The 144,179-nt window shown below is 38.3% G+C and overlaps 2 protein-coding genes across 2 annotated transcripts; both read right to left on the minus strand.

Annotated features, from left to right (window-relative positions):
* Positions 1 to 16,150: 16,150 nt before the first annotated feature.
* On the minus strand, positions 16,151 to 44,457 carry DSG2 (desmoglein 2). The gene is made up of 15 exons (XM_082754766.1): positions 44,049 to 44,457; positions 37,175 to 37,210; positions 36,087 to 36,221; positions 34,674 to 34,832; positions 31,988 to 32,132; positions 30,096 to 30,256; positions 29,174 to 29,308; positions 28,847 to 29,032; positions 27,687 to 27,946; positions 26,679 to 26,821; positions 25,742 to 25,969; positions 24,231 to 24,461; positions 23,104 to 23,228; positions 21,658 to 22,026; positions 16,151 to 19,496 (listed from the first exon to the last, which is right to left on the minus strand). Exons 1-15 carry the CDS (start codon positions 44,091 to 44,093, stop codon positions 18,474 to 18,476), a joined length of 3,381 nt encoding a protein of 1,126 aa, XP_082610892.1. The 5' UTR covers positions 44,094 to 44,457; the 3' UTR covers positions 16,151 to 18,473.
* Positions 44,458 to 58,460: 14,003 nt separating this feature from the next.
* LOC309875715 (desmoglein-4-like) lies at positions 58,461 to 79,260 on the minus strand (the record flags this gene model as incomplete). Its single annotated transcript, XM_082755388.1, has 16 exons — positions 58,461 to 59,426; positions 60,474 to 60,682; positions 62,298 to 62,358; positions 62,910 to 63,058; positions 64,842 to 65,240; positions 66,401 to 66,619; positions 66,758 to 66,900; positions 67,929 to 68,188; positions 68,368 to 68,553; positions 68,840 to 68,974; positions 69,227 to 69,390; positions 70,228 to 70,375; positions 70,528 to 70,683; positions 71,894 to 72,022; positions 72,368 to 72,403; positions 79,213 to 79,260. 16 exons carry the CDS (start codon positions 79,258 to 79,260, stop codon positions 58,461 to 58,463), a joined length of 3,408 nt encoding a protein of 1,135 aa, XP_082611514.1.
* Between the last annotated feature and the right edge of the window lie 64,919 nt (positions 79,261 to 144,179).

Here is a 144,179-nt window from a genome sequence, read left to right on the forward strand (position 1 = left end):
TAGAGTTACATTCTATTAGGACTTACAGGAAAAGACCTGAGATTTACCTCTTGACAAAGTTTGCCTGAACTTTCTGAGCTATAGTCAAGAACTCTGAATTTTAGTCCAGGCATCTGCCACTGAATTGCTGTGGCAGAGCTCTGGCACATCAGGGCACTGCTGCAGTCAGTGAGAGGTTTTCTGCTGATTTAGCAATTTGCAGGTTATTTACCATTATCCTCTCGGCAAAGCTGGAGGTAATACTTTTCTAATAAAAATGTGCTTAAGGAAGTTCATGATTGAGCTTGAATTTCAGTTTGCAAAGAATTGCCTTAAAAATAGTGGCATTTCAGAGGTTTGTGCTAAGTGCATGTTTGTCAGTCAGCTATGCACTTTGATTTTGTATAGGGAGTATGTCTGCATTTAGAGTTTTAATGACCATTCTCAAATTGCCTTGTTCAGAGGACTAACACTGGATATTTTAATGAGAAATAAGGAAACACTACTGCTCAGAAATAGAAAAATAAGAAAATCATCCTTATCTTGTACGCTATATCAAGAATGGTTAATCTGATAAAGAGGAAGTGTAAACTGTTAACAAGCAATTTAGAAAACAAGTGGGTTGGACTGGGCTTCAGGTACAAAATTGCATTTTTTGATTATTTCAAGGCTATGTTCAAAGCATCCTAGGACATAACCTAAACTCCAAAAGAATGAAACATCTAAATAGATGATTGTTACTTTGGAGTGTTTGTAATCTATGAATTCACCTGGCACCTTCTCACCTGTGCAGACTTTCACGTTGAAGTGTTTCAATGCTACTTCATTAGCTATCTCTGTAGTCCCTGTCATCCCTCTAAAACAAACTTGTGATATGTCTTCTTGTCTACATACTAATCCATCAGTCTAGACAATTGAATGCACAAATAAATAAATGTATATGCAAAGCTAACTGAATAACCCTTGTGGCAGCCCTGGTGCCTTAACTTTTCATATTGCTGAAAAATACTTTGAACTTGCCAGGGGATCGATGTTTTTTAAAGGTCAATTTCCTTGATAGCAAAATTATGAGATAGTGAAGGTTATCTATTTAATTTCGTACCCTTCTTATAGTAAGAGGTACACAGTAAATCCACAATGTAATGCAAATGTTTCTATTAGCATAAAAAATAACACAGAACACAATTTTCAGGGGGCTTTGTCTAGGCAAAGAATTTAAGGCAGTCTCCACATATACTTGATGTAATGTCAGCGGACTGCAGATGTCAAATGAATAATTAGATCAGACACTGTTGACATTGAAAATCTTCCCCTAGCTGTTATGATCATTAAAAAGGTTCTGTAGAGTTAAATTATATTCTTTTCTTAAGTTACAAATATATTTGCTGAAGCTCCTGTGTCAGCTACTACAGCTATGTACTTTGCTCAGCATCTTGCTGTTTAAGATTGTAAAATGCTGAGTCTAAAGCTTTATTCCCAGACACTTCATTCTGGTACCTGAATACAAATAGGTGTGTGGAAACGCATGTTTTTCCAGCATGTAGGTCCACTTGGGTAGTCCTTTCAAAAGCTTCTTCAAATTTACACAGTGTCAAATTAGCCATTGGTTAATGACTAATCATCTTATAATGCTATTTAAATGACTCAGTTCTTTTTTCAGTGGAGGTCAATATAGGGAGATCACCACATGGACTCATCTGGATGCAGCTTTGAAGTGAACCGTAGCTGGAAAGCCTGTGTTTGCATTTATGCTCTATCATGTGTCCAGGGCTACCTAGCCTCTTTAGTTCATCCACAGATCTGCCCCATCTTGGCATAAGATCACCATCTGCCCTGGATTAAAATCCACTTCGTGTACTGTTGAACAGGAAGAACCAAGTTACAGAGATTGTCATGTGCATGGCCATCACACATTCATATCTTTCATTTTAGTAATTGAACTGGAGCCTGCTTCCTGCCAAAAGCCTTGGGGAAATGCTGTACTAATCATTTTATCTCACAAGCTGTGTGTCTGTATCTTTCATGGGCTTCACTGAATATTTACATCAGCTTCCAAGTACATTTACCAGATATACTGGTCTAGCAAAAGCAGATGTGCACCACATTGAAATAGAGTCTGAGAGGAAGCAACCCTCTATCTCTTTTTTTTTTTTTTTTTAGAGGGGGAAGAAAAAGGGTTCTCAAAAAGCAGTAATGGGCAGTTTAGGAACCTTATGTATGAGACAGTAAAAATGGCTGGATTTTCCTTTTTTTTTTTTTTTTTTTTTCCTTCTATTTTGCTCTACCTCAACTTTTAAAACAAGGATAAAGTATACTATAACATTTCAAGTAGAAAAACTCCTGGAGAAGGACTAGATACTTTTCTGTGCTGTAGATCCTGCAACAACATGATACATTAGCAGAAGAAAAGCAAAGGAAAAGAGCTAATAGCTGTTGTATACCAGCCACTGCTCCTAGACAAGCTTACCTGAGCCAAAACCTGTCGCTAGTTATGTCCATAGCAAATGTGACTAAATCTGTGAGGAAGGTAGGAAGTATGGGGTGAAGGAAAATGTTGAGTAGCTCTGGGATTCCTAGTGCTTTTCACCATATCGCCAGTAAATAGAGCTAGCTTTGTATTATGTGGGACAAAATTCATTTGTACACTTTGAAATACCGTAGGTTACATGAGTTAGCTGGAGGTTGACTGACAAGCATGGCGTGGTATATTGTAATGGAAAATATACCTTGTGTATGCTTTCATATATGTAAACACAACCTTTTTCCCATATGCATTCTGTATGAAGTGCTGCCTACCTTACATCATTGCAAACACAGATTGCTGCTTTAAATGGACAAACAGAAGCTGCAAGTAAATATTTTTTTCTGATTAAGTCTCTGTGCTTATAACCCCTTTACCTACTACCAGCCAAGCTAGAAGACTGAATTCTAATCAGGTAACAGGTACATGCTCAGTTTTATAGAGTGCAAACTTGACAAAAGTTCAGTGCAACGCTTGCTAAGGGCAAAAATAAGTTTAATTGTTTGCCATCTCTAAACTAGGTTCAGAACACCTCCTGTAGCACATAAATAAAGTATACCACTGCTGAGGCTGCAGCTTAGCTGTAGGTATGGCCGTTGCATCACTGTTCTAGACCCAAAATTACAGTGATTTTATATATATATATATATATATATATATATATATATATATATATATATTTTTTTTTTTTTTTTCCCACTTGGAATATGCATTTTATCCCTGGGGTAAAATGGGGATTATTTTGGGGGGTATACACCTTCTCATTCTTGGTCTGCCACACACCATTGCTGAGAAACTGCTCAATCATTAGACTTGTTGTACATCCAGGGGTGCTTTATCAATAACTGTAATGAAGCAGAAACATGATCTGTGTTCAAGACAACCGCAAACAGAACTGCAGCCACCTTATCTACCAGACCCTCTATTTGTCATGCAGTATGTAGTGCCCAGGGGATAAAACAGTAGTTGGTGTAAAGCAGCTTGTCCCGTCTCCACTTAAGGTATGAAAAGAGATGATGGCCTGTAGTCAAGTCAGACAGGCAGCCAGTTTTACTTCCTGGCTCCAACAGCTTATTTTAGAAACCCAGCACAGTGCAAGCAGAATGATCCACAGCACTGGGTGAGCATGGGGAATATCTTAGGGAGTTATTCCCACTGACCATTCTCATTGAGTTTTCAAGTAGTTTTCTGTGAATGTTCCTTTTCCTTGCTTGCAACAATTCAATCTAGTTGTAGACCTGTCCGAAAGATCATTTGATGTTGGATGTTTTTCCACTGAATGCTATATGCCGATGACTTAACTACTTTATAAGACCACATGTATCTCACATTCAGGCAGTTAGTCTAAGCTCTCACTGCTTGGCTCTAAAATGATAAAATTCTATAATGCAGGGTATGCTGTGGAACCTACCAGTGAAACATGCCTAGGTTTTGTTTTCCTGTTTGGGACATTTTTTTCCTTCAGAAGTTGACTTTATTCTTTTAAAATCTGTTGTGTAAAAAGTGTTGCTTAAGTAAAGTCATCCAGGAAAACCTGGAAGTCCTTTTAGTACATATTGTGGTCATTGTACATACCTACAACCCTTCTAACAGCACAAAGCAGAGCACTGTTCGTGGACCACTCCTGATCAGCTTCTCCCCAGTGTTCCTGCAGAGCTGCTCTGGGGCAGCACTAGGCCACCTGCCCAAAGCCATCTATCTGCCAGGTGCTGCCCCACAGTTTGTCCCTTTGCTGTGATGTGACACAGCGCACAGCACCCCATGCCTTCCTGAGACTGCATCACAAGCACACAGCTTTGCAGCCACTGGAAACTAGCTCTGGGAAATACATACTGGTAACATAAGTTTCTTTAATCTCCTCCATCTCTGTGATTTCCCCATCTGATCATGTTTGAAAGGAATGTTAATCTTCTTTCATGTAGGCTGGAGAGAACATGGGGGCTGGAAGCTTGTGTGCAGCTATCAGAGTAGTTACGACACTTGGGGTTCACATACTGTCTTAAGTAGCTGTCAAGTGTAGCCAAACAGACAAGTCCTCTGGATCACCTGGGTCCCTCAAAAAGTGTTGAAATATCAGATTGAAATCCTTAGCCACCCTTGCAAGTAAGTATTCTCCTTCAACAGAGGGCAAAAGTCTTGTTCAACTCTGGATGATTTCTTTACTTTACTTTTCCTCATGCAATCTAAAAGATTCCTTCTGACCTCAGCATTAGACTTGTCTGCACTACTGTCTTTTGTTTTACATCTGAGCTTTATATTGTCAGATATTTAAAAAAAAAAAAAAAAAGTAGCATAGCCTAAGATGGAAAAGAAAAATAGCAAATAGCACCAGCCCATGAGTATTATCTGGGGAATATTTGACTACAGACAGAATTGTAGATCTTTTCTTTATTAGCATCATCTTGATGAGTCTATTGAAGTTCCTCTGCAAAGTACAAAGAGTCACATAAAAAGAGCACATGCTATTTTTACTCCTTCTTTGTACCATTATGTGAGGAAGGCTGTAAATAGCAGAAGTGTGTAATCGCTAGTCACACTCCTTTTTGTTGCGCAATTTTTCTTTTCTTTCTTTTTATTTTTTTTTTCCTTTTTATTTTTTTTTTTCCATTAACCCAGTGTTGGCATGCAGAAATTGGGAAAAAACTCAACTTGTGAAAACCCAGAGCTATCCATGCATTATGAGACATTAACACGTGTGCACACATATGCCTGAAATGGCATGCACAACTGCCTGCTGCATACATGTAACAGGCTTGTAGACAGAGTGCTTACTACCTGAAGAAGTCTGGTGTCCTCTAGTAACATCTACCAGCACAAAGGCAATCACTTTGTGAAACCACCCCTGGGGGTCTTTTAAAAGCCAAATTTCCTTTGGTTGTCCCTTTTGGCCAACCTCGCATCCCACCCCAAAAACCAGCAGAGGCAAGGGAGCAGAGTTCCTGTTTCTGCCCTTCACATTCACCTGCCCCTCATCTCCTTCCCAAGGGGACCCTGCCCCTGGCCCCTGGCACCCAGCAGTTGTGGAGCTCTGCAGCCCCAATGGCCAGACACATACCACCACGGTTAGTCTGGCCTAGGAATAAACAGCTCCAGAAAGCTGGAGAAGAGTTGTGTTTTGTGTTAAAAAAGGTTCGTGCATCTGGCATGGACAGGTCTTGGAACAAAACTTCACTGTAAAAATTTGAAAAAAAAAAAAAACATGTCCTTGACTAAAGATAAACAAACCTGGGAAAACAAATTTAATCCTTTTAAAATGTAAATACTAGATGAAACTTTCATTTTAACTACAACATTGGTTCTGTTGCCCTTTGGCTGGGTTACCTCCCTTCTCTCCTCTGCTGCTGGGCAGCACTGCTGGGGTGGGAGCCCATCCTTCCCACAGTATGGGGACCACAATGCTTCATGTGGGAAGATGCTGACATTGCTGGAGTCTTCTCTGAATATCAGGACATGCTAAGAGAAAGTTATCCAAAGCAGACTGTGAGGGAGAATCTGCTTCTGTTTGAATGTCAAGCAGGGGCTGCAGTCTTACCTGATGTCCCGAAATGCAGCTGAGCCTGGCTGCCAGGCACTTCTTACCATGTCTTTTAACCACGTCTATTTGGCCCCAGATTCATAGCAACATTGCAAAAGATGTCAGCCTGTCTGGCTGCTTCAGACTTATTAGTTAAAAAGCAAAGGAGTAAGAAGAAGGAAAAAAAGGTAAGAGAAAGGAAAAACAACAACAACAACAAAAAATACACACAGACAGATGTAAAGAGATAGGAACCTCTTTACACTTATCTATCTATTTTTGTGGCATTGAAGAAACTAGCTGAAGCTAGGAGAGGGCTGAGGTAGGCTAGTACTCTCTGTTGAGTGTAGGGTGCCTCTCGGATATAGGACAATGAAGGCTAGTGGCTCTGGGTAGGGACTGCTGCTGTAGAATAATGCTTTCCTGCACCTTTCTCCTGGCATCTCTGTGACACCGTGCATCCCCCAGAAGGTGAGAGAAGTGTTGTTTGTATCCTCCAGTTAAGTGTAATTTCTGGTACAGCAATTTTAGCCCACGGGTCTCTTCGTCCACGTTCCTCCTGCTTACAGTATATGACCTTAACACTAGCCCATGGATGTATTTGTTTGGATTAATCCTGTGTTTCTGTGAATAAAGTTTCCTGATTTTTATAAACAATTTTATTTGCCCAGCAGAGCTGGACTTTGGGCAAATTGAAAGTCAGGTGTCTGCATAACAACACTGAAAGCACAATATAACCTGCACCTGTGAAACCTGCTTTGCCTGCTGAGGGACCTTTTCTCCTCTCTGCCAAAGAGAGGAATTTTAAGTCACCCTGGGTTTCTGTCCTCAATGTGCAATTCTGTTGCTAAGTGGCAACCAAAGCAGATTATCGGATCACAGATTAACAGAAACCTCTATTCAGTGCTCTTGTGTAATTATAGATTTCATTCACTCACTTGAGAAATGATTTTTAGGTTTTGCACTCCTACCCCGCTCTCACCCCTGCACAAATCTATTGTTCTTGGGGACTGGCCCAAATCCTAAGCAGCCTCAGAGCCCAGGCATGGCTCAGCCTGCCGGGCTGTACGAAGGATCTCTGATCCTATCGTGTCTTGGAAACTAAGGTCCTACCCTAGTCCTTCTGAATGGTTTATTTCAGGAGAAAATGGAATGAGTGAGTAAAATGGGTTAGAGAGCTCAGATCTTTCAGAGGTCTCCCATTTGCTTCCATCATCTAGAAATTCCCCATTTCTGTTCCACTTTTCCCCGCCAACACAGTTCCATTCTCTCAAGCAAATGTAATCAAGCAACTTCAGAGTGTGGAGGAAGAAAAAAAGCCAAGTGACCGAGGTAATTCCTTAATGTTATGGGTGAACCTCTGGCAGAAATTCCTTAGAGGGGTCTTTGAGAGAGAAACAGTGAAAGGTACATGGAAAATTCAGGAAACAGTGCAGCTGGCCAGTATTAGCGATGCAGACAGAAAGGGAGGCTGTGGAGAAGATTTAATTTGTCAGGTGGGAGGGTGGGGGTCATGCACAGCACTTGCATTCACAGAAGCTTGAGGAGTGAAGGCCTTTTCATGTAGGAGAGAGTCAAAAATTGGTTTAGATTATTTTAAGTAGAAAAGGTGTGAAGAGGAGAACTGTGTGAGGAAGAGGAGAGAAAGATGGGCAGAGAAGTGCATGGATCCATCCCTGTGACTAAGGAGGAGGAAGAAACAAGACAAACATTTAATGAAAGCAGGAGAGAAGGAAAATGGCTTGGCTAAACTGGAAGTAAAATGTAGGATTGGCATGGACGGATGGTGAGAAACAGGAGCTGCAAAAACAATGAAAGGGAAAGATGAAAAATGAGTGCTAAAAATGCAGGAGAGAGGTAAAGAAGATACCCTTTCAGGAGGTGGTGTAGGCAGTGTCATGCAAACAAACAGAGAAACAGGATGTAGTAATGTATAAAAAAGCAGTTCCGTGGGCAACACAGTATACCTGTTTTCCAGGGAGACAGGCATTTTCTGTGTCTTTATGCTCAAGCCTCCCGGGGAAATGGGAACTCAAGAAATACCAAATCTGATGAAATCTTTTCCAAGGCAGTCTCTGTGTTTTAAGCTGTAGCTGATATTCAGTGTGTGTGCTGCTCATGTGTCTACTCAAGGCCTTGTCCTTTATGAACACCCTGCTCTATGGAGCACCTTGAAAAGGAGGCATTGTGTGTGTGAAATTTTAGAGTGTGTGAAAACACCTTTCTCTTCCTTCCTTCCTTCCTTCCTAGTTTCTGTAATTCTCTTGCCACCCCACTCTACCTTAGCTTTGCGTGTAATTTCTCTTTGGAGGTAATTGCTCGGCTTTTGCTGAATCAGTTTTCATTTCAGACTAGAGGAGTGGGTCCAAAAAGGGGAACTCCTCTTGCTGAGATATGTTAATTCAGCTGATCAAGCACAACACAAACATTCACTTTGCAGTTCCTACCCCAGAACAGATTTTTCTCATGAATGTTATAGGCCTCCCTCAGACTTGAAGAATCAAGTCTCATTTCTCTTATCAGCAAGCTACAGAAGATGTTGCAGACTCCTAGTTGCTCTCTGCACAGCACCCGGAATGAGGACAGGAGGTACCTCCCTGTCTTCCCTTCTGGTTAGTGTGCCTTATTGATGTCCACACCTGAGACAGTTTTTTGGGGGGCGTTCAGTCTTAATGGATGTGATTGACCTCAGCACAGCAGTGGTAAGGGAGTGCTCCAGAAGCAGTGGTCTGGGAGAGCTTGCAACATGGAGATGCTGGAAAGCAAGGAGGAGAGCAGGCGGAGGACCAGCGAGTACTTCTGAGTGGTGTACAGCCTCTGCTTTCGGCTGCTGCCCGTGTGAACAGTCTGGTTTGGGGAGGAAAAAAAAATGCTTTTAAAGCTTTTGTCTATTATTGGGTATTATCAGGTAGGGCCCTTTATCTCAAGTCATTCTGGAATGAGGAAAAGTACCCTCCAAAAATAGTGCCTTCTCTTTTCACTACTACAGACTTCCTGCAGTCCTTGTGATTAGTCATCTGCAGTCTGAACTCCGTCTTTGACCACAGCAGTCAAAACCTAAACTTTTTTTGGACCCAAGAAATCTAAATGACTAGGACGATTGCAGCCTTGCTGTTTGTCAGCATATCCAGTTCTGACAGGGTAAGCAATCTGTCCCTGACCTTGTAGTGACATTTCTTTATACTAGATGCTGAGGGAAATACCAAGTGAACCAAGTGAACCCCTTGTGGCGTATAGTCTGGTCTCCTCATAAAACACTTCCAGTACCAGCAGGGTGGAAGTGATTGGTCACAAAAGAAATAAGTGCTGAGAGGAGAAAAGCAGCTTTGTGTGGAAAACCTACAGAGCAAGGAAAGAGAAAAGGGGTGATAAAAGTACTGTGTTGCATAGCACATAACAGACCATGCAGGTTCTGAGGAGACTTCCTGTGCTGCTCTGTGTAACTTTTTGCTCTTCTTAGATTTTACTGTAAAAACAAAAGCCTGACCACAATAGATCTCTTGTAAAGGTGTCACTGATAGATTGTCGCTTTTGAGTCAGGGTGACAGTTACACAGAAACCGCCATGCAGTGACCCAAAATGTTGGGATGTCTTTTTTTTTTTTTTCCTTTTTTTTTTTTTTCTTCCCCGCTGTACCTTTGCTCATCACCTGTATAAAACCATCATGCTTGTAGTGCCACCTCAGTATAAAACCATGCAAAATCAAGAGGAAGAAGAGTGAAGAAAAGGGGGATGGAGAGCTGTTGTGAGAGACTTTGCTCCAGCATTACTTGATGACAAGACTGATAAGAAAACTTACTGCTCCCCCAGGGCAGTATTTGTTAGCTGCACTTCTATTAACCAGGTTAAGGGTGTTTTTTTGTTTTGTTTTGTTTTGTTTTGTTTTGTTTTCCTCACTGCAGAATATCTCAGAATTTGTGAAAGAAGAGTGCCATGAATCTATCCTAAGAGATTTGTCCTTTGAGAATAAAAAAGGATTAGTGTGTTGGGGGAGAATGCTGTGTTTAAGAGATCAATGACAAAGTTTGGGAAGTCATTCATCTCTGTTACCATCATGAAACGCTAAAACAGAGAGGCTGTATCACAGTCCAGGACCTTGCTTTTTATTCCCCTTGGCATTATTGACCCCAACAGGTTGCATTTTAATGCCAGTAGAAGATTTCTTTCCGACTGAAGCAAAAATCTTTCTGATGCAACACCAATGGAAAAACTTCACTGGTTGTCACGCTGCTGAGTTTGGGTGAATTTGTGATAGCCGCTGTGCTGTCTGGCCCTTGCAGAGATGTTTGCAATACCAGGTTTTCCAGCATCACCGTGTGACCCGAGCCCTACCTTTGGTTTGGCTGCTCCTCTCAACCCCTGTAATGCCTCCAAGTGTTGCCTGCCTGCAGGGAGACAAGAGCAGCAGCAGGCTGCCACCTGGTGGTCTGAGCCACCCTGGTGCCTCCTGCCTCTACTTTTGCTCAGGGAAATGCTTTTTCTCCAAAATTTCTGCCGGGCAGGCCAGAGTTGGGAAGTGTGTTGGGCTCTGAGCCTGCCTGCAGGCTCCCGAGGGAGATCAGGGATGCCGGGGAGCTCCCGGCTGCAAGGGGCTGATGCTGGGGGTAGCAAGCAGGAGCCCTGAAGAAATGCTCTGCACCCTGGTTTCACAGGGGCAGAGTAAGGAGCCCAGACACCACAAGCAGTGGTGCCTGGGGAGCTGCTGAGAGCAGCTGCTCGTGTTTTGTGGTTACGGTGGATATGTGTGTTGAGTCTTATGTCAGAAAATGAATTTTAGGGAATATTGGCTTAGGGCTTCATGCTTTGGGATTCATACTTCTATTGGCTTCAGGCTTCTTGCTTTTCTATACAGAAGGAAAGATGTCAATGGTTCTGTTTCAAGAAATGTATTAAACTGTTGATGTCTCTAAGGAAGCAGCTGGTCCTCTGTTGGTAATAAATATAATAAACCAATTCTCTTTTCAATTACACCAGGGAACAGGCCTGGCATTTCTTTATTACCGTGATTCAGAAGCTTATCTATTGTGTCACCGAGCCAGCCATAAAAATTAGCAATCGCTCTGTCGCCAAGGTGAAAAAAAGAAAAATAAAGACTGAAGGCATTTTCCGCTTCCCTCTGAAGGATTGGATTTCTTTCCTAACGCTCCACAAACAAGGTTAATGCACTCAGATAGGTCAGGCTGTCAAACTCCTCTAAACAAAACTGCACAGAGCCTGCTGGACAAGTGGGTGGCACAGGGGAGTATTTCAGTTCCTGCTGATCCCTTAATCTGGCTGGAGCACAGCGGGAAAAGGTACATGTGGGAGAGAAACAAAGAGGCTATCTGAGCCACAAGGCTTTCCAGAGGAGGCTCTCTCTGAAATGAGCCCCAGTGGTGCTAAGTGCTATTATTTGTGGTAGACATTCCTCCCAGGGCAGCACACATTCCTCACAGGTTCTATCTAACACATAGCAGATGATAATTTCATAAACTCAGGTTTAGAGGTGCATTCAGCACTTTCTCTTCCAGAAATGATTTTTAAAAGAACAGCTTCTCTCCTTCCGTGCCATCACAAGTTATGTCACATTGTCCTTTTCCACAAATCCCAAACTTAGCTGATACAGTAAATCAACTTTCAAGAGCATAAAATCATGTTTACAGCAGAACATCACTATTCTGGAGCTTTTTATTCCAAATTATTATCTTGGCTAAGGTTGCAATTTACTCCTAGCACCAGATTCACCTCAATAATATTTCTATTCCAGTCACATCCTTCAAAGGTATTCTGTTTTGTCATATAGAAAAATACTCCTTCTCAGTGAAAAACACTATACCTGGAAAATGTTTAAAGACACGGTAGGAGAGCACCATGTTCTGCCTTTCCTTTAGTATTTGGCACTCTGGCATTGCCAGCCTGCACTAGGAAGTCTCTGGTAAGATTTGAAGGGAGGGGATCACAATAAAATGGTGAGATCTTTGGTGGGTTATACACAGAAACATCCTTTATAGGTCTGTTAGTGGGGGTATTTAATGCTTTTTTCTATTTACTTGGGTTTTTATTTGTTTTAGCAGAATGTTTACTTAAAAAACTCCTTTAAAAGACTTCCTTAATCACTGGAGGGCTAACTGTACTTCTCTGGTGTCCTGGAAAAAATTGAGGCCAGTTTTTTTGTGACTGCCTTCTCAGCATCTAATATCATGGATTTTAAGCTCAACGGGCGCAAGGTACTTGCATCTTGTTTTAATTGTAAACCATTTTGCAAGAATTTTATTGGATTTAAAAGGAGGAGGACACAACTGGAGAGAGTGAGGATTTATAGGCAGCTGAGCAGTTTTTCTTTGTTGCTCTTTTTCTTTTTTTCTTTTCTTTTTTGTTTTTAACTGTATGTCTTCCACCCACAAAAATAAATAAATAAATAAATGAATGAATGAATAAATAAATAAAGTAATTCTGAATGTCTTGCCATCAGTATTTTGAACTAATTATTTTATGGAGTAACATGAACAGAGTCACCCAGAAAATTTAGCAGCATGTATAATGGTGGTTGCCTCTATTTCAATCATAAGAGAAATTTTCATGTGTGGTAAGACCTGTGTTCAGTTCAATTCCATTTTCCCTTTCTTTGACAAGAACCTCCTAAGAGCTTTAAGGTTGCTGTAAGGTCACTCTGCTTGGATGCTTGTGTGTGAAACACACTTGTTTCATGTAGCATCAAATATGTAAGTGCTCATTAATTCAAAGAATGGGACTGTGAGAACAATCCTCTGCCCCTTGGTTAGGACACATCCTTGAGATCTGCCCCAGCTGTTTACCTGCTTTAGTCTCTGTTTTATGTGCCCCCACTGACAGTTGTTTGGGCACAGTGAGCTCAGTGAGAGATTCCACTAGCACTAGCTATCAGCATGGTCTCTAAGCTGGAAAAAGGTGGATAAGGGGACAACCCCAATTTTAGCAGACTAACCTGACCCCAATCTGACACAGACTAATTTGTATGTTTGCTTTAAGAGATGCCTGGAAAAGCACAAACAGAACTGTGAACAGATATAGTTTTGTTTGTGTCAGAGAAAAATATTTTATTCCTCCAAGACAGAATATGAGGAGGAGAAATAGCCCCTTTCCAGTTCACCAAGAATACAGAAAATCAAATATTTTTATAGATCCGTAATTCAGCTCGCCCACACTTGTTCACAGAACAAGACAAAGGCAGGATGGATAACAAGCTCTTCTTTAATGGCACTATTGTTTTGGCAGTACTTGTCTGGGGCCCAGATTCGAGAGTGTAAGAAGCTTTCTGTACTTCCTGAAATTGCAGAAGTCAAGCTTGTCATCTACAGGACAAAATGTCAGGTGTATCACAGGATGATAAATGGCAAAGGGTGAGCGCCCTTGCACATGGAGCAGACCTCCCCCTGCCAGCATGAGCTGTGCTGTCGATGTGAGTTACATCAGGTGCAATGCATCATCTGGAAGACGTGGTCAGGCACAACCTAAAAACAGAAGCCCCAAGTACCACGTTCCTTCTACTTGGAAACTCTGCCTTTATTTATTATTTCAAGAAAAGAAGAAAGGAGTAGTTGGCAATGCTCGCAGATTACAAAAAATTACCTGGCTTGCATTAGAGAGGCAACACTAGGAGTTTTTTTTCAGGGAGGGCAGAAGTCAAGGGAAGTGAGGAGGGCCCTGACCCAACCTGTGTGGGCAACGGGAGAAGGCAGCAAAGGCTGGAGGTCACCCAGGGAGGCCAACACCACCCTGCCCAGGCAGGCAGCCCCGCCACAGCACAGCTCGGTGCCCAGCACCACCTTGCTGGCACCCATGCTGGCCTGCGGCCCACCTGGCCTGCCCTGGCTACAAAAGCCAGGTGCCTGGGGAGGCTGAACTCAAGGCTGCAGGAGATCGAAGATAATCATTAGCCAGAAAATCAGTCGAGTTTGTTGCTTAATCACCGGGAGGAGATAGCTCGTCTCTGAGTTTTATTTGCTAGAGATAACAGATCTAAGAGAAATAATCTGATGAAACATTCGAAACGTAGGTCAGGAACCAGCGTGGCACTGAGGTAGGAGGGGTTATAAACCAGCCCCCAGCACCCTGCACAAGCTGTTTGCCAGGCACTTTTTTTTCCCTCAGAGCTGTCCCAGCACCTTCTGGAGACATTCCCACAGTTCAGCTGGATGCTTTCTGTTATATATTCCAAGGAAATGAGTTTCAAGGGAATTTTAGTACCAGTACTATGGCTTTGTACACATAGTACAGTAACTGTAAGTTTCCTTCAGTCTATGGCAAGTCAAAATTTGCTTAGTATTAAATACTCATTATACTATTAAATGCTATTAAATAAAAATACACTTTTCTGCCTTGGCTCCAATCCTCATGACCCTTTCATCGCAGTCTCAGTGACTGAGTGAATGGGGAGTTGTAAAAAGGAGGATAACCTCCCCACAGCCTACGCCCATGCAACAAGTGAGCAGACGCCCAGCCCTGCTCTGCTTCCAAACCACATTTGCAGCTTTGCCTACTTCGGTCGGTCTTTTTTTTCAGGCTGCAGAAATAAAAAAAAAAACGCACTGTGGGGGATGGCATGGGCCACTGCTACCGAACACTGGCACAACTTATTTTTGTTCAAATAATTTTGGAGTGCAAAACCCACTTCACCATTTATAGTAGCTTTTTTAACATTGCATGTGCTTTTGCTGGAGGTGAGGACCTTGGCAAAAGTGGTGTCAGTTCTCACATGGAGCACACCAATCTGGGGAAGCAGGGAATTCAAATCCCTCAAGGAAAGGCCAAAGATCCCCCTCCAGCTATCACACCGTGCCATCCCAGTCCCACCACCACACTCTGGCTGAGGTTCGGGCAGGCAGTGCTACGCAAAGCCGCTCACAACTGGGCCCAAGTAGAAAGGGTTTTCACCCAAGTTGGTTCAGCTGGAGGAGCAGGCACAGTACCTCTTTCTATTATCCACCAGGCAAGAAGAGTAGATGTTTGTGACTGTGTTTTGAGCTCAAGGTGACCACAAAGGCCACCAGGAGGCCAAAGGGGCCAACGAAGGAGATAGCCAGTATCTGCAGCTCGACTACCAGGGCACAAGCAGAGGGAGTGACGGATTGCTGGGATTCTTCAAGGCCATAAGCACTTCCCTGCATGGCCAGCCTCCTGGAGGGAGCAGCTGTTTTGTTTTTTAAACAGATTTACTGCTGATAACCCCACCAAGCTTTAAGCTTTTGATGGTGGATGATGGTCAAATACCCAAGAAAGAATGGAAGCTGGAAGAAAACACCCTATCTTGCAAAACTCCAGGATGGTTCCCCACACATGTTGAGGCACGGCCCAGGAAATGCTTTCTTTTGGGTGCTGGGGACCAGCACTCTGCATGCTTCCTTGGCAATCCTGCTGGGGACAGCCATGTCCTGGTTGCAGCCTGCTAGGTCATGCTTGTCAAGTCTTGTGTACATAGTGAGGATTTGAAGGAACCATAACTCACCACAGAGCAGTGTGAATACAGTCCCTGTCACTCTGGTATTTCAGCCCTAGCATAACCATGCTGTGTTATTTTTAGATAAGAAAATTACAGACTTCGTTTTTCCTTTTGAAGCCAGAAGATAAGTGTCTAGGGCCAGTCCCAGGGTTACCTAGTGGCTGGATGCTAACCAGGCATTTCCATTAGTTTGGGTCTGTGCATTCCTCCCATGACCATTTACAAAACACAGCTTCACTAGAAGCAATGCATTTAATCTGATGAATGTTCTGCCAGCACTAGCACCTGATGATAACATCTAAGTGTTGATAAAAGGTGGGGATTTTGTGTGTTTTCTTTTCCCTCAAACGGCATCATATGTGGCAGACATGATGCCACTGCTCTCTGCACTCACAGCAGTGACAGAAAACTCAGATTTAATCCTTGGTTGAAATGTTGAATAAGTGCTAAAGATTAATGTCTTCACGATGCAATACTAATTCACCTACAATTAGCACTCTTCTGTACCATTTGTCCCACATACTGATATTTTTATTTTTTTTATTTTTTTATGAATGGTAGAAGTTTGAACAAAAGAAAAAGTGGTAGGAGAATGCTGTAACCTAGCCCCAAGATTAACCTAGCCCTGAAAATTAACTATTAGTAACAGTAGTCTTTTTTTTTTTTAATCAATAATCTCTTGTCAGTGGAGATTCACTGTTAATGCTCTACTCCAATGTATTTATTACAGCACTAACAAATCTGTGTTGATTACTGAGCAAGAGAAGTTATGAATAAACAATACTTAGCAAAGGCAAGACTTGTGACACAGTCCTTACTGTTAAAGCCTGTTCTTGGGCCTGAGTTTTAACAACTATAAAACAGAGACACTGTCTTCTGCCATGTGGTTTGTAACATGCTTTGGAAGCATAAAAGAGTTTGACTCAAAAGCCCAGTAACATGAGCTGTTGTTATCTTACTTGAAGACTTAAAGAATTTAGTGCTCTTAATCAGCAGGCAGAATTCTTTTTTTTTTTTTTCTTTTCTTTTTTTTTGTCAGAAGTTAGCAAGAAAGAAACTTTTATTTCATCTGTATCTTCAAGGTAGTCCTTCAGGCTATTTGGGAAATCCCAAACTTAGTTATATCTTTAAACTTTTTATATGCAGTGGAAAAGCCATTGTTTTCACCTGGTCTTAATGCTGAATAAAGAATAGAAAAAATGCAGTACAGTTCTTTATTTCAGATTGCATAAAAATACAGAAGTTCACTTCCTCTAATTGTTGGAAAAAAATGGTCACCACTTAAAACTGTATGCTTGCTTAAAAGTAAAGACATATAATTTAAAAACAAAGTTTGAGAGAGAAATAAGCAACAGGTCTAAGCAAGCTCATCATCTGATTTGCTTGTAAGTACTCCTCCATGTACTGTAACAGCCCATACTTATGTGCACCCTGCTGAGCATAGCCATGTTTCTGACTTTTTATGTTTATGTGTTTGAATCACCTTACCCCTCAAACAAAATACTCTCAAACAAAAAACACTGAAAGTGTTTCTAGTGAAAGGAAAAAACATATCAATGGAAAATGTAGCCTGCAGCTACATGAAAAATCCAGCAGAGATGGAGACAACTGGAAAGCTCCGCAGGTCCATGGGCTTTGCATTACCTTATGACTAGCTTGCTGATTTTACAGGTATGAGATACACACAGTACTAATATCTGATCTAACACACTTCTTTCCACTCTGACAAAACATGAACTTGTGTATGCTCGTTTTTTGCTATAAAAGTCACTTTAAAATGTTTCAACCTGCATAAAAATAAATATTTACATGTGCATATATACATAGTGCCAAACAGTACAGTACTCTCTTTCCATTTCACCACACAGACTTCATGGAAAGAGAAATAACATTAAGTGTTGCAGAATTATATAGAGATTTCTATATTCTTGTTGGAGCTAATGAAAGCTACCATTGCATGGCACTGCTAAGGCCACAGGAGTTCTGATGCTGGAGTCAGCGCAACATGCATTAGGCTGCATTCCTCTGCTTCTATCTGAGATTTCACAGATAGAATTGAAATCTATTAATTGCACTTGTAAATCAGATCCAACAAATTCCTAAGGGCCATAAACTCTGCTAGCAAAAGCCACTGAATGAATCTGGCTGTAAAGCCAAAGTAAATTTTGGCTGTTTCTCATTAATTATTTAATAACTAATTTGGAGTCAGTGAAAATCTGAATGATACAAATGCTTACTTTTCCATGTCAGTCTACATCTGCAACACATAATGGAATTTTTACACTCAGGTGCCAAAACAACAACAACAAAAAAAAACAGTTCTCAGCTCTTTTTGCTACTTGCATATTAGTACAGAGGTTAAAGACAGCAAGTACTGATTGCTTAAGGTACAGATGCTGATAACCTGAAGTTTGAACAACCCTGCAGGAGATCAACACACCACTGCTGTAAGGACTTTGGTGATTCAGGCTTGTCAGGAAGGAGGGATTTCTTAAATTTCCTATGAATTCACAAGGGTGCAGAGACCCACAGCTGCAGCTAAGGGGAGCTGCCCTGCTCCACAAGGTAACAGATGGAAAACATGGTGAAAAACATGGTGAGAAATCGGTGCCCCTCTGGGGGGGGACTTCAGCATAGACTAAACAACAGCTTAGAAACCTAACTTGTGCTTTGCTAGAGTTTAGACTTTTTCTGCTTTCCCATAATATGCAGCTTTGTTCTGTGGTATTATTACAATAACCACATAATAAAAATAGCATATATATAGCAAAATAGTTACAAAAATAGCAAACAAGGAAAATAAACATTTCCTGCACCTTTGCACTTCCAAAGCTTTGTCACCAATGTTCTGTGCTAACAGCAGACTTCTTTGCTATCTTCTTGGTCGCAATCATTGATAGAAGCCACCACACCCAAGTCCACACCATTCTTAAAGCACCAACAAATCCAGGTCTCAAGATAAAGCCCAAAGTGAGATGCATGCTGAAAGATAGGCACCACGCTTAGGAGCGGGTGTACTGCACTGTGCTGTACTTGGTGACCCTGGAGGACTTGCTCAGCGTGGAGCTGGCAGGAGGTGCCCCCTCCACAGCTGAGCCTACCTGGTTCAGCAGGGAGTCCGTGATCAGCACGTGCTCTTGCCTTCCTGCACTGGCACCGTCTGCCCGCTCAGCTCTGCCTGTCCCCCCTGAAGTTGTGAGGACCTTCTCGTTCACCACCACGCTCTGCCCCTCAGACAAAGCAGGGAAGCTCAGCGAGCCCTGCTCGCCAGCAGGCACTAGCACCCTCTCCCGCTCCCTCACCACCACGTACTTTGAGTCGGTGAGGTCCTGAACTGTCATGGTTCCTGCCCTAGTGCCCTCTGACTTCACCATCCTTTCCGTAACCACCACGTTGCTTCCAGAGGGCAGGTCGGGGATTTCCACCATTCCCTGCAAGCTCGATGCAGGGGCCAGCACCCTCTCTGTCACCACCACGTTCTCTGAAAACTGGGGATCTAGAAAAACAGCAGCTGGGTGGGCAGGGCCCCCTGCAGAATAGGATGTTTCCGTCATGGTGACATTGGTCTCTGCGTAGGATGGGGGATGGGGACAGACGTCATGCTGCCCAGACCGTGACGAGAAGGTTGTCTCCGTGACCACCTCCTGGGACACAGCCTCTTGTCCCATGCCACCACCTGCCTGTGCTGGCGGGACGGACGAGAAGTGGCTGCCCGAGGAGAATGCTTGTTTGGAGCTGAAGGCTTTTTGCTGATTTAAGAGCCGTGAGCTTGCATCATGAACGCCGAAACCAGATTCATTCCTGGAGCTACCATCTTTCATGTCGATGTGTCTACCTATGCATATTTCTGCTAGAGTCTTAAATTTATCTCCTAAATCATCAAGAAAGTGGTCATCAAAGTCGCCCTCAATAAAGCTGCAGCAGCCGATGGAGCCATGGGGGGAGCCAGACTCCCCCTGGGAATAGACCAGGAGACAGTCCCTTGCAGCTTGGGCTTCATCTTCTTCCGCAAAAGAGACAGCTTTCTGAAGACAGGAAGCAAAAACAAGCAAAAGATCATTAATGGCACTTTCAGACAGTAAATTTGAAAAAAATCAGGCATGGTTGGTCAAAAGGATCATAATAAAATTTAACTGAACCCACAGCAACTGTAAACAAACTAAGGACAGTACTAGAACCGCTTTTTGCTTTTTTGAAGTTAGCCTGAACTTAACAGTATGAGAAAAACAAAAAACAAAAAAAAAAAACAAACCAAAACAAAACAAACAAAAAAAAAAAAAAAACAAACAAAAAAACAACACAGAGCACTTTGGAATTAAATTGAAAGCCTCAGGTATATCACCATCTCCTACTATTTCCTCCCAGACTACTGTTTACGATACTATTCTGTCCTCACAAACAGACAAAGATATTACGTGTATTTTGGTTCAGTGAATGAACTTCATCTATAACTAGGTCTTTGTGTGAGAGTACCAAAACTGAGAGTATCCTCACATTTAAACACATTAGTACATGCTGACATGTCATCACCCGCCATGGCTCTTCTCACTTGTGTAGCCTGCAGGATCACACCCAAAGAATTAAACAGCAAACAAATCACCAAGTTAAATGGTTTGGCATGCATGGACACACGGTCCAGCACATAAACTGGATCTACGCAGATCATTTTGGAACAAGGTGGGCTTTTGGGTTCAGACTTTATTGCTTCCAGGGCCAGCTCAGTCTGAGAGCAGTGTCTGCAATAGGGCTGCTGTTGGTGCTAGCACAATTATCTTCGTATGCTCTTGCACCAGCTGCAGTTCCAGGAGTGAAGATAGCCAAATCCTCTGGGCCTGCTGAACCAGCTTTACATAATATGGTTACTGGCTTGTGCTCAGAACCACTCTTCTGCCACATTTGAAATTCTGGAGTGCTTATCAGCTGAGGCATCTGTGTAATGGGGTACATATCCAGATCCAAATTGATTCTGTATGTTTATCTGCATTTGATCCTGGAAGCAGGCACATAACCACAGATACTTTGACAGAAATCAGCACACACCTGAACTACACAGTTTGGACATCTGTCTATTTTTTTTTTTCCTTTTCTTTTTCTTTTCTTTCTGTTTCTGAGGTACTTTAGCCTCCCAGAGAAGTAGAATCTTAACTAACCTTTTAGCCTCAAATAGTATAATCTTTACTAAGCCCTCCTACAGGAATTCAGCAGGCAGCTATGCTCAAAGTATGCCTTAACATTCAGAAGCAAAAAGAGCAGATGGAAAGCAGAACTGCTACTATTGTGTGTGTTCACCCAGAAAACCAGTAGCTGGAGCATTCAGGAGATGCACAAGTCCTTCCCTCAGCTAACCACCTAGATGTGATTCAAACCTGTACAGCTACTCCCCTGCACGGCCCCATTGTCAGCCAGCTGTAGAGAGTGAAAATGTTCTATTTGTAGAGGTGATGGATGATCTGTACACTCTTTGGCTTAAGGAAGTGGAGTTTTCCCTATAGGTAGCTCACCAACCTAAGGACTTATGATGGGTGTTACAAAAGAAGCATAGCTGCATTGAGTAGGATTATCCTATTGTTCAATTATTAGATAACAAAAAAATAATTCAGAAAATGGATTTCAACATGTGCTCCTATGCTTCTGATAAAGCTTCTTTCACCCAAGCTATTGTGCAGACAAATCCAGCACTGTTTCATCAGCTATTTTGAATACGCAGACCCACCCTCTACCATTTGACTTTTGTGGCTTATTTTTCAAAAACTTGCTCCATGATAAGGTCTACAGCTGTGACTCATGAAGAGTCATCGGTGCCTCCCTACAGGACAGTTTCATGTGCTCAAGTCTCTGAGGTTTCTATCACATCATCTGCTTCATGGCTTCTTCCTGGACAAGTAGCTCCTTGGTCACTGGTGAATATTCTGGATCTCAAGCCTTGAGAGAAGGGTCTTGCCATTGGAGATTTGGTGAACAACCTAAGATGCTACAAAACTGAGCACTGTCAAGGTCTACATCCTACATGTGAGCCTAACCCCCAAATCCTTAATGCCCCCACCCACATGCACGCAACATTGACCATTATTGGGATTGTTTACACATACACAAACCTATTTGTCTGTGTTTGTAACAACATAAATGGCATTTCACAGTCCTAAGTGTAAATCTCAGTATACTGTTATTCTCAGGTCATATGCTTACGTCATTGAAGTAGTCTCTTAAAAATTCTTCATTCATGGCTCCTGCAGTTCCCACCGCCATGCCTCTTCCAGCTGCTACCACGTTGCCTTCTCCAGCTGCCATGCCTTCAACACCTCCAGCTGCTGCAGCTCTGGCATGGTACTCAGCACCAGAAAGGAGATGTCTTTGCTCTTCCCATCCTTCCCTGGTAACGATGCTGCAATGCCCTCTTACATTAGAGGCAGAGCTGCCTCCGCATGCTGCAACTTCCTCTGCACTCATTCCTCCTCCTGCTGCTGCTGCTCCTGTTGCTGCTCCTGCTGCTGCTGCTCCAGCAGTCACTCCTTTACAGTTCCCCAGTGCAGTGGGTGGGATGATGCTTTGCAATGGCTGCATGAACAACACAAATTAGGATGTGACATGAAAGCTGTGCTGTCTAGCACACGGAACTCACCAAACCAGCAGCAGGGCTGGGTGGGACCTGGGAGGGTGCCGTCTTACATGTTTGAACTTATACATGTTGCTGCAAAGGGCCTCCTGAAAGAGGGTGCAGCTTCCATGACTGTGTTCCCAAGGAGGATCACAGAAGTGTTTCTATAGGTTTTTGTTTTCTTAAAACTGAAAGGGTTGGGAGTGAAAGGGGGTGGGGAGGAAGGCTGCAAATCTCCAGGGCATTCAGCTGTTCCAAAAAAGACTATGCCCAGCTTTGGGGAAGTGTGCATTGCCTGCTTTGCTTATGGAGTTACCTGGCCTTTTTGTCTTTTCTAGCAGTTTGGCTTCCCTGTAAAGTTTGTAAAATTCATCATGAATTTTCTGTGCCCAAATCAAGGTCTTTTACTTGTTTCTTCATTATTGTGCAAAAGCAGGACAGTGTCATGCATTTTGTTTTTTGGGTTGTGTAGGATAACAAGAAAGAGCAAACATGTTTTGCATTCACTGTTCTTTCTGTATATTTGATGTTTTTTTCTCTCCCTCCCCCCCTTTTCTTCAGTAAGAGTTTTGCTTTGTTTAAGAAGAGAAACACACAAGGAAGTAATTTAAAAGGCAACCTGCAAATTTAAACCAGTGATGGGAAGCTAAGCTTTACAACCTGTTCTTTCACTGTTTTACTCCCAAATAGGCAGAAAACATTCCATGCTTGCAGATGCAAATACTTCACTCTTTATAGCATGGATGCTTTTCCCACACTTCTATCTTATGCTCAGATACTATCAGCATTTGCTTGATTGCTTTGCCTTTACTGTGGAATTTAAGCACTACAGTTGGTATTTTCTAGAGCTGCTGCTGGAATTCACCTTCCAAGCATCCTTCATTGAGCCTGATAGGGTTAACTTTAATTAATGTTCATGTGTAGTTAAAATCTGCTGTGCAGGTTTGAAACATCAGCCCATAATGTGGAGGAGATGCCAAGTGCAAAACTGAACAGTTGGATAGAAATCAAAGAGAAATGCTATTAGGGAAACATGCCTTCTCTTCAGGAGCTGCTCCTTCGCTGTTCCATTTACGCAACATCTCTTCACTGCAGTCTGGTATTGCAGCAAATCCCTTTGCTCCCGAGCCACATGGACACAACAGCAATAGCAGTGGAAGAACTGCAGGGAAACGTCAGTCTGACATTACTTATGGGAAGATTAGGGTCAAAGCAGAGTAACAGCAAATGCTAAAGTCTGATCAGCTCCTATATAGAAATCGATCTTTAATGAGTTCATGATCATGAGGGCTAATAAAGACTGCAGACAAATTCCTAAACATTCAAGGTTATTTCCTAGAAACATGTGCCAGAATGGTTTCCTGAATAGTGAACTGTTAATTAACCTGTCACTTCCGCAGATAACCACATGCAGGTATTTATCTAAACTTCTATTGAAGATCTCATATAGCAAAACCAGCCCCTAAATATCATTGTACAACCTCAGCATTTCCAACTCCTCCTGTTCTGTTACTGCTAGATCAAGGCAAAACTTCATATGGATTTCATCTCACCAATCCTATGACATGTCTTCAGCATTACCTGAGGGGCTCAAAATAATCCAGTTTCAAGAGGAAAACATCTTCCTGTGGAATTAATTTTGTCTTGCTAGATTGCTGCCACTACAAGCAACGAACTATTGCCATTTCAAGTGCAGAACTGGTATATATATGGCCGTAATATGATTACAGGTATTTCTTATTTTTGAGCTTCTGTGTTGTCTTATCAAAGAATAACTTCATTTGCTACTCAGAGTAAGGAACCAGATCTGGGTCTGCAATGAGGGTGATAAGCATTGACAGAGTGCTGCAGTTTAAGTGGGAAGTTAGGGTTCACAGAGGTAAGTGTGGGAAACACTAAAAGGATCCCTTAGTGCTTCTCCCTTGTTATTATGGCATCATAAACAAATATTAAAGTTGTACATATTCATTTCAAAACGCACAGCTTGAAATGCTTTGAGTGTGAAATGCCAATGTCACCAAAATTAACTGGAGATTTGCCATGACTTCACACAGACTAGGAGTTTACACAAGATGATAAAACCTGGGAGTGGGACAGTTTCTTCCTTGGTGCCTTGCGCAATATATTCATAGTTCTTCTGAGATAACATGAAACAATTACTTACGTAGCAGAAGTAAAAACGCCAAGATGATTAGTGCAACCGCTCCTGGTCCCAGGCCCACTGACGTATTGGCAATAAGTTTGTCTTTGCATCCACCATCAGCTGCACATGTACAAACAGTCAGTTGCAGGGACTGCCGCTGAGTGCAGCTGAACCCTTGGAAATCCTGTATTAAGAGGGGAACTTCAGATCTGCCCACCTTCAGGTTCTGGGGGACCAGCTGCACACTGGTGTCTGAGTCAGAATGGTGTGGTTAAAGAAAGAAGAAAAAAAGCACACAAGAAAAAAGTGAACAAAAAGTTAAGTCCTGTAAATGTTCTCGAAATCCCAACAAGTCCCCTCCAGTTAGGACCACCCAATGCAATCACCTTAAATTCAGAGCTGCTGGTACAGCATGTGTGCTCTTATCAAGTAATTCATGTGGTAACAAAGCAGCCCTGCTCACTTGTAGTCTCAGATAACTATGGAAGAGCTTCACACCAGCAGACCCATCATGTAAGACTACCCAGCTGCTTACATAGCACTAATCTTCACTTCATCCAGACAGCTAAAGTCTGAATTCCCCTAAGACACTGTCAGTCTTTAGGAGATTAATCTGTTGTAGGCCACTGGCAGAGACCAGGTAGCCAGAATTCTAACCAATACTAATCCTGCGGCTGCCCCATGTTGAGGACAGGACTAGGCAACAGATGCCCAGATAATCCCAGCTGTGGAACACCAACCTGTTTTGAAAAGTCGTGATCTCTACAATTACTGCTAGTCTGGCTACAAGCAGTGTAAGAAAACGTAAGAAGATTTCTTTTTTATCCTTAGTTGTGACTGGGACAACTCTGCTGACTGCTTTGTAGTGTTATGCTGTAGGACTATGGATGATAAGAATGAATATAAGAAAAAGAACTTCGTTGTGCCTTCAATCTTCCTTCCAAGTATTTCGTAGGTTTATATGAATAGGAATGTAAGAAGAAAATGTTCATCTCATTTTGAAATATTCATTAAAATTAATTATGATTTAACAATTCATGCTGCTTTGTGGCCAGCATGAACTACTTGATAAGAATATGACTTTTATGATTATGTTCTACTGCACTGGATAATTGGACAGGTTACACTGTATTTCCTCTTTTCAAGACCCACACTTTGCAGATGGATTTTTTCCTTTTTTTTTTTCCTTTTCTTTTTTTTCCAAAAAAGACTTTGGAGTAACTACAGCCAGTTAACAACCATATCTCCTAGCTCAGTTTTAAAGAAAAGCGTCCTCCAACACTGCATGCTTTTTGTTGGAAGATGGGAATGTACCTCAATCTCAATGTCACCTGTGTCACCTGTACTACATACAGAGGTCATCAAGCAAGAGCAGAACATAGGCAAAGAATCTTCTTATCTGACTTCATATGTTGTTGTTGTTCTGTGTGTGTCTGGATCAGCCAAAGTGTCAGTTTGATTATAATTAGCAAAGTGCAACATTCCTGTGCAACTCCAGAGAACTGCTAGTAATTCAAAATATATTTTCTTACCATTTCTGTTTGCAATTATCCATTTTTTTGCTGTCCCTTCTGGCTCATCAATGATAGTGAAAGTGAAGGGAGCACTGTTTGGGTAACTATCCAAATCACTAGCTGTTACATCAATTAGTTTTGCATCTGAACACACAGTCTGCACCGGATTCTCAATAATTGGGCAGTTATCATTCTCATCTTTAACTTGAATAACAACTGTGCCAGTGACTGTTTTCGCAGGAAGATCTAAGATTAGAAAATATGAAAAATGAAATCAATATTTGACAAGTACAGAAATTTCATCTTAAAATAAAAAAGTAATATTTTCCAAAACACAAACACTTCTGAAATAAGTTCAAAAAATGAGAAACATGTTGGAAGTGCTCTCACTAGATTTTATGGGAGCAATATTTCATTCCTAATGTCAAGAAACATGTTGACAAAATTCTTCTGAAGGCAAGTTTTACTATCTTAACTTTTTTTTTTTGTGTGTGTGTAGTTACATAATAACATGCAGATTATAAAGAGAATTCTTATTAGATGTAGAAGAAGATTGAAGAGTCTTTCTCACTTAGCTTTCCAAAAAATTTAAGAATGAAATCTGCCCATTATCATAGTGAGAAGCAGGTATTTTCCACCTTAAGAGGGGAAGACCTGTCAATGTAGGTCTTTACAGAACTTCTTGTAACAGTTCACCTCCAGACAGCCAAAGAAGAGAAATGGGCATCCCAAGAACCCAGTCCAAAGTTCATTCAATTTCACAGAGTTGTCCATGCCTCTCCTCCAAATACAGAGCCTATGAGAAATGGCACTAGGTGCCTAACTTTTAGGCAGTTAAAGATAGGGAGGTTAAGCCAACCGTAGTTACAGAAAGACAAACTAAGTCCTAAATGAACAGGAAATTAACAAAATATATCTGACCAAGCAGCACAAAAACAAAACCCTCTAAACTTACCAGTAGTTACACCCAACATGGTGAAAGTGTACGTGCCGTTTACTACATGTTGTGATTCGTAATCAAGGCTTTTGGCAAGCTGAATTTCACCTGTAACTGTATTTATGTTGATCCAGTTTGCTACGTCTCTTCCTTTGATGTATCTGATTAAGATCACATATAAAGATGTACACATTTATAAAAGATCAAAACAACCATCACCAGAAAAAGCAGCTTCACAGTATGCTTGCTCTTCATTTAGAGCAGAGACCAACCCCCTAGGCCGAGGCCTAATGCTCCTGCCACTGTAATTGGTTTGAACTATTAACCTAAGATTATAAACCTCCCCTGAATGTTGAAACCTGCTTTTCCCTAAGGAATGTAGGTGTGGCAGTGTTATAAAAGGTAGGTTCAGGGAGTGAGAACCAAGCAGGAGGGGAACCTGCTGCTGGCCATGGTGGTCTCCTTCCCCTGACCTTGCTCCCAGCACTGGAAGAACAGCAGCCACCCCAAAGAGGCAGCATTAGAGGCATGGGGGAAAGGGACCCAGGTCTAGTTATGCACCTCTGCCAGTCCACACCATTTCTAAATGGCAGTTCAAGATTTTAGCTGAAGAGCTGTGGTTCAAAAATCTAAACACAGCTGCATGCACATGCATGCGGACTTATCTACCCTAACACCCTTTTTGTCCAGTTTCTGTGTGTTTCTGCCTACTCCTTCCTAATGTTTCTGCAGACGATGAAGTCAAATGAGCAAACATGCTCTCAAAAACAGAAAGGCATGACAAATGGCAAGCAAGCACAGATAATTTCAGCACGAACTCTTGGCTCGCCATATATGACAAAACAGATAGGATTTTCAAGCCAACCATTTTCTGCATAATAGAATACTCATGGTGAAGATGTTCTTTTAGGTGTAAACTGTGCATAGTAGAAAACAGATTGCCTTGGAAATTATCTCAGTTCAGTTATCAGATTTTTCAGTAAGATGTGACATGCTCAGTTATGATGGTTATAAAAAGACTCTTACTTTATGTTCGTTGCTACTTTTCCCGTGTCTTCATCGAGTGCTTGATACTGTCCAATAATCTGGGTTACTCGCAGGCTCTCACTTGCAGTAATAATTTTTGTGCCACCAGGGAATACAGGGCCTTCCCGCACATTAATCACTTTAATTTTGATTGGAATTGTTTGTACTTTATAACTGTTTTTAATTGACTTATGGAATTCTGCTTTGTTTGTAACAACAACACCCAAGTTCAGGCTTTGCATTTCTTCATAGTTTAGTTCCTAGAGCAATCAGAAACAAAGAAAAACTCAGAATTTGATAGGATTTGATACCCAGAAAACATTCAGACATTTGATATTTAAATAATACTGGTGAAGGATGCTATAGTAAAAAGAACTGTTGTTTAACATGTTACTCTCAATATAAAAAGCTTTAACTCTTGAAGAGTGCATGTCTTATTTTTCATGGATGGCACCATAGTTATGACTTGATGTTATTCAATTTTAACTAATTTAGGGAAGGTGCAATGAGTCCCACACGTATATTCTGTCTTCGCCTTCAGTGAATCAGTACTCAGAATTACTCTGCTCTTCCAATTTTTTTTCAACCAATGCAGTTACTTCAGTAATGTTTTTATATACACATGTATATATACTATGTGTATATGTATATATATATATATAAATATTCATATACACATTTAAAATAATTATAAATTTTCAGATAACAAAACCAGCACAGCAAAAAAGAAAACGTAGGGCATTATGCATCTTCAGTTCCTGTGGATTAGAGAGCAGTGAAAATTTCATGGAAATTTGTAAAATAAGTAGTCTATCTGTGGCCATGGGAAATAAAGAAAATTAAACTGAGACCAGCAAGGATAGCAAGAATGTGAGAAAGCTTACAGAGTATGTGCTAGCACTGCTACCCAACAACAAGGAAAGTCTGGGGATTTCTGTCTCACTGGATACATCTGCCATCTAATGGAAAGTTAATGGCAAAGCTGGACAAAATCATTATCTTGTACAGAATTATTGAATAGAGCACCAAAAGGTATGACAAAGGAGGAATATCCACCATGTAAATTTAGTTTACTTACTGCATATAAATTGTGTGTCAATTTATACTAAAAAGAATCACTTATTCTAGTATGTAGAAGACTTTCTGAAGAATATACTAACCTTTACAAGAGTCAAAATTCCTTCATTTGTTTTGGTATCTGTTACTATACGAAAAAAGCCAGCTTCATTACCAGAAACAAATGAAAAATTCGCCAGCCAGTTATCAGAAAACTCTTCATCTTTATCAAACACTTTTATTCGCATAATTTCCACATTTGCTCTGTTTTCTTCAATGCTTCCTTCAAACTGCAATAAAAAAAAATCTCCTCTTTAAAAAGATGTCACAATTTACTTCATTAATGCAAGAAGGTTTGCATAACATCTTATTAAGCAATGAAATACCAGCAGGTATAGGAACAATCCAAGTATCGTGATAAATGTACTTACTGCATGACCTTGAACCACAGGCAGGTTGTCGTTGACATCCAAAATCTTGATTTCTAAAGAACATGTTGCACCATTTCCTTCTGATGCACCACCACGATCTTTTGCTTCTACCACCAAAGAATAGCTACTTTGTGTCTGTCGTTAAAAAAAAAATAAAATAAAAATAAAATAAGAAGTGCTTAAACAGGCTTTTTTTCTTCTTTGATGTATTATTGCCATCATATTTTGGTCATCCCTCTCATGCAATAGCCAGTTATAAAATCTCTCTAGCCAGTATTAAATCTCACGTACAACTGTCTCTATTAGAGTAGAGCTGAGGCTTAGAAAAGGATTTCTGAGTTCCGTATTTTCCTCAAAGAATTAGACTGTGCTCAAATGGAGAATGACAAAATTTGATTGGCCATGAACAGGGACAGGAACATATCTGCACGTTAGGGCAGGGCTAGATTCAGAGATGTTGTCCTCAGATACAGAATGCTAGCATAAACATCACCATCTGCTGGCCAGTGAAAATACATGCGAGCATAAGGGAAATTGCTGGTAATAAGTGGTTTTCAACACTGTTTCACAGCAGCGCCTATTCTTAATCTTTGTAACAAAATTTGCATAGCAGGCTACTCTATATTGCAATCATCAGCTCTGCAGGTGGTGATCTGGATTGTCCTTGCCACACATTCACCAGCAACAGAATGATCCCTTGGATATACAGGAGGGACAGAAAGCAACAGCCATTGGGCTGGAACTGCTAGGGAGGTGACAAGGTGAATGAAAGCTTTCTCTCAGCCCCTCCCACAGTCCCCACAAAATTCACATCAGCCAGGCAAGAAATTGTCCTTTTATCCCAAGTGGGGTGAAGTAAAAAAAAGTGATATAACAGATAGTAGAAGAATGTTGTTAACTGATATATTTTTTTGTTTTTTACCTCTCTGTCAAGGTTTATTGTTGCTACTCGAACCTCTCCAGTATCTTTATTTATGCTGAATGCAGAACTAGGGTTTTGGGATATGATCCTGAAAGCAATTTTGGAATTCAGGTTATTTGGTTCATCTGCATCTGTTGCATTTATCTTCATTACAATTGTACCTGAAAAAAAGCAAACAAAATTGAATATTTGGTTATGCTGCACTGCACTGGCAAGTATTTAACTATAATGTCACAGATAAGAGAGTGCTGTCAGATGTCCTGCACAATTCTTTAATGCCCTTGCCTTTACTTATTTATTTAATAGAGCTGAAGAAGCGTTCTTGAAATCCATCATGTTAAAAGTATGTCACTTAGCAAACAAAATCACACTATCAACACACACCTGCAACCCACAGAATTCAATGCACCAGAACTGTTCAATGGGTCAAACTCTGATAGAGTTCTGATTAAGAAATATGACAGAAAACTGTCAATACTGTACAGAGAAGAGAGAAATGTTTTAGAAAGTAAGTTGCATTTCCCCTCACATCATTCTAAAGGGAGCAGTACTGACTTTGCACCCCAACACCAATAAAAACAATTGCTCTGTTTTGACTGATGTTGTCCAATAGCTTCACTCAAAATACATGGTGGCCACCATGCTGCAATCCCCTTGTAAGTCATGGCACAGGATACTGTCCTCTTGGGAGGGGTCTACTTCAGTGTTCAGTGCCAGTACTTGGGTTTGAATGTTAACTACAATTCAGGCAGAAAGATGATTACCACATGGCTACTACTGACTTGAAAGAGAGCCAAGGGTACTCAATACCTCACATAAGTGGATGGTCAGTAGTTTCTGTCTTCGGATTACCATGGCATTGAAATGGACACAATGTCAGGTATTTATTAGGATGTTTTACTCTGGGAAACAGTCTGTTGCTTCAAGATCTCCTCTTACGTTTACTGTCATTAACAGGAAAATTGCCATTAACTTGTTCTCTGAGGTTTGGGTCACTATCATATGCTGTGAACAGCAAAGTACTTCTCCAGCCCATAGACAAAGGGCTATTTTAAGCACAGCAGAGCTGAGTCATAGAATCACAGATTCATTGGATTGGGAGACACCTTAAAGATCATCTAATTCTGACACTCTTGTGATGGACAAGGACACCTCCCATCAGACCAGGTTGCTCAAAGCCCCATCCAGCCTGGCCTTGAACACCTCCAGGGACAGGGCATCCACAGATTGTCTGGGCAACCTGTTCCAGTGCCTTACCACCCCTACAGTGAAGAATTTCTTCCATATATCTCATCTAAATCTACCCTTCTTTAGTTTAAAGCCATTACTCCTTGTCTTATCACTGCATACCCTCTCAGAGTCTGTCCCCAGAGAAGAAGGCTAGAAGTCTGCTATAAGGTCTCCCTGGAGCCTTCTCTCCTTCAGGCTGAATAACCCCAATTCCCTCAGCCTGTCTTCACAGGAGAGGTGCTCCAGCCCTCTGATCATCTTTGTGGCCTAATAACTCTAATAATTCTAATATATCTACGTCCTTCTTGTACTGGGACCTCCTAAAGCCCAAATAGGCTGGAATTGCCAGGCCAGACAACATTTTCCATGCAGTTTCTACTTAAGGACTCAGGTTCCCTGGTTAGTGGTAGCTTTGACACAAAAAGTTACCACAAGAGGAAGTGTTGTTCTCTCTTGCCTTTATGCATCCACTTCCCCTTCATCATACCACACAGCTTAGCCCTGAATAAAAGCTTGCAATCACACTTGGATAACCTGTCCTACAGAAGCCACAGAATGCATTGTTGTTATTTCAGATACGCTGCTGCAAAAATTACATTAACTTATGTCCTTGCATAAGTTGGGGAAAAAAACAATTAAAAAATAATTAAAGAACATGTTACCTGTTTCACTTAATTCCTCAATTGAACCAACAAAAACTTCATGTGAAAACACTGGAGGATTGTCATTTATGTCCACAATTTTAATTGGGAGGTCTATTGGATCTTCCAGTTTTGCTCCATTCTTATCTAATGCATGACCTCTGAGCTGAAATAATAGATAAACAATAAAGAAATACAAGTGACTGTGTGTATATATATGTATATATATATATATATATTTCAGAATGTCTCGGGTTGAAAGGGACCTTAAAGATCATCTAGTTCCAACCCCCCTGCCATAGGCAGGGATGTGACCCACTAGATCAGATTGCTCAGAGCCTCATCTCACCTGGGTTTTGAACACCTCCAGGGATGGGGCATCCACAACCTCTCCGGGCAACCTGTGCCAGTGCCTCACCACCCTCTGAGTGAAGAAATTCCTCCTAACCTCTAATCTAAATCTCCCCTCTTTTAGTTTAAAACAATTCCCCCTTGTCCTGTCATTATCTGATTGAGCAAGAAGTCACTCTCCATCTTTTCTATAAGCCCCCTCCTTTAAGTACTGAAAAGCCACAATGAGGTCACCCCGAAGCCTTCTCTTCTCCAGGCTAAACAGCCCCATCTCTCTCAGCCTTTCTTCATAGGAGAGGTGCTCCACCCTCTGATCACCTTTGTGGCCCTCCTCTGGACCCACTCTAACAGCCCCACATCCTTCTTGTGCTGGGGGCCCCAGACCTGGACATAGAACTCCAGGACACAAGGGCAGAGCAGAGACACACAATCACCTTCCTTGATCTGTTGTTCCTCTGTTGATGCAGCCCAGGACGCAGCTGACATTCTGGGCTACAAGCATGCACTGCTGGCTCATCTTGAGCTTTTTATCCACCAGAACCCCCAAGTCCTTTTCCACAGAGCTGCTCTCAACAACTTCTTATCCCTGTCTGTGCTTGTGTCTGGGATTGCTCCAGCCCAGGTACAGAACCTTGCACTTGGACTTGTTGAACCTCGTTAGGTTCACATGGGACCACATCTCAAGCTTCTCATCCCTTTGGATGGCATCCCTTCCTTCTGTTGTATCGACTGCACCACTCAGGTTGGTGTCTTCATAAACCTGCTGTTTGGTGTGGTCAATCCTACTATGTCATCGATGAAGATATTAAACAGCACGGGTCCCAAGACAGATCCCTGAGGGACACCACTCATCACCAGCCTCCACCTGGACATAGAGCCATTGACCACCACTCTCTGTGTGCAATCTTCAAGCCAACTGCTTATTCACTGAATGGTCCACCCATCAAACCCATATCTCTCCAATCTGGAGACCAGGATGTCATGTAGGACCATGTCAAAGGCCTTACAGAAGTCCAGGTAGATGACATCGGTTGGTCTTCTCTTGTCAACTGGTAACAGTCATTCCATCACAGAAGGCCACCAGATTGGTCAGGCTTGATTTACTCTTGGTGAACCTGTGCTGGCTGTCTCAGATCACCTCTTTGTCTTGCATTTGTCTTGACATTGCTTCCAGGAGGATCGGTTCCATGATCTCATGATCTTCCCAAGCACGGGGGTGAGGATCACCAGTCTGTAGTTCCCCAGGTCTTCCTTTCTACCCTTTTTAAAAAATGGGAGTGATGTTTCCCTTTTTCTAGTCACCAGGGACTTTGTCTCACTGCCAGGACTTTTCAAATATGATGGAGAGAGGCTTGGAAACTGGGTCAGCCAATTGCTTCAGGACCCTTGGATGCATGTCATCAGGCCCCATAGATGTGTACTTTTTTAGTTTCATCAGATGGTCTCGAACCTGCTCTTCACTTGCAGGGGGTGGGACTTTGCTCCCCCAGCCCTCATCTACAGGTTCAGGACAATGAGAGACGTGGGAAGTCTGACAGTCAGTGAAGACTGAGGCAAAGAAGTTGTTGAGTACCTCAGCCTTCTCCGTGTCTGTTGTTACCAGTTCACCCTTTACACGCATCAGAGGGGGCACACTCTCCTTGGCCCTTCTTTTCTGAGCAATGTATCTATAGAATCCTGCTATTGGCATCCCTTGCCAAGCTCAGTTCCATTTGTGCCTTGGCTTTCCTGATCCCATCCCTGCACATCCACACAGCATCCCTGTGCTCTTTCCGGTCCACATGTCCCTGCTTCCACTGCCTGTGCATTTCCTTCTTGCACCTCCATCTGACTAGCAGGTCCTTGCTCAGCCACACCAGCTGTCTGCCCTCCCTGCCCACTTTCTTACACAGGGGGCTGTAAAGTTCTTGTGCTCTAAGGAAAACATCCTTAAAGAATTGCTAGCTCTGTTCAGCCCCTTTGTCCCTAAGGACAGTGTTACAGGGGAACTCATCCACCAGGTCTTTAAATAGCTTGAAGTTCATTCTTCTAAAGTTCAGGGTCCTGACTTTGCTCTTTGCCAGGCCCGTGTTCACCAAGATCACAAACTCAACCAGGACATGGTCACTGCAGCACGGACTGCCTCCAGTCTTGACCTCTTTAATGAGCTCTTCAGCATTGAATGCATATACAGAAGATAAATATAAAGCAATATATACTATATATAACAAAAATATTAGCACTAACATAACATACATATATGCACATATATAAATGTTCAGAAATGTTAAAACTACTTGAAGTTAACAAATTTAAACAAAATAAATTAAAAAATGCCTAAGAGCATGTATAACGAAAAGGTTACTATTCAACTTACAAACAGCATTGGCGTCTTTTCTCTGTCAACCTTTCCTGTTATGTTCAGGTTCCCAGTCTTCCCATCGATAACAAATAATCCATAAGGAGGTTCTGTTACTCCTTGACCAGATATAGTATAAGTTACCACTATCCCTGCATCTTCACGATCAGAATGTATCTAGGAGGAATGTAAATAGCCTTTGATAAATAAAACCACATTGAAAAACAGAGAGAAAATATTTTAGCTATTTTCATAACAAACAAAAATTAACATTAAATGCAGTTTTCCTACATTCCTTTGAGGGTAAACACGTTGAGATGAATGCAGGAAGAGTTAACTAGTTTGTCTGAGGGACTAGTCTGGGGAGATGAGCGTAATGGGTATGGCAACAGCTGGGATCCATGGAGTGGAGAGGTCTGTAGGAGACAATTGGGACTGCTTGGACAAAAGAGAGCTGGACAGCATACAAGCATAAGGAAGACTGACTGGAAAGGCTAGAAAAGCACTGAGTTAAGATAAAAAGCTGGAGTGAGGGAAAAAGGAGGAAACTGGCTGCTTAAATGGATGGGGACAAATAAAACAAGGAAAAAGACCACGGAGGAAAAAAAAACCACAAACATATTAAGACTCTGGAACAATGAATTCAGCAGAGGAGGTTAAAGTTATTTGAGCAAAGCCTGAAAATGAAACAGGGCACCTTTTTAAAAAAGACGAGTCCTAGGCTATTGAGTGGGACCAGGACTGAAGGGGCTGCATAGAGTAGAGATTATACCTTTCCTCTGCTCTCACCTAATATCTGAACTACATGAAACATCTGGAGAAGCACATTTCATTGCACCTGCATCACCATCAAGGGTCAGTCCACACAGAGGATAACAGCCTACTACCATCTGCAGTCAATATATATGCTGAAGTGACCACTGTGGTGAATTCAGGTTTCAACACTAGTGCTAAACCAAACGTGTACCAGTGTGCCACTACAGGATTAACATCTCAGTTATTTTTAGCCTACTTTCTTAAAAAATTAGGCATATATAATCATGCTGCATGTACAGCTTTCTATCCAATTACGTACATGATTTCTATACAACCATGTACACCAGCAGTTTTGGGAACCACTTGCCAATTTCAACCATAGCTGAGTAGGGGTGATGGAGTGAAAAAAAACAAACTCAAAGATTCTTGTATTATGAAAGGTATTATGAAAATTGTTGGCTGGGAACAGATGAGAGACTGAACCAAATCAGGCTTCAGAGTAACTCATCTGAAAGAAGGAAACAGAAAGAAATGTGCCAACATTCTACTGAGATTATATAGTTCATTAAAATTCAATAAATATTTGTGTCTGTGTTTAGGACAGTCACATCCTTATTGTACATTTTCATCTCTATTTTTTTGTGTATTCTGTGTTTATCTCTTTTCCAAGCTTACTCTAGCAATTGGATTCCTGTATGAATTGTCTTCCTCTTCCCGTATGAAAGCTGGAGGGACTGTCCATTCTCGCTTCTGTCTAACAAGGCTGTTGGGATGAGACAACATGCCACTCCGGCCACTTCGATCATAAACCTGCAAAAAAAACAAGGTCGAACATCAGCATAACATCTAGCCATTTATGATGAATGCTTTGTTGCTGCTGTAGCCCAGACCTTAGAATAGCTTTTGCGTAACCTGGGCATTCTGCCTGCCCAAAACACATGCTGACCTTACCATTCATTTTATTCCAAGGAGACTACAGACTCTTTTAATAGCTAGTGCCTTTGAAATCATGGAGCAGTGTTAGCCTCTAGAGCCACAATTTAAAAGCTGTATGTTCCTCAAGTTGTTTGAATAGAAAAAGTATAGTAATCTTTCCATCAACACAGATGTATAAAAAACAGGCTTTAAATATATGAGCATATTCCCATGGTCAGAGTTTGGTGAAAATATATTGTTCTGGCTGATTTAAGTGCTTGTCACCAGATATAGGATGAGGTTTGCCATTACAGCTGCTAAAACCCACCACTTCTGCCTCATTATACCATTTGGCATCCTATCAATACAGACTTTGCCTCCTCTCTAATACATGATCCTACAACATGCTCGTGTATTAGCTGTCCACTGTCTCAGCTATCCTTTCTCAGCCTCATTGTCACTGAAACCCTTCTTCCTTATGCCCAGCTTAGTCCTGGCTGTGTCTGTTGGTTTCCAGATCCATAGTGAATACCTTCCATACCATTGCAGTTGATTTCATTTATGGAAAGTTAAAAAAAAATAAAAATAAAAATCTACAGATGTAACATTTTAAGGTAAGTTTCCTGAAGTTGAATGTCACTCAGTTTGATGGATGTAGAATTGGCCCTATTCTTACATTTCTGCTTTCATTTCGCTACCCCTTATACAGTTTTCATTTTTCAGAAAAAATGGGTAAAACCCGAGGTACCTATCAACTAAAGTAAAGCACATCTTTGACCCTTGCTCTTTGATCAGAGAATACTTCTTCAGGCACTGATAAAGAAAAACAGGTTTTCATTATTTCCTACCTTCCAATGGAGTCCACTTCCATAATTCAAACAGATCTGAAAAGAAAGTTACAATAACCATTATTAATTCCATGTCACTTTAGCAGAAGTAAACCTAACTTACAACCTAAGCAAAGACATAAAGAATAAGAAACCTGACCTCTGTCAATCACTATTTACTAATAATGGCTTCTGAAAAATTTACCCATAAGCACTCCCATTAAAAGCATACACCACAATTATAAAATTTAGCACAAATAAATGTTTTGCACTTTTCTCCCTGCAGTAAGCAGATAAGCAGTCACACTTTTTAAATAGACTTTTTTAAACAACAACTTTTTTTTTTATTATTTTATTTTAAAGCATTGAGTAATCCTTCAGCATTACAAAATGATGGGAATTTTCCATAGATTGCAGTGAGTGTTGGTTGCCAGGAGTACCCTGAAGAAAATCTCTCTTCTGGGCAAATCATGGATTATCCAGGCTGTGGTGGGTTACCACCCACATATAAGAACAAAATGGGTTAAATATCTAAAATCAAGGACATAACAAAATATCTGCTGAAGTATCAATGACAGATACAGCTCCTTACTTCAACTTTCTCTTGCTATAACATTGTGCATCACAAAACACGTTATACAGTTTCCCAAACACCTACGTCTGTGTAAGGGATCAAGAAACAAATAGACTCATTGAGTTAATATAGTTTTTATTGAAGTTCTAAAATACCTTGCTTGCCTAAGATCACTGCAAGTTCTGTGTAAATCATGACAGCAGGACATATTTTGCAGCTATAGTTAAACTTCTAGCACAGACTTTGTTTTTCTCCAGTTGCATTATTTGCATGCCAGCACTGATGTCTTTTGGCTTACTGAGTCTGAGAGACAGAGAACAAAAGAATTTCTGACAGCCTGTGATCGGATGTCAGATGATAATTTTTCCAGTGATGATTTTCCTAACAGAGTATGGTCTAGATTCACCCCAAGTAGGCTTTAAGCATATAATTTGGGAGAATGATTGGCATACATCCATCTCCTACATAACCAACACTGAGATGTGAATGCTAGCAAGCATTATGTGACAACATTCAGTACTGGCAGTATCCACCTCTTCATCCACTAAGAGTCCAGGATAGCTACACACACCCTCAAACACCTCAGTTTGTTGCCTCATGCTAGATGTAAGCAACTAGAGCCTCTGCTGAATTCTCAGAGCCCCTGTGTTTACATCCATTCCAAAGACTCTCTGCAAGTTACAAAATTTTTTAATGTGGCAAAAATGTAGCATTTTGAAACACCAAGGACAAAAAGTAGGTTATTATGGCAGATGAAATCAACAAACAGCTTTTGAGCTTTTTGTAAGCAGATCACAGCATTACAGGATGGCTGGGGCTGGAAGGGACCTCTAGAGGTCACCTGGACCAACCCCCCTGCCCAAGCAGGGCCACCCAGGACCAGGACCAGGTTGTCCAGGACCATATCCAGATGGCTTTCAAAGATCTCCATGGATCTCCACAGCTTCTCTGGGCAATCTGTGCCAGTGCTCCATCCACATAGCCCAGAAGTGCTTCCTGATGTTTAGATGGAACCTCTTCTGTTCCAGCTGGTGCCCACCGTCTCTTGTCCTGGCAGGGAGCACCAGTGAAAGGAGCCTGGATCTATCACCATTGCACCCTCCCTTCAGATATTTACAGCCATTGATGAGATCCCCCCTGAGCTTCCTCTTCTCCTGGCTGAAGCTCAACTCTCTCAGCTTCTCCTTGTAGGAGAGATACTCAGGTGCCTTCACCATTTTTGTGTCCCTGCACTGGATTCTACCCAGTATGTGTGTCCAGGTCTCTTTTGAAGTAAGAAACCCAGAAGTGGACACAGCACTCCAAGTGCAGCCTCTGCAGTGCTGAGTAGAAGGGAAGGATCACCTTCTTCAACCCACTGGCAATGCTTTGCATGCTGCAGCCAAGAACACTGTCAGCCTTGTTAGCACCAAGAGCACACTGCTGGCTCATGTTCAACTTGGTGTCAACCAGGACTCCCAGGTCCTTCTCTGCAGAGCTGCTTTCCAGCCGGGTGCCCTCAGCATGTCCTGGTGCCTGGGACTGTTCCTCCCCAGCTGCAGGACTCAGCACTTCTTGCTGAACTGCAGAAAGTTCCTGTCGGCCCAGTGCTCCAGCCTGTCGAGGTCCCCCTGGATGGCAGCATGGCTCTCTGCTGAGTCAGCTGCTCCCCCCAGTTTTGTGCCATCTGCGAATTTACTGAGGTGCACTCTAGCCCACCACCCAGACTATTACTGAAGATGTTGAACAGGACTGGACCCAGTACTGACCCCTGGGGTACTCAGCTCATTATGGGCCTCCAACTAGACAAGCAAATACTTTTATTGTACTCAGCACTATTATATCTACCTACTTTTTGCAATTTCTTCAATTGATTATTATTGATCTTAAGGCCTAAGGAAAAGGAGGCTCATAAAAGGTGATTTCCCACTGAAGTCAGTCAGTGAATATTTTTTCTCTTTTACTGGTTTCCAGTCTGCTGACTGTACATCCCTTCTGACTCACCCTGATTGCTACCTTGATGATAGCCTTGATGTTATCCCGTTCCCACACAATGCAGCACAGCAGTGGACAAAGTGGGAAAAGCAGCAGACTGCTGTTTCAACTTGCACAATAAATCTATTTTTAAAATGGCAATTTTCCCAGTGTATATACCCATATATCCTGAAGACAAAAATCAGCAGGCAGTAAACTCCATAATGTAAGGATCTCACACCTTCCATCACATCATTCCCATCAATATTCTTAATCTTATTAGTCATATGAGTTTTTAAAATTTATGATTAATGAGAGTATTACCAGCAAGACAATGGGTGACAAGAGAACTTTGGTTTCTAGTCAAGGTTTTCCAACAGGAGCTATAACTCTTTTTGAAAGGTTGTCAAGATGTCAGTTTGAACATCCTTGTTTGCTCTTATAGATAAATTGAAAGGAAAGAGGCTGAACAGAGAGAGACAAGAGGCGCCAGGCAAGAAGTTTCCTTGTACCAGAAGCCTGAGAATCACAGTATAAACTGAAGTGTCTGAAATTTACAAATAAGCAGGTCTTCCACTGAGATAACTTTAAAGCAGAGCATACCAACAAAGTGGAAAAAATCACGTTAGTCACTAGAAACAGAAAGCCTTTCATTAAGATAACTCAAGGTAAAAATCAATATGTTTGCTTAGGAATAAAACAGTCTCAAAGTATTCTGCTTTATTGTTAAGGGACTAAAAGATACTTTTGCATTTGTAATTTTCAATCTATGTTCCACAGTCCATGGAGAATCTCCTCAGGAACTTCAAAGAGAGCTACAAAAGGTGTTTAAGAATGGCAGTTTTATTTGTGAGATACATGAATACATGTGGAAGAAATATATAAAGGTATCCTGCACTTTTATTGAAAATTTGTAAAAGATCCATGAATTTTAAAATGTGGAAAAGCATTTTTAAATGATTTTCTTTTCAAGAAAAATTGAAAAGACACATAACCAACAGGTCCTGAATTTTGAATTTCCCTTTTTTAGTATCCTAGAGCTGTCTTCTATTAAATAGCTTATTAAGAAAACCCTGTCTGTCACTTGGTGTCAATCATAGCCTCAGCACATAAAAAAGCAGACATCTACTGATGAAATCTGATGACACAGACCTGAGAAGGTATTGGCAAAAGACAACTGGATTATTAAAGAAAATGAGTCAGAAAACCCGAGGCCTGAAGTAATAAAAATGGAATGAAACCCAACAGGAAAGCAGCTGGAATGGGAGAGGGGATAGGGGAAAAGAGGGGAGCGACGGACATGTGTAGGGAGCACAAGGCTGCTCTTGCACAAATGCGTGTTCATGTATAGTCAAGGAAGTGACTAACGGGACAGATTTTGAATATGCAGCTTCATTTATACAGTAAAGGTACAGACTGAGTAAGCAAGAAGGTATGTGCCTGTATTTGCTTTGCTGTGAAGCATGGAGTCCTATAAATGTGGTCCTGTCGTGTATGTTGGGTGTTACGAGATTTGGATCTTGCACATTCTGTCAGTCAGTTTGGTGCTGAAGACCATGGGCAAGTGGAGAGCAGGAATACTTATAGAAGCAGGCTGAAGGGACATCAGAGGTTATCTCCTGGTCCATCTCCCTGCTCTGGGGCACGAATGAGCTACACCCACCTGCTTCCAGACAACTGTTTAACCTACTCCTAAAACCTAGTGATGGAGATGGCAGCAGTTGCTGCTGAGAACTCAACAGTACACAACACGCACCTTGTGGGTTTTACTTCAGACTAGAATTAGCCTGATACCACAGACCAAACACCCATGAAGTAGATGGAGGCATCTCCCAGCACAATTTCAGCCCAAATGAATTAGATTGACGCACTCTGGAGACTTGCTTCAAAAGCACAATTTGATCCAACCATGTAGGTGCACTCTGCATCCACTGCACGTCCATTTACTGCAACAAACTCAAACATCTATACTGAGATTTCGTAATCTCAAACTGAATCTCCCTCTCTGCAGTGTTCTCCCCACTCCAGGAACAGTGCAATTCCCCTTTCATCATGATTACCTTTTATATATCGGAAAACTTAACATGCATCTTACTTTCTTTTCCCTAGACTAAAGAATCCCAGTTCTTTGGTCTCACTTCAAGAATTATAAAGCAGGATTTCTTGAATTTAGATGACATTTCTTTGTTTTCCCTTAGTCTCTCCTGGACTAATTCAATTTCTTCTGATGGTCTCTGAAATAACATACCTCTTTAGTTGAACAGGATGGAAAAAATATCAGGTCTTTTATATTTCACACCTGCTATCATAACTCACCATAGCATTTTTTTTAACAATGTTTTGCTGTTTAATCAGTCCACAGATGCTTGCAAAATTTTTTGCAATGTTTTAGCATTTGGGGGGAATAGAAACTAGGCTGCTTGAAATTGCATCACCTTTGTTCTTTCTAAAACAAAGAATCCCATATTTGTTTTTTTCTTTATTCAACTTGACTTTTGAAAAGTAATTGCAACTGGCAGTGATATTACAACAGTAATTTCACGTATTCTGGACTGAACTTCATCACATCCAGCATAACATGTAACATCTCAAACATCATGAGGTACAATCTGAGAAGACATTCAGAGGAAAAAAACACTTGCCCAATAAAACACACACGTCTTTCTCAACTGTTATCTCAAATACAGAAAGCTTTCTAAGATGTCCTCTGTTGCAGACACGATGCTTACCCGCCACCTACCAGTCTAATGACCCTTGATAGCTGTGTCTACATGGCAGGGCCACGGCTCTGGGTGTGTGCCCTGGACATGATCCAAGCCAGTTCCAACCCTATGGGACATCGCCCGGCACACCTGGACTTTTCTGGTAAAGGGTTGGAAGCAAGGACAGGGGAAAGCTGCCGGGACCTCTGCAAGGCCCCCGGGACCAACGCCATGGGGACATAGCCCACAGGCAGGGAGGAAGCATGGCCAACCAACAGATGCTTCTAGGAAAAACAGGGAGAGGAAGAACTTGCAGTTCTCAACGCTTCTGATGTAGAAGATGCTATTGGATGACACTGTCTTTCAACTGGTTTTGCTTTTCAATGATTTCCGAAGGTTTTGAAATTATCAGTGCCTCCTTTGCATACTTTATGACAAACGTGACTCTAGACTGAGGCTCACAGAAGCGGCTACTTTCACCCACATTAACGGCTTTGTCCAGATTAGGGAAAAAAACACAACAATGCACACACAGAAAGGCAAAACCTTCTTTCTCCTGACACCAACCGAGCAAGGCAGCTTTATTTCCTGGAATATTCCATCCTGCATCGAGGCACCAAGCAGGACTCACTTTTAGTATACCGCACCCTGCCTCGGCTTTAGCTGCAATTGAGCATCATGTGGATTAACAAAAATCATTTTCCACTTTTCTTCAGGCAAAGCAAACAGGGTCCTGCTTGCTGACCTGCAGCCAACACTAAGCCTGTGTCAAGGTTAGCGGGCAACAGCTCTCCCACTTAGTCTGATTTTATAGGTTCTCAAGCTCAGGGAGCAAGGTCCTGATGTACAGCTCTGGCCAGCCTGACCATGCAGCCAGCCTTCCCTGATCCCTGATCCCCATCCCCAGCTCCTGGCTTGGCCCATGGCCTGCCCTCCAGCCTCGCCTTTGCCTGGGCAGTGGCTGCCTGGCTTCCGCAGGCGTTTTGCCAGGCTGGGGTGAGTGGCAGAACAGCAGTGCCTCGGATGTCAAGGAAAGGAAACAGTTAGAAACCATCAGTCCAAATTAAAATACTCAAGCTTTCTTTGGGCTCAGTTCATTACCTTTGATTACTCTTTGATTTTAGCCCAGGACGGCAGGTCTAAAGGCTAATAGCCAACAAGGAGTGAGGGCAGGGGAAAACCTACGTGTCCTGGACTTTTAAGAATTTGGTGTCCGTTCCTCTAAGGAAGTGCAGATTTCCAGTAAGTGATACTTATGGTTGCCTCCGGGCACGATCCCTTCACACGAGTAAGGCAACTTACACACACAGCACGCTGATCGAGAAGACGACAGCAACACGAACTCCTCGCTGCCCTCCTCTCCCTCCGGGAGCCCCGACAAAACCCACCCGCTTCCTTTCCGCGAGGTTCCTCTCCTTTTCCCCTCCTCCCGGGGATCGCCCTCACCCAGCAGCACAAGTCGGGTTTCGGGAACCCGCGACAGACGGCGGGCGGGCTGCCCAGCCCCGACGGGGGGAGCTCGTCCCGAGCCCCCGCGGCACCGGGGCCGGTCGCCGCCGCTGTTCCCTCCGTCCCTCGGTCCCTCCGTCTGTCCCAGCACCGCGCAGCCCCCAGCCCTAGCCCCACTCGGCTGGAAGGGGACCCCCCCGTCGTGGCCCGGACTCACCAGCAGCGCCATCAGCCGCGCCACCGCGCCGCTGCCCCGCGACATGGCCGCTGCCTCCACCACCACCACCGCCCTCCGCCGCGGGGTCACCTCCTCCGGCCGCCCGGCGGGGGAAAATGGAGGCGGCCCGTCGAGGGGCGCCCCAAGTAGCCGCGGGTGGGTGGAGAGAGGCGGCGGGGAGGGGGCAGGTGGCGCCCGGGCCGCCCCGCCCCGGCACCTCCCGGCCCGGCCTGGCCCGGCTCAGCCCGGCGGGTGGCCCCGGGGGGGGCGGTCGGGAGGTGCCCCCCGAGAGATGCCCCCCGAGAGATGCCCCCCGGGGGCTGTGTGGCCCTCGGCCGGGCGGGGGGTGCCGGGCCCCCCCTGCGGCCCTCCAAGTCGGGGGTTTGTCCCCCCCCCACCCGGGAAGAGGGGCGAGTCGGGGCGTGTAGGAGGCGTGCAAAGTACCTGTGGCAACAAAACGGTAAATTAATGAGAATTAATGAGTAATTGGGGGGGAGAGAGTCGTGGGAAAACAAAGTCGGGAGCTGTTTTAGCATAGCCTTCCAACCTTTTTCCTGGATTTTTTTTTTTTTTTTTAATTTGCTTCCAGCCATGTCCTTCCTGCTGCTATCTGGCGGAGATCTTTCCTGGATACACCTGATTAACTGGTGCTGACAAAGACATAACTGATTCTTCACGATGGCGAAACAGTTAAATACAGTTTCCATGCATCCTGCTATATGAGCTACTTACCTAATTGATCTATGATTGCACTCAATTGTAAATGATTTCTGAAGAGGCTGGTTGTGATACCAGGAGTGATGCTTGCTGAGGGAACGTGCCTTGTTGCAGCCTTCCCAATTATACTGTGTTCCCCAATTACATGCTGTGACAATGTGTGATAAATAACTGCATGTTATCCTCGATGCCAGTTGCAACAATTATAATATACATGGGGACCACTGTCACCACTATCAACAGTATCACCTCACAGTTCATTCTGAAGTTGTGTATATCTGTTTGTAGTTGTTTAGGAAATTGCAATCTATGCAGTTTGCTAATACTGTTACATCAAAATCATTTTCTTACTTAACAAAAACAAAAGGCAGAAACAATATGCTCAAAATGCATAATATCAAGGATTTCTATATTCTTTGTTGTTTCTGTCACTGAGTTACCGCACTCAGTGGGTTGCTTTGTAACAGCACAGAAATGTGTACGTTTGCACAAGAATGCACCCTGAGGTCCTCTGAGGATCTTCTTCAGGGTGTTAGGGGCAAGCATGTAGTTTTGTGCAGATTTGACAGCCAATGGGTGCAGCTAATGTTGCTTAAAACATTGAAATTCTCTTTCGGTAATTCTTGTTTAAGATTAATAAGGTAGAACATGACTTGGAGAGCCTTCATGTTATAGTACTTTAAATTTTGTGATTTAGAAGTAAATTCTGATTCTAACTGTACATTACATTTCCTGGCCTGATGATGAAGCATAACTGGAAAGTGTTTCATTACATCAGATGGATGTAAGAGAAGAACCTTGATTTGCAACATTTGTCTTAAGCTGGAAATCAGCTCCATGGTACTCTGAACCAGCTTTTACTTGCCTATCCAATGCACTGCCAGTAAGGTTTTAGCAAATATGCATATTTACAATTATTTGCCCTTTTATAATGCTGGTATGACAGAGTAAGAAACTAATCTTATTTCCTTTGAAAAACTCTTGGCACTGTTTTCATTATTTTCAAGAAGCTTACGCTTTCACAGGAAGAAGGAGTAGAATCATCTCTTTTTCAAGGAGCTCAATAACCACAGCAAGACCAGAAGCTATTCTACAGGTTATTTTGTTGGAATTTTGTCATCTGTTCTTGTGTTGCTTATACCAGTCATATGGGTGAGCTACACGTCCTGAACATTCTCAAGGCTCTCAGTCATTAAAAAAAATGTTTGGCTTTTTTTTTTTTTTTTTTTTTTTTTTGACTCGTTTAACAAGTCAAAGCAGGAATAATTATTATGGAAGTTCCTCAGTTCTCTTGCATGGGAAACTATTATTATTCATATTTTACAAAAATAATTTGCCTGATGTTATGAAATAAGTATCAAACTATCAGTTTGTTTCTAACACAGCTCCTAGCTATGTCACCATCCCCTGAAGTTTTTCTGCCTTTTCTCTGTTTTAAACTGGCGGCTACAGAACCCTCCTCCTCCCACAACTGTTCTGACCCTAAAACCAGCTTTCATGGGAGGATCCGTGGAACGTTAGATCTTTATTTTCCCTCTGGAGATAGCAGCGGTTCAAAGTTCACAGGCTCCAGAGAACAAAGAAAAAATTCATCTTCGCTTTTAAAACCTTAAAAGCAGTCATGCCCTTCTTCAGCTCAGGAACGGGGCTCTCCACGGTGTGCAGCATGCACCAGGTTGCTGTTTTCTCAAAGTACCAAACATCTGTCTACATTCTCTTGATAAGCTTTGAACAGCAAATAAATTATCTTCTAAAGCAACAGAACTTTCCTGGGGAGAGAGGGTTTCTGGGGAGGGAGGGTGTTTGCTTTCAGCGATGATAATTGTCAGCAAAAGTATTCTAGCAACTTACAGGCTCAACTAGTGGCTTCTGTGAAAGGGGCTTGGTGACTCACAGGAACCCTGCCTTGTCCCCAGATCTGCTGCCACTCCCTCTTCAAGCTGAGTAATGCTGAACAGCCGTGCAAGGCAGCCCCTGGGTTTGCTGGGGCGGAGGACAAGGGCATTTCTTACAAAAGCTAAGGTAACCTTACTGTTGCAGTTGAAATGCAGGCTGGCTTTTTTTTTTTTTTTTTCTTTTCCTAGGAAAGTGGTGTTTTTTCTTGTAGTCATGCAATTCAATCAAATGAGTGCTGTGCTTAGCAAGTGGGATTAAGATGGAAATACAGCATATATTCTCATGAAATAAATGCTGGAATCTGATCATGGTTCATATTTAGCTATTAAACAAGTATTTCTTATTGCTTGAAATTATTTTCTTAGAATTTTATTCATTGTTTAAAGATGATCCCAGCTGCCACTCTGCTTTTGGAAAAGAGATACCAGTAGAAAGTAGTGCATCAAGCCTGTGCATGAATTTATCACAATTACATGTAGTTACTCAAATTTTGTAATGAATATTGTAGATTCTGTGAAGAAATGTACATATTGCAGAGAAGGGTCCTAAAGCCCTGTCTGACTCCTGGCATCAGAGTAGTTCCATCAGGTATAGCTACAGCTACCATCTCCTACATGCTTGCAGCCCTGGGCCTTTGGGTGAAGGAAAAAATAAAAAAAGGGACAGAAATATATTAACACCAGGGTTTGATGATTAAGTAAACATTCACACTCTCAGAATGGAGCCATTGTTTCCTCTGCGTGCGTTTACCCTGTTTGTTATTCCCCATGCACTGTGCCATGCTCTTCAAACACATTTATGCTGTTTATTCTCCTGTAGCCACCAGAAATAATCCTTCCCTTTCTCCAGTTTTACCTTCTCTCTCTCCATCAGCTGCTTTCTCTTTATCTTTCTGTCTTCAGCCCTTTCCCCTGTACTCCCTCTCCTATTTTCTGCCTCCTCTTTTCCATGCAGCCAGGCTGGCCAACCTTCCAGGTGCAGCTGCAGCCGTGGCAATGAGTAAACCTGCTGAGCTGTGGGATTGGCGGAGCTGTAAAAGCTCGGACCAGACTCTTGCCTTTATCGCGGCATTTTGTTACTGTCTGACAGCAATGAAATACAAGGTCTTTTATGTGTGTGAAACAAGGAGTGGCAGAACAACTCTCGTGTTGTTTCTTGCTGCGTAGCAACCCCAGCCGCTCTGAAGTTGCCTATAGGCCTTGCTTTCAGGGCAGTGTGACTTACCTTTCTGAGGAAACTTGCGTAACAGAAAGCATTTAGGTAGGTACAAGCTAGCTCACGATCCTCCCATACAGCTCGGAGAAATAATAGCTAAGTTTCACTTGAACTGTGGAAGTAATCCCTACCAGTGTTACTGCAATTTTTTAAGTTCAGTATCTGCTGCTGTTGTGCAATACCATGTAAGATTTCAGGAACTGTAGATATAGGGATGTGGCATTCCCTGATCAAGAAAGAAGAGTATTAGTCTCTTTTTTTTTTTTTTTTTTTCCTCATGTCACAATTCAGGTACATGAGCTAATACACTTAAAATTATTGTGTATGCCATTACACTAAGTCAACAGGTAATCTTGGAAGGGGTTGGCTTAGAAAAAAAAAAAAAGTGTCTCAGTTTTAAAAGAGAACAACACAGGCACAAAAACAGATATCAACTGATCTGAAGGTTATTCTGGAAATCAGAAGAAAAGCAAACCCTCAGATCGGCAGGGTGACTTTCATTTGGAGGCGTAAGTACAAGAACTCAACTGCTTTTTTTTTGTACAGATTGTGGTCATCTAACAAAAGAGATTCTGTAACATGGGTGCTGGTTGTCAATGGACTGGGTGTGATACTGGATAAGGTTCCTTCATATCTTATTTCTTAAAGACTATTTGAAAGTGAGGTTGGTGTTCAATGGATCTGTCTAAATGCTAACTAGAACTTCACCCTCAGTTGTTTCCCCAGAGTACCTTGTTGGAAATTACACTCTTCGCAAGCACTGTCTAGCTTGTTGGAGAGTGCAAGTCTGTCAAATCAATAAGCATAGGAGTTGGCTATGTGTTAGGATATGTTTTCACTACATTTAACAGTTTCTAAGTTTTGAGTCACTACAGCATCCATCCATGTGTGAAAACCTCTCATTAAGTTATGGTAGTGATGCTGTAGCAGAGAGGATAGCTCTGACCTCTGGCTCAGCTTTTATTTGTGCTGGTAATTTTTCTGCACTGCAGACTGACCTGTTCAGTGCTGATGCTTTTCCAGTGCTTGCCCTGAATTAGTGACCTGAGTCCACAAGTCACCTCACAGCTGTACAGGAAAAAAAAAAACAAACAACAACAACAACAACAACAAAAAACCCTACAGTAACTCAGCTCATGCCAGAGCCTATGCATGTGTATTGTCTGTACTTCATGATGAGACAGAACTGGCCTTTCATTTTTATGTTCCTATTTTAAGACATTCCTTAAACAACACAATCCTCTACAGTTTGGATAAATATTATTCTGAGATGGAAGGAGAATGGGTTTGGTCTTTATATTTATTTTTGTTCCCTTGGCAGTACAGAAATAGCTGATAATTCTTTGGTGAGAAATGAATTGCAAAACTGTTTGATGCCAATATGCTGGCATAGGTATTTACATTTAAGACCTAAAATCTGTCTGAGCATTTCCTAGTATTTCTACATCAGGAGAAAAACAAGAAAGAGAGGATAACATTACTTAAGTTCATTTGAACATGAGGAAAAGAGTAATAACGTTCAGTGTTGTGCACTAAATTAAAAAACTCCTTCTTTTTCCTCTTTGTACGTTCCTTTGGAGGGTCAGAAAGTGCAGATAGGCAAAAGAGTTATTAGGCAGGAGAAATTCAGCCAGGGAAAATGTACCCATAATTAGAATTTTGCCAAAGAAAACTATGAGTTAAGAAATCACCCCAAATAATTCCTTTCCGTATTCTGTAGTGCAGGTTGTGTCTGGTCATCATTTGGGACTCACAGATAGAATAGATAAACTCTTCAGTAGTCTCCACTTGCTTTTTCATCTGGGCTAATGTCCACATTGGCCTGAAATAAATCTCTTCCCAGCCGGAGCATATTAATTTGGCTTTAGGGCATTTATTTAATCCATCTTCTGAATTACTGGAAAATACATGTTTTCCGGTGGAGAATGTGTAGGCCAGAGGAGCACACACATCTCTCCTTCAACCATATGTACATTTCCTGAGAAAGCCCGTCTTCCATTTATTTATTTATTTATTTATTTTCAGTTGATGGGCCTTGGGGAATGATCTTTGGTTTCATGGAGTGAGTGTTTTCTGAAAAATTCTGGTGGTGTTATGTGGCATCACTGGGAGCCACAGAGACAGCACAGAGGAATGAGGTCTGCTTGGTTATGTTTAGTCCTCCCTAGTCTCCTCTAGTCCTCCAGGGTGCATGCAGCTCCTTGGAAACAACTTTCCAAAGGAGAAAGGAGGAGGAACACCCCACCCTGCCAGGAAAGTGTGGGATCTCTGTAGTTTCTTTTAGGAAGGGGAGAATGAGAGGATTCAGCCCTTCACTGAATAACTAAAGTAAGACAACTAAATTACATTGAAACACGGATAACAAAAACAGCTTGACCAGTAATTTTGCCTACTGTCCTACTAAAAGCTAGGTGCAACAAATTGCTTATCTATCTAATGGCATGGACAGTTTTAGCTTATTTATTTATTTATTTATTTATTTATTTATTTATTTATTTATTTATTTTGTGTCTTTTAGAGAATGAAGATAATAATGTCATGATCTTGAGTGGGCATAGAGTATGTTAAATGTCCATTATCTCTGTACAAATGATTTTCTATCAAACAGACTTAAGGGAGAATTTATGCATTGTCTGACCTTAATTAGCTGTTAGGTTTCATCATTGTTTTCACATTTTATATTGGTACAGATTTTGAAAAAATTAACTTACGTTGTTTTTCACCTCTGTGCATAGTCATGAAGTCCACATCGCTCTTTGCAACACTGCCCTTTCAAAGTCATCTGCCCAACTTGTTTTTTTCTCTGTCATCATAGCTCTGTTAGAATATTTGGACAAAGAGTATAACCACTCTAGAAAGATATAGTACATAAAAAAGTAAAATGTTTATGAGAGAGAAATCTATTAAATTAATATAAATTTAAGCCTGAAAATGTATGTATGGGATAAAAATTAATTCCATCATTAGTTGTAAGATTTTATGAAGGATTGTTGTTGTAGAGCTTTATGCTTTGGGTTTTATATGGGTTTATATAACTCCACTCTTATGGAGTTAGCTGTGTGGTTCTTTTCACTGAGGCACTTTGCATAACTAAATATTCAAAAGAAATGCTTTGGAATACAATGTCTGTAGTGGTGTTTACACTAAAAAATAATATTGTTCCCTAAAAAAATAATGCAGCGTAAATGAGAATGTGTATTGGTCTAACAAATTTTATAAGCAGTTCATGTTAATAGTGATAACATAATAACATACTAATAAAAACAGTTCCAAGTTAGCTGGAAAAACAAAATACCTCAGAACACAGTATATATGTGAATTCTTAAATTTTCTAAATCCTAGATTTAAAAAATGAGAAGCGCACTCAGAGGAAGTCACATGATCCAACCTAATAAAGATAAACATGTCAATCTGAAGATAAAGGCAAACTTGGTTTCTGTATCCTCACAGAGTTGGTAATTGTTTCAGATTCTTTAAAGGTACATTAAGAGATAGGAAGACAATGATAAATTTAAATTGCAAAAAGGAAAATTAAAGTAAGCTATCAGATAAACTTTCCAGTAGTGATTAAAGGAGTTGTATCAGCCAGCAGGCTGATAAATCTCATTAGTGGAAGATCTTCATATCAGGATGGCCATCCGTTGGGAAAGATAGCAGTAGAGCTGATCCTGTGTTGAGTCCCTTCCATTCATATTTTCATTAGCGTCAACTGGATTCTGAGCCCTTGACACCTCCAGGCCTTCCTATTCAGCATCTCCTGGTGATCTGATGCAGTCAGGTGCTGTGCATTCATGATACAGAGACTGATCTTATAACTTTGTGTGCACTCATTATTCCTTGCAATGACTCGAATGTATCATGCTGATAGCTAAAATATTTCCCAGAAGTAGTTTTTTGTTGTTGTTGTTGTTGTTTTTTTTCTATCCCTGCCCAAACGCCACCAATAAAAAAGGTCCAAATACTCTTTCACCCTCTTTTATTATCTTTTCTCCAAAAAATCTGAGTAAGAATATATGTTGCCATGAATTTCCCATATTGCCTAGTGTTAGTTGAACGTTGCACCTCAGCCCCTGTTCTCTTAAACATTTCATGTGCGTTTGACTGTGAATCTAGATTCACTCTTCACTTTATTATGTTCGTACTGTAATGATTTCAAATGGCTGGCCTTCTTTAACAGTACTTACTGATGACAAAAGAATAAAGTAATACCATGAAGAAGTCTCCGGCCTGTCATTAAATAGGAGTGCCAAACACTCCATAGTTGATAGTGGCTGTGTCAAAAGGTTTTCCTGTTTTGCATATTTTAATATTAGCTAAATTTAATCAAGGAAATTATTTTAAGGGTAAATGAGAAATAAACCTAATCCATAGTTTGAGGAGCTTGATATCCTTATGAGGATATTAATGAGTCATTCTAAAGTTAAAGTTAAACATTCAGCCACATTTCACTTCTGGGGAAGAAAGATATGCTCTCTACGTAGTTAAAATTTTTTGTTACCTCAATATGAGGGAAATCAGGATATATTGTACTCAGATATTCACTATATGCTAAGTTTGTCCTGCAAGCTCTTCATTCATGGTGTATATAAGGAAGGTAGTTTTGATATTAAGTTGATATTAAACTTTTGCTGTTGATTTTGTCTGACATTTATGCTGTGTGATATGGCACAGCTGGTGATAATGTTAAACTGAATAGCACACACATGAAGTACTGCAAAGTCCTGCAAGTCTGTCACACGTTGGACCTATCATTTTCATTCCTCAGTGGGCTCATGAAACTATTAAATTCCAGCCACACATAGAGCCATTCATTTTCTTAGAGAAACAAAATGTTAAGGATTTTGTTTCCAAAGTAGTTATCATATACTTCCCTTATTAATAAATTTGTTTTTAAGTGTAACATTATGTTGTTAAAAGTGATTACATAGTTACTCTGTGAATCACAAATGGAGATAGAACAAAATAAGAGCTGTCTCCAGTGATTTTTCTCTCTGTTGGGAAAATGGTTATTTCTGCATGGGATGGTTATTGTAAATTCATCTCACCACCTTGGGACCTCTGTTGAATGCAAATACATGCTGATTTTGCTGCCAAAATGCAAAGGACAAAACAAAAAACCAAAAAACATCACCAAACTACAACCACAGACATACCAAAAAGAAAAAAAAAAATAAAAAAAGCTTAAGGGCTTAAGGGATGAAGGGCTGTATTCATTTTTTTTTTTTTCTTAATGGTTACACACCTATGAATGTGAGAAGGTACAAAGCTTATTGGTTAACATCAGTGCTAAGACTGACAGCTTTCCATTAATACTTACCTATTTCAGATTCTTTGATTCCTCTATAAAAAAGTGCAAATCTCAGACAATCTCCTAGCACAAAGACTAGCTAGAATTTCAAAAATGAAAAAAAAAAAAAAAGTAAAAGCTTCTGTGGAATGCCTGTGTTAGACACTGAACTTGAGCTTAACAAAATTGAAGACATCCCCTCCGTTACTTCGAAGCATGACTGATAAAACTTGCAAGCAAAATGGTTATATTTCTTTGCACTTTGTGTCTGGAAATGGTAATGGGAGATACCATCTAGAAAGCACATGTGAGCCTAGCTCCTCCTGGCACTCCATTCCCAGGTACTCACACAGACAAGGCTATTTAGCTTACAAAAAATAAAAGGCCCAAGCAGTTAGCAAACTAAATTTGCAGGTCGGCCTTATGTGCAATGAATATCAGATGTCAGTGTATACAATGCATGTCTGTTAAGCAATTTTTGTTTATTTTCCTAAATTGGCTTTTCATAACTGTTCTATTTCATATCTTATTATGCTGTATCTTGAATTCCAAGATGCCGTTTAGCTACCAGAGACAACAAGAATTTGCATTATGCAAAAGTGCATTCAAAACTATCACCAACTGTAATTTTGTCTTTGTTCTCCTTTTTGTTAATTTTTGATGTGCTTGGAATATGAAGGAACTTTATATCCGATGACCCATTTTTGACTTGTACGTGCACTCACATAGATTTCAGTAAAAGTTGCTTGTGCATAACAAATGGTTTTCTTTAACAAAATGTTGCTTTTTTTTCCACTAAAGCAGTTCTAAATACATGAAGATAAGTGATAATTTATCTCTATTGGAATTAGTAGTGCCATTTGTTTCAGTTGATTGATTCAATTTCATTTATGTATGTTTGAAGATGGACAATGTTTTTTAACTGAGTTAACTTACTGAAAAAATATTTAAATCATTACCTGAGGTATGTGAGTACCAGAAGGCATGCTGTTTGAAAGATTGACAAAAAGTATGTTAAAATGTTAACACAATATAAAATGATAAATTACACTTAATGGTAAATATATTATTCTTTTTTAAAAGCAGTATTTTACCGTCTTCAAATAAATCACTTTTTTTTTTAAAGTCTCTGTACAAAATTAGTTGTTATCATGAATACTTGCCTGGGACCTTAGAAATTTGTTTCAGAAATGTCAAAATGTACTGGTTTTACTTTTAGAATCAAATTCTTGTTGCTTGGAGAGGCTCAGCTTGAGCTGTATGCAGTGAGTATACCTGAGATGCCTGTGCTGCCCAAATATTGTAATTCAAGTGTCTTTTGTTCTTTTTCTTCTTTGAGGCTTGTACTCCAGCGTTAATCTACAGATCCTCTGAAGCACTGATTCAGAGCTGGACAGAAGGGTATCACAGAAAAGGGCATCTAATGGGAGAGAACAATGCGGAGAGTGATGACTTGAGGAAATCGTACTGTAATTCCCATGGACCTGATGCAAAGTTCTGTTGTGCCAACCTAAAAATAAAATCTTAGTCATTTTGATAAAAATAAAATCTTAGTCATTTTGATACATGAAATAATTTTGCACTGGGATGCAATGACTTAAGTCAACATTTTTCTTTTTTTTTTCAGTGAAAGAAAACAAAAACTGGATTTTTCCACTACAAACCTTCCGTTTTAAAGAAAATCACATTTTCCACTGCTAGATTAAAAAAAAAGAAAAAAGTCCTGAGTCAGTCTACTTAAACATGATGTTCCAAATGATCATTTATTGTATTTTTTTCGGAGCCATTCAGAAATTATTACAAGCAAAACTCTTAGATTTTTATTTATGAAAACACAATAACACTGTGCTATTACTTGTATTTTAAATAGAATGAAAATGATGCATTTGGTTACTTGGTAGGGAGGAACATTTGAATTATACTGTTATCTTAATTCAAGCAAAATGGTAGGCTCTTTTGGATTTTTGCTTAAATTTAGTGCTATTTTCTTATTGCAAGTAGTACAATATGCTACTCACAGCAGTTTAAATTTGCAATTTATTACCACAGAATCAGGACTGAGCAAAAATAATTGAAACCTGCAGTACAAATTCAGACAGTGTTCCCAAGACAGTAATCTAACAAGATCCCCTGTTAGTGCTCTATTCACTTCCATATGACAGCTTGATTTTAATGCTGCCAAGACCTCAATGAGCCTATGGAAGACTGTAGGATCCTGCTCTCCAAAATCCGAGTAAGTAAAGAAAGTTATACACTTGATGTTGCACACTGCTGACACTTGAGGAGTGTTTGGCTTGAATGGCTTATAGCAGGCTTAAGATCACTATTTAGAGTTATTTTTCCTTCCTGAAAACCATACTTCCTTACTAATCAGCAGGATTAAAGCCAGGCAGCAAGTGGGTTTCTAAGATACAGTTGAAGGAAAATAAAATAAAAAAAAAAAAAGCAAAAAAAAAAAAGCAGAACTAATATCTGTTAGTCAGGATTAACCTATATGCTATTTTTTAATAATAAAGCTAGAAAAAGGATTTGCACTGAGTTTTAATGTACCAAGTATTTGTACATTCACACCTTCAGATACATTTTTGTTCCACAATTTGTAATAACCTAAAAATTTCAACATCTCACTAAGAAAGCAATCGTAAGAAAGTTTGTACAAATCACACAGCAATAAAGATGAATAATCAGAAATGCACTGGAAATGCACTGCGGAATAATGCTGTGATTGCTGTTTAATTGCTGATCATGAGAAACCAATATTAAGGAAGGCTAGAAAGCTTTTGAGAAATGCAAAATAAAAAGCTATAGCTCTTAACCTATGTTAAAATTTACCAAAAGACAGTGCTAGCAAAATAGAGAACCACTGCATAACCTAAAATTGTGCTTTAAAAAAGACTTTTTTTTTTTTTTTTTTTTTTTTTTTTTTTTTACTATTAGTTCTTCCCCCTTCTACTTCTAGACATGTGAGAGCCCAGACTCAGCTTGAGCACCCATACTTCACACAGCATTCCTGTTTGAGGGGGGCAGAAAGGATTCAGCATGTGCTCCTGCAGTCTTGTTTTATAACCTTGGAGCATAACTAGGGAAAATATTTGTGATTTGCATAAGACGATTATTTAAATATTTACAAAAAAACTTTTTTTTTTTACATTAAAAATATATCTAATGGAATTGCATAGCTCTCTAAATGCACAGAGAGCCTTTTTGTAAAAGGCTCTCTGTATATTGCAAAATACTTGCTTTTTTATATATAAATAGGTGGTTAGTGAAATGAAAAGGAGCTTGTCAGTGTTTTAGTGACTTTCAGTAAGTAGTATCTGGATCTAAAATCAGACATACAAAAGCTTTATATGTCTTTATATACAACTTTATATATTAGTATCTATTTACCTTCTTTAAAGAATGATTCTAGAAACCATACTTACAGTAGTTATCTAACATAAATAGAGAATTAATTCCACTGAAGTCAACACAATTTTAGTGATATTTAATATAATCAAGGCTATAGGATGAAGTAAAAATAGTAATACTTCAGATCACTTTAGAGTGCTACCAGGGGAGTGCATCTAGCATGCTTCAGAAAAAGCTTGAAGCTGTGGAAGGACCTTTTTTAAGGTAGCCTTGAACTTGGCAATGAATCCTGGGGAGCACTGCTGTAAATGGCTGTAGCACAGACTCTGCAGCTTGTCTTTAGCAGCAGACATAGTTGCATTTCAAGAAGTATCATTCAAAAAGCTTTTTTCTGACATGAGACTCAGAAACTAGTCATATAGTTGTTCTGAAATGAATTAATCTGGATTTGAAGGTTTCTTCCCCTTTTTATTGAGTGTGAATTTCACAGACAACTCTTAAACTTTTCACTAACCTGTCCATCAAAGCTGAAGAAGCAAAATTTGAGGGAAAACTACTGATCTGGTGATCTAGCAAAAACAACAACAACAACCAACAATCCCTCCATATAACTCTATTGTATTTACATTGACGTGATGTTGTTGTATACACTATGCTTACTATACATATGATACAGAAGTAAAATGAGATAGATACTACTTTTCAGTATTTTGCTCCTTCAGATCATAATCTAAAGCATGTTAAAGTTTTATTAGAATAACAGAATCCAGTAGAGCTGTTTTTGTGGGAAAATAAAAGCCAGATTTAATTAAGATTATAGAATCATAAAGACTTTTTCAATTAACACATTCAAATAAACTTTCAAAATATCAATGCAAAATACATTGACATATGAAATAACAATTCTCCATGCTGCATATTAGCAAATTTATATTGTTCCCAAGGGTTTTTTCATTTCACGAAGGCCTTCAGCTACCACTGTCAGTATTATAATACTTGCTATTGCCTCCCCCCATCACAAAGCTTCTAAGACTTTGTTTTCTTGGCAGTATTTGGGAAGAGAACTGACATGTTATATTACAGTTCTCGTAAAGTAACCTGATGTTGGATACTTAAATGGTAGTCATAGTTTGGCACAAAAATCTGACTAAATGCTCCTGGTTTTCACCAACGTCCTTCTAGATTTAAGTAAAGCTGTAGTGGTATTGGAAAAAAGATGAAGCCAACAGCTTCTTGGTTTGCAGCATCAATGCTGCAGCTCCACCTATGGCAAATTCCTAGCCACACTCTTGGCCATGAGCATAACAACATGGCAGGTCATGAAAGCGCACGTTTTACTGAAAACTTCAGAAAGCTATGAAAATACATTGTGTTTATATGATTGTAATTTAGAACTTGCTGGTGATAAGAGAAATAATTCAAAGTGCTGTTTTGCAGCGCACCTGAAATTACATGCAAAGTAAAGTGATATGTTTGAAAGTGCCTATTTAGTCTTGTGTTGACTAATTGCTAATTGCATTCTTTTCCTGTCCTGCCAGTGAGGAACCATTAACCCAAATCTGCTTGTCTTGGGAAATCACTCACCAATATAATATTTTAACACTCTTTTGTGTGACATTAATTCATGCTGATACTGTATGTGGATCCCTTCTCACTGCTCTCCTTACTTATCAGATCTCTCTCTAAAATCGTTAGTATCTGTTTGCACAAGTTTATCGCTCTGTGGAAAGAAAGAGAAATTTAGAGCTCACCTCAGCTTTCCCTTCACTGACAAAGTTTTTGACCTTGAAATGGGGCACCCTTCTGAGATCCTCACTCAAGGAGGAATTCCTGAAATTTCAGTGCTGTTTTCTAGTTGTAAAAAATGATGATATTCTTGGTGGGTGGCAGCTAACAAATGCTGATGCAAGTGCCAATTTCAGTGGGGAGGTGCGCTGGCAAAAGCCTTACTGGCTGGAGTACTGCATGGTGCTGTACTTTGTCACTCTTCTCCGGGAGGTGCCAGGGGATGCTGTGCTCATTGCCTGGCCAAGGTGGCAGTCGGTATTGAGCATCTGACCTGTGCTGCTCAGGCCCCCCAGATTTGCCCCCCCTAGACCTCCCCCCGCTAGGCCAGTCATCCCAGACCCTGACACTACCCTCTCAGTGACCACCACATTGTGGGTGTTGGATAACTCTGAGGGAATATTTATTAAGCTGCCCGGCATGCCAGAGGCAGGCCTGAACACCCTTTCTGTCACCACCACATTCGACCCATCTACCAAATCGGGAATGCTCAGAGACGTCGGAAGCCGGGAATTAGGTGCAATGACTCTTTCCGTGACGATAACGTTGGACCCGTCTGTGAGATCGGGAATATCTAACATGCCACGCAAATCAGAGGCAGACGCGGGACCAACAACCCTTTCTGTTACAACAACGTTGGATGCGCGCAGTGGGTCAACACAAGCAGAGCCGGAGGTGTAGGTCTCTGTCACCGTCACATTGCCATGGAGCAAAGGATCAGGCATGGGCCGTGGGGGCTGTATGGTAGATGCAGATGTGTAGGTGTTTTCAGTAACAACCGTGGTAGTGCCAACCGGGGGAGCCATGGGTGCAGAGCCGTTGACAAGGATGGTGGTTCCAGGTGGCGGGAGGTTCAGGTCACATTCAGGGTTGGGAAAGGTGACATTAATGCCTGGCCAAGGTGGGTTGACATCAGGGAAAGGTTCGATCTCCTTGCCCAGACAGATCTCTGCCAGGGTCTTAAATTTTGGTCCTAATGTATCCAAATACGTTTCATCTGTGTCTTCTCCAATAAAGCTGCAGCAACCGACAGAGCCGACAGGAGTACCTATTCCTTCGTGATCATATATTAATAGGCAGTCATTTGCTGGCCGACCTTCATCTTCATCTGCATACACAAATGCTTTCTGTAGGTTGCAAAAACAGAAAGGTGAACAGAGTGACTTTTTGTCAGGTTGCTACCTGTGATGACTCAAGATGTAGTAAAGTTTCCCCAACCACAATAAGGCCCAGATGACTTGAAAAATGGAACATCTCAAGACAAAAAAAAAAAAAAAATAATAATAATAATTGTGTGACCTTTTGAAGACATATGCAATTATAGTATTATGCATCACAGTTCATGATAATTGTAGAAATATATCCATTAAATCCAATTTATATCCAATAAATCCATTAATCATGTAAACTCCATAGGATTTTATCCCGTATGTAAAGTCAACTTAATATTTTCCCAGTTACAAAACTGTGTGTTTGTGTCATTTGCATTTCACAAGTCTTTTACAGAACAAAAAAGGTAATAAAAATATGGAAGAAAGTGAACTGGTATTCACAGTTCCTTAAGACTTAAAGTTACTACATTTAACGATCTCTGAAAAAGTATTTGTGAACAACTTCACAACATTATTATATATCTGTACACTGAAAACGGTGGAAAATGGATACATTTGATGGTCATTTATTAAGCTGAAATAATTTAATTACTGCCCATACCTGCAGTGTGTCCATCAGTTTTACAGAAATGAATCCTACTGAACAATCAAAACTTCTGTGCCAACAGCTCAAAAGCAGCATTATTAATGTCCTGGTTTTTACTACTAGTACAGTGAGCTTTGCTCTTACACCAGTCTAGTATCATGGGAGTTTCAGTTGAGTGGAGTTGTTTGTATTTAGACATTGGAACAGACTGCCCAGAAAAGTGGGGAGTCACCACCCCTAGACGTATTTAAGAGGTGGTGCTTAGGATGTGGTGCTTAGGAACATTGTGGACATTGTTTCATGGTGGACTTGGTACTCTTAGGTGATGGCTGGACTTGATGATCTTAAGGGTCTTTTCCAAACTATGGATCCTAAGATTCCATGATTCTGTGATGTTGTATTTTCACAGTGTCACTTGGGGAGGATAGTGTAACAGCAGACTCACAGATACAACACAAAAAAGACCACATAATTACCTCAGAGAAGTAGTTGTCTAGGAAGGCCATGTTCACCCCTCCTTCTCGATACTCTTTTATCGTTCCTCCCGTTGACCCTTTTACTTCCCCTGTTCCAGAAACTCCTCCAGCTGTTCCATAACCAGTACCAGTGGCATAGCCAACCCCTGTAGTTTCTTCAACACCATGACATACTCCTCCTCCTCCTCCATATGTGTTTGTATATATATCTGAGAACAAGAAAAGAAAAATTCTGTCTCCTGTGTTCTGTGAAAATTTTCACAGAATTTTCCAGTTGTTTTTGCAAATAATATAATGACACTGCTGAGATTCTAAAGATATTTTAGAATAATTACAGGCACAGATCTACACACATGTGCCAAACACTAAAACTGCAATAAAAATTAAGTGCATACTAGCAGACATCTAAAAATTCGATTTTATTTGTGATGTTAAAGCTAGACATACGTGCTTTAAGAAATCATTGTTTGGCTTATGCAATTGGAGAGATTTCTGTCTGGTGTATGCATATGCTGCCATGGGATTTGCATTGGCAAATATGGTAATGCTTATGGATATTTATGCAAATGCATGGAAGCATATTTATAACCCCACAGGGGTTAAAATTGTTTTGTCTGAAACTGTTTACTAAAAGAAATAGCTTTTTAACTCCTCTCCAATTTTCTAGTTCTTAGATTGTTAAAGGGAATTCAGGAGAACAACAGCTGATCATAACAACTGCTGGTGTTAATAATACAGAATGAAAATAACCTTTATACTAAATTATAAAATCATCCACACACAGTTTTATCTTTTCCACATTTTTTCATATATTTTAGCAATGAATGCATGGTCTTAAATATTAAAATGTAATATAATAAAACAATTACATGCAGTAGTCTTTTTGACAACCTATGATTACATTAAGAAATATAGGCCAAATTCTGTTGTTTTTCTATTTAATCTCAGGTGATAGAATTTGAACCTGGGGCTCTCACTGTAGCAGTACCGAACAGTGGAAATAACTAAATCACAGGTGAAAGTCTTAAACATTTCTATTGCCATGGCAGCAGAACTTCTCTGAGAACAAAGACATATTCAAATTTATGACCCAAAATATTCTCTTTTCTTTTTGTCTAAGGATAAGAACATTTTTGGCTAATCAGTGCTCATCTGAGAAGTTGTTGCTTGCACAGTGACATTTCTTCCTGTCAGAAGCTAGAGGAAATGGATCTGTGCCAGCATCGTTACTTCCTGTTGTGGAGTAAGGAATGGGGAAAAAGAGAAAGTGGAACTGCAGAGCTAAAACTGCAGAGCTAGAGTCTATGCCCATCAAATTCCTGGGGGAACCTTATCACAGAAACATGTATTTATTATATGGTGTGCCAGCTTTGTATTTAGGTTGGTGCACAAATGGGCTATTTGATAAGTCCTATTCTCCCTTGTGCTAAGGAAAGCCTTGAAATTGGCAAGGGACAAATCTTCCACCTCTGAATTATGAAAGAAAATTTCCTTATTTTCATCTTCAGATTCATTTCTGCTAAAACTGGTATCTTCAAAAAGGCCTCCATACACTAGCTGGAATGATCAAGAAAAAATGCCTGAGATTTGAAAACCTCAGCAAATATTTCAAAAGAAATGTATCTGCCCATTTTCAAGGCTCTAGTCTCAGACCCTTCACTCATGCTGGAAGTTCTACTGGCATCAGTTTGACAATCTGCAGAGGTAAGATTGGAAGGGTTGTGTTGTAGCTGAGAAACCAATGTGCTCCCTGAACCAGAAGACATGAAGTGCTGAGAGACAGCTTTATGATAGCACAGATAGAAAATCTTTGGATATTCTTACCAGAAGGTTCACCAAAATCACCTCCAGCAGCTGTTGTTGGGGCAAGAATGTGTGAGACATCCTGGAAAACAATATTTTGATTCCTTGAATGATAACTTTGAAATTTCCTTATGAAGGTCAAGGCTTTGTGAATCATACTAAGGAATTACCACTCTAAACTGTTAATTATAGCTAAGAGTCACCACTTCCATTAAAAAATAAAATAAAATAAAATAAAACAAAACAAAACAAAATAAAATAAAATAAAATAAAATAAAATAAAATAAAATAAATAAAATTTTCATTTTCAAGGTAATAGGTGATCAGTGAAGATGGTTTGCGTTATCTTGCCCTAGCTTGCACAGGAAAAGCTTGCTAATTACACTTCAGCTGAGGGAATCGTAAGATCAGACTGTTGGGCCAAGATAACCAAAAACAACTTAAAGCACACAAGCTCCATCTGCAAATCTTAATTAAAAATCAGCTTTCATACCTGCCTGGCAATGACTGACAATGCCAGGCTTCTTTTACAAAATGACATAGTAATATAAACACTTTCTGGCTTCTAGACAAACGTAGTCTTTTCTGTAAACAGAAATTACTGCAGGGTTTTGAAACATGGGATGTACTGACCCTATCTTCAGGCTGTGCACCTTCTATTCCCCATGGATGAATTGCCCCTTCTGTGCATTCAGGTACAGGTTCAAATCCAGTTCCAACTCCAGCTGCAGCTCCAGGTCCACAGCCACAACAGTCACTCATTGACATCAGAATTGGAATCACTTAACAGGAAAGAAAGAATACATAGGGATTTAGGACATCCTTTCTTCATAGGAATTACTGTTCTACCCAGAGGACAGGTGCTCAAGAACTTCAGAAAAAAAGCCTTTTGAAATGTTTCAAACCAATCAGCCTGCACGTCTGCCTGTCAGAATCATTATCTGTTTTTGAAAATGTATGCATTTGGATATTTGGAATAATTTGTACCTTTAGTTATAGCAGAGTAAAGCTGGGGTGGAGTAGGGCTGTTACTGCAAATTTATAGCTATACATCCAGGAACAGACTTTGATGTACCTCAACTGAATGAATATAAGATGTTGATTTAAGAAAATTAAACAAACAGAACCAGTCTTGCTATGTCTTGCAGTCTTGCATTCAGTGATATTCATTCTTGACACATAAGCTTATTTTTCTCTTCAAACATTGTAATTTCTTTTCAGAAATACACGTTAGTAACAATAAATTTATAAAAATCAATAGGACACTGTTCATGTGGCTACAGTGATCTTTAGCTAACACTCCAGTTGCAATATTCCTTCCCATCACCTATATATGATGCTTATTTGAAAAGCAAGAGTCAAACCCTCAAAGCCTGGCTTTAAGAAATGATTAGACACAGTGAGTCAGATTTCGCAGTGTGGTGCATTATGCTTACTTCTTTCAAGAATTCAGTGTTGGAAACTGCTGGAAAAAAAAAGAATTGCTCATTTTTGGAAGGGGCTGCAATATTCATTCCAGCTGTATTTAGACTATTTACCTAGATAGTTAAGCTAAAAACCTAATATTGCTGCAGAGTTACTGGGGAGACTCACTTGCTTACAGCAGACTAGCCAAAGTATCTAAAACTCCCAATTTAACATCAAAGCGAAACAAAGACTAGAAAAAATTTCTGAAGGCAGAAAGGTGGCCTTTCCTGTAGATTAACCAACTGGGAACTACAAACAAAACAGTCTTTTTTGCAGCTTCAAAATTTTATCTTTGTTGATTCCCATTTAATCAGAGACCAAAAACCAATACGATCACTCTCTTCAAGAGTCAGGTTCTCATAGTTATTTTAGTCAGTACTTCTGCACTGGACAGTTTCAGATGTTGACTGCTTGATGCCAATGCCATGAAAGAAGAGCAACCACATCTGACTGCAGCAGTCAGAGAAGTAATTGCTGAAGCTCACATATTGAAAATCACATATTGATCCTTTATTGTATACAGTACTGTTTTTTAACAGATGTCATATTTAGCAGCAATGGCAAAAAGTTAAGATTATGATCTTCCTCATTTTACCACTGTAATCTGTCCTACAGTTCAAAGGAAACTCGTTCCTTCCTTACATCTTTTCATACCCAGTTTGATAGTTGCCCATTTTTTTTTAGTAATTTAACTGACGTTCAAATTGCAAAGTGTAAATTGTAAAGTAATAGGGGCAGCTTTTGCCAGAATCTTCTGAACCTTCTACTAAACACTTCTACTCTTCATGGTAGTCTGAAAACTGAATACCTAAGGAATAAAACCCTAGATCTTAGGATAGAAAGAGTTATTTCTGAATGAAACATATGTATGTATCCTATATTCTACATATATATACCTGTGTTCGTACATGTACATACATCCTATATGTGTCCATACAATTCCTATAGTTTTTGATTTTGTTTGTGTTTTTGTTTTGCCAAGTTGCACATGGGAGCCCATGAGTTAACAAATGACCAAAAAGTCACCTTACTTTAGAAGAATAAAAAATACACTTTGTAAAGGTTAAAAAATATATATTTTATAAATTTAATACTTACGAACAAATATTAAGCCACCAAGAAACATCAGGCCAATGGCAGCACCGCTAAGTGTAGTAGAAGATGGGCCATATGTGAGAGGATAACCATTTCCATCCTCACCAGTATATGGCTCATAAGTTTCAGTGTTAACATTCCAGTATGTCACGTCTGTGTAGTCTTCAGTAACAGGCCTATCAGTCCAACCAATTCTGTCACCATCAGGACTACCACCACCACCACCAATGATAATTATTTTTGTGGCCCCACTGCTGCAATAATTGCGACTGTCACAGCGACAAGCTTGTAGAGGAATTATGTACGGTTGTAAGCAGCTTCGGCCTTGGCTATCTCTTACTCTAATATAGATCTTATAAAGGTAGAAGTCCATGTTCTGGCTCACTAATTCTGCAGAGGTAGCTTTAGGGGAAAAAAAAAAAAATAAAAAAATATTTAGATTAAGATGTTGACTTTAAAAACTGCTCAAATCTATAATTTTGGTGAATTATGTTAATAGTACAGACTAAGCGTTTGCATTAGATCTTCTTATGTATCTACAGTACTTATTCAAAGCTGAAACATGATCTATGCTGGTAGTTTTTATTTGTTTGGTTGGTTATTATTTTTATTAATATTTATTTATTTATTTATTTATTTATTTAATTTGGAGAACCTGAGCAAGATCAATCTAGTCATCACTTTTTAACTTGAAAAATATAAAAGGGACAAATGCACTTTTTTTATATATCTACTGCTGATTTTCCTCATTTTTATTTCAAAAATTGTTAACATATAATTTGCAAGATTTACACATTTTCTTTTCTCTCACTAGGAATTTACATGCCAGTTATGCTTTCTATTTTTTTTTTTTTTTTCAAATGGTATTTCAGTTATTTTAAAATATTTAAAATTATGAATTTGCATCTGTTTAGGACAAATAGGAGTTACAAGGATAGTTGCAAATCTGATATTTACTGTTTAATAAAGCCTTCTATACATACAGTAAATTTTGCAAATTCTGTCATTAAGAAATGTATGAGATATGATTAATCAAAAAGCAAGCAGAATTTGTACCATACATTGCAAAAGCTGTAATCTTTATTTACCATTTTCATGAGACTCTCATAAAAATAAAAATTACAAAGAACTTTTGCTCTCATATAAATAAAAAGCTTTGTCATATGCTTAGAATAAAAATAATTAAAATAATTAAATAATAATATAGAAATAAAAAATATCAACCTGTCTTTTGAATTACCTCATTAGGTTTAGACCAATAAAGCTGCTTATTGTAGTTATCACACTCACATACCATTTTGCTGCTCTATTTGTATCAATATATTTTTAGTTTCCTTTAAAAGATAACTAGTTAAAATGCATGTAATAATATTCATTCAGTACTAACATATATATAGAGCAACTCTTTGGATTCAAATGAATATAAAATCATATTTAAGTGAGAAGAATGGATTTTAATGACTGTTTTGTATTGTTTCTTATGAAAACATATCCTACTCTGTAATCTTAGATAGGAGGTAATTACTATGATTTATTCTGTTATAAAATGTAGTTTAACTTACCATTTATTGATCTGATAATCCACGTAGTTTGAGGTTCACCATGTATGCTGAATGTAAAGGGGAGCCCGTATAGATCACCATTTACGCTCTTTGCTGTGATGACCACTGATGGGGAATGCATACATACTTTCCTTAATGCTGTATTAATAGTTGGACAATTGTCATTAACGCCTTGCATTGTAAGCACAATGGTGCCAGTGGCAGTATATTGAGGAACCCCTGTAAGAAGAAGATATTTGTAATCAGGAGGCAATGTTGATACTATAAATAATGCAGTTCAGGTGGGAAAATTTGGAACGGAAAAAAAAAATTGTACAAAGTGTATTTTATTTCAGAAAACTGAATCTGTTTTCTTACCTCTAGTAATAGCCAGAACCTCTGCTCTGTACTGCCCATGGGATACATAGGAGGATTCCCAGTCAATAACTTTGTTCAGTGTGATTTCACCAGTGTTTTGATTGATTCTGAACCAGGCACCTGGATCACGTCCTATACTATATCTGTATTTGTTCAAATAAAAATATTCAGAATTATGTTTAATATGAAACAGTATAAATGCAGACCTAGTTATGTGGGTGGAATAAATTATTCCAATTAATGTGGACTCCGTATGGTATAGTGGTCTGCTATATATTCATTTTGCAAATAATGTTTGTCACTTTGGAATATTTTTTCTTTAGATTATGCTAGACGCCATTGCATTTTAGCCTTTTCAAACAACATTTTTGTAGATGTCAAAAGATATACACCATAAAAAATAATTGTCAACAAAGGAAATGCATAAAGTTCATTATATTTTGAAAGTGCTATCATAGTCTGAAAGTAAATAAAATCTGTCTGGTCCCTGTAAACCTTTAACAGAACCTTTGATAACATCAGTAGCCACAACTCCTCCTACAACATACTGTGGTCGTATGTGGTTATATTTGCTAATATTTTTGTCAGTTTTATGAAAGCTTTTCAAACCTTGTTAAATTGGGTACATTTATTTCTGCATATGTTAATAAAACAAATTATTCGTATTAATTAACTTTCATGAATTTCATCAGAAATAAATGTCAAAGCATTTTTTTTTTTTAACTATAGAATGACCTGTTAGTGACCTCTTGTGTTCTGATTGTATAATATTGCCCATTATTGTGGTTTTCTGCTTGCTTTTTTTTAGAGATGCAGGCAGATTCTCTTTCTGTGTTCTTAAGCTGGTTTATAAAAAATCAGTTTTGATTTATTTAAATTACAGATTGAGAGAAGAATGATACCTTGTTTGCATTGTGCACAAGGCTAAGGAAAGTAGGTCAGGAAACAAAAACAACCATATCATAAGAACATAGTATTATATTTCTATTATTCTATTGCTATTATTATTGTCATTAATTTTTTCCTGTTATTTTAGGAACCCTTTTTTTAACCCTTTGCAAGATCCTTTTCTACTTCTTTGGCTGCAGTAGAGAATACCTATTCCTAATCTCATTGTAATCTCAATTAAAAGAATTTTTCCATCCAGGAGTTTAAGCAGATCAGAGCTTACACAACATTGGTTGCAGTAGTCCCTGTGTCCTCATCGATAGCTGTATATGTTCCCACAACATAGTTCGCCCTCATTTTTTGTGATACAAAAAAGATAATTGAAGATGGATTAAACCTTGGAGGTTCAATCACATTTTTTACTTCAACTATGAGGGGTGTTCCGATGACTTGGTACTGAGACATAACAGAGTGGTGGAATTCAGCTTTGTTCCTGACACCGATACTCAGTGAGTGAGTTCGGATATGTTCATAATTCAGTTCCTAAAAGATAAAACATGGAAAATCAGAAAATAAATAAAACTTCCTGGACTGTAATCTTATTTAAGTATCTTATTTTAAATGGTTGAGTGTCATTGTTGTTAGTGATATATATATATTTAACAATTAAAATTATTTTAAGATGATTATTTCAACAGCTGAATCATATTATTTATCCATACCTTAATTACTCTAAGGATTCCTTGATTTGTAGCTGGATCTGTAACAATTTCAAAGCAATTATCTTCATTACCAGATATAAAGAAAAACTCCGCTAACCAATTGTCGGTAAACTCTTCATCAGCATCCAGAGCTTGTATTCGTAGCAGTTCTGAACTGAGTGAATTTTCTGAAATAGCTGCTGAGAACTGTAATGACAGATAAATACCTATTAGCAAACACTAACATATATAATGAGGGAGATACAGCTGACCACAGAGAAATCTTTGAAAAATGTTCTTCCCTCAGTTAATACTAACTTTAACAGTAAAAAAAAAAAAAAAAAAAAAAAAAAAAAAAAAGTATTCTGTGTAAATTGTGATTCTGGTTGCAGGTCTGAAGAGCTGCATCACCTCACATTTTTGCAGATGCGGTTTAGCAGAAATGGATTTGTGCTTTCTAACAATAATGTTGCATTTGATATTAAAAACTTACGGAGCTTTGAGCAAGAGTTGGGAAGTTGTCATTGACATCAATAACTTTCACATGACAGCTACAAAGGGATGAAATTCCATCTCCAGCTCCATCCCGATCTGATGCTTTCACAACCAGAGTGTAGCTACTGTGTTGCTGTCACAAAAAGAGAAATGACTATGTTACAAGCATCTGCACATCTTATAAACTACAAATACTTATGTCATGCTACTGTTTCCTAATACGGGAATTTGCTGTAGATATTTTAACATATATAAAGAAATGCATTTACCCGTTTTAAAAAACAAAGAAAACACACTTTCTCACTCTCTCTTTCTCTCTATTTTTTGTCACTCTCATAACATGCACACACAATGAAATCATGTTGTTTGACTTTGGAAATGTTACCTCTCTGTCAAGATAATTTGCCAGATGGAGTTCTCCAGTAGCCTTTTTCATAACAAACATTGGTGGGCCTGAAGGTTCCTGACTCTCTATCTTGAAGGCAATTTTAGAATTCAAGTTATTAGGTTCATCTGCATCTGATGCAATTATTTTCATCACCAGTGTGTCTAAGAATAACAATCAAAAAAAAAAAAAATCAGAAAAAAACCTGTTCTGAAATCAGAAATACTTCGTGTATAAAAATGACTGAAAGCTGTTTGTTGACATTTCTGAAGCAAATGGAAGTTTAATTTCCTAGTACCGATTTTGACTGAATGTGAATGACTGTAAAATGCATTACAAATTAAAGTCAGGTGGAGTTAGGTACATTTTCTCTGAACTTCTTTAAGTCACCATAGGGAATATGTAAAAATTGTAAGTTTTGAGCCTGAAGATATTCACAGAAGATATCTCCACAGTTTTAAATGAGATTTTCTAGAATGTAGGACATGAGTGTAACACACTCAGTGTTGTTCTCATGTTTAATGATGCTTGCAATGCTTTTGGTAAAAAGAACCATTTTAGGTATTTAAGAAAGAGCTTGTTTAGTAATATTCTAGTGTAACTTCAATACTCAGGCTGAAAAAAAAAGTAATTTATGTACCTTCACAGGAAATAAATGTAGTTGTAATGTTATTATTATCATTTAATGAGAAGAAATGGACCAATTTATTTTAAGTTGTCACATCTAAAGGAATTTCATGATGGTACACTTAGGAACTAGAATATTCAGCATTGTTGTGTGGGAGGAAGGGGGAAGCATTGCTGTTTAATTTTAAGCAATGATCTTGGGCCCTACTCCAGTAACACTCTGAGAAACATCTCCTGCTCCTTCCTCTGCAGTAGCCTTGGGAAAAGTACGTCATTGCCTAAAAAAATGTTGAATGAACACCCCAGGTTTATATCAACTGTACTATTGGATCTTCACCAACTTTACTATGATAGGCAATAACATAGTTACTTACTGTCCATACTGCATTCTTCAACAGCTCCTGTAAATACAGATTGTGCAAATATAGGAGGATTATCATTTATATCCAGAACTCTGACTCGAAGTTCAAGAGGTGGTTCCAAATCCATACCCGTCACTGAGTGTTTAGCAAAGCAGCGTATCTAGATAAAGAGATTACTCATTTTAAAACCAGAATTGAAGGAAGCAAAGCTACAATCTGAAACAAATGAATTAGAGCATTATTCTCCTTGTGCTTCCCCAGCACCACCCTGAATTCATCATTTTAAAGGAAAAATAAAATGGGAGTACTTACAACAAATACTGGGGTCACTTCCCTATCCACTATTGCTGTTATATTAATGTCTCCTGTTCTTGGGTTAATAACAAATATTCCATATGGGGCACGATCAATTCCAACTCCAGAGATGCTGTATGTGATTGGATTGTTTTCTTCACAATCTGATCGAATCTACAATAATACATAATGTTATTACAAAATATGACTTATACCATTTTACTGAGAACATCTGCAGTGTTTTCATTTTTCTGTAATTAGTCTCCTTAAAAAAATGTGTATAAGTTTAGTTTTCCTCCTAACCACATTTCACAAGATTCAATTTATAGAACAAATTGAAGGCTCTTCTACAAAACAGGCAGCCTATAGCTATGTCTGCCCTTAAATACTGGACAGGTTTTCTCTTTCCTTTAAATCTTCTGGTGGTGAAGTGAAAATGCTTGGGGAGAGAAATTTCCACGAGTATTATGCTGTGGCTGGACCTTGGAAGCAGTATGGACAGGGGGAGAAGAAGAATCACAGAATCACAGAATATCTTGAGGTAGAAGGAACCCACAAAGATCATTGAGTCCAACTCCTGGCTCCACAGAGAACTATCCAAAATCAGACCATGTATCTGAGAGCATTGCCCAAATGTTTCTTGAACTCCAGCAGGCTTGGTGCCATGACCATTGCCCTGGGGAGCCTGTTCCAGTGCCTGATCACCATCTCAGTGAAGAACCTTTTCCTAACACCCAGCCTGATCCTCCCCTGTCCCAGCTCCATGCCATTCCCTTGGGTCCTGTCCCTGGTCACCACAGAGCAGAGCTCAGCACCTGCCCCTCTGCTCCCCTCATTAGGAAGCTGCAGGTCACCATGAGGCCTCCCCTCAGCCTCCTCTGCTCTGGGCCAAACAAACCAAGGGACCTCAGCTGCTCCTCATACTTCTTCCCCTCCAGACCCTTTACCATCTTCATAGCCCTCCTTTGGACACTCTCTAATAGTTTTATGTCTTTCTTTTATTGTGGCACTCAAACTCTTTGCTCTGTTGTCCACAGGAGTCAGACATCATCCTTGACTTGTGCTCGTTCAGGGATTTCTCAAATTGAGAGAGAAAAGAAAAATATTTCAATCTAGTACAGACACTAAAGAGACTATGGTTGGAGCTCTCCAGGAAGGGGTCTGATTGCAATGTTCTAGGAAGCCTTTGATCACTCCTCAGCGGCTGTGTGGTTTCACATATGAGACTGTCAGCAGAGCTGGAAATACTGTATCATTTTTCTTTTATTCTACATTCCTTGCCTTGACTAGTCTAAGCAAATGTGCTCTTAAATTTCTCTGCTTTTATCTGTCTTTAGAAAAAGCTTCCTTGTCAGTGAACAATTCTGCTATACTTTCTACTTACTCTGGCAATTGGATTCCTCTTAGAATTATCTTCTCCTTCTCTACAAGCTGCAGCAAATTTTATCCATTCACGTTTTTGTCTTCTGAAGGTTTTCCATCTTGCTGTTCCATTTTCACTCCATTCTTTTACCTTCGACATAGAGTACCATTAACATATGACCACCAACCTCAATACATTTTAAATTAATTCAGACATAAAGAATTTCCCACAATAGGGAGGAGAAGAATACATCCGCAGGTCCCAAACTCTAACACTGTACATGTGTACTTTAAACTTATTTCTAGGTATTCATATAGGTTCAGGAGAACTTCTGAGAGGATGAGCAGGTTATTACTACCTGTAACCATTTAATACATACATATGTTTTCAATCTTCAAGTTCAGAAATATCTTACTCTAGTATTTTCCATGTCATTTTTACATTGGTTACATTACATTTTATCAGAAAATTAGTTTCTAAAGAAATATATATTACCTCTACATGAAATCCTGTGCTGAAATCCAAGAACACCTGCAAGAATGATAAGATGATCAGCATATAAAGACACAGGACATAATTCAATAACCAAAACTTGGCTGCTATACATTGCTAAATTGCGGAGTAGGAGCAGTATGTTTTCTGTAATCTATCGTAATAACTTATATAGGTTGTAGCTGAAGAATTTCCATAAATTACATTACATGGTTCTTTTTTTTTTTTTTTTTTTTTTTTTTTTTTTTTTTTCCTTTATATATCGCTATAATTTTTGAAAGTTAATGCTTTTAAAATTATTTTTGTCTTTCAAGGCACTTTCAGTTTGAAGGGATGTGCCATACAAGTTATATCTATATAAAAATGCAACTTTTACACAGACTTTACATTATACCATCTCAGCTGAAGAAAGAAGGGATTGCAAGATTTGTTCTAAAGAATGTGTATTTTATTCTTTGTTATTGTTGTTGTTGTATCTTATTTAGAGAGTCCGCAGTAGACCTGTAATACTTTGATATACAGTTTAACCAAAAGGAACAAAAAGTTTTCTTCAAACATCCCACTGAGGTTAAAGAGATTCCAGGTAAAATGGAAAAGCAACTGGAATCAGGCAGATTTTCCTGGAGTTCAGTGGGCTTCAATTTGAAGTATAACCATGCAACTAAAGACTCATGTAAATATAGTTTACAGAGTCAGATGCAATGAGTAATTACTTTAAAATCATATAGATTCATCAATTTCTTAATTAGCACAATTTAAAAGAAAGCACAGTTTAATTAATCTTCTTCCTAAATAAATGGTGACAATAAAGCTCACTTGGTCAATGTACTTTTTCAGAGCACTGTTTTTGATTCAGGATCTACCTTTGCTCTCTTCAGATGTAAAGATTGGAGAACATGGGATCTGAATGACTGGATTCTGGTTTCATAATTGGGAGAAAACATAATATCTATGTGACTCAAAAAGCGATGCAGAGTTTGTCTTTTCTCACCAAACTTGATGAATGGTTGTAGTTTTCAATTTTTCATGTTTTTGTAATTTCCCAGTACAGTTCAAGTTTTGATTGTTTTGTTTCTTTGTCTGACGCCTTTTGTCTGGTAGATTTTGTGACAGATATTGTATGGATATAATGTGAGATAACTTTTCTGTTTGCAGTATATTTACCTCATGGGACTTTTCACACTTTAAATGTACTGCGTTGCTGTTCTGTCAAGGACTTTTTTCCACTTATTTCATGTTAAAACAATCTCTTACATGCAAAAGATAAATGAACAGCACCTTCACCTTCATTTAAACGATGTCTCTAATGAACTGATCTTCCCAAGAACACTCGTTGAAACCTCTTGTAAAAGCTGCTCTAATGTCTATGAAGGAGGGTGTTTGGGCTGTGTATCTACCTCACATATATATATATATATATATATATGTGAGGTAGATACACACATATATATATATATATATATATATATATATATATTTTTATATATATATATATATATATATATATATAAAACATTTAAATTTAAGGGACCATTCATAAGTAATATGAAGTACTTAATCATATATAAGTAATAAAGTAATAGGAAATAAATACTGAAGTAAGAGTAAGTTTTTGTTGTTGTTGTTGTTGTTTTTGTTGTTTGTTTGTTTTTTCCTGTTTGTTTCTTTCTTTGAGCAAGTTATTGACACAAATTGTTAAGAAAAGTTCTCTACGGGACAATCATTACAAAGCTGCATTAGGTCTTTGGAAGGGAAACAGATATGTTCATATTGTATTCAAAACATCAATACAGCTTTTAATCTGAGTTTATGTCTTGAGGACTGTTTAAATCTTTGGCTTCAGAATGGGATTCATATGAGTCATTACCTCAGAGAAGGCAATCTGCAATATCGGACTCATTTAAAGTGTGGAGTGGTTTCACCTCAGTAGAACTTAAACCCTATGCTTTTATAAAACCCCTTGTGGCTTGGGAAAACATGGGAGAGTAGAAGGTTCAGATTACACCCTCACCAGAGAGACTGACTGACAAAGTCCACCAGAAATGGCACTGATTCAATGTTTCTTATCAGTTGATCCCACCTGCACAACAGAGAGTCCTTTAGCAAGTACAGTGAAATCCTCTCCACCCTTAGGCTGAAATCTCTTCTGGCATGCAAGCAAGGAATTGTCTTGACCCAGAAAAGTATGGCTATACTAATGCAATACCAGTGAGTCTCATCTTCTGACTGCATCCTATGGCCTATTCTGTCATTTAAGAGTGAAACTGTATCACATCTGTTCATGTCACTCTTGTGTTTAACAGGGCTACCTGAAAAACTGTGTTGGACATCTCTGTAAAGAAAAACTTGTGGAGAATTCTGTTCTTTAAAGACATAAATATTAATTAAAAAACTTGATTTCAGTCCATAGAGAGTTCTGCTTCCAAGCAATGAAAATATCCTTTTTACACTGCAGTTTCATCCACTGGAGCACTGATAATAAGAATGCCAAGAATTTGGGAATTGTAAATTAAGGCCCAGTATTTCCAAATTTGTCCCCCACTGACAAAGGACCCTGCTGCTACATGCTGCTAATTTCTCTTTAAAGAAATCTTGATGGTTTTGAGTACAGAGTCCTTAGTACAGTTTGTCATGCATCTTTAAAATGCTGATCTAACAAACTTGAGGTATGCATTCAGCAAGACTTTCTCAGTTACTGCTGTATTATAGGAAGGAGGGCAGGCATACACCATATAAAATTTTCTCGTTCATCAGATAAACCTAGACAATTTTGAAGTGACATCTATCCAACATGACCCAGAGATGCCTCCCTAAGCAATGTTTTCTAGATCTCCACTATTATTAGCAGTTAAAAGGCTCTCCCCAAAACCCAGCTGTCTATTTTTAACATCCGTGTGATGCAAATTCTTTATCTAATGGTATTTCGAGAGGAGAAGTACATTTAGTCATCTGTCTGCTAGCAGCTAACTTTGGTATTCTTGTACATAATGAATGAATTTCCTTTCCAAACTAGTATCTGAGTGCCTGCATGCAATACTTTCCACAGATTCAGTGCTTAATGATAATTAAAGCAATAGAAAGCACTGAAACCTGTGAGATGTATCTTAAGGACCTTGGGGCAAGCAAGCTGATCAGAATGAAACCACGATTTCCTGTCCCGTTTGTCTCTGAGACACCCTGAAAAAATGGAAACTGTGCTGAGAAGCTATAAACTAGTTGCACAATCTGCTTCTGGTATGGACTAAGAGAGGTGCAAGCAGAAGACATATTTATTGTGGCTGTCATTCTCACAGTAGCCTATCTGAAAGCTTGTATTTTATTGCAAAGAACCTTGTATTTAAAATGATGCTTTAGAATCACACTGGATTTATGCTGGATTTATTCTGATGTAACTGGGAAGAGAATTAGGCCTATAGGATGTGCATGGTTCTTTGCACCTTCAAAGCAATTTGCAAACAAAAATTAACTAATCATTAATTGACTGCCAAGCAATATTATACGCAATTATGGAATCCTCCCTCCTCCACCTACTTATATCTAAATGACTGAACACGCCTGTAACATCTTCCCAGCATTATTCATATTGGATCTGATTCCCATTCTTTGAAGTCAACAGCGGTATTGTTATTGGCCATGATGGGAGGAGTGCTGAGAACTCACATATATTATATGAGTCATCAGGGTGCCATGGTAGCTCTGGTTGTGTCAGCATTTTGGGACTTTTACGTCTTACTCAGCCAAGCTCTGTCTAGTAAAAGGTTGAAATAATTAATCCCTCTCTTTATGCTTTCTGCACCTCTTTGAGAAAAGATAAATCTGTGCATTAAGTAATAAGAAGCACACCTGAAATATAAGACACAAACTCATTTTAAAAAGAAGCAGTATATTCACTTTTAAATCAAAACAAGGATAAGTTTTTGTCTGTACTTTCCATTTTTGCAGGTCACTAATGATGTGCTTTCACTTTTAAGAGGATGGTTTTCAGGTTAATTTTTCATTTTTCTGTCAATTGCTTTTGTAATTCTGCAAAAGTTAGGTGTTTCTGTTGCTTCCTGTCTTAGGAAGTGAAGTCAATATTTTGTATTGCACCTGGTATGGAGGACCCACTACTATTTCAACAGAAATATAATAATGTTCATGTCAGTCAGAAGAATAAATTCTAAAGTTGTATTTATTTTAAAATATATTTACTCAAAGAACTAACCACTTTGGGAATGTTTCTGAGAATGTTTCTTTTCTACTGAGAAATACAGCAGAGGACAAGTCGTACAGAAATAATGAATTTCCATATATTACCTGAGCTTAACCGTTAGAAAAATGAATAGAAAAGTAATTTCAATACAGGGTATAAGCCATTATCATTCAAATTTTAGTTTTTCAAATTACACATGCTCTAATTGTGCTCTCCTCAATAAATATCCTCAATAAAACCTGAGTTCTAGTTTAAAGTGCTCCAGCTGCAAATACACATTTACTTAGGGGTCATTTTTACTCAGGAATGTAACTGCAAACTTACGAAACTCATCTTGCATGATAATTCCTGGTGCAGAATTGCTTTAGTTTCTATTTCTATAATATTTTTTCTTCTGCAGAAGGGCCTGCAGTTTTATGGCTACATCCTTGCAGATATTTAGTATGCAAGTGCAAGTAGATTATATGGTTCCTTAATATTTTTATATGCAACCAAGTTATGAGTAGGAGGTGTAACCAGAGCCTAACAACTGGAAAAAAAAAAAAAAAAAAGATAACACATGGGAAAATGTAGCCAGACAAAAGTGCATATGAAAGATGCGGTGAATTTAAAATTATTAACAGTCACCTGATGGCTGGCAGGAGGAGAGTCATACCTGATCAAACAGGTTATTTCCATAAAACGTGTCTGTGCAAGTACCACAAGCAGAACTCCCTTACTCATGAGAATAACACCTTTGAAGTCACATGAGCAAGGGTTGCAGAATCAGTCCCACCAATGGTGAAATGCATATGGAAAATTATTAGTTTCAGAGCTCGTAAGTTTTCTTTTTTTTGAAAGTGTGCTAGCGTGCTAAAATATGTATAATTCCACAGCCATTTTATTTGCTACAACTTATTAGCAATATACTAAGCCAATACACTATTGAGACAGGTAATTTTCATGAAAGATTAATCAAGCTGAAAGCCAAGACACTTTCTCAGAATGCACTAAAATTATATACATAATTTATAATACGGTTATTCTCTACAGTTTCTCTATCAGCTTTCTGTACAGTGCTGAAAAATGCAGTTAGGCTGTACAGGCCACCATAAATGCTGTCATTCAGGAAAGCACACAACAAGAACAGTTGTTTCCTCTGGGTAGTAAAAGTTCATATATTTGGTACTTGTCTAAATGTAGTGGCAGTTTTCATAGTCACTCCTTTTTCTTTACATGCCCTGGTTCAGTCACAATCATAATGATAATATACCAAAAGAATGAAAATTGCTCCAGAGTTGACAAGAAAAGTTAAAGCAGTAAAAGCACTTTTGGAAAGACAGATTTTAAATACAGTACAGCAAACTTGATTTTTATTATTATTTTTTTTAAACTTCAATACATCAGAACTATGCATCACCAAGTAACAGAATAAAATAAATAGTCAGTATTGTAATATAAAAATCCAGCACTGTTAGTATCATGTGCAACACGCCAATCTCACAGATCTGCATGCTGCATTGAACAAGCAGAAACTCATCCGAACCATAACTCGCTTTTGCCAAGTTTTGACATTGTTTGCTTGGCAGCTGCCCTGCGCTGCTTAGTTCTACTTTACTGATTGCCAAACTGTGACTGTTTAAGCCTTGGGATTTCGTACACTATAACAACAAACCCTTCTTCCCTGACTACCGCATTTCCAGAGGTGTCAATAATACGGAATTAACAAACATTTGCGCTTACTAATATATTGTGTAAAGTGAAATACACAAAAGGATATGACTATACTCTAAATTCTACCTTTATCAATCTTCAGGACCTTAAACCTCTACGTAGTTTTAAAAGAGCAGCACAGATGAGTGAGAAGAATCCACGTAAAAATCATAATGTGGGAGTAGAATTATTTTAAGTCATTTCTCAGTAATTTCTGTGCCTTGATGAACACACTGCACAACTGTTCCACTTGACCATACCAACTACTTTCCTTTTACCATAAGAAGAACAAACCCAAAGAGCAACACTTTCATCACGCATTCACTCACTAAGCACATGGCTGCTCTGACACAAACGCACACTACAAGGTAGGAATTCTTTGTAACGTGAAATCATGGGCCAAGTCTTAATTTTTGCTTGGCTACAGTCTTCACTATTTTTTATTTTTTTTTTCTTGAATGTAGCCATAAAACTCACATTCAGCTCTGAAACTTATCAGTTTAGGAAACAATAGTTGCTCTCCATCTTCTCTCAATTGATCAGAAAAATAAAGACATAGAAGGAAATAATATCCAATCAGACTTCGGGGACTTTAAAAAAAAAAAATTATTTTTATTAAGAAAAGCAACTCCTTAAACTGTACCCCTAAACATTTATCTGAAAATTCATGCATTAAACAGAAAGTTATATATTAAGCGTTAAAAGACTGCAAAGTCATAATCAAAATAAATATTTGCCAGCATTTAATGAAAACCTAAGCTACTTGTATAGGATCTTCAGAAACTGAGTTTAAAACAAGCAGAGCTTTATTTCTTTATGCTAAATTCACATTTATTTATTTATTTTTTCTATGGGGAGTTGGGAAAGTCAGATTAGTTTACAGTGTGAAAAGTAATGGTCTGCTGAGGAGATTCAACTGACACAATCATAAAGTTTACAAATATTGTTTTAAAATTTCACTTACCAATAAAAGGAACAGAAAAGCAGTTGTTCGGTGAGGGAGCCAATCCATTGCATCTGACTTCTCGGATACAAGTCCAACTGAGTTATGGTTACAGGTCTGTTCCTTTTCCCTCCCCCCCCCCCAGCTCTGATGTCTATGTAAAAAGACACTCGGTAGATGTCCTTATACTCAGCCTTTCAAGGTGCCTCTGCCTCCCTCTGAGGGAAGAACTGAAGATGCTGTATAACACAGTGTCTTTCCCCACCCCAAAATCCTGGGCTGGTCTCACCTGAAACGCTTGACAACATCATTATTGCTTGCAGGTAAAAGCTAGGAGACACACCTTAATGCTTATTGCACTGAAACCCTTTGTTGGATACAAAAGGGTACGTTTTAAAAACAGAAGGCAAGCTTTGCTCGGAAGATACTGAGTGATTTATAAATTACTCACAACATAAGGAATCATTAAAATGGTAACTTATCATTGCTTTGAATACAGTTGCCAGTTTTCTCCTTACACCAAGTATAATAGAGGAACTACATGAATATTGGTGTGAAGAACACGGACTTGAAGAAATGATTAGTCTGAGAAAATGCACGTCCATTTTTTTTACTGTCAGGTGAGAAGTTAGTTCTAGTCACATTGCCAATGGAAGTGCAGTACTCAGAGCAGAACAGGTTGCCATTAAAAAAAGTAACTTACTCATTTGAGGAAAAGAAAAGAAATAATAATAAAAAAGAGTGTTTTCTTCATTGGCCCACAAGAGTATTCAGAAGCAGAGAAAGGAGACTTTCTGCTTTCACTACCTGCGAAGTCTCCTCATGCCATACCTCTCCCTTCCTATGGGTTGTGCTCTTGCTGACATAGCCAGCATGGAGATGTACACATACCTCCAGAGAAACTGGAGAGCTGCTCAAACTGACAGGCAGTGGAGTGCAAAGGGTCCTCCCCTGTGAGGGGTCCTCTTCTGTGTGCTGCACAAATGAGAACAAATATGTGTGGGATGGATAAATCTCTGCTCGTCAGTGTACCCCTTTGCTCTGCACTGGAGGCTTTGTAAGTGCTTCCTTGCATATTTTGGACAACTAAATTGTCCCATGATGGGAAAGGTGGGCATCTGCTCTGCTGGTGGACCTGTGAGGAGGGTACAAGCTCTATCCCCTGAAAGTGCAATACAACTGGCATGCTCTTGCTCCTTGAACCCACCAAGGTGCTCGGCATGTCCCAGGACTAACTTCAAGCTGGGAAAAGAGGTCTCAGCACTTCTGGGGCTATGCAGCTGCTACCGGGATGAAACCCCATGCTCCTGCTGGGAGTATGACATGCCTACCTACATGCCTCCCTACATGCCTCTTTGCACAAGTGCCTTTCAGCCTTGCAGCTCACTTAGGCTGCCGAAGCCTATCACACATCTCCCTGCTGTCACTCAGCCTTTGCCACTGAGCACAACGTGCCTGGCAGTGAGTTAGTGAGGAAACCAGGACAGGAAATGTTAAACAGATCCCACCTTGAGTTCTCTATTTTCTGGGAAATTCTTTTGGATAAAGACAAAATTAAAAGTTATTTGTTGCACGTGTAGAATGTGCATACTCCTTATGGACCAAAATAGCTTATTTCAGAACTTTTGCTGAGTTACGTATTCCAAAATATGTCAGTTTTGAAACATTTTCCTTTCTGGGTTTTTCACCTGTTTGGTTCAGAGTTTTATTTCATTTAGCAGAATTATTAACATTGTTTTCTGTAAGTTTTTGAATATTTCATACCCCAATGATATCATCATTAGTGCAATAACATGAAAAATATTTGTGTTACTATCTCAGTAGTAGGTGAAGTGAGCCAATGTTTTGGCAGTTCAGAGTTAGGTCTATACTTTCTATATAGGGGAAATATATTAAAGAAGGGCAAACACAGTTTCAAGATGAGTACTCTTCTCAAACTTCTCTACAGATCATCGGAGAGAAGAGTCAGTAGATTATTTTTTGAGTATCCTTTAAAGAAGTTAGATAAAAAATATGTTATATTTTAGATTATCAATATATCACAGCATGTGAAAACTATATAGGAGACATGGTAGGAACAATTCAGAAAACAAGAAAGGCTGAAAGTATTACTCAAAAATGCTATTGCTAGTTCTGTATTTTCATTTTGACCACTGAATAAAAGTTATTTCTTGCAAATATAAAATATACATATTCTTTTACAGACAAAAGCATCTCATGTTTGTTGTGTCAATATTTTTATTACAAGAAAAGTTAACATGATATATGAAAGATGATAAAATTCCTCAAACAATAGTAATAGTCCCAGCAACAGTGAAAACAATCCCCCTCCCATCCCCCCTCCCCAGCTATTACACTGTATCTCTCTGTGACATATCGTGTTATGAAGTACACTGTACGTGGACTTATCAGAGAGGATAAATAGGAACAATTGTTCCGTGTGAAAACTTGTTGCATGAAATTTCAAATGTGGCTTCAAAAAAAAAGGTCAAAATTGGCAAAATATTATTTGCATATTAACAATTACTAATAATAGTTTAGTCTAAGCATAATGACAAAAGAAAGTATAATGATTTGATCTAGCTTGAAGAAGAACTCCTAAACCACTGATCATTATCCTTTGGGAACACGAGGGTTGATATGACAGAACTGGTGACATTCATCTAACAGACATTTTATGCTCTGAGAGTCTTTCTCTCTATTATATTTTATCTGAAGATTTTTTATTTTCTTCCTCTCACCCCTCTTAGCACCTTACAGAACAGCAGAAGAAAGGGCCTTGGATCAATGTGTAATCTGAACTGCATAATTCAAAATACAACCGGCATATAATGCACTAAGTTAAAATTTCACTTTTCACAGAAAGATTTTAAAACATGTTTTGGTGTCTAAAAACTCAGCCAGTTGATAATGCAAAGGGGTCCAGTTTCTACTGACCTCTATTTGCATAGGGTAGCTAGTTCAAGTGCTTTAGAAAGCATCCTTTTCCTACTGTGATGGCCTCATTACTTTTAAGACTGTTCTTGAGACACTTTTGAGAATAAGGTGTAAGCTCTTATACATGAAGTCTACATCATCAGCCCAAGCCTACAGCCAATTTTAAACTTGGCTCATCTATATTTGATACAGCCTTCTATCACATACAGGTGTATACATACATTAGAACTGACTTTCTGATTATCTCACAGGAAAAAAGTTTGTTCCTGAACACCTCCTGGCACACTCTTCAATATAATTTATGCATGTTCTTCTGCTGTGGCTCTGGGAGTTCTTGCTTCAGACCTAGTCCCCCCCTCTGCACCTTTCTCCATGGTCAGAAAGACTTCTCTACCTTCTGCCCAGAAATAGAATTTATTTTCATACCCAAAGACATTGGATAACCATTTTTTTAAACATTTTCCAAGGTACAAGAGCAAAAAAATCACTCCAGTTAAAAAAAAAAAAAAAAAAAAAAAAAAAACATGAAATAACAAAAGTTAGATGATGAAGTAATAAGAAATACCTTTGTCAAGAAACATAGAGATATTCTCTTATTCTGATAAAATGGTATTTTTGAACCTTGGATATTTGATAACAATTTAATGTGGTGGGGTAGCTTTTCTGTAAAATGGCCAGATCTCATTAAAAAAAGGCAGATTTTTTTTCTCAGAATCTGTAAGATGTCCACTGAGAGGGAGATGCTCAAAAAAAATTGCAAGTTGTAAGTTAGTGTTGTAAGATATATGTAAATGTAGAAACAACGGTAATGCTATTTTGCTCTGCACCAGTGCATTTCAACAGAAATTTTTGATGGTTAAAAGTACAACAGTTTGTGTCTCATCTGGACGGCAAAACAGGATAAATGTTTTCACTTGACAAAATTTCTGACAATGCTCTGTGATTGCTAACTGCATCTCTATGTTAGTGCTCTCAACTGAAAAAAGGTGATCAACATAACCTGTCATTTGCAAAATGTGTGAAAATCAAATTAATACGATCTGAAGTTATCCATGAGCCTGTTCTTCCTCTAGTTGTGTTGAAGAATCAGTATTATCCTACAGTGTGATACAACTACAAAAGAAAAGGCTATATAAATCTTTTTTTGCTTGTTTGTGTCACAGATGAAGGAGGAGGGAGTCACTGATGATGAAGAGATAACTGAATTGCAGATAAGAAATTCCTGCTGGCGTAAATCCATTGACAGCACTTGCTTCAGTGTGGAGGCTGGCAAAAAGCCTTTCTCAAGGAAAGCTGCTCAACAACTCCTTACCTTCAGGCCAAGTGATGTGGTTACATGTTGGGAGTGTTAGTGGATGCAGAAAAATGGGGTGGCAGCTAGTGATCTTCCTATATTTTCTTTTCAGGCAGCATTTAAGTAAGGCAAACAACAACTCCAGGACAATAGCACTTTTCCTCTGGAGCACAAAATACTTCCTTCTGTTCATCACCTGATAAGGCCAGCAGACACTTGTGAGTCTCAGCCTATGTTGTAGGTGTTTTTGCACGTGCCTGATGTTAATGTTTCTGTGTTTTTAGGCTCAAGCTCACGATCTTAGTTGAAGAGTCCTACTATAAAGAGAAAATACATGAAAAGTTTTTTTGTTGTTGTTGTTTTGTTCTAGAAGTCTATGTTAAAACAATGTTTTCACTTAAATGTTTTTACAATTTTTCTGTCTGAACTAAGCGTATGTATTTATACAATTTTACATTACCCACATCTGTAAAGAACGTGTATACTCTGCTTGTTTGAGAGGATGTGTACTATTTTCAGATTTCCTACATGGCTTAAAGCCTGCTCTTTCTAGTGATACTACGCCTACAAAGCAGATAATGGTAAGGAGGAAGGGTTAATGGTGCCAAACCAGGGGCAGAGAATGGGTAGGCCAGCCCCTTTGGGCTGTAGAAAGAGCTTGGATCTACTTGAGATAAAGACAAAAACACACCCTAAAATTGAAGTTTGAAACAGTTCTCAGACATAGCCTTGAGTGAAAGACTCCTGTGTGGGAAGAAGAAAAAAAAAAATAAACTTTTCTGCTACAGTTTTACCTTCCTGATTAAAGGACGTGTGTTTCTCCAGCAGTTACCTAGAGGATCTGTCATTTCTAAGTCAATACAGACCTCCATTCAGAAGAAGCAAGCCAGCCTAGGACTTTTCTGGGAAGCAAGCAAGAACATAGATTTAAATTATTTTATCAATGGCATATTCAGATCTACATGGAAGGTCAAAGAAGAGAGTTTCTGTAATAGAATATGTATGCCCAAGAGAAGGCAAATGAGAAATATCATTAGCTCCATCAAAGCAGTGTATGAAGAAGACAGCTCTATTAGCTTTATTTTAATATGAGGAACCCAAGGAACAGAAAGATGAAGTGACTTGTCTGAAACTCAACAAAACAGGTACAGAAGTCTGTCTCACTTGTTGCATTTTAGGATATATGACAAGTGGCATATGGCAGTTTACTTACTTCTGATATTCCTTATGTTAAATTTATGGAGCTGGAGATTTTGGGAATTGCTTGGAATATAAGACACAGACAGACTCTGTAATCCTTATCATATACGGGGCTATATTGTGTTATATACTTTATATTATGATGTGATTTGGGAATCTGATTTGAATATCATCAGGATCACTTTTGTTGGTGATAAATTTGTTTTTGGAGTATGGACTTATGTTAAGATTACTTACAACTGCTAAGTATCCCTTTCAGTCCAAAAGAAATTCTCTCTGACAAAAATAGTTGCTAGAATGGGTAAATATTTCTTGTTATCAGCCTGATTAACAACATCTTGCATTATATTATCAGTCCTTCCGTGTGGATATGAAATTGGATGTTAAAATTTAATTAGACAGGATTGTGTAAGAGGCATTTTTTTGACTTCCTCAGAATAGATGGTTTTTGCAGCCTAGTCACTTCATCTTACTGCCGATGTTCATAACTGTTATCACAGTAATCATGGTGATAACACTGTCACTTTACAACAAAAGCAGAAAAATTAAACGTGATCCAAGGTGAGGAAGAAAAAAGAAGTATGTGGAAATTAGACTGGTTAGAGCAATACTGTCATGAAACCTCACTCTGAGATGACGTCTATCTTCTCTACGAAACCTTTAGAGTGAACAGAAATGGAAAAATGTTTAAGGTGACCTGGGAAACAGTGGCCTGCTACTTTTTCAAGCAGTTAGCATGTCCTGGAGGTCTTCTTATTCTTCTTCTCCCAGTCTGGAATAAAATTTTCCTTTTATTTATATACTATCTTAAATTTTATTTTTATATTTATTTATATTATTTTATTAGTCTATTTATATTACTAGTGAATTTTGTCTTCTGGTGAAGCCAAATTGAATGATTCCAGGATTTGCAGTAGTGTCTAGGCTTAGCTGCAGTAAAGTGTTGCCTGCATGAGTTATCGCCATGAATCCTTCTGAATGATGAATGCTCTGTGGAAGGTCAAGAAAATCTTAGAGGCCCTCTTTATCTGTCTCTAATCCTAAAGTTATCCCCTGTTATCCCTTATTATCTCCTGAGAAAGAAGTAATTCAGAAGGGAGGCAGAATTAATCTTTCCCTCAGAGCCTTAAGAGAAAATGTTTGGTTATAGAAGGGTATGGGTGGAAAAGCTGTGAATATCTAGCATATTCACATAGCATTTGTGTCTGGATTCTACTACTGAACCATCCACTGTACTTAGAGGAAAGGAGGATAAACAGATTTTTTTTTTTTCTTTCAGTGAGTTTACTTAGATTATCTTCATTGTCTAGAAAGAGAGAACTGAAGAGGAGAATAATAGATATCAAAGAGGCTCTAGAAACCAACAGCAAGCCAGAGGCTGTAAAGATCAAAGATCTTTTCTCAGGTGGCATGGTTAATATGCGGTGGACTCTCAAGTTATCCCTTTAAAGATAGGGGATACGGCCACCTTAATTTATTTCTCTGGGTTTTTCTGCTAATTGATGTCTTTATATATATATATATATATATATATATATATATATATTTATATATATATATATATGCCCCAGACACAGAGCCTCCCACTCTCTTCAGCGAGATACAAGGCCGTTTGGCCTTGCAGCAACCTGGGTCTCTGAAGTAGTCCCATTTGAGTATGTGTAGCCCCATTACGTATGTAACACTCAGATGTTCTGATAAAACAGGAGAAAGTAAACCTGTACAATTAAGACAGCAGGTAGAGGTTATGTGAGTGCAAAATAGATGGTTTATATTACAGTTCTTTTTTTTTTTTTTTTTTTTTAATATTCACAATGGTTAAGCATTGTTTGCAATGTATAATTCACTTCCTTCTTGTTCAAGTGTATTTTCTTTGTTCATGGGTGAATTTGATGAACCTTCCTCTGCTGTGCCAATGTCTCCTCAGCAGTTTGAAGCTTCTGGACATAATTCACCAGAAATTTCTATTTTGATGTAGAATTGGAGACAAAGAACCAAACTTGCGCTGCAGATGCAGAGATTCAGGAGTAAAGGTGATATTGATATGTTTGACTTCAGAAATACTGGAGAGCAATAAGTCTCCCCTCTTAAAATGCATGAAAAATAAAACACAGATTTGTAGAAAAAATGTGAAGGAAAAACATTATGGTTCTGGAATTATCTTACAAAACATCTTACTTTATTAAAAGCTATTGGGAAGTTTGTCTCTGCATTACCTGCAACATAAGTGTAGACAGCTACATAAATAATGAAGGATTACCAGAATTGAAGAGACTAACGTTAGTTGAAATGTCCACCAGAAGCCACTAGGTGTGCCTTTTGTTAAAGGCCAGTACTCTATTTGTCATTACACTAAGCATCCAAACCAAAGTGAAATCACTCTGCTATAACATGCATAATTGAATCTGTGTGTTGCAGCAGCACACGGAGACTGCCCACAGGCTGCTCTTGGCATCAGGCTCCATTGTGTTCATTGCTAAAAAAAGTCATATTAATAGCATCTCTATTCCTAGGAGCTCACAGTACAGAAAAAGAATTCACAAGTTTAGAAAGGACTTTACAACCCCAAGTCAATGTTTGAAAGCAGTTAAAATCCACTCTTGCACTTCTAATCCTGCTTCCCTTTCTTCTCCACATCAAATTATATAGCTCAGTATAATACCACAATTTCTGAAGAAATTATGTATTCAACCATATGAATAATGTAAAGGTTTTTCAGGTCATATTATGTCCCATGTATCCATATCCAACATGTCCAGAGAATCTGGTGAATGGCCTGGAACACAAGTTCTATGAGGAGCAGCTGAAGGAACTGGGGTTGTTTAGTCTGGAGAAGAGGAGGCTCAGGGGAGACCTTATTGCTCTCTACAGCTACCTGCAAGGAAAGGTTAGCCTCTTCTCACAGGCAACTAGTGATAAGACTAGAGGGAATGGCCTCAAGTTGTGCTAGGGGAGGGTCAAGTTGGAAATGAGGAGACATTTCTTCTCAGAAAGAGCAGTCAGGCATTGGGACAGGTTGCCCAGGGAGGTGGTGGAATCACCGTCCCTGAGGGTGTTTAGGGAAAGGTTGGACTTGGTGCTCAGAGACATGGTTTAGTAGGTGACATTGGTAGTAGGGTGATGGTTGGACCAGATGATCTTGAAGGTCTTTTCCTACCTTAATGATTCTGTGATTCCATATATATGCATGGTTATGCACATGGTATGTACAAAGAAGCAGAGCAGAGCAGGAAATGTGTCTCAGAAGCATTGCCCCTTTGCTTCCCTCAGAGAGGATGTAGTACTTTCCAAAGGCTTTTGACTTATCTTTAAAACATAATATACATACACATTTGGTTCCAGACATCTTGCAGCCATTATAACTCATTAAACAAAAAACCTTACTATTTATATTAAATTATAACAGTTTTATCATTCCTATCTATTCAATTATTTATTTCAGTTTTCTGAAACATCAGTATCACATGAAAGATAATTAGTGGTATCTGATTCCATTTCTGGAATTTAAATCATGTCAAAGGTTTATATTATATACACAGACGCCAAATCAGGACGTATGTGCAGGCAAGGGAAATTAAAACTAGGATTTGGGTATAGTAGGGCTGGGCTGGCTAAACAAACATGGATATGTAAGAGTCTGTTCTAAAGAAATGTGTTCTATATTTTATTGTTTCGATTAGGCCTTTCAGTGGATGAAGAGTGAAACACCAATATTCATTAGAAAACATGCTCTTATTGTGTATTTTGTTTAACTGAAATTCCATTAGAAATCTCATGAGCTATCCTGTATACAGATAAAGCAGAGAGCCTCCATGCTGGAACAAAGAATGGCTATGACCCTTGATTTGATGGAGAAAAAAGCCAAAGAAGCAAGAAAAGAAAGAACCTCCAGAAGCTATGGGAGCAATCTAGACCTACCCAGAACTGATTCTGTGTCAAATCAAGGCTCAGATTCAATCAAAATTTCCAAAAGCTCTTGCCAGGTAACAGGCTTGTAAAATCACATTCAAACATCTACATTTAAGTGTCATGTCTATCAAATGTGCCAAGCATCACCAGAGTAATGCTGCTAAAAAAGATCAGACCTGCTAATTAAAAAACCATACTGGGTAACAACATCACTGAATCACTTCAAAAGAAATAAGATGATTTTAAACATCTAACTTCATCAGCCACTAGAAAGAATAAAGAAAATATAGGCTTGGCAATCTAAATTATGAACCTCTGTACTTATATGATTTGAAGGTGAATCTTCTATAGAGGGTGCAAATTTAGGTATCACTTTCAACACGTTTGACTGTTGGTGAGTGGAAGAGCAAGAGTATACCTGAGTATAAAGGAAAAAGTTATCTTCCTCACTCTGCCATCATGCCTCTCAGCTGACTTGCTAACCTTTTGTACATAGTAAGGAGTTTTTGTTTTTTTGTTTGTTTTCTAGGCTTTTGGAATAATTTCAGTGAACTTCAGTGTTGAGATGTGGGGTATTTGCTTCAATTTTGCAGTTTGTTCTCTCACATAAAAAAGAAAAATCTATGCTGACATTTCACACTTCTACAGTGATGACACTAGGAAGCCCCAAGAACGTGCATTTAGCCTTTTGATATCAGCTGCAGCTAAAAATTCTCATTTTACCTCAAAATAAGCTGCTTTATGAATGGCAGTGTTACCTCACGTACCCTGATAAAGTTCTGTCTTCAAAAGTGGACCGTATGCAAAGACTCATGTCACTTAAGAACCAGAGAACTACACATCAAGGATAAAATCTGTTATAAGCTTGAAAAATTGAAAAAAAGTGACAGGATACTTTGGACTTTTTAGATGTATATTCTAAAAAAACATGTGTTTTTTATATATATAAATATATACATATATATACACTCCAACCCCAGGAATATGAATCATATATATTTATTTATATATATTTTCTAAGCCCACGATCAGCCCCAAATGAGCCAGGAAAGAATCTCTAAATTCACACAAGCAAACTTTCCATCTTAATTTAAATATATTGTACTAAAATGTCCATGGTGTCTAAAATACTGAACAATGTTCTATTTTTATCCAGCTTTGCTGTTTAACATACCAAAAGGCAAACAACCTCCCTGAAGCATAGTGCTTCCATTTTTTTTTTTTTTAATTCTTTTTTTTTTTTTTTTCCCCACTTTTATCAAAGGAAAGCTGCTGAGCAGAATGGGCAGATGAAAAGGTGCTGAAGACAGGAACTGATAAAGATGATGGGTGTGAGGAGGGCTGTGTGTTAGGAGTGGCACTAAAGCCAGGCATCTTCAATGGCAATGGCACGCTTCTTCTTACAGGAGTGTTAGCTCTGGACAGCAGCTTGGAGGAGACATCTTCAGGATTTTTACCTGTAGGTTTTAAAAGGCATTTTAACAAAATTGTCCCATCCTAATCTGCATTGGCTAGCACCAGACATATCTCAGAACACGTTGCTTTTAAACTTATCACTTCATACATACTCACTTGTTTTTCTGTTTTTAATTAATGAAATTCTTGCTCAGGCTACCTGGTATGGTGTCACGTCCTGCCTCTGTTTCTAGCACCATTTGATAATATCTCTTCCTCCGAGCCTACATTCGGCTCTGGCCATCTGTTTCCACCTGCAAGCTCTGTGTGCGTGAGACACAGACAGGCATGCTCTTCCTCCTGATCACACTGCTACGGAGCTAGAGAGGGTGCAGGAACTTTCATTAGGTGGATGATCCTTGCAATGCCTTCACATGTGGTGGGAGGACAGCTAATCTCTTAACTGCCCTTTCTTACTAGGAAGAGGGAGGGGAGAAAGGAAACCTTTCTGTAATGCTTGCAAGTGATTACAGAAATCTCAACAAAGGTTTCAGATAGAAATAACCTGATATATGTACACAGTGCTGCAGGGCATGGTCAGCAGTCTTCATGTACTGCTTTGCTGAGGCTCAGTAGGCATTTACTTATCCATAAAACTAACTAACCAGCTGTCATGACACTATTGGGAGTGTGATCCCTTCTTTTCAACTGATTGTACACAGCAGGTAGGTGAACCACGAGCAAAGCATGCAGTTTCTTGTCTGATCTGACTGCTCAGGCAGTGATTGTTGTGTGGATCGCATGACTAATAGCAAAAAGCCATTCTGAATCCATCTTCATTCAAGTATGAACCGGGTCTCTCAAGAAGTATCTGTTTGCTTAGATGTTTTTGCTGTCTTAGTCATTATGGCGTTGATAATAACTTTAGGTTCTGCCCTGCCCCTCCAAATTATTTTGGAGGAGATGGATGTTAAATGCTAAATTTTTAAATTTAAAATGTTAAAGTTATGTCTTTTATTAAGAGCAGATCTTTGTGGTATAGCTTGCATCTGAATGCTGAGGCAATGAAAAAGTGGAAATCATATGGCTCAGCAAACATCAATAAAATACCACCATTGGCAACAGCAAAGCAAAAATATTTATCTAATGCAGTAGTTTATTTAAAATTAGACATTAGACATGAAATGACTGAGTAACATTAAGATTACTTTCTTTTACCTCTGAAGAGGGAGAATGGTGGTATCTCAATATATTGTGACCAATGGAAAATACTGAATTCCCAAGTACTGTTAATTTTAGCAACTAATTTTTGTAAAATGATCACAAATTTCTACATCATCCACCAAAAATATTTTAAGATGTCAGAATTTTTTATTTAATTTATTGGGAAAAAGACAATGTATATTTTAGTGTTTTCTACAATGTAATACCTATTTTAAATTTAATTATATAACATATTGCACATCATCTTCTTTAGTGCAAGAGCATTGCTATTTTCTGTTTTTGTATGAGCACTAGTAACACCAGCATCCAAACTCTTCTTGTGCCTCAAACAAAGCCTATAAAGTATTATATCTGGCCAGGGATCTTTGCATTTTTGGTGCTTTTATGCTGAATTTGTAAGATGTCTGAATAAAAAGTATTAAGTAGAGATAATGACATGAGTATGCATCACATCACTACCTGTAGAAATCAGAACAAGTTTCCCTCTAGCCTAACAGCTTGTCTTCAAGAGTGGCCAACAGCAGTTGCTTAGTATAATAGTCCAGCTCAGAAAGGAACTCCCAGAAAAGGGTCATTGGTGGTTAGGAACTTCATGAGCTGGAAATTGCATCCATATGGCTATGTCTAATTGTATTTGATGCACCTTTCTTCCATTAATTTGTTTTAACACTTTTATGCCACCAAAACATCCTCTGGCAATGAGTTCCATAGATTTATGTAATGTTAGGTGCAATGTGAAAAAGTCCTTCCTTCTGTTGTTTTAAACATGAGGACTGATTATTTCACTGAATGTACCCTGTTATGAGAAGCAGCAAGTAGTTGTTCATTAGTCATCTTCTCCATGTCACTTACTGGCATCCTACTGAATGGGGACTTACACAACAAAATGAAATGCATACCTTCTAAGAATGGCAGCTGAACTTTTCTTTTAATCAAGATTCAACCTTCCCTGTAAATGACAGCCATTATGCACCATTAAGGATGAATATAGTGTGCTGCTGGAAATTAAGATTGGCTAGTTTTATCTTCCCAGTCATTCTGGATTCCATCTTTCATCTGCAAAATGACCGACCCAGAGTATTGAATTTACAGGATCTCTTTGAGTTTGCTGAACTTTGGAACAGGTCCCATGAGAGAAAATCTGCTTCTGTAGGTGAGGTGGGTATCCCAGATTCATGTAATCAAGAAGAGCAAGACGGTTCTCTACAAGAGGACTGAATACAGATTGATGAAGACTGAATCCTAAGTTATGTGAATCATCCTTTCAGTTGCAGCTTCTGAGCTGCCACAGTTACATTTGAACACAGTACCAGCAGACCTGGAACAGTCACCCTAGCTAGGCCTTGCCAATGCTTCACAGAATAACAGATGGTGGAGACTACATGCATTTAAAATGCAATAAATAAATCCCCATGGAGCCTGAAGTGGATCACCAGTGAATAAATAGCATTTAGTAAATTTGGCTTGTGCTGCTATTGGTACTGATGCAGCCCATTTCCCTTAGCCTACCAGGCCTGCTTTCTGGATCAGCTTTCCTTTATATTCATCCAAAGCCTAGATTCATATCACCTGCCTAGCTTAAGCAGCACAAATATATACATAGCCAGTAATGTGTCATGTGCTCAAGGTAATTCAAAAATGAGCCTCCAGAGATGGCTCTTTTTGGTTACTTAGGACATCAAATTTAATGTGCTTTTAACCTTATGCTTTTTGCCCTGGTGCTTTCATGTGGTGAACTTTTAGTCAGGCAGATGAGGTTTATTCAGGCCTGAGTTACAAACTGTGCAGGAACTGAAGATGTGGCAGGTACTGCAGTGGTCACTTAATTATGGATAGGCTTACTGCATGTGTTGCTCCATCGTTCCTGTGTCAGCTCCTGTTGCAATCTGGCTCACAGACATCTCAGACAAGTTGCTGAAGAACATCTAGACTGGGCTGGGTACCTATTACACGTCTAATTAGAAGGAAACAATTACCAGCATTACGTGGTGCAATTGAAATTCCATGCAAGCAAACAGCAGTTTTGGCATTTATTAAAGCTTCTCCTTTTAAATACTCCTTACATACTGATTTGTCTATTAATTTCCACCAACTGTGTATACAATGCAGAGATTTAGGTTTGTTATAAAGTTCTGTGTTATCCATGTGTCTGTATTGCATTTCAAAATAAATCTTGTTTTTGTTTCTTGAATTTCAAGAGACTAATTTTCTAGTTTGGTTACCGTAACTTGGAAGAAAGGCATTGCCCCTCTCACAAACTTTCTGTTTTTATTGCTCTCCAGTGTGATTAGTGCATTAATTATTTTTTTTAATTAATTGTTAATTTTTTTTTTTTTAATGTGCTTCTTGAAACTACTTTTTGTGTACTCAGTTTTACCATATAACACCTACCACAGCAGCCACAGTTTCCAATGCTCTCACTGACAATGGGCTACTTCTTCAGACTGGATGAGATGTTCCTCTCGCCTCACTTCCTTTGCTCACATGGATGCGATGGGAACCGAAAACCTGCTCCCCTGAAGCATGACAGAAATACATTTCTACCTGTCAGTCTGGATAACTGGGGAGTCTGAGTTGTGCCCACAGCAGGGGTCACTCTGTTCTGTGGAGATGGGTGAGAAACAAGTAGGATTTGTGCACTATCTGGAAAGATCCTTCTTTCAAATAAGATGGCTGTTCCAGGTGACGTACTGATATAGGCTGCTTCCAAGCTTAGCCTTTTCCTAAGGTTTTGCAACAGGACTCCCCAGCTGAGCCCTGATCCAAATCTCAGCTCTACAGCCTACTTCCCTGATGTCAGTGGGTTTGGATCCATGAAGCCCCCAGCCACTCTGGATCCATGAAGCTCTTTTACTGCTTAGAGACACATAGTATGAAACATGTGGAAGCTGTGGGGGAAGAGAGCTCTTTACTTTCATAGCAGCTCTCAGAATCCCTCCACCAGTGTGGAGCACCAGAGCTTTGCCCAGGTCCACTGGTGCAGGGAAATTCAGTAGAGCCTTCTGTGGCTGAAACCCTGATGACTATTGCTGAAGACAGTCAGCAGTATTTCATGTTTGTTCTTGGGGTCACCTAGTGCTTTCAGTCCTGAGAGGTAAAAGTTTTCCAAAGTGTTCTCCTGAAGTTTTGCAATATCACAACTTGATTCAAAATAAAAAATAATAATAAAAAAGTCAGAACTAGTTGACTAGTTGGTTAAAAAAAGAGTTCCAAATCAGACACAATATCTATATGATAAAATTCAGTCATTTTCAAATATTTAATTCATTTCCAGTTCTGAGCAGCTTGTCTTCTTGCATGTTTAAAGAGACTTTCATTTACATAATAAAAACAGTGATTAGCCTTCAACAATGAACAATATATATATTTTTTTCCTGCAGTCATTTTTCCCCTTTAAAGACCTTAACATTTTTATTTTTAGAGCAGAAAAATATTGATGTGAAAATTTGTAAATTACACAGGAAATGCACCTTTATATGTAATTCTGAATTCCAAACTCACAGAAAACAGAGGAAAGACCCATCCCTGTCAACACAGAATTGTCCATAAAATTGCATAAAGACTTATAGCAGTGGGGTGCTTTGCTCTAATGAAGCCAGTGGGATGACAATAACTGATGCCATTTGATCACTGTGTATTTTGTCTAAAGGACACACTTCATTTTCATGCATACTTTAAGTCACTTGAACATACATTCTCAGTATACTAGAAAATCTAAAGTATATATTCACCTTATCTACTATTTCCTGTTATTTTCCCCTTTCTGGTGGTTTATGTGGGAAAATTGCTTCTAGAAAACCATTTTAAACTTGCAGATATATACTGTTCTAATTTTGTTTGCACAGCATTCTGGATAGAGAGGTTCATACTAAAGCCATTCAAACCTAAAACTGACCCTTCTTCAGTAGCACCTGCAATGCACTCCCAGTGGCATGGACTGGTGATGAGCCCTGTGGTTTCTCAGGGGTCTCTTGGAGGTTTATTTCAGATGGACAGATGTTGTGTAGGTCCTCCTCTGACAGATGCTATTCCCTAGGATCTTAACCCCTCAGACCTCTACAGTCTCTTTGAGCTTCCTGTTCTGGTATCCTCTAGGAGGGCTTTCTTGCTGCTGTGGAAGACACACAAGTTATTTCAGGTGTTATTCCTGATCATCTGGTGTATCTAATGCATGCATAATATATGACAGTGCACTTGAACATACATTCATGAACATACATTCACAAATTAGTGAATATAATAAGAATGCATAAACAGCTTGCACCTGACAAACAATGAGTGAGACACCTGTGTAACATCAGACAACATTAAATTGTTTACTATTTCACTGAATTCACATGAGGTCATTCCCCCATCATTCCTCACACTCCATACATCAGTTCAGTTAGCTAGGATACTTCTCAGCAAGGGATGTACTGAACCTGGACCTGGAGAGAACAGTGACTCTCATTCTAAATTAAAAACAAACAAACAAAACAGCAACAACAACAAAAAAACACTGAACAATGATTGCCCTCTCTGGGTTTCAAAATTGCTTTAAAACCATTTGGGTTTCTTCATACATATAGAATGAGAAAGTGAAGCCAAGGAAAAGACAGATGTTAAGAACAATTATAAGTTTTTAAATGTTGGATTCCACTCAATCAGTTTGCTTTGAAAACAAAATTCATTATTATGATCATTACTGGCAGTTTATGCCTTTCTGACTGTAATGAATAATAACTCCTGATGTTGTCAGAAGAAGGAAAGATTAAACACTCAAAGTGTCTTAATCATTGTTAGATATAAAATTGATGCCTCAACCTAAAAAAAAAAAAAAAAAAAAAAAGTTGTCATGATATTAGCAAGTTGTCCCCTTGGTTTCTCAAGAGTATGACGACGCACATATAATTACACAGGGAATGAGAGTGGTGAGAATGGAGAGGTGTGGCCTTATAGAGCACTGAGTACAGGCACACACCTAAGAAAACAGCCAGTCACTCAGGAAACTGATAAACAGTTTCTGTACCTCACATCCAAGGCGATAAGCAGCACTCTGGCAAGTCAGAATGCCTCATCTACCATTTCAGCTGTGTACCTGAGACGTGCAAGTCTGCCAAACTAACTTTAAAGGGTGCATGAGCCATAGGCATGCTGCAGTGAAGCACTGCCTTCAGGTCGACTGGGAGTGAGGCAGAAATGCACGGGATGCTGCTCTGCCACTCTGCTAACAACAAATATTTCCTTTTGCCACCCCTTCTTCCCCTTTGGACTTTGATCTGAGTTTCTCTTTTTGTTAATTAATGGCATACCTCTTTGGGAAAGAGAATTTGTTTTTAGCCTTGTTTATAAAAATTACAGCACTGTATAAATGTTTTGTATTAGTAGTAATGGTATTAATAAGGGTAATAGCAAACTGTGAAAACAAACAAAAAACCCTCAACTTTTGTGAAGTGTGCAACGGAGACTTTCTTGAAAATAAATACATATTTTTACCCCTCTAAGCTCAAACATTTCAGTCTTGAAAGTAACAACAGACAAAACAAGAAATGTAAAAAAAATCTATAAGAAATTAAAAAAAAAAAAAAAGAAAAGAAGAAAACAACATTAAAATAAATGATGCTGAATGTTTCAGATAATGGGACTAGGCACCTATAAGTTAATAGGGGAACTTTGGATGTTATAAGCGGTATTGGTTCTTTCTGCATGAAGTAGACTTTTTAAAACAACCTAATATCCTTCTTAACAGTTGTCAAAAATGTTACAATGTCAAAAATTACAAGAGTAATAAAGAAACCTCACTCTACTGGTACAACTTGATTTAGGAAACTGCTGAGAAAGACAGTGATGCAGCCAGTAGTTTGGTATAGAAATTGCTATGAAAGCAAACGGCAGGCTGTCAGTCTCCCCAGCGAACGGTTTTTTCAGTTTACAGAAAACGCACAGATTAGGAGCTGAAACAGTTTTTTAAAGAATCCTGTTAAAATTCAATCATGATTTACAGTGTATAAAATGCCAATCCTTCAGTAGAAAAAAATAACTATTTCTGATCTTTTTTGCTGTTGACCACTATAAATCTATGGATATATTGTTGTCATAAACTTGAAATTTTAATTTTTCTGGAAGAAAATTAACATTCTCAAGTAGGTTCTGCTATAAATTGAAAATGTCTTCAGATTTGATTATTTTTCTTTGATATGTACACATGGCAGGTTCAACTAGTTTTTATATATGAGGAGGAGATACAGAAAAGTTTGCAGTATCCACAGATAAGTATTTTGTAGTGTATAAGCTTTGTATTTGATTTGTACAAGCTTTTCTGTTTGATATATTTTCCTGTGTCCTACAAGAATGGCAATACTAGCAATGGCAATACGCTAGCTCCAATGGAAGAACCCCGGGTTTTGTCCTCAGCTGTGATTTCCCAGATTTTCCTTCTACTGCTCATCCTGCCACTGCTGGTGCAAATAGTATGAGTACACATAGTAGGGTAGTTGAATCCTCTATTTGTATTGGTCACTGTTGCCTTTCATTAACCTACTGCACCAATTTCCTCTCAAGCACCTTTCCTTTGAGGTGTGGTTTTAAGAACAAGCGGCAACAGCTGGTATAATAAACTCCTTCTTCCCTCAGCCCGCTGTTTTAGGTTGCTACACTAGAGCAAGTGGTTAATGTATTTTAAGGCTAGAGGGGACCATTATAATAATTTCATTTACCATGGATTAGAAACAGAGTACATACTTCAGAAAATACACCTGGTGTACATGATTCAGAGATATGTGTGGTCTTAACATAAGCTTTTGTAAGCAGAGATCCCATCACTTAATATTTGTTACACTTCCACACGAAAAATTTGCACAGTGCTTACAGCTCATATTTCTCTAGAATACAGATTTCAGATTCTTAGTCTTGCTTTGACTTTTTCTTTTTTACTGAAGTTAAAGAGCCTGCTAATGTCAACATCTCCCCCTCATACGTGCAATTATGGCACACAAAAATACCTGTGGACCTCTCTGCTCCCTATTATAAGTGGTATCAGCAGCCATTCCAACAGCTATTTTTTTTAATCTTTCTTTTTTTCTTTTAATTTCAACTCTCTTTTCTTCCTAGAAAAAGTCATCGCCAGCTGCAAAACCTTTTCATCAGACTCTGATTACTTAAGCAGTCTCCATCTTTTAATCAAGAGCACCCTGTTTTCCTTCTCTTTGCATCTAACTGCAATTAAATATATTTATGGCTGATTACATTATATCAACAGCAGACTTTGAGAAGGCAGAATGTGAGATGTGGGCAATAATCATTCAAAAACTCATAGCAACTTTTTGTCTTCGTTAGAGTGATTGATGAAGGGACATTAGTCTGTGTATTCAAACAGACCCATGCCATTTCTTTTCTACGTTCTGTAATTCCCACACATGCCAGGCCACAGTCTGCTTTGCTCTCCTTCTACTTTCCTCATTGTGCAAAATTTCATCATGAGAGCAATCCCTAGAAGAACATATTTCTCCCTGAAGGAAGTACCCAGAAAGACAACAAATGCACCTGAGGTGGAAGAGGGTTTTTCTCTCCTTCCACCATCTAAACTAGGTCCACCATCAAGGCTGGAAAATACAATCTTAGAAGCACGAGATTTATGGCTAAGAGAAAAGAGGCTAGCTGGCTCCAACCATTCCCCAAATCTTTGGGGTAAAGTCTTGGTGCCATTGAAAATAACAATAAAAAAATCCTTATTGTCTCTCTCCTACGAGAAAACGATATCATCCCCAGCCTGTGTCTGCACGGATCTATCTCATTTGTGGAAAGGAATAAAGGTATTTTGAATACAAATCCCATGTAATTTGGTTTCCAGAAGAAAAGAGAAAACAAAGAGGGAGAAATGCACTAGAATCCCCCTGGCTAGTCTGAAGTAATATTTAGTTCACTTAGCTTTATGCACCCAACTCTGGAAAATCAAACTGGAGCACATCCTCCTTGTTAAGTCAGCAGAGATGAAATCACCTCTAGAGGATGAATCAGAGCGTCCAAAATCTGAATTACTTGTTGGACATACTTATCTCCTCCCAGTGACTACAGAGGGAGTGAAGGATGACAACACTTAACAAGTCAGAACATCCGTTAGAGGCCTACGGTGAGGTGGCTTTCCATAACTCTGAAGAAATCCACAGATATTTCTACGGTTATAAAAGTTATTCCACATCATATGACTATAGAAACAACGTTGCATGACTTAGGCAAGCTGCATGGTAGGTCCAACTCTAAACTTTGTCTTTTGCATGTTTAAATGAATTCTTCAGCAGCATATGCAGTGAGCTGTATCCCATTGCCATTTTGACTGTGTTAAAATTAAATATATAAATCAATAAATCGTTCTTAACTCCTAAATAGTTTGCAAATAAAACTGTATTAGCCACAATTAGTCATTCCTGTCTTCTCTTCAAAGTAATTTGTAGATCTTTGTGGACATTTAACACAAAAGTAAAGCTGACTCCTAAAAAGAGAGAAGGATGATTCTGCGGTTAGAGTGTACATGTGGCTTGCTCCCTCTCTTTACACTCTTCTTTGACACAGGATCAGATATCTACTTACATTTTGGTTTCTGTGCTTGACCTATCCGTTAAATGAGAAATACTGTCCTTTTATACAGCAATTATTATAAACCATTCTGGAGTCAAGAAGACCAATAAATTGTTCATCCCTGACACTATTTTAAATGAAGGACCAAACTTCTTGTTTGGTGAACTCATGAATTTGAGCAACTTGTGTAACTGCAGAGGCTCTTCCTCCTCTGCAGCTTCTTTTATCTCTTACTGGAGTTAAGGACTTTGTCACTTTGTAGCTCTGATTCGTCAAGAAGGACTTGTAAACTTCCAGAGATAATGAATACCACACATTCCATCAGGTTCATGCTCCACAGGCCTTTTAGTGCCTTAAACATATGATAGTTTCAAAGCTGGCTGGAAAAGAAGCCTCAAGGCTTATGCTCCATTTGGGTATGTTACCAGCCCATTTCTGTATAGCTTGCAAAACAAGTTAGTGTCTAAGCTGTGGCTGAATTTACAAGAAATTCCACAGAGCTATGACAAGGCAAAAGAAATCTTATCATTTGCAGATTACAAATTTAGCCAACAAAGAGGCATTCACCTCTGTCAAACTTGGAAAGTAATCACACAATCCACAGCAATGGCAGCAGAACCTTTTTAGGCCTAGGAAACATACATGAGTCAAAATATGCTGATTTTGAGCATGCTTAGAGACATGGACATGAGAAGGTTGAGTCATCTCTGAGAGCTGGCATAATTCAAACTGCCCTAGTCAGTGTCAGCAGCAGTGATGGAGCCTGAGGGACAGCTGAGCTCCTCGAGAGGGGCTAGGAGCCTGCACAGCAACTTCACAGCAGTAAGCAAGGCAAAGAAAGCCCGAGAGAGTTGTGCCTGCAATTCCTGCATGTCCAGTTGCCACAGCTATATCTGTTACAAGGTTATGCCAGCTGTCTGCAGACACCATAATATATGAGAGATTGAGGGCAGTGCATTGCACTGGAGTGCTCTGCTAGAAAGATTACCCTTGCTAGGGACTGCATATACCTGCATAGCAGACTTCCTCTGGGTTGCATTGTGTTTTAATATGGTTAGAATTGGAGCAATGTTTCCCTCTGCAAAACAAAATCCTGCTTTTCCTCCTCATCTGAGCAGTCTCACTGAGCCAGAGGAACAGGCTGGGCTTGTAGGGTACATGTATAGACAGCTGCCTTTGAACTAAACTCTACCCTCAGTTATACCTCTGTGAGCTGGAACAAGCCTTGCACTTCAGTGACACCAGTTGGGACGTTTCATTGCTATTACAGAGGAAAGTAGACAGCTCTAGACTTGTTCACTCATTCTGGAGTTCCAACAGCATTTTCCTAGTACACTAGCTATAGGACCAAATTAAACATTATTACCATAATCATTTGACCATCCTTGCTTTCTGACCACACAAACATAGTAAGGCATTCACTGTACAGAATTGAGCTTCAGCTTTAAGTAATCCCAAAATGTTTGGTTTAGAGGTCTAAGGAAGCTTTTTCTGAGCATTTATTTGATTTACTGATCTTGTACAAGCATGTTTCTCTTTCTTTCTTCTTCTTTTTTTTTTTTTTTTTTTCTCTTTTTTTTTCGTTTTCTTTTTCTTCTTCTTCTTCTTGTTCTTGTTCTTAAAAAAAAAAGTAGCATAACTTTTTCACAAGAGTTTTATATATACATATATATTTTTTATATATATATATATAATAATAACGATCATAAGAAGACAGACACATGATGCCTTGGAGTCTGCTATGAACATTGTGAGTTTTTTTGTTTTCCCTAAAATAAATTATTTTAATATAATATATAAAATAAATATTTGTTTTAAAGATGTTTCACAAAGAATTATATAGTAACAATAATTTTGGCCGAAAAGAGTAGGGGAGACCTATGAAGTGAGAAACAAAAGCATGTGTAGAAACTTCAATAAGATCAAGTTTTGCCCTGCCATGTTTTGAAACTATCTGGAAGAGCCTGTTGTCTTCCACAAAGAACAAACGCTGCTAAAATTACTAACGCAATGACTCTACTTAACAAACAACTTAATACCTGCAGACTTTCTAACTGGGCGTGGAGGTGTAATTGGCTCTTCTGAATCTTTCTCCTTGGACAGAAGCCAAAGTAAACTCCCAAGCCAAGTCACCCTGATTTAAAAACCATTTTTCTGAAGCCCTTGTTTTCCCATGAAGGCCTGGTATCTATGTAATAATTGGAAATTCAGATATGATTGAAATACTTCATTTGGAGGCTTTGTCAGAGTAAAGTCCATAAGAGCAGAAGTACAAATATGGTTTAGGACATGTGAACCTCTGTGTAGCACACAGCACACAGTTTTTGTAGGTTACTGAAATGAAATATTTATAAATTGAAAGTATGGGTTTACATGCATTAGGTCATCAAGCACAGCCATGCATTAAAAAGATTTTTGATATGAAGACTGCATTGTACTTCCAATGTCTTTGAACATCAGGTGCTGTTTATAATTTGACTGGAGAAAATCTCTGCGATGAATTCCAGCTACTTTCAGATTGTCAGAAAAATATTAACAACTTGTTTTGGAGGCACAGCAATGAGATACAATGCTGAAACTTTCTATTTATGCCTAAAAGATTTTGTACATTTCTGTTTACATTTTCATAAAACCTTTTACCTTTTTATCTTTAACTTAGCAATGCTGGAAAGGCTCCAAGGTGTGAAATTTACATTGACTTTTTTTTCCCTCCCAAATACAGATTCATTTCCATTCACCAAAATATGTGATATGCATTTATCTGTCATGTCAAAAAAGGCAAAGCATTAAATTAAATTAAAAATACAAGGATCAGTATAAACCTTTGGAAAAGCTTTTGTACAGCAAGTAATTAGTCAAAGCATTTATTTATTATTTTTATTTTTTTATTTTATTATCATTCAGCTAGATCTGAATGACAAAGCAATTATGGCTTATAGTCATAGCCCAGATGAAATCTAGAGGTAGAAATTGTGAAAAAAGATTTCTGAAAGTATTGCTTTTAAGAGAAAATGGGTTCTTAGAGAAAAAAAAAAAAAAAAAAAAAAAAAAAGAAAGAAAGAAAGAAGGAGGTATAGGGATCTGGTATTCCCACCTTTGTGGTTTGACTGTTACCAGAGATGAGCGGCTACAGTAGCAGAAGACAAAGTGCCACTGCAAGAGGGGTGCTTAGGAAGAGCTGTACTTCAGAAGAGGCTTGGGGGAGCCTGCCTCAGATGGGCACAGTCCCATTTAGACAGCTGATGCACCCAGGGCTCTTCTAAAAGTCTGAGTTTATTTTAGAGAAACTAGAGGGTCATAGGCCTCATTTCCACTTCATTCAACTTTTTCCCTTCATTTTATATATATTTCTAAGTATAATAATTATATATTTTTATGCTGATGATTATTCAGAATGACAGGTAAGTAATGTGTGCCATTAGCTGAAGCAATACTGCTTAGCCACCCCAGTTTTCTTTGTGATACACTGCGACACATGTCCTATTTTCTATGTCTGCAAGCATCTCTGGAGTGCAGAGTGGCTCTGGTGAAAACAATCCCCCAGCTGTAATACCGGCTATAGTGTAACCACACTAGAGATGAGTTAATTCTGCCTTGGAGGTATTGGAACCACAGGCAATTCAGTAGACCTCTAATATTTGCATTTGAGACAGATTTTTTTTTTTTTTTAAAGTGAAATTCTAAAGAAGCTGCATCAGGAACTCCCCAGTAAAAATGACAGGCTGTTAGCATTTTAACTGTTTCATTTCAATTATGCTAATTTTGCAGATGTTACAGCAGCGTATAAGATTCAGTAACAATCCTGACTTTACTGAGGTTACATACACATTTTTACAGAGCTAGCTAAAGTCTTCCCATCTTATCTGTTAAACCAGGGAATGCTTGCTGTAGGAACTGAAAATAATGAGGGTAAATTGTAATGCTAAAATGAAGGAGAAAAAAGTCTTTTGAAGTATTGCCCTGTGGGACTTGCTTAGACTAGTTCAGTCAGGTTTGGGAAGCATTAGAAGACGAAGGATGTGAAAATGCAGAGAATCTGGGTTCTGCCATGAGGGAAAAAGCACGCCACCCGTCTGATCACTGACAGATGTAAAGCTGAGCAAGACAGGGCTAAACCCTCCAAAGGATTTCGATGTGGAGACCATGTGACAAGCAGGTAAGTTAAGTATTATTCATGCTATTTCAACATTTTAAGATATATTGTCTCCTTTTTCTAATTAAAAACTATGTGTTTTGTGGAGCCAGCCAGTTCCTGGGTGCCCCAAGAGAGCAGGATGTGGGAGAGGCAGAGGGCATGGGGTCCCTCATCATATCATGGACCTGAAGGCTTCTGCTCCAGGGGCCTCACAACAAGAGGCCTGTGCTACAGCAGGGAAGGAGTCCTGTTAAACCAGAAAATGAGCTGTGTGCTCTAGATAATGGCAAGGAAGAACTGAGGGCTAGTTTGCAACATTCAGGTGTAGCCATTATTAAGAAATGATGCAAATTCTTTCTTCCAGGAGGAAGCACCAGGGAACATGCCTGCATACTGCTTTACCTCTCTGTGGCAATGCCACATTGCATGGGGTGGTTTGCCCTGCTTTACTCAAATGTGAAAGGCTGGACTTACCCTCACTGAAGAGCTTGCTTTTTCCAAGGAGGTGGGGATGGAGTCAAGTTTACATTCCTCCGGGTGCAGAGTGAGACTCTTTCTGACTGTCCTAGGGTCTTTGCAAGAGTCGACTGTACCTCTTCTCTGCTTTTTTTTTTTTCACTTTTCAGTCTACTTAAATCAAAAGATTCTCACATAATCATTGAGCTTAATGGATTTTTCCCCTGATTTCAATACAATCTCAAGTGTTTGCTATCAAAGGCATTTTTAAAATTTATTTATTTTTTTAAAAAATTGCTTATGTAGAAAAGGATGATTCATGCCTCTGTACATATAGGGACATGGGTAGGTGAAACTTATTCCCCACATTGTTATCTAACCAGCCAGCCTACCCCGACACAGCTAGCAACTATGAATAATAAAGTCAAATAAAACCACTTTCAGACAAATGGGGACTCCCTACAGATTTCATTTTACATTTTGAAGAGGTATTGCGACTCCTTTTTCTATGCGTGTTTTATGTAAAATGACCCTTGTGAAACAAAGAAACAGACCAGGAATGTTAAAAAAATCACTATTTCTGGTATGCAATACATATGATAAATCATGAAGAACAGTAGTATGAACTGCTAAAAGGCATCAAAGGGAAAGGATGTACTTGTTATGTTTTACAGCTCAGGGGAAACACATTGAAAGTACTCAGCACAAACCTCTCTAACCTAATGTTAGCACAGAATTTACTCTCAGCTATACATGTTCATAGGCACTACTATTAAATTAACACATAATTGCATGGTCATATTCTAGATTTCTGCATGCACTGAAGGGTATATATAGATTTGCTTATGCTACTGCCACCTTCAGGAATTAAATTTTATGTAAATTTGAAACAACTGTAGTTGTGAGATGAAATAACACTAGAGGTAATCTAAATTTACCTAATTTGCCAGGGTAAACCACTCAAGATTCATGGTGGATTCCCTGTACATCTGACAGATCATCTCTGAATTTAGCCTTTATAGTCTAAGGCTAAGAAATTCTATGGCAATTTAAGGCTGGTTCAAGTGAAGTGCCAAGGGACCAGATAAGGGTGTGCCATGTTAAGCAGATAACAAAAACTCTATGAATGTGTAATGGAAAGCAACTCCCCTGTTAAATTACTCTGGCTCTGTTTATATATTCTCCCAGATGGATCAGAAGGGTTAGATGTTCAAACATGCCTTAGAGGCACAGCTGTGGTAAAAAAAAATGTTGTGGAACTGCAATGAGCAGAAGATTTTTTCCATCTCTTTGAATTATCAGAGATTTTTCAAATAAATCCTGCACTGCACTGGAATGAAAAGAGGATCCAAAGTTTTAATAATCATTCATATTGAATATGGATTACAGTAGCCCTGTAATCAATGCAGTTTGCAAGAATGTATTGTGATTTCAGTTGTTTCTTTGAATAATTAAGAAGAAATAATTAAGAATATGTATCACCTTCTGCTCAAATAAATAAGAATAATTAAGAAGAAAGATATGTCCCAAAGTTTTTCAAGAAAGCAACCTAAATGGTTGTCTATTTTATACTATTCCTTGCTCAGGCTCTTTAATTATATTCGTGTAACATATGAATGAATCTCACAAAAACTCTATTTACAATATCACACAGGCCAATATTAATTTATCCATCTTTTGGTGTCTGTGATGTAGATATCTGCACCTGAGATAGTCACACAGGTGAGCTAGTGTCACCTAGTCACCATTTGTATTCAATGGAAGTACAGTAAACATGATCAGTGCCACACAGGGCAAAATTAATCTGACCAAATGTAGGCATCTAGTTTAGGATAAGACACATGCATCAACTGCTGGCCAGATCTCTGCTGACTATAAAAAAAGTCTAAGCTCAGACATTTTGTGTCTGTGTAGTAAACACACATTTATTCAGCTGTATCTCACACAGTTTCCCACATCAACAAATCTCAAGGATTGGCTGTCAGTTACCTTGGTGTTTAGAAACAAAGGTTGAATGTTTCCTTTACTATTTTTTTTTCACATCCTTCTAACCTATCAGACCTGGTCCACATTGTAAAAATAATTAAAAATTTACTGGTCACCAAGCCCAGTTCTGTGACTGATCCAATTTTTGTAGAGATGACCCTGATCAACAGGCTGACATCTATTCTATAAATCTTATTTTAATGAGAAATTTCCTCCTGATGAAAAAGTTTCTGAAGTAATAAAATCCTTTATGGATATCAAAATTTACATCATTCATGATCTTTATATGAAGAGGATGGATATTCAAAAACTGTTATTAAATGTTTTGCTACTGACTTGATGACTATGCAAATTTTTGTGTTAAGACTGTGATTAAATATTCTTCCATTAAAGCACAGATAAAATGGTCCAGACATGATTCAGAATGTGAGAAAACCTAATTTATTACTTGTTTTTACATTTTATTTACTGTCCATATCTGATGACTGTTGAACTGATGACTGAATCTAATCACTTCCTTCAGTGCTATTAGCACCTGTGTAGTTGACATAGAAAAGCATACCAAATATTTTCTTAATTTTTCAGAATCTCTCCAGCAAAAGATGTCCCAATTCTTTTGCTATCCTTTAAGCCATGTTCCATCTGAAATAAATATATATATATGTTTTATGATGTAATTTTCCTTTAAATTTGCTTAAAAATTTGAAGTTTCCAGAAAATTTCCTAAAAATGAGTATATGCCATAAGAAAAACATTTCATCTTATGAAAGATGTTTATCCTCATATCAGAAATACAATTAATTATTTCTTTAATTATTTTAAAAACAGATCTTATAATACAGTATTATGACGTCAGTGTATCATAACTTTAAAGTTATTAAAATAAGGGAAAAAATGTAAATATCATGAATACTATTGTAACTCTTTGTTAGCCAGTCACCATCTTACGCAGTCCCTATTCTAGATAATATAGTAAACAGAAAGTTAATTATTGGGAGAAAAAAAAAAAAGAGAGAGAGAGAGAGAGAGAGAGAAAGGAAAATAAAAAAGAAAAAGAAGAAGAAGAAGAAAAAAGAAAAACAAAGAAAAACCCTTTGTAATATCCTTGTGTACCACACAGATTTTATCTGCTTTTAACATATGAGGATCTCAGTTTTATAATTACACACAGGTACATAAAATAAGACTTTGCTTTGAACTGCTTGAAATACAACATAAAAGAATTGCACACTCCAGATGCAGTATTAGGTTGGCTTGCTATAATATTGGAAGGTAGCATGCCGGTAAATTAATTATGGGACAGAGGGCTTGTGTTTCACCCAGAGCTACACCACAAATCCAAGAAAGCCCAATTTAACTTCTTGCTCAAGCCAGAGTGTTTTTTGTTTGTTTGTTTGTTTGTTTGTTTGTTTTTATCAGGCATCAACCACTCTGCCTTGATAGGAACCTGAGACACGTATCTGTTTGAAGAGTTAGTTTCAAGGGCAAGCAATGATGTGTAAATTGATGGTGTAAATATATGCATGCCACATCTTCACCAAAGATTCCTTCTAGATCCTGCAAAAAGGCTGCAGCAGAAGTTTTCAAAAATTGCATTTATTTATTTATTTATTTATTTATTTATTTGACCACCACTTTTGTTGTGGCAGTATTACACCTCAGGTGTAACAGCATTTTTCTTTCTTTTTGATGTGCAAATTTAAGAAAGAGTGTGAATGAAGGTGGAAATGGAATGTGTTCAGCTGGAAAACCTGTGGAATGATAATTTTTATTTTAGTATCTTTTCACAGTAAGAAACATTTGTTGTTAATGTACAATGTTTTTGTCTTCTCAAAACCCAAAGATAATTATTTCTAAATTGCCATATTTTATACAAGAATTTATTTGAAACGTATGCCAAAGACACAAAACCCCAAAAAATCCAAAAACCCAAAAGTTTGCATTTTCATAAATGATTATTTTTATTTATATAAAGAATGTGAAAGTTGTGCTAAAAAGCTTGGATGTGACAACTCATTGAATATGGCTCTGGTTTCAAAATTACATGCAATAATAATAATTTTACAATGGTAAGTGCTAATTTCTATGTTCAACAGAAAATGAGAAATCCCTGCAAGGTACTTTGTGATACAGAAATGAATCAAGAGACATGTTTGAAAATACTGTCCCATTAAAATATTTATACTCTTATCCACCTACTCTATTGGATTTGGATAGATAAATGTAGTTTAAAAAAATAAATTATGAAAACCATTAATTCCCTAATTTAAATGCAGATAAAATTTTATTTGTGCTTCTGCTTTCATTTCAATTTGCATTAATCAGGAGGCTATCTACACTGAGAGAAATTTAGGACAAATTCATTACATGAATACATTCTGAGTTATAAAGAAAAGACAGAAACAAAACAAACAAACAAACAAACAACAACAACAACAAAAAAAAAAAAACAGCATTTAAACTAGGCAGCTAGATATAAATATCTTATTAATCAGTTTCTGATGATAACAGTGACTACTCCAAATTCTATGAAGAAACTGTGAAAGGCTAACAATATTTGTCTTGTTCTACACAGTACTGTGGATTAACTCAACACCATTTAATCATTTCAGTATTACCACTGTATCCAATAACCAATGTATGAAGGGTTTGATGAAATTTTATCTCCAGTCCATCATCTTCAGGATGTAAATATTTCTTCCGCTTTAGTTCTTTCACTTTGCAAGAGGAGCAATCATTGTCACTTAAAAAAAATAAAAATATGTATACATATATAGAATGAAGAATGAAGAGTTTTGTCAGAGGAAGTTTCATTTTGTACAGCATAGCAATTCAAGTTCAAAGTATAGATAGTTGCATTCATGACTGAAATGTGTGATTTATTCAAAATGTGGAGTAATATTGATTCTTGCATCTACTAAGCAATCAAGCAAACTCAAACAAAACAAACAAACAAACAAATACGTTTCTCACATTTTTGTTTTCTAGTCACTATATATCTCTCTGAAAGCTAAAAAAAGGATTCAAATATGATGTAGTTCAGTAATTTAGCCTGATTAAAAGAAAACAAAATTTAAAAATGATATCACATTTAATCTTATATTCATAGGTAAGAGAAAATATTCTTAAAGTTTATGAATCTCATAAAATGTGGAATAGTTTAACAAGCATTTGATAACAGATAAATGTGGGGTCTGGTTTTGATTCTTTAAAAAATGAGTAATGATTTTATGATGTAGAGAATGAAACTGTGTTTCAGTAGGGACAAAGTAATTTATTATGAACAGGTAATCTAAGCTTAGTTAGAAATGAGAGAAAAAAATTGTCACTGAAATCAGTCAGTCCAAATGTACAGGAACTTGAAGTAAGTCTCTTCTTTGTAAACATTTCAGACCAGTTTTCAGATTCATGAAGATATAGACTACTGAGAGTAAATCTGCTAAATATATCTGTCTGTCTGTCTGTCTATCTATCTATCTATCTATTTATTTTCCCTAGACAGATGAATTTACTATTAGGATTTTAGAACCTGAGGCTCAAAGTCCCGGAGTTCCCACCTTTTATTCTCTTCCTCAATTTTCATTGCTTCTGTGATTGAAGAAGTGTGGTAAGATGCACCAGTTCCCACGATCTGTTTTCCCTCTAAAAACCAAACTGACCATATAACTGTATTTAAAATGCTGTTGTGAGTGGTAAAGTAGTTAATGTTTCTATAATGCTTTAGGCTTCCCCAAAAACACAGTAGCAAGTTATGGTGTCCTATGAGTAAAGCAATTTCACTAGTTAAGTCCTCCAGGACCTTCACAGAGAGCCAATTCAAGGCTTTTTGAAAATATATCCTTAATTCAGGGTGGTGTAAAGGAAGGGACTAGTGGTAGGAAGGGCCATGGTGGTTTGGACTGTTCCTGTGTGGAGGAGACCACAGAGAGGCCAGTGGTGCTCTTAGGGAGCTCTGCCTCCCCAGAAGGGATGGGAGAGGTGGTTCAGGAGGGTAAAGGTAAGGAAGGAAAGCAAGGCAGGCACACCACACATGCTGAGGGACTGGGAGAAGCTCATAAGTGGAATGGAAAAGGGTCTGTTTTGTCACAGACCACTTTACTTTTCTATAGAGATTCTCCCACCTTTTTTTTTTTTTTTTTTGAAAGTACTTTCCTCCTCTTATACTTTGACTTCAACTTCAAGTTAGACTTCAACTTCTTCCTGCGGCACCTTGGAATGTTATGGTGTCTTTCCTTGTCTCTTCTCCTTCAGGCAAAGCAATACCAGTTCTTTCAAACTGTTATCATAGGCCAAGTTTCTCAGGTCTTTGATCATCCTTGTAGGACGATCACCTATAGGCATCTTTTCAATGACCACATGAAATGAAGCCTTATCAGAGATTAGGAGGTCAGAAAGTTGTGTTGTACATATTACAGACAGTGCTTCTCTTTGTAAATCAGGGTTATCAGGATAATATTTTTGTTGTTCCTATTTTTATTTTCTTCAGTAGTTGAAATCCTTGGATCCAATTCAGCTTGTGATCTTCAAAAACTTACAGCTTACTTTGCATATTTGTTGCCTGATTATGTCTCATATTTGTGAAGCTAAGTATTTTTATCCAGAAGCAGTGTATTTTTGACATAACTCATACAGGTGGAATTACTTGCTCCTTTAAAATTTAAAGCCTACATACACTGGTGAATAACATTATAGCTAAACTTACTGTTGTTACACTGAACAGAATTTGTTCCCATAGAGACAAGTTTTCTAGTAATAAAATTGAACTTGCATTTTGTGCTTGTATGTGTTGATGTGGGTTGAATGGACTACTTGTGTGTGTGGAAATCACACACACAATCTTGTTGAATCACTTGTGTGTGTGGAAAAAAAAAAGAAGAAAAAAAAAAAGGAAAGGGAAGCCTAAACTGGTAAGAAAGCTTTCAGTTAATACAGATTTCTGAAGGTGAAATACATTTACTGTTCAATGTTCATTTACAGAGTATTATTTTCATCTGTCTCTTTGCAAAAAAAAAAAAGGAGATAAGGGTGGGCAAAACTAGCTGGAGGTAGATTTGCTTTGCTAAATCATTCCTCCTGGATTTCATTTTATTGAACAAAAGGCAATCGAGTGTTTCAGATCTGAGTTGTATTTTATATGATTTTTGAAGGAATTGTTATCAGGAAAGTGATACACACATTAGAAAAACATAAACAGTGACAAGGGCAAGTTGTCTTCATTAGGTTTGATGTGGTTTTATACATGTATGTTGTAAATATGGTAAATTATGAAGTCTATCATCAAGTTCTAGAGAACTGCAGAGATTTTGCATAACTTTATGGCATACAGACTTTAAGTAGACAGCAAGATACTACCTGTTGCTTGGCTTTGACTGAATAAAGCAGTCCAAGAAAATGCCAGAAAAATAGTCATGACAAGTTACTTTCTACTTAATCAGTATGCAATCCAAAGTGTTTCATTATGCATATTAATATTTTTGAAGAATAGTGAGTTGGCTTGTTTCTCAATTCTCTTCATAACCATCAATGCTATTAAGAGCTGTTTCAAAAAAAAAAAAAAATCAATAGCATTATTCATATGTAAAAAGATGTAATTGATGAGTAAACAAGGCCCACTGTGCTTACAGTTGTTCGCAGGAGGTGTCATTAAGTAGTTACTATCTATTTCATTACTCCCTACCACATCTTTCCTTTTACAGTCATTTATAAAATGAGAAGTAGCAATTATATGTATAAGTCTTTATGACAATAATTATTTTTCTGCTTACTTCCCACAGGGAAAAATGACTACAGAAGCTAGAGTGTTTAATTTTGATGATCATTTTGACTGAGCTGCAGTACTTGTCTGTCAATCAAAACATTTTGAAGGACTGCAAGTGGAGTTCAATTGTCCTGAAGACATCTTTCTTTTTATTTGCCAAAGAATTTCCTGTCTAAATACAGAAAATGACATATTACAAGATCATACTTATATAGTATGTGTGAATGACAGTGTCCTTCTTGGCTCAAAATTGTTTATTATGCATTAAGGTGACTAACTGTAATAAAGAGAAAAATAGCTAATATTTCTCATGTAAATTGTGTTACTGAAGTCTTAGTAATTAACTCTTTCCTGAGAGTATCTTCTTAGGTAGAAATAAAACTTTTTTTTTTTTTTTTTTTTTTCCTAGTAATTGAATGGAATTCTAAATTCATCATACAATATTTTGACAGTTTATTATCTCCTAAGATCAATCATACCTTGAGAGTCTTCTTTAGTCATGTTTGTAACATCAGCCATTTTTGGCTTCAGATTATAGAGAATGTGCTGCAATATTTGGAGTAAAATCTTTTGTTGAATAGTGTGATTGGAGCTGAAGGAGAGAGCATCCTGAGCCTCAGAACTGTCCCATGAGACTGAGACAAGAAATAACTGCAATTAGAGGCTGACAAAAAATAAACAAACAACAGATAAGGACTGAGATAGTATTGGTTGGTAACCAGATAAATACTAAAATCAATTTTATACAAACATGTTTATCTTTTCAATACCTGGCAGTAGACGTATGTTAAATAGAAAGCAGCTGACAAGTTTTCTGAAGCAAATACAGTCTCATACAACAACAACAAAAGACTTGAAATGGTAACATAGATAGGTAACTATCTACTCTAAATGGCTAAGTTTTAGTATTAACTACACCATAAAACAGTGTACAAAGCAATGTAAAGGCTACACAAAGGACAGCATTTGTGAACTTGTTTTTCAATTCATTACCTATTTAGAAAAACATAGGTTTTTGTCAGCTGTTTTTATTATCCACAATAAATTGAAGACACATTCCATTTTCTTCGGAAGAAGAAAAGCCCAAAGAATTTGATGGGCTTTCACATTACACCTACCAAGGCAATAAAATAAAATAAAATAAAATAAAATAAAATAAAATAAAATAAAATAAAATAAAATAAAATAAAATAAAATAAAAATCACACATTTGTGTATTACATGCACAATCCAAAAGGCCGCTAAAAAAAAAAAAAAAAAAAAGTAACAATGTTACCAATTTGGCATTTGTAGAAGCACTGAAATTTCATATGCTGGCCAAGGGGATATGATCATCTTCTCTATATTACTCATCACATCAGCAGTAACTACAGGCTTTGATAATTATTCCTGTGAATTTCCATTTTTGCCCAAGCTAGCATCATGCTGACAAGGGAAGCAACCTGCCGGTGTGTTTTTGCTGAGCACTCTTTTTCCCTAGCTGTCACCCCAAACGTCCAACCCGCTGCACATCTGACGCAGGGCTGCAGTCCTCACTTGACTGAGTGACGCCTGGGGACACAGTGCAGGTGTAACGTGCCCTGAGCCCTGCCCAGGTGTTTCAGTGGGCTGGGACAAGCCCAGTGCTACTGGGAGCTGCCGTGGATCTGCGTGCCTCCCCGGTGAGGAAAAGCATGGAGGCTGAGTCTACCCTGAGGAATGGGGTGGGTGGGGTGCTTCTTTTATCAGAGCTAAATGACCCAATAAAACATTATTGCTGTTGTTCTTCTGATTACATACAAATATTTCTGGAAGAAAGGATTCCCATTCAGTATGAGAAAGACTTAGATATATTGCTGGAGGAAAACATGCATGCTTAATAATAAATGCAGATATTTATTTATTTATTTATTTATCTAATGGACATTTGATTACCAATGCAGGAATCCTTACACTTAAAATAACAATGGTGATTTAAATATTTATACACATATATATCGCATATATGTTGCATTTCTGTTTTACACTGCCATACAAAATCCATATATAAAATACACATTTTCCAACAAACCAAACAAGAAATATTTTTTTTCTTTCAAGTAACCTAGGTGAAGAGCATGCTGTATTTAATGTCTGAAGGTTATTACCACAGAAGAAAACCAAACACAGCACGATGCTAAAATATTTCACCCCTGGCGTGCCTGATCTGTTCCCAACAGCACAGGGCTGAAATTTGAGCCTCCTGTGAATGCTGAGAGGCCCGCGTCTGCAGCCTCAAGTGTGGCCTGGGGATCGTCTCTCTGCACTCTCATGAAGTGCCCACAGCATGCAGCCAGGCCGAGCACATACAGTGGGGCGGTGAAGCGTGTGGCCTAGTTAACCACAGCACGCTGCCTACAACCACGCCTCGACAGGGAATCCTGCAGACAGGCAAACTGGCTGGGACAAAACAACAGCTTTGCTTGTTTAACTAGTTCCATTCTGTTTAGAATGAAAAGTAAAGTTTACTCTGAGATTGGAAAGCCTAATCTCCTCTTCCTGTATTTTCTCAGTCCTGTTGTACTTTCTAGTTTTAGCCAGTTCTAGAAGCACTAAATAAGCGTGAGACACGCTAAAATAAGTCTGGAGACATTTTAGAAAGCCGGTACTAGGGTGGCTGGCCCCACCTCACTGCTCATGGCAGGCAGCTCACCGCTGTGTGAACCAGTTTCTCAAGCACGGTAGGCCACAACCCAGGTAGGCCACAACCCAGCATGCTAACTTACACCAAAATCGATGTCGGCTTCACTTAATGCAGTCAACCATGAATTACAACGGCCAAATGCTGGCCTGATCTTGCTGACTCTGTGAGAAATCTGAGGGGGAAGAAATTTGTTCATGTTCTACTATCTTGTTCATCTGCTCTGATGGTGGAGGTTTCTCATTTTTTCCCACTGGGATTTTATTTTATTTTTTATTTTTATTTTTATTTAATTTTATTTTATTTTGCTGATGGGCATCACCATTCTCCACCCTGTACGTATGTGTGAATTGTGTTTCATTCAGGGCTCTTGCTGCAGCATGCACCATACTAATGCCTAGCTGTATAGGATGGAGGTTTAACGGAATGGGGAATGAGGAAGAAAGAAAAAAAAAAAAAAAAAAAAAAAAAAAAAAAAAAAAAGAGAGAAAGAGTAGTAACAGCTTTTAAAAACCATTCTTGATGTAAGGGAAAGCACACCATACCCGCAGGATAAACGAGAGACTTGAAAGAAGGAAAGAAAGAAGGGAAGGAAGGAAGGAAGGAAGGAAGGAAGGAAGGAAGGAAGGAAGGAAGGAAGGAAGGAAGGAAGGAAGGAAGGAAGGAAGGAAGGAAGGAAGGAAGGAAGGAAGGAAGGAAGGAAGGAAGGAAAGAAGAAAGGAAGAAAGGAAGGAAGGACGGACAGTTCATGTGTTGTGATTGGAAACAAGGCTAATAAGGAGACAGGCAGCACCCTAGCTCTGAGCTGTACCTTAGACAGATCAGGCAGTCCTCCATTTCCATGGCCACCAGCCCTATTGGCAAAATTTTTAGAGCTCTTGAATACATGAATGCCAACCTAAAATGCTAACTGAAGTGGATTATTTTAGCACTGCAACAGTTGACCAAAAGCATTTTTGTAGGTCTTAAAAAGAAACCATGCACTGAACACATTACTTGATATCTCAGCCTGAGAGTCAGCATATAGCCAAACAAAACCACATTTCCCTACAAGTCTCTTAAAAATTACTGCCCATTAACTGTTCGTTTTCTTAGCCTGAAGTTGAAACCACAGCACTGCAAACACTGCTGTTAACAAATGCTACTTGAGGTTTTGACTGAAACCTCACTCAGATGCGAGATTTGTTGGACATTCTCAGAGAATCAGCTGTGAGTCCAAGCCCTCACAACAAGCCCAGGCAATAGTAGAGTGCAAACATTGCACTACAGGAGCTGTGAAGTCACAGGTGCTCCTCCTGTGTGCCATTTCTGCAGGGGGACCTGGGGCTGCCCCCCACCAGGGGCATCCCAGGTTGGCCCCACTACCCCTTGGGCAGGACCCACTCCTGGGATGCTGTGTGGTGGAACCATCACTGCTGAGCAGTGTGCAAGGAGAAGGATTCACCGTGTTCTGCAGCTTGAAAATAAGGAAGCTCTTCTATTCATGGCCTCCTGGCTTCAACAGGATCGGAAGATCAGTTTTTGTCCTTGGGAATATGGAGGATTTTTAAGATAAAAATGGACAAAACTGCTTAGTTTACTTAAAAATGATCAAACAAAGGTAAAATTTAATGTATTATTCTTTTTCTATTCTTTTTTAGACATTTAGTCCAGGCCTAATATGAAATTTCATAGACCTTATGTTAGAGAATAAACCACGCTGTGTATATGATATAGCTTCATAAAAGCTTAAGTGAAAAGTAATACATGAATATTCATAATTTATATTGGGATAGAAGTATAAGAAATTCCTGAGTAATATAAAAGGGCAGTGCTATTTATTATTCTAAATTTTTGTAGCTCAAAAACATTTTATTTTTGGTTTAATTTCAAAAGAATGCCAGAATGTGTAAAAACTTGTTTTTCTTTGAATATGCCAGTAGTGAAAGCAAAATGAAATTAAAGTTTCCTCACCTTGAGTTTCTATTTGAATGTGAAAGCTAGCCTGACTGTTTAACAATATAAAAGAGAAGAAAGAGCTACAGCTCACAGATACTTGCCTGATGATTTATCCACTACTCAGGGAGTTACTTCTCAGTGGCACCTGCAGCATCAGTTCAGTAAAGGTGAATATTCACACAAGAAGTGTGACTGAAGCAAGTTCATACAGGTACACAGGTACACTAAAGAACAACAGATATCAAAAAGTTAGTATTTACAACAATGGTTTCCACTGAAGCAGGCTTATTTTATTAGCTGAATGCAGAATGGCCTGGTGAATTTCTGAGTTAGTGGGTGATTTTCTAGTAATTTTGCATAAGAATAATTTTTCTAACTTTCCTAGAGCTTTAATACATACTTGACATGCAATTTTATTTTATTTTGTATTCAATAGAAGGAGTGATTACTACACAGGAGGGAATCATAGAATCACAGAATGGCTGAGGTTGGAAGGGACCTCTGAAGATCATCTAGTCCAAACCCCTGCCGAGCAGAATCACGTAGAGCACGTTGTGCAGGATGGCATCCAGGTGGGTTTTGAATATCTACAGAGGAGACTCCACAACCTCTCTGGGAAACCTGTTCCAGTGCTCTGACACACTCACTATAAAGAAGTGCCCTCTCATATTCAAACGGAATTTCCTGTGCTTCAGTTTGTGCCCATCGTCTCTCATCCTGTTGCTGAGCACAACCAAGAAGAGACCATCTCCGTTCTCTTGACACACTCCCCTCAGCTATTTATAAAGTCATAGAATGGCTTGGATTGGAAGTGACCTTAAAGATCATCAAGTTCCAACCCCCCTGCCATAGGCAGGGATGCCACCCACTACATCAGGTTGGGCAAGGCTCCATCCAGGCTGGCCTTGAACACCTTCAGGGATGGGGCATCCATAACCTCTCTTGGCAATCTGTTCCAGTGCTTTACTACCCTTACAGTGAAGAATTTCCCCCTAATGTCTAGTCTAAATCTGTCCCTTTTTAGTTTAAGACCATTCCCTCTTGTGCCGTCATTATCTGTGCAAGTAAAGAGTCCTTTTCCATCCTTTTTATAAGACACCTTTAAGTATTGAAAGGCTGCAATGAGGTCTCCCCAGAGCCTTCTTTTATCCAGGCTGAACATATAGATAGGGAAGAATCAAAGTATTTTATTCTTGACAATTTTTGTAACATTGGTGTTTCCTCAGTGTTTTTGCAGAACTTAATTATACAAGAGCTGAAGCATTAATAAGTATGATGGTGGAAGTTGGGCTTGAATTTCTCTAAATTGTACAGCCACAAATTCATTAAATTGAGATATTACATTGGTGTAAACAAGAGAAGAATCAGGCTAATAATCTCCAAAATGGAAAACACATAACCAATTAATTCCATATTATTATAATTCTTATGGCATGTATAAGATAGACAGAGGAGCTCAGGGATTTGCCCGAGGCCACAGATAGAGCTGGAAGTGAATCAAGGATTAAAACAGAGGAGAAACTGATTATCATTCAACTCATTTTTTCATGTAGAGTATCCAGTAAAGACCATACATAGCTTGATCAGATACATGAGACTGCCTGACCCTTTTTCTTATTTAATAAAACCTGTCTAAAATAATGGCATTTTAAAAATACATACATGTGTATGTTATAAATGATTATTTCATTTTACGGTCTTCGATAAGTGTAGCTGCTAAATAGGTCAGGTGCAGATCCTTCCCTGTCAGCACAATAATTATTGTACATATTGTTCTTAAAACTGATGCTATCAAGAAAGAATGTGTCACTGAGTTTCATCTTTTACATGAAAGAAAGAAAAAATAACAAATCATATAAATGATTAAACCACACCAGAATGAACAATGGAGAAACATTACATTGAAGAGGGAGCCTTAGTATCTACTGTTACCATATGTATATATATACATATATACATATATATATATAGGCATGCACATACACACAGTGTGGATGCAAGAGTAAGGATTTTATCGCCTGCAACATCAGGATAATAAACTCTATAATGTGGTTCTAGCTGTATAAAGACAGATCAAAGATTCAACCCAGGTGTGGCTCCTGAGTTTCATTGCTCAGGGCTAATTATTCACAAAAAGTCCCCGCCTTAGAAAGTTGTCTAGCAGGTTTATCTTTTGGCCTGTAGACATTTTAGAGAAGACACTACCTAAGCTCAGCTATTTTGTATGACACACTACAGCACCCAAAACCATTTCACCAGTTTTATGAGATATTTGACCAACTGCAGTTATATGTGAATGTAGTTTTATCTCCCAGAAGCAGACAGGAGTTTCCAAGACCTTAGCTTACATTGACCTCTATTTAAGCCCAATTGCAGTGAACAGGCAAAAAGCACAATATTGTAGGCACTGCTGAAACTTTTAACTTTATGAAGAGCAAACTTACTAAAAACATTTTTTTGTGAACATGACCACAATATGTGAAACATTGCAGTACTTACAACAATATAAGGTAATTCATTTATGAATGCACCAACTATCACCATAGCTTAAAAACTATGTCTTTTAGAGACCTTTTTTGAAAGAGAGAATTACCTTTATTTGTTCATGAGTCACCAACCACAAGAAGTCTGTCAAAAAAAACAAACAAACAAACAAAAAAAACCACCTCTGTCATGGGCAGCAACTTAAAGCTGAAGTATCAGGGACAATCCTGTTTCTTGTTACAGTGCTCTGAATCAATTCAACATTTTCTTCTGGATTTTTTTTTTTTTTAATTGTACAGCTGAACCGTTCAGGATCTTCACTCAATTGTTTGAGCAAGAACTTGGTAGAAAACATTAACATTATTTCTCAATAGTAGCAGCCCATTTATGAAAATAGTTTTCAATAATAAATTTTAATAGAGTATTTTTTCTAACAGTAGAGATTATGGGGATACTGGTTCTGCCTGCCTCTGCTCTCATTTGAAATACCGACATTTTTCTCTTCTCTGCTCTGGTGTTTGTATATCTACTTGTTAGAAATCACTTCACAGTACTGGAAAGTACCAGCATCTGTCATATGGAGTTTTCAAAAGATAAAAAAGCTAACCAGACATTTTGAATGAATATTTGAATTTAGCAATACAATATGAAATTCTGAGTGAAAATTCTCTTGGAAGATAATACAATTTCAGTCTGACTCAGGAACGAGTAATGATTTCACACAAGAGGACATCTGAAGAGCTTTTCATCCTCAAATGGTATTGCGAACATCAACAAATCAATTAAATATGTGTTTAAGGAAGGTGTCATTGTGCCTGTTTCATGATGCAGATACTTTATTACAGGAAAGAGAAATATATATGAGCAATTATGTGAGCTCTTATTAGGATCAGGAAGGCTGGACTTTTAATGCTGTGTTTAGTCCACTAAACTACACCTGCCATAAAATATTGTGTCTGGTTATTAAGGGCTATCCCTACACAGAGACAGGTTGACTGGGTCACTGGACAGGATGCTCTGGTATGGCTACAGGCCACCAAAGACTGGCTTCCTCTTTAGGCAGGGAAGTATCCTCTCTTCCTCAGTAAAAACAATATTTAGCCACTTAACTTTATTAGGTGGTTATAACACCCATGAATAGGAAAACAGAAACTGTTTCTGTGTCTTGTGGCTTCACAGGATTATTCAGCCTTTTGGGAAGATAGAATCTGTGCTGGAATACCAATGCACTTAATACTTTTGATACCAATAAGAAAGCTTTGTATGATTATATATATATAATATATATATAATATATATATTATATATATATAATATATATATTTATATATATATATAAATATATACATATTATATATATATATTTTTTTTTTTTTTCTCAAGAGGGTAAAGTTCAAATAAAATAAGTAACATTTTTTTTAGCTAATTCTGATTCCAGGTGTGATTTTCCCCTTTGGTCAGCTTGTGCATGATCTTGGCTATTTGTACCAGATTATAAAATCACAAAGAACTCTGCCTGCCTTTTCAGCAATGAATTAATTTCTTCCTCAATTTCCAAAGCTTGAGATCCATGCACTATGCAATTGGGAAAATATTATATTACTACCTTTTGGATGGCACTATCCATAATTTTTTAGAAGACCAGTGTATCTTTATGTTATTTTTTTCAGTTCAACAATAAAGTAATTCAAATAATAATAACCCTGTTAATTTTCAGGTTTTATGTACATATAGTTATGTACAATAACAGTTTTTATGTACATGCTTTCCTCATTATGCTACAGATGGATTTTCTACAAGAGTACAGTTTTCTTGTAATCCTAAAGAAAACAGTAAGTTCAGAAAGATTCTTCATCATTTTGTCAAAACAGATGTTTAAAGTGACATCAGCTTGAAGAAGAAAGGAGTTCTGGAATCTGAGGGACAGATACATGAGAGTGGCTTGAACCATCAGACTAAGGGTTCATTTGATCAGAGTCTTGGCATAGATAGAGAAATAACATTATCTGAAATAAATAAGAACTTTAAATACTTGATTTTCGTATCATTTACTTGATTTTAAGTATTTGGGTTTTGCACGTGATGTAAGATTTCTGAATGATGCGATGCTTAAGATGGTTTTAACGAGAGGGATTAGGAGGTCTCTTACCAACTGGACTGTTAATATAGATTTTGATGACAACCTGCAATCTCCATTAGTTAAAAAACAAAGTGTTATGAGACTTCATATGGATGGTGGTCTGAAAATTAATCATGGACTATTAGCTATTCTATATTAATTATTAGCTCTTTTCTGCTCAGTAAAACCAAGTCACTGAAAAATATACATGTATAGAAGTAATATCTGTCACTTGATGTCCTACCTTTAGTGATACTTTTTTTTTTTTTTTTTTTTTTTTCAAGTATCTAGTAGTAAAAGGCTAGATTAATCTGTATCATATGTTAAGCAAGGTGGTTAGATATAACTTTCCTGACCTTGGGCTCTAATACATGTGGACTATAATAAATTGTATGGCTGGTAACTCCATTTGGATGGGTGTGGATTAAGTAAATGCTAAATAAGTAGTGTTTATAATAGCCTCTACATTATTTAGTGTAAATAACTCTAAATAAACAGCATATAAAGCAGCAAAACAAGATGACACAATTTGCTACTGTTGTTGTACACAGCACATAAATCACTCCTTCCTCTGCGAAAAGGGAAAGCAGAGAGAGGAAGAGGTTGCAGAGAACTTCTCAGGGACACAATGCCTCCTGAGGGTACCCTAAGGTGAGCTAGAGCACACTGCCATGCCTGGCTCAGAGATATGACCTGAAATGTCTGTTAAACTAGTATGGAAATAGGAACAAAGAGAAGATTTCATGTGAAAAGATTGGAACAAGCATAGTTCACAGATGCATACATGAAATTAGAGATAGAAGATCAGAATGGGAGAAATACTGTAGACTAAAGTCTTCAACTGCAACTAGAAATTTCCAGTTTTCTTTTAAAGTTGTGTGTTTCAGAAGGGAGAGGAGGTAAAAAAAAAAAGGACTTCAGAAAGAGAAACTGTGGGCTATATTAACACACAGTGTTTTCAGGAATTTTGGAAGTATTTAAGGAGTTAAAGCTGGTAAATGAGAACCAGAAAGTTAATGTTTTCATGAGCTTCTGCAGATGACACACCTTATTTTAACTGATTATTATTCAAACCATGAACTATGAAGATAATTGCTTTCCTGGCCAAATGACAAAGGAATTCTTATTTCCAGTATATGCACTGTTGAATGCCGAAGGCATTGTACATGCTAAGGCTAATGCTTTGCTGTATAATAGACACCTACTGATTAGTAGTTCTCAAGCTTAATTTGGTTATGGTATGATAAATTAGGGAGTGTCTTTCTAAGTAAAACTGACATAATGCCCCCCTTCACCCCCCCCCCCAACTGAAACTAGAATAAATTTGTGCTTCCGATACAGCAGCTCCAGAAAAGTTAATTACATTAAAATTAAAACATTTTTTTGTATTCAAATATTTGGAATTATAAAAAAAAATAAAAAAATATATGATTCTATTCTTCTCGTGCTTCAGTACTGTGCCTAATTGTTTTCCAAAGTCACATTAAGCAACATGACTACCAGGCTCACGTGTGGCTCCTTTGTCTATACGTTTCCTCAGGGGAAATTACATTTTTTTCTTTACATTTTACTAGTGCTTTTATTTGTCAGAAGCCAAAGAAGAATGCCTTTAATGATTGGACTTCTGAATGGGATACTCGCTTTTCTCTAGTTTGAACCCTAGCAAAGGAAAGGAAATTCAATATATTTACCTGGGGGAGGTTTCCAAGAACATTGATGCTGGAGTGTCACTGTAAAGTGACTGTATTGATGGAATCTCACCAGTAGCTGAGGGTAAGAGAGCTTAATATCTCCTGCTGAAATGAGGCTGGGCTCTTTGTTTTGGGAAGCATTCATAAAAGAGAAAGGGCAAAGTGTTTTTACATCTCCTGGATCTTGGACCTAAATGTGACTGCCTAGCAATCAGCCAAGACATGAAAGAACATGCAGCTGGCAGTTTAGTTTATCAGGATATGTATGTATTTCTTATTCTTGATAAAGATTGATGAGTTTTTAATGCTTGTGTAAAGTATACCTGTTTGATCCAAATCAAGCTTCCCCTTGTAAATATGATTTACAACAGGTTGACCATGAGCCAGCAGTGTGTCCTGGTGGCTAAGAAAGCCAACGGGATTCCAGCGTGCATAAAAAGGAGCATGGCCAGCAGGTCAAGGGAGGTGATCCCCCCCCTCTACTCTGCCCTGGTCAGGCCTCACCTGGAGTACTGTGTCCAGTTCTGGGCTCCCTGATACAAAAAAGACAGGGATCTCGTGGAAAGAGTCCAATGGAGGGCCGCAAAGATGATACAGGACCTGGAGCATCTCCCCTATGAGGTAAGGCTGAAAGACCTGGGTCTGTTCAGCCTTGAGAAAAGAAGAATGATGGGGGATCTTATCAATGTTTATAAATACCTGAAGTATGGGAGACAGAGGGATTTGGCCAACCTCTTTTCAATGGTTTGTGTGGACAGAACAAGGGGCAATGGCCACAAAATGAATCATAGGAAGTTCTGTGCCAACATGAAAAAGAACTTCACAGTGAGGGTGACAGAGCACTGGAACAGGCTTCCCAGGGAGGCTGTTGAGTCTCTTTCTCTGGAGATATTCAAGACCTGTCTGGATGCCTACCTGTGCAACCTGCTCTAGGGAACCTGCTTTGGCAGGGGGGTTGGACCCGATGATCTCTGGAGGTCCATTCCAACCTCTACAATTCTGTGATTGACACAGCCTTTGACTTTGAGGCTGTGAGAAAAAACAAGAGTTTGGGAACTGAATCCAGCTTAATCTAGTGGGACTGGGCAGTCACATATCCATACATCTACATTGGACAGGAACCTGGACGCTGTAGGTAACCACAGTAAGACCCTGAGGTCTGCTCAGATGAGCAGATGCTGAGGAGCCTCATGGACACCAGAGGACCATGCACAGTGACATGCAAAGTTTTGTGATTACCCTCATCCATCAGTTACCCCTGGACAAGGCTAAACAATTTGATGTGTAGCAATCTGTCTAGAGTACACTGGAGTACTTTCTTAATTAGTATGTGCATGTAGTATTGTTTACTATCTGTCAGCTCTATTGCAATGGATCAGCCCAGGAAAGACAGTATGACTCCATGGCTAGATTCATGATCCCCTGCCTAGTTTCTGCATCACTTCAGAAAAGAACTATCCCAGTTTTCCCCTTCTGTCACACTCTCTTGCCTTCCTATATCTCAACCTTTCCCATCTTCTGCTGTCTACCTACCCAGAGGTTTATCAGGTGAAGTCTGCAGTCCTTCCTGTGAAAGGCATGGGTAGCAGAAAGTGCTTTTTATTTCCTTTCCTTCTGCTGGTGTTCTGGAGGTACCCTAAGTTCTGAATAAACGTTTCTAAAGCATAAGGACAAGGAGTCAAATTACTACTAAAAATATGCAAAATACATGCCAAAACAAATTATGAAACATGCAAAAAATATTTGTGCAGGCAAATAAGGGGCTTTATAGGCATCAAAGCAGTAGGAGGGAGAAACTTTACACCATCCTCTGTGACATCATTGCACTGTGGTGTGCATGTGGGAGTACTTACCAAAGATCAAAGGTCATATTTCAACAGAGGAAAAGAATAATGTATTCACGCACACGTTTATTATTCCCACTTAACTAGGAGATAAACATAACAGTTATTTATACATTTTATGGATTCTGTCTTTATATTTGCAAGTCACAGTGAGAACCCATAGACATTACCTGACAGACTCCACCTCAAATTTAATATCCCAAGAGAATTGTAAGGCTCATATTATGGGAAGAAGGTGACTATTAAGTGTTCTTACCATTGGAACATTGCTGGCCTAATATTATAAGAATATCAAAATAAAATGGAGTCAGTACTTAAATAAGTGATATTTTTTTATGGAGGTTATAAATCATATTTTTAATAGCATGTACTTCTATAGGTATTTCAGCTTGGCTTCTCTAGATGACAAGTATTGTCTTGAGGAAGATATCATAGAATCATAGAATATCCCAAGTTGGAAGGAATCTACAGTGGTCGTCGAGCCCAATTCCTGGGTCCCCAGAGGACCACCCAAAAAATCAGACCCTCTGAGAGCATTGTCCATACACTTCTTGAACACTGACATGCCCAGTTCTGTGACCACTGCCCTGAGGAGCCTGTTCCAGTGCCCAACCACCCTCTTGGTGAAGAATCTTTTCCTGATATCCAGTTTGAACTGCCCCCATCGCAGCTTCAAGCCGTTTCATCAGGTCCTATGCAAAGACATGAAAGAGTTATTTGAATGTCATTAATTGTTTTCACAGAATCACAGAATCACAGAATCACAGAATCACAGAATCACAGAATCACAGAACTGTAGGGGTTGGAAGGGATCTCGAAAGATCATCGGGTCCAACCCCCCTGCCAAAGCAGGTTCCTCAGAACAGGCTGCCCAGGTAGGCGTCCAGACAGGCCTTGAATATCTCCAGAGAATGAGACTCCACAACCTCCCTAGGCAGCCTGTTCCAATGCTCTGTCACCCTCACCGTGAAGAAGAAATTCACGGTAAGTAAGTTATTAAAAGAGTGAATGAAAAAGAAGAGTGAAAGAGATATGTGCCAAAATGATAAATTCATTAAAAGTAGAACCTTTTTCTAGTCACAGAAATACAAAACAGTTGATGTGGGAAGGGACTTCACGTGACTGCCTAGTCCAACAAGGCTCAAGCAGGGTCACCTAGAGCAGGTTGCCCAGGACCTAGTATTATGTTAGTTGTTTTACTTTATCAAGAAAACATAACTTCATGCTGCTATTGGATCTATTATCTATTTGAGTTAACTTTCTGTACGATTGGAAGTTATAGGTGGATTTTAGGAAAGATGTATCACCTACCCTATCAAAGTACACAGCAAATACCATCTGTCATTCATTTTGGATAAATATTTTATCTATGAAAGTACCTCTACACATGCCTGGAAAATTATTCAGATTTACACTCAGCAGTAAGACAAAGACTCTACCGATGACTTTCTAAAATTGCCATGTGGCTAACGGCCATAGGACATACGTAATGAAGCTTGAGTAGCTGAGAGCTGGAAGAACTCAAGATTTTACTGTACATCCCAGGTGTCCAACCTCCCATTTTGGGCACAGCTGGTGTGCATGTCCACCAGCAAGGTAACCCAAAGTCCCTGCTGGCTTGCTTCCATCCCAGTCATCACACTGATTTAAGACCATTTCTTCCTCCTTCACTTTTGAGCCCAAAGCTAATAGAAATTAAAGAATTACAGTGATTTAAATATTTGTTACTGGTTGAATAAGGAAAGGAATGATTGCAACAAAGAGGAACAACAAGAACAATGTATTATTTCAAACAAATAAGATTGTGAAGAAAACAAAACAAAACAAAACAAACAAAAAAAAACAAAACAAAAAACACACACACACACACACACACACAACAAAAAACCTTTGCAACTCCATTGCACCTTGAAACCAAAGCTTTCATAGTTGGAGAGTCCTGAGTTGAATTATCTGAGTTGGATAAATTTATTGTCCTTGACAAACATAAAAAGGAAAGAGAAATCAAAACAAGGTCACATTTGACATTCAGACAAACATCTCAGAAAGTGTCTACTACTTTTTTATCATTACTGCTTTATTCATGTCACAAATAATTGCACAGTACTTCCAAAAGACCAAATTCTCACTTCTAAACATTCTCCTTGGGTTGTGAATATATGATACCTGAAATACCCATAATCTGTCATAGAAATAATTGCTGATTCTAGTTGTTTAAAATATTCTGCACCTAGGCTACAAAATAATGAATCATTCCTGATAGAAGTGAATAACTGTTTTGCTTTATGTATCAGAATGTTCCACAAAGTTGATTTAGCACAAGGACAATGTATTGTTTAAAATTAAAACCAAAACAATTAAAGAACTCCAAACTACTTATAAGTACATCTGTGTGATGCCATGCAGCATGTGCATTGATGCCTGCTCTACGTGTGTTCATGGGCACATAATACCACCATGAAGAAACTCTAAGGTGTTGAAACAGCATAGCTTCTTTTCAGTTACTTAATCTGAACGCAATGTGCCACTGCTGCATTTAACACTGGTAGTTCAGCACTAGTCTGTGGATTTCTGTTCTGCTGCACAGTAAGGACTCCCCTTATATTATGCATATATTATATTATTTAGGTATTTCTGCAAGTTCCCTGGTTGTGTATACAATTACATTTCAAGCAGATTTATATTGAATAATATGTAAAATAGATTTTGTGTAAAGCATCTGGAATATGTGCAAAATACAGTTAATTCTAGATCTTGGTCTAATCAAAGTTGTTTGCAAACACCAGGTTTTAGAAGTGAGATCATAACCCCAGACAATCTTTCTTTTTTTTTTTGTACCCTTTCCTTTCTCCTTCATTGCAGGTAGGATGGAAAGTGGAAGGAATAGCAGAAAAGAAATTTCCTGTTACCCTCCATGGGCAGGCTCAGCATACTCTCTTGTGCTTTGAGCTGGCACCCTGAAAGTCCAACTCTACCAGTCAGTGCCCTTGCCAGAGGTGCCTTGGAGAAGGCCCATCAGGGACTCAAGTAAAGGTACCCTTTTTTCTCACCCCACAAATTGTACCAGACCCACACAGCTTTAAGTATATGTGTGAGAGAACTGAAGGAGCTCAAGGGGGAGAGTGCAGGGGGTTTCTACAAGCGCCTTGCCCCATTGCTGGACAAGGCAGGCCCACAGGTGAGCTGCCACAGCAGCAATGGCTCCTTTTCTTTTTCCATTTACCAGGGTTTTTGGGTACACAGAAACTACCACAGCAACACCATCCTGCTTCTTGGTAGAGCAGCCCTAGCACGTGAATTGCATTCATATTACAAAAACTACATGTTTGGCCATCCCTGATACAGAAACCCAAAAGGCAGGGATGGAGTTTCCAAAATGGATAGCACTGTGGACTGTGGGTAAGAAGTAATCCAGGAAGGAGATGCTGGCTATAACCATACCATCACATCAGTTCCTTGATGCTGACTTTTAAAATGTTTTCCTTGATGACTCAATTAATGCTTCACTTCCCTGTCAAACTCTCATCAGGGCTTCTCTCTCTAGCACTCTCTGAAAAGTAAGTTTTAATGAAGACTGCCATATACAACACAGCCAAATTATTTGGCTTGAGTTAATCTTGAAACAATATTTTAATAAGTCTAATCAGCAAAGGGTTGAAGGCAGGACTAGGAACCAATTGACCTGCATCTATTTCTGGGCTCTTCCAGCAGAATCTGCAACCTTGGGAAAATCACTTCACAGCTCTGTACTTTCATTCCCTGTAGAACTGGATACAGATATTTCTATCCTGTGAGATACTTCAAGGAAATTTCAGATGAAGGATGCTACATATGAACTGAGACACAAAACAGCAATTAATCTCATATCGAAATTAATGGCTGCCCATCAATAAGTATAACAGTTATCAGCATGACCATGTGAAGAAGATCCAGTAATGCTTGTCTTTAGGATTACTTTCACTCTCCTTTCATGAACAATGTATTAACCTGGCATTTTTAACAATTTTTTCTTTGTTCAAAACAGTTACCATTTTTACTTTGTCTACTTAGGTATAAAAGTGAAACAAACAAATGTGATCTGCTGATAATTAATTTGGGGTCTGGGAATACAAGTGAGAAAGCATGCAAGATTTCTTGATGTTTATCACCAGTTGGCTCTCTTCTTCCTTTCCAATAAAACCAGCTGTAGTATGTGTGCATCTCACTGTGCCTGAACACTGTTTCACTTGCTTATAATGTTCTACCCCTATCTGCCCCTCCTATATATACATTTATTATATAAATACCTATGAGTTAGTGACTTTTCTGTGATCTACCCATGAGCTTAATAGTAAGCTGTTCAAGTTCAAAAGTAACTTAATGATACCAGAAACAACAACAGAATTCTCCCCAAACAAGAAAACAAACATTTAGTGATTGACCTTGATGTGGTGGAAAGGCTTGTATATTTCCATGGTCCTACAGCTTCTCCAGCATCTGTGATGGTCCCTGCTTGGGTGATCTGTAATCACCCAAGCTAGACAGATAGGGTCCAGAGAAAGGGACACCACTTTTGCATATAAAAACAACAGGAAACTCAGATAAGCTATGGAAAGAACGTAAAGAACAAGGTTGTCTCATAAGTATGTATGACCTTGACCATGCAAAAGTCGTGTTTTGAGCATTTTTGTGCCTTCAAATTAGAAGGCTGTCCCATATGCTTCCAAGTTTTCTGAGAGATATCGTGGCTGGGAAAAGTTTGCAAAATTACCCTGTTAACTGTGGAGAGACTGGAAAGCATAACATGAGGAGAGATTTTAGAGGGTGTGATGTATTGATGTGAGCAGTTATTGACCATAATAACACCAGAAGAATAATTAAAAGTATGCTGTCCCCAGAGAAAGAGATGAAATAAACATTGCACCAGTGAACACAGAACAAACATCTAAAATAATCTTGCAATTAAAGTAACACCCATGAATGGAACAGAAAAGGTGTAAAAATCTGCTATGTGGAATGAAAATTGTCATGGTATAAGTCATGGCATGGGAATGAGATTAATTGCTATTGCTATGTTTAAAGATAATTTATGAGAGACATTGTTTTCTTAAAAATACATTCACAAACATATCTGGTGTTGCTTATCAAGAAGACTGGCCCAAGGGAAGCTGTGTAAACTGGATTATTATCTGTAAGTCAATAATACAATTTCTTTAAGATTTATCTTTTTTCCCTCAACCATTCATTTAAATTTATTTTAATAATTTGTTTTAATATATTTTTTTTTAATTTTCTGTTTGTATTTATATTAGTAACTTCAGTGAGTTCTCTCCTCTGATTTTTTTAAAATCATTACTTTAATTCATCCTACTTTAAAAGAGTCTACCGCCTTTCCATGTAAGAAACAAATACGAGCTCGTTGCCAATCAAAAGACTGTTTATTAAACTTTTTTCTTGATATTAATATTGAAAATTTGTTTACTTTTTCTGTTTGTTTGTTTGTTTTGTTTTGTTTTGTTTTGTTTTTTCTTTGCAGTGTTATTTTTGAAGGGTATTACTATTATGTTTTTTCCAAATTTGCACAAACAGTATTTATCTGGGAATCAGGTTTTATTCACAACTGAAGAAATGTTAAAAACAAACAAACAAACAAAACAAACAAAAAATCACCACACAGCTATTTTTAATATATGTCCTAAATATTTATATGTGTACATACATTCAGAATTATTTTTGTCCATTGAAGATATGACAGAAAAATACCAAAGTGCTTTCATTTAACATTAAATTGCTCAGTAATAGCGGAATATATATATATATATATATATTTTTTTTTTTTTGACAAAAAATAGTAGCATTATCTAAAACTAGTTTTTGAAACTGACTATACTGTTGCTTATTCTATAGTAACATTCTATTTCTTTAGAGTTATATTTATTTAGCACACAAAGAAGAAAAGCTTACTTAGGACACCATGTTATCTAACACCATATATTTGGAACATGAAAACTTACTTGCTTTTTTCTTTCATTATATGTGGAATATTGTAAGTAAAAAATGTACCATATAGTATATATTGTATCAAACAAACCAAATATTAGTATGTGGAATTTGATTTTTGTACTGTTAAGATCTGTGAGAAATTTATATATATACATATGTATATATATTTCAGGCAGTGCATTCTTTTCTCTATAAACATGAAATATTGTCCCTCTTTCTGTGAAGGACACATTTATTCTCATAATGCTGGTAATACTACAATGGTAATAATCAAAAGCTCCTTGATCTCAGTACTACCCTCAATCTTCTTTCCTTGTGGCAATGAGCTTGAAATCCACAGAAATCATTTAGCTGGTCTCTTTTGTCATCTCAGTTTTGTGCTCAAAACAGTTTGCTGCCCCTTAAATGCTAATGAATTTTTCTATCTGCTCCATGTCTACCAAGCCACAGTGAACATTACCAAACTCTTGGCCTTCTGTTTGCCTAACAGTACAAAAAAGGACTGTACAGGTAAAATATCCTACCTCACAGTGCAAACACTTCCTTGCAGTATTCTTCATCCACTGAGTTAGTCCTATAGTTTCTTCTGCAGATCTTTTTGCTATTCCTTTAAAGGTCTTCTGATCATTACTGATATCCTCCATAAATGTGACATGATCTGTCTGGTCCTTAATTGCTATCCCATATTTCACTACAGAGACTGATTTTTTTACTGTTTCTGATATATCAGTGACTAACATATTTTCTTGGGGTATTTATTGTGACATTATCTTTCTTACCATTAGAAAAGCTGGAAAGGAATCCTGGAATTCAGGTGTTAAACCTTAGTGGCTTGTGGGGAAAAGGGCTAGGCAATTGCTCTCCTTTTAAGACATCATCAACTGGAGCAACAATACGAGATGCTCCAAGCAAAAGGCAAGGATCAGCCACTTGAGCCTAACCAACTTCTGGAAATGTTGATGCCCTTCCTCTGGCACCCACACAAAACTGCTGCTGGCAGTAGTGCCTCCACCAGCACTGTGATTACTTGGCAGCCTACTGACCTAGACAGTTTCCTGTTTTGCCTAAGCCTAAAGCCATCCCTGGATCCCAATTCCCTGTTTGGCAAACGACAGGAGGCACATATATGACAAAAGCTTAGTGGTATTACAGGCAGTCCTCGCGTCAGACTTTTAGGTGCCGACAGGTCTTTATTGATGGTAATGTAATGACGGAGGAATGCAGCTACTGTCAGGGCAGACAACAAGTGACGGAGGCTTTGGAGATCCCATGTAGACACATAAATTATCAAATATTCCCCTACAGCCTTTTCTGGTTGTAGCTGTAAGTAATTTGCCAATCTATCTAGGATGCAACTTCCTTTATCTAAAAGCATGAGTGCCCAGTACACCGATTTCAGAGTTAGTAAATGAAAACCAACAAAAATATGGCAAATAGTACCAATGGTGTGTAAATGTTTAAAAGTATGGACAAATAATAATCAACAGACAAAAGGAAGGGAGGACAGAAAATATTTTTTTTTTTTTCTAAGGAATTCCAGATTTCTTGTGACCAGCAAAAAGAAATTTAACTGACACTTCTGATCAGTTCTCAAACACAGACTTCCTATATGTATATGTGTATTAAACAACAACAACAACAACGACCCACACCTTGTCTTGTTCTCCTTCCTCTCACACTAGTAACCACCTAGTCTGAGCTTAGAAGCACCAGTGAATTTTAGTGTAATCCTTGCTCAGCTCTATCCTTCAGGGATCGTAGAAAAATCATTGCAAGGACATACCTAAAAATAGGAAATCCAGCATCAGTGATCCATCACTTTCTTGCCCAGACTTCTTCCTCCCTTCCCTTCTCTGCATACACATGCTTCCATTTCTGTTTTCCATGAGAAGAAAAACTGAGAAGATGTGATGAGACTGCTTTCTAGACAAGGTAGAGACGGGCAATGGCTGTTGATGTGTCTTGGCTCTAAGAGTCAATAACAAGTTTCAGTGTAGACAAATTCATAGTCTTTCTTGTGGCATTCATTATGTTGTGCACTGGAGGGCAAAAGGTTAACAAAGACATGTATTTCCATATGTCCCATTTATATGAATTGCTAAGGTCAGGTCTAAATTTCCTGGAGGAATCTCCTCTTTAAAGGAAGATCCCTAGGGTTTAGACAACAATATCAGAAGTCCTGGAGAGTGTGTCAGCTGATAGATGAACTGTAATCAGTGCAGGCTTTTCCTCTAGGGACAGGCCTACAAGCCCATAAAGACATTATGGAATAGAAAGCAAGAGACGATTTAGAGATTTCAAATCTCTTACAACTGGTTTGCACTGAGCTGTATGATAGCTAGCAATATGGCAATAGGAGCAGATTCTCCTTTTGTTAATGGGCCCCATGTGCTAACTCAAACATCAGAAACATCATAGCCTTGTTATTGTTTTATTTTCCCCAAAAGAAAACTGCTGAACTGTGGTTCATATTACAGTCTAAGTGCTCCTGCTGAGGTTTGTATTTATACAGGAGTTTGTGAAGGAGTATGAACATAGCCTCAATATGCTCAAGGCACTGGAAATCACTTAATAAAAATAAATAATCATGTATAGATCAATATTTTTAAAACATTCAATCTACAGTGCTACAAATATATGTAATGAAAAGTTGTTTGCACCTCTGTCATTGAGACTCCCCAAGGACTGAGGAAAAGAGTTAAAGACAAGTTATTAGGACAAGATCCAGCCCTGAGAAACCCTGAGTCAGCTTTGTGAGGTACTACTTGAAGTCTATGTAAGAGATTTCTTGGCATACAAAACACAGATTTACAGGATGAGTTGGTCATCTCCATTTACTGATAAACACTTTTACAGTTTATATTATGTTCTTTGAAATGGGGATTCAAAATTGTTTTTCTCAACTCCCAGCATTGTGGGAAAGACAACAGGTTCTTGGAGAGCCATTCTTAACTTCTCTTGGCAGATAGTTAACCCCTAATAAACTTGGGCACTCTCATGAGAGGTGCAGAAATGAGGCAGAAGATGAATTTAAATGCATATGTGCTATAGAGGAAGTACTGCAGCCTGAGTACTGCAAATGTCTGGATTAAATTCTATCTTCTCACATTTTATGAGAAAGGATTGATTTAATCATCTGCCTTGAACATGAGATTCAAATAGCAGATAGATGGCTTCTTAATCCTCTTCACAGGCAATGATGAACCGCTACGTTTCCCTCCTAAATACTGCTGAGTAGGCAGTTTATATTGCTCCCCAGTTCAAGTGCTGGTTCTTCAGGATCCTTGTGTAAGATCTTATGCTTTATTTCTAAATACTATAAGAAGATTAGGCATTGACTTAAAGGACTGTGTGGTCTATTGCTGGTGAAGTGGCTAAAAAAATGAAGGTAACCACATTTTACACAGCTTGTATTATGTGACCTTGTTTCTTCTACTTCTGGTGGTTAGGAACTGTTCCTAACTCTGCTAAGTCAGTTGCCAAACCCACATGGACTTCAGTGGTACAGTCAAGTCCCAGGGTCATGCTGGTCTGAGCATCAGTCTACAGGTCTGATTGTAAGTATTCTCATAGCCCTCACACTGTACACTGCTGGATAACTTCAAGAGATGTTGTCTTGTTGTTCATTACATAGAACTGGACTATGGCTAGCCCTTTCTTGTGCCACACTGCCGTGAACTGATTGCAAGGAAGAGATGTGTGATTCCAACGTGGTACCTCCCATACATTTATTGTCAGTTGTTCATTCCTTAAAAGGATGTTGCAGTTTCAAAGGATTTATCTACAACCTGACCAGACCTGTCAGATCACACGTGCTGAGTAAAGGCTCACTCATTCTTTTGGTCCCCCTCTCAGTCTGTCCCCTCATGGAGATGTCTCAAATTTTGGAGCACGTCAACATGGCTTCTCTCTTTGTTGACCCCATGCGTCACATACAGCTTGCAAATGTTATCTGCTCTTCTCCCAGGAACAACTCTCTGCGTAGGTCCTGTCTCATCACAAGCTTTTCCAGCATGACTCCTGTATCTTGCAAAATCTGCTTGCAACACATTCAACAGCTCTTAGCGCAGTGTTATTTATGTTCTTCTAAAGCCATGTAACTTGTACATGAATTGGGAAGTAAATGTAATCCTGACTCATTTCAGTCAATTTATGTCTCTCTTGGAAGGTCAGAAATACTTGATGTAATAATGTAGCTGCTGAACTCTGTACAACAAATAACCCCATCATCAAAGCACATAGGGAAAATCAGTAGGGTTTTTCGCTGATTCAAAGCATTTTCCATTGTCTCTGCTCAAGCAGCATGACTCTGTGCTGTCAAAGCAAAGTGGACTTTTATGACTTATACTTACTAATTTATTTCTAGCTTATATTTTTGAAATTTTTTTCTTCTTTTTTTTTTTTTTTTCATTGCTAATCTTTCATATACGCATGGGTGGAGTACTCATGACAACTCAAACCTGTTCTGCAGGAAAGAAACTGCAGCACAGAAGATGTGTAAGTCTCCATTACACATTTAAAAATTGTAAACAATTACATATTCTAGAATTTCAGTGTGATTTCAAGAGTTTTTTTAAAAGATATTATACAGTTATTCAGAAAAAAACTTTCTAGTTGACACTACATATTTTTGAAGAATTGTACTGATTTGGTAAAATTTTCTCAGGCACAGGATATGATCTCATAATGAGATGGTTGTGTTAACTCTCCTAAAAAGCTGTAGATAATTCACCAGTCCAAAATACGGAAAACCAAGCATTAGCTGAACTTTTAATTTCTTTCTTGCTGAACACAGAAGGGGGAAATTCTCTAGTTGTCATAGCAGCATGGTAAAAGAAACAAATGTTCCAAATTAGAAATTCATGATAGGAAATGTGAACTTCAAGCATCCCTACACTGTGTTATTCTTATTTTCAGTCATAGTGTTGAAGTGTCATCTTTTTCATTGCTTTCATTTTCTCAGTGATGCACAGAAATAAATGAATGCTCATTAAAATGTGTTTACTTTGGAATCTCTGAATTAATTTTTAAGTTTAATATGGAACAGAAGCTTATGTACCATTGGAGGAAAGTAGTAAAAAATACATGCCACAGCTTTAATTTTGTAAAATATCCAGTAATAAATCCCAGAAACACAGTAATGCCTGAAGTAAAAATACACATGTAAAATATAAGCAACAAATGGTTTTATTCAAGAAAGAGGAGCCTAGCTGACTGAAGCATCATGCTTAGGAAAACTATGATATATTACATTTTAAAATAATAATATAATTCTACCAGAACTATATTAAATTAATAGTAATAATAATAATAATAATAAAAGAGTCTGTTTCTTCCATTGCTTACATACACAAAGAGCTGACTCAGGCTAGTTTTTCTCTGTCTACATTCATAAATGGCCTGCCACAAGTGTGGGATGAAATTCCACTAAATAACTTTTTGAATAACTATGTCAAATATGGAAAAGAGACAGGGTTGGTATCCTTTTTCAGCACATGTGCTTTCACTGACTTCCTTGCTTTTTCTTATACCATATACCATACTTTTCAGTGGTCCCAGCTGGGCTATCACCAGAGCATTTACACCTTTAGGATGACACATCTCACTTGCATTGCTTGTTAGCATGTTGAACTGCTCTGGTCTGTGACTCACTTGTGTATATGCCCCTTTTTAATATATTTTATAATAAACTCTTTAGTACGCTGCAGTTGAACTGTTCTAGACAGCCTATATTAGCATGAGTCATTATTATCTAAACATTCAAAGGTAGAACTGGATCTATGTTGTCTGGTTTCAGCATAGGCAAACTCAGCTTGCAAACATATGTTTCCCGGGAGCTGTATCACTTAAAAACAAACTTTAATTTGCTATGCCAAAAGCAGTATTCATTAGCCAATCTTGAATTTAAAATCCTGACTTGTAATAGGAAATCAAGAGAATTAAATGTTTTGATAAATGTAAACCCCAAGTTCATGTGAGAAATATTTGTTCTAATTATCAGGGTCCCACTTGATCTACACAGAATGAGTGTTCGGTGCAGTCCTCATCCTCCCACCTCAAAAAAGGATATGGAAGAGCTGTAGATGATCCAGAGAAAAGACGTAAAGATGATCAAAGGTATGAACAACTTCCAATTACACAGTTTAGGAGACTTCAGCTTGGCAAACTAGCAATTGAGGGGATATATGATAAAGCCATAAAATATGGGGAGTGGCATGGAAGGGTGAATAGGCATCAGTTGTTCATTGTCTCTCTCAGTAGTAGAAGCAGTGACATCAGATGAATCTGCAGATTGTTGGTTCAAAACATTTTGATTTTTTTTTGTTTGTTTCATGCAGGATGTCACTATAATGACAGTGTTTTGTAGAAACTAGAAGTTTGTACAGATCAAAGGACAAACTGAAGAACTTCATGGAAGTAAAATCTATAGGGTCACAGAATATACTGAGCTCATGTACTCCCCAAGTTGCAAATAATCAGCCTGTTGCGATGCTTGGGAAAATCATTACCTACCTACCTACTTTTATAATTTTTACTTGGTGTCCTGCTCTGTCTGTTATCTTGGTCTGTTCTAGCATGCTTCCTATGCTATTTGCTTATTACCTGACCATCAAAAAAATATTCAAATAGTGCATCTATACTTTTGGGGTACTTACCCAATAACTATAAACTTGTCTTTCAAGATTAATTCCTAAAGAACATTTGCAGCAAGTCTGACAGAGTATAAATAAAGTATGAATAAATACAGTGTGATCTGCATAAGAAAGAAAGAAAACATAAGAGTAGGAAAAATATTTGTAGCTTAAATATATATGTATATTTTCACCACATCTTCCATTATGATACAAAATATTTAAGAGATTTTAAGATTGCTATGAAAATATGTTACAGGATTATCTTTTGCCATTAATGACATTAAATGTTAAAATATATTTTAAAAAGTCATTAAATTGTTATAACCATGCACTTACCATGCATTTAAAACAGAAAGAAAATGCACAAGGTATGTAATAAGGAATGGGAGAGCAGACAATTATAGATTGAAGAACCTGACCTGTAATACAGATAGTATTGTTAATTTTTATATAGACCTCTTTTACAGGATTAGTCTACCTGAAATCTTAGTTAAATATGCTCTGCAATTGTGTGTGAATCATGAAATACACTTGTCAAGTACATGTTTCACTTGTCAATTTCTTGACAGATCCCAATGAGACACTGAATGAGGAAGTATTTATTTGGTCCTTGTGGATCTGCTTTACTTATCTGGCAGGTGAAAATAATCCTCAGTTCCAAGCAGAATGCTGTACTGCTCAGACAGACTACAAAATTGATAGTACTTTTAAACTGATGGTTACCATCATCTCTGTGGTCAGATTTCATATATATATATATACATATATATTAGAAGATTTGGGATGGGAAAGGGGACAAAATACATGGGCATTTTCTGGGTAATATAACTGGGTTATTCTTGTGGGTTCATGCTAAGCAAGTTTGTGTGAGCAAATGTGAATCTAACCAGTAAAACAAGCAGATGTCAAAGAGAAAGTTATGACACTTTGGCATAAATGAAAGGAAAGGGCTTATGTCTTATTTTCTTTGCGGAAGAGGGAAGTGTTTACCTCAGTAATGGTGACTAAAACTCAACAGTAGCAAACATACATGGACATCTATTCAATATTAATGGAATCTATGACTTGAGATATTAACTGAGCTTTCTAACACTTTGCTATGCTACCAATGTAATTTCCTTTCTTGGCATTTATTCTGTCATTTGGCTACATAGCATGGAGTCCCAGTATGAACTATCACATGAACTATCATATTCATATGAATATTAATAATATGAACTATCAAAGAAATCTGGCTTGGCTAATCAGAGATTCCTGACTGCTTCAGAGGGCAATAAATAAGACAAAATCCTGTATCAACCTCTTTGGAAGGCTCTGGAGGGGAAGGGCTCTTCACTGCCCAAAGAAATTGCACGTTAATAATAGAGTCACTTCTGTTCTTTTCTAGTAGTTCATTTATATTATGCAACTAAAAAGAAAGCATAAAGTTAAGATCCAGCCTATTTACTATAGAACAACATAAACTAACAAGAAAGGGAATCAAAACTTCTGAGTACCTTTATTTGGAAGGTTGTAACTTACTTCAACTTGTATGAAGATTTGTCCATCAACAACTTTCATGATAAGATAAAAAAATGCAGCTATGAATTTCTGAGATACAGGTAGTTTGCTTTGTTATTTATACATGTACCTAGCCATAACTTAGAGTTACTTTTTAGTTTTAGTGCTTGGCTGAGTGTCCTGTGCAGCTCAGAAAATAACCTTTCTTTTAGTTTCAGCAGTAATACTTTATACCCCATGCAGAGTGACAGATTAATGCACTAGACAAAGTGGGGGATTCACTCTCAGTGAAAAACACTTTCTGTGTGCTTAAATGAAAAAATCTAATTAACTATATTTTCTAATATATATATATTTTTTCTTTCTATATTACCTCACCCTTTTTTGTGGTCTTTGATCATGTCAGAATTAATGAACAGCAAACCAGCATAATACAGCACACTGCCTTAAACTCTCAAACAGGAAAAAATGTTGTCATCGAATAAACCCAGCCACAGAAATATCTCTTATTTGAAGCATATTCTCCTACCAAATGTTATAACATCCAATTATTTTTTTTTTTCAATCAAAAAAGATGTTTCATTGTTTTAAAAAACTCACAGGCAAACCAATGAAAACAGCAGTTTATATGATTTGTGACTTTGGGAAAAGGGAAAAAGAGAAGGTATCATCCAAAGTCAGAGGCGAAACTTTCTCTCTACAAGAGGAAGTTTGATGGAAAAGAGTACGAGAACTTTCCAGCAAGACATCAAAAAGAGACAAAGCAATCGATTAGGAAACAGGTGATTAAGTGAAGTAAAGCAGGTGCATGAAAGGGAGTGAAGGGAACCAGACTTAAATGGATGGGTAAATCTTGTTAGCACTGAAGGATCCTGAGTTTAACATGAAAAGGGAATGGGGAACAATAGAAAAATGTTGAGAGAAAGAAAAACAGTGAGAATGATTTAGGAAAAGTACTATGGAAAATAGGGCAATAGGTGACCAAACCTTTCTGAAAGTTTTAAATGAGGAATAAATGTGTCTGAGTAAATAAAAAAAATAAAAATATTGGGATGGAAACTTCCCCTTCCCTCAGATGGATTAAGGTGAAAAGGAAGAAAGAAACTCAAAGCTAAGTGATATTGCCTGTAAGATAAGTCAGATCATTGAACCTCTGTTTTAGAAAGTTCCCTGAAAGAGCACTAAATAACGGAAACCAAAAGTGGAAAATCTTTGCCTCTGTCTCTTTTGGTCACTTTGAAGCATCTTGAGGCTGTCAGGCTTTATACCCTTTCCATCACATAGTTGAAGTCCAGTGCTGCTCCAGGCCAATAAATCTTTGGAATATAACACACTTAATAAATCAGCCTCATTGAAATCAGAATTGACATTTATTTCCTTTTGGAAACTCTGATTTCTTAAATTCAGACTTCTATTTACCCTCACAATCAGAAACTATATATATAAACAGGAAAATCAAAGAGATGAAAAAATAGTGCTTATATACTGTAAATCTCACTTTTCCCTAACATTAGCCAGGAGGACTCTTCAAGGGCTGCCTATTAGTGTGACGGAGATCCTCTGAGAAACAGCTTCCTCCAGCCTGGTAAGACAGTTTCCCTCTAAAAACAACTGTTTTATATCTAGGCTCAATGATGTTTTTTGTCTTTGTTTCATAAATATCATCAGTGATTTGTGAAGAAGTTATTTAATACTAAGAACAAAATCTCAAAGTCTTACAAAGCTGTATTACAACACATCAGATTCCTATTACAGAAATATTCTATCTGGTGATTGTATACTGTTTCCATAAATTATAACAGAAATCCTCTGGTCTTGTAACATACATTTTAACAACATTTTGTTACAGTAAGTACTAGGAGAGGTTTATTACAGTAATTGAAAGAGAGGAACCTGTGCATGTTCCACCCAAATTTGTACTATGTTCCAGTGAATTAAAACAATGTAAACAAAGAAAGGATCAGTTTCCTGCAGTGTCAATGAGGTTATAATTAAAGGACAGCAACCAACACATCTAATTATTAGGAGATGGGAACTTGATAACTTTGTAGAAAAAACACCTCTGACGTTTTTGCTTACAGCAACAAGGAGCTCGACTCATTGACCCTGTCAAGGTCTTTTGTAGCCTTATATTATGACAGTCTGTTCTGGGCTGACCATTTTAATGCCATTTACTCAGTCTGGAGACAATAAGGACAAAGATTTCCTTGAGTGTGTCAGCCTTTTGAATGTCAGGCAGATGATGAGTGCTTTTTAAATACCTGACACTCTTTTGCTCCTATAAAAACAATTCAGTAGTCTTATTGAGTTATTTAATCAATATTGATAGAAATATATTGCTGCTACCATATGTTATCTTAAATTAATTGTGATCTGCTTTTCTCCTATTCTTGTTCATTTCCAGGCTTACCAATACATTTTCAAAACAAAAGGTAGTAGTCAAGTTTGTATGATCTTGAAGTCACATTTGTTACACATGAAAGGAGTAAAACGTGGTCTTTCACAATGTGTTGTGGGCCTGTAGCTAGCATAGGATGGCTTACCAGATTGAGGTTCCAATTTTAAGTGGAACTGAAAAAGTTGAAGCACGAGGTGTGTAGTATCATTCCTAACCAGTCTCTGAGACATGTCTCTGAGATAGCATTAGCTATAGAGTCTTGCAAACTAATCAAATATTCAAGACAACACAGAGTCTACATCACTGGATACACAAACCAAAGATACATCATTGACAGTGGTCAGTAAATGGGTCTTTCATGGAGACTGACTGAAGAAAGACAGTGTCACAACTATTGACAGAAGGAGAAATTTGCTGCAGGAAGGAATGGTTAACACAGAAGTTTGTGATTGATTTAAAAATCCTGCTCTCTGAAGAAGTCTGGTAAAGCATTTATGCTGAGACACAATAGGCTCACCACCATTCACTTAGAGACCTCTGCCAACAGAAGCTAACTGTAGAACAGGCATCCTATGGTTGTGCATCTGCCTTCTGCAGTCTGTCATCATAGAATAATCATAGAACGGCCTGGATTGTAAGAGATCTTAAAGATCACCTTGTTCCACCCCAACCCCCCCCTCCCCCCCCAGATGGACAGGGACAACTCATTATGGACTAGGCTGCACAAAGCTCTGTCCAACCTGGCCTTGAACATTTCCAGGGAAGGTGCATTCACAGATTCTCATCTGTGCAACCTATTCTAGTGCTTCACCACTGAGAGAAGAATTTATTCCTAATACCTAATCTAAAACTATACTCTTTTAGAATCAAAGAATCATAGAATGGCTTTGGTTGGAAGGGACCTTAAAGATCATCTAACTCCAAACCCCCTGCCATTGCAAGGGATGCCACCCACTAGATCAGGCTGGACAAGGCCCCATCCAGCCTGGCCTTGAACAATTTCAGGGATGGGGCATCCACAATTTCTCTTGGCAACCTTCTCTTTTTAGTTTAAAGCCACCCCCCCTTATCCTATCCCTACAATCCCTGACAAAGAGTCCCTCCCCAGCTTTCCTGTAGGTCCCCTGTAGGTACTGAAAGGTCACTATAAGGTCTCCCTGGAGCCTTCTCTTCTCCATGCTGAATAACTCCAACTGCCTCAGCCTATCTTCATAGGAGAGGTATTCCAGCCCTTTTAACCATCCTCATGGCCCTCCTCTGGAGTTACCCTAACAGTTACATGTCCTTCTTATACTGGGAGCCCCAGAGATGAACACAGCACTCCAGGTAGGATCTCACAAGAGCAGAGTAGATGGGGAGAATCACCTCCCTTGACCTTCTGGCCATGCTTCTTTTGATGCAGCTCAGGATATGGCTGGCTTTCTGGGCTGCTGGTGCACATTGCCAGCTCAGTTTACTGAATTTGTAATGAATGTAATGAATTGTCAAAATTCATCTTCTGAATTTTGTCATCAACAAAGATAAAATTAAAGGACCTCATTTTTGCTTTAATCATCATAACAACAGAGCTGAGAGCTGAGAAAGATGGTTTGCAGGGAGCCCCCTCACCATAGCAGGTTTTACATATACTTTTTTCATTTTTGTTTCTTTCTACATGAGTTAATCTGTGTTAGTTGACACTGAATGTTACTTGCTGCTGTTAGACCTCTATCTCTATGAATTATTTACATTATTTTAAAATAGCAAATACAGCAAGGCAGGGTATGCAGAATGAAAATCCCATGTAAACAAAAGAGCTACCATTTGCCTAAAACGCCAAAGAGGAACTTTAAAGCTCTATGGTATGGACCTTTTCCACGGTTTAATGTAACCTTTAGGGGTAATATACCATATGAGAGTAGTAAAATTACTGTCTGGAATATTTATTAGAATACAGATTAGAATATATTATATTATAGAATATAGTTCTTGATATTTAAATCACATAAATATTATTGATTATTTGTATTACAGGAGCACTAATAGCATCAAAGATGCTACAAAAACATAAAAAATGTAATCCCTCCACTGAAAAGCTCTGGAGAATGTTGTTAGGCAAAGCAAAGCAAAGCAAAACAAAGCAAATGCAGTCATGTGGTCAGAGACAAGTCAGCAGGGAGTTCCTTCTCAGCTTATTTCCTTTAGAAAATCTGATTTTTATGTGTAACTTAAAGTAGAAAGGCATGAATGACAGAGACAGGGAACATGTAAAAAAAAAAAAATCTCAGAGATTTTCTGGCTTTTACTACTTGTTACTTTGAAAAGGGAAAATGTAAATGAATCAAGTTTCATCTTGTACAGAAGATAAGGCCCTAACAGCTATCACAAACAGTAGGAGGTGTTGACGAGTGATATCTACACAGGTGCCACAGGGAGAACTTGTATTGCTATTTGATTTGAACAGTGATAGGGAAATATAATTTTCCTCATTATTATTCAGACTAATTCATAATATTAGTACAGACCAAAATTAATTGTTGCAATTGTTTAAAATAATCAAGCTTTGTTTTATGATTGTCCAGAAATTTTAATTTTCATTATTATGTAGGGAAGTCAAAAAGGTAACCCTCTATGTCACAACATCTCACATGTTAATGTATAAATACATAAACCAAATGTCAGACATAATATGTGTAAAGGACAAACATCTAATTTTTATTCAGTTATCAAAATTATTTGGACAAATTTAACAATGTCATATGCATAAGTCTAATTAGATTCAATTAATATCCAATTTGTTGCCATACTAATGTGTATTTTATATGTACATCACACCAAAACAATTTATTATTTTCCAGATATGTTCATGCTTGTAATATCGAAGATAAGCATTTTCCCCTTAAACACACACA

This window comes from Aythya marila (assembly GCF_965140915.1).
Source record: "Aythya marila genome assembly, chromosome: 2".
Classification (NCBI taxonomy): Eukaryota; Metazoa; Chordata; class Aves; order Anseriformes; family Anatidae; genus Aythya; species Aythya marila.

What these genes read in the sequence shown, in the direction of transcription:
- DSG2 (XM_082754766.1), bottom strand. Translation starts at nt 44,093, where the DNA reads ATGTCGCGGGGCAGCGGCGCGGTGGCGCGGCTGATGGCGCTGCTG. An exon ending in AAAAGACGCCAATGCTGTTT is followed by an intron (nt 32,133 to 34,673) that starts GTAAGTTGAATA and finishes CTATTATTTCAG; the next exon opens with CTCAGAGGTCATGCATTAGA. An exon ending in CAATAAACCTTGACAGAGAG is followed by an intron (nt 29,309 to 30,095) that starts GTAAAAAACAAA and finishes TTTTAACGACAG; the next exon opens with ACACAAAGTAGCTATTCTTT.